The sequence below is a fragment of the Lithobates pipiens genome, unplaced genomic scaffold, assembly GCF_037356315.1.
Source record: "Lithobates pipiens isolate NorthernLeopardFrog02 unplaced genomic scaffold, aLitPip1_a1.2 Scaffold_8, whole genome shotgun sequence".
Taxonomy (NCBI): domain Eukaryota; kingdom Metazoa; phylum Chordata; class Amphibia; order Anura; family Ranidae; genus Lithobates; species Lithobates pipiens.
In genome coordinates, this window is record NW_027507903.1 from 514,663,720 (window position 1) to 514,795,778 (window position 132,059).

Here is a 132,059-nt window from a genome sequence, read left to right on the forward strand (position 1 = left end):
CACCCCCTCCCTTTACTATATATACTATACTTTACTTTACTTTAATGTAAGCTCTACGAGCAGGGCCCTCCTGTACCTTTTGTATTGAACTGTACTGTAATTGTGTTGTCCCCCCTATACATTGTAAAGTGCTGTGTAAACTGTTGGCGCTATATAAATCGTGTATAATAATAATCTTTTTGCAGATAAAAAACTGTGCATTTTTAATTTTATTTTTTATTGAGCCTGTAAAGCATTGAACCCGCGATCAGCAGATTGTGGGTGCAATTGCAGACAGTCTGTGTAAACTGTCTGCTGGTACCTCATAGGGGCAGGCAGTTAGACACTGCCAGGAAGACACAGTGAACTACCTAGAGTGCTCATCTGCGCCCTGGTGGGACATACTAAAAGGAATGACAGAATGGAATGCCCATAGACTTTAACAGGGAGATGGAATGCCCATAGAGAATAATGGAACAAAGTGGAATGCCCATAGAGAATAATGGAAAAAAAAGTTCAGTTTGTGACAGACTCTTTGACATATAAATGTTTTTTTTTTTTAAAGACCTACTTTTAAATATCAGTGGCCATGTTTAATATTAGAATAGATGGGATTAATGTTGTTTTTTATGGCATAACAAAGGTAAATGACAGAGTGGAATGCCCATAGAGTATAATGGGAAGTAAAATATAAACTAATTTGCAAGCAAATCTGAGTGACATAGCAATTTATCCTTTACCACAGCTGTTCCTCAAGTAGAGTAGCAGATTGTAAGATTGAGATTATTTGGGATTACGGCTGTTTTCTATGGAATGACAAACATATGACAGAATGGAATGCCCATAGAGTATAATGGGGAGCAAGATGTGACCCGGAGTCAAAACCATTGGTCATATCAGATCAATCTTTAGCAGACATGCTCTCTATGTCCAGTTGTGATGCCCAAAATTCACATTAAGTGGGATTATTATTGGTTTCTATGGAATGACATACATATGACAGAGTGGAATGCCCATAGAATATAATGGGAAGCAAGATGTGACCTGGAGTCAGAACCATTGGTCATATCAGATCAATCTTTAGCAGACATACTCTCTATTTGCAGCAGTGATGTCCAAATTTCAAATTAAACGGGATTATTTTTGTTTTATATGGAATGACAAGACATATGACAGAGTGGAATGCCCATAGAGCAGGGGTCATCAACCCCCGGTCCGCGGCCCACTACCGGGCCGTAGCGTCTTTGCAGCCGGGCCGCGGCAGAATGTAAGACACCAGTGGATTGAGAGGAAAGCGGGCGGGTGAATAAGAGCAGCGGGCTGGCGAGCAGAGATGACATCTCTCTCCGCCCGCCTAGCATCCCCACTCTTCCGCCCTCACAACGTGCGGAATGTCGGCGGTGCGGCGGGGAGCAGAGAGATGACATCATCTCTTCCTGCCCGCCTAGCATCACCGCTCTTCCGCCCTCACAGCATACAGAGTGTCGGAGGTGCAGCGGGGAGCAGAGAGATGACATCATCTCTCACTGCCCGCCCCACATCTCTGCTCTCTTGCCCTCATTTAAGAAAGACCACTGAACCAGTGTCACCAATGCAGTGACAATCCTCATCTGGTGGCACTGGCGGGTGATGTGGCAAGTGGCATTCCTCAACTAGTGACAGGCAGGTGTTGTGGCAAGTGGCATTCCTCAACTGGTGGCAGGCAGCATGGCAAGTGGCATTCCTCAACTGGTGGCAGGCAGCGCGGCAAGTGGCATTCCTCATCTGGTGCCAGGCAAGCGTGGCAAGTGGCATTCCTCATCTGATGGCACAGGCAAGTGACGTGGCAAGTGGCATTCCTCATCTGGTCGCACAGGCAGGTGATGTGGCAAATGGCTTTCCTCAACTGGTGGCAGGCAGCGTGGCAAGTGGCGTTCCTCAACTGGTGGCAGGCAGCATGGCAAGTGGCATTCCTCATCTGGTGGCAGGCAAGCGTGGCAAGTGGCATTCCTCATCTGGTCGCACAGGCAGGTGATGTGGCAAGTGGCATTCCTCAACTGGTGACAGGCATGTGATGTGGCAAGTGGCATTCCTCAACTGGTGGCAGGCAGCGTGGCAAGTGGCGTTTCTCAACTGGTGGCAGGCAAGCGTGGCAAGTGGCATTCCTCATCTGATGGCACAGGCAAGTGACGTGGCAAGTGGCATTCCTCATCTGGTCGCACAGGCAGGTGATGTGGCAAATGGCATTCCTCAACTGGTGGCAGGCAGCGTGGCAAGTGGCATTCCTCAACTGGTGGCAGGCAGCATGGCAAGTGGCATTACTCAACTGGTGGCAGGCAGCGTGACAAGTGGCATTTCTCATCTGGTGGCAGGCGACTTGGAAAGTGACACACTCAGGGCTCCCACTGATTCTGCATTATGGTGAGTTGAACTATTTCATTTATATTACAATGTAATATAAGAAATAATGCGCTTCAATCATTCTGACACCATACCAACCATGGTGCCATGATGACTGAAGTACCAACAGCCGAATACCAGCTATTGCCCGATAAATTGCCGGAAAAATTCGCTTACACTCCCCCCCCCCCCACGTGTGTGCGTACATCACCCCCAGTCCCTCGCCGGGCCTTGGCACAATTTTCTTCCACGCAGCCGGTCCCCGGGGCCAAAAAGGTTGGGGACCACTGCCATAGAGTATAATGGGAAATAAAATCTAAACTCATTTGCAGGCAAATCTGAGAGACATAGCAATTTATCCTTTACTACAGCTGTTCCTCAAGTAGAGTAGCAGATTGTAAGATTGAGATTATTTGGGATTACGGCTGTTTTCTATGGAATGACAAACATATGACAGAATGGAATGCCCATAGAGTATAATGGGAAGGAAGATGTGACCCGGAGTCAAAACCATTGGTCATATCGGATCAATCTATAGCAGACATATTCTATATGTTTGTTAGTGATGTCCAAATTAGACATTAATTAGGATTATTATTGTTTTCTATGGAATGACAGATAAATAATAAAAAGTAATGCCCATACAGTATCATGGGGAGCAAGATGTGACCTGGAGTCAAAACCATTGGTCATATCAGATTAGTCTTTAGCAGACATATTCTCTATGTCCAGTGGTGATGCCCAAAATTCACATTAAGTGGGATTATTATTGGTTTCTATGGAATGACATACATATGACAGAGTGGAATGCCCATAGAGTATAATGGGAAGCAAGATGTGTCCTGAAGTCAGAACCATTGGTCATATCAGATCAATCTTTAGCAGACATACCCTCTATGTACAGTGGTGATGTCCAAAATTCACATTAAGTGGGATTATTATTGGTTTCTATGGAATGACAGATAAATTATAAAAAGGAATGCCCATAGAGTATAATGGGAAGCAAGATGTGTCCTGGAGTCAAAACGATTGGTCCTATCAGATCAATCTTTAGCAGACATATTCTCTATGTCCAGTGGTGATGCCCAAAATTCACATTAAGTGGGATTATTATTGGTTTCTATGGAATTACATACATATGACAGAGTGGAATGCCCATAGAGTATAATGGGAATTAAAATATAATCTCATTTGCAGGCAAATCTGAGTGACATAGCAATTTATCCTTTACCACAGCTGTTCCTCAAGTAGAGTAGCAGATTGTAAGATTGAGATAATTTGGGATTACAGCTGTTTTCTATGGAATGACAAACATATGACAGGGTGGAATGCCCATAGAGTATCATGGGGAGCAAGATGTGACCTGGAGTCAGAACCATTGGTCATATCAGATCATTCTTTAGCAGACATACTCTCTATGTTCAGCAGTGATGTCCAAATTTGAAATTAAATGGGATTATTTTTGTTTTCTATGGAATGACAAGACATATGACAGAGTGGAATGCCCATAGAATATAATGGGAAGTAAAATATAAACTCATTTGCAGGCAAATCTGAGTGACATAGCAATTTATCCTTTACCACAGCTGTTCCTCAAGTAGAGTAGCAGATTGTAAGGTTGAGATTATTTGGGATTACAGCTGTTTTCTATGGAATGGCAGATAAATAATAGAAAGGAATCCCCATAGAGTATAATGGGAAGTAAGATGTGACCTGGAGTCAAAACCATTGGTCATATCAGATCAGTCTTTAGCAGACATACTCTCTATGTCCAGTGGTGATGTCCAAAATTCACATTAAGTGGGATTATTATTGGTCTCTATGGAATGACATACATATGACAGAGTGGAATGCCCATAGAGTATAATGGGAAGCAAGATGTGTCCTGGAGTCAAAAACCATTGCTCATATCAGATCAGTCTTTAGCAGACATACTCTCTATGTCCAGTGGTGATGTCCAAAATTCAGATTAAGTGGGATTATTATTGGTTTCTATGGAATGACATACATATGACAGAGTGGAATGCCCATAGAGAATAATGGGAAGGAAGGTGTGACCTGGAGTCAGAACCATTGGTCATATCAGATCAATCTTTAGCAGACATACTCTCTATGTTTGTTAGTGATGTCCAAATTAGACATTAAGTGGGATTATTATTTTTTTCTATAGAATTACAGATAAATAATAAAAAGGAATGCCCATAGAGTATCATGGGGAGCAAGATGTGACCTGGAGTCAAAACCATTGGTCATATCACATAAATTTTTAGCAGACATACCCTCTATGTCCAGTGGTGATGTCCAAAATTCACATTAAGTGGGATTATTATTGGTTTCTATGGAATGACAGATAAATAATAGAAAGGAATGCCCATAGAGTATAATGGGAAGCAAGATGTGTCCTGGAGTCAAAACGATTGGTTCCATCAGATCAATCTTTAGCAGACATACTCTCTATGTCCAGTGGTGATGCCCAAAATTCACATTAAGTGGGATTATTATTGGTCTCTATGGAATGACATACATATGACAGAGTGGAATGCCCATAGAGTATAATGGGAAGCAAGATGTGTCCTGGAGTCAAAAACCATTGCTCATATCAGATCAATCTTTAGCAGACATACCCTCTATGTCCAGTGGTGATGCCCAAAATTCAGATTAAGTGGGATTATTATTGGTTTCTATGGAATGACATACATATGACAGAGTGGAATGCCCATAGAGAATAATGGGAAGCAAGATGTGACCTGGAGTCAGAACCATCCCTCCCCCAGGTGTAAAAAAGAAATAAAGTAAAAAAAAAAAGTTAAAAAAAAAGTTAAAAAAAAAAAAAAAACGGGCCCTTTAAGACATTTAAAAAAAAAAAATGTCATTTAACAATTTAACATAGTGTACTGTGGCGCCGGTCACAGTGCACTATGAGAAGCGCCACGTCGATGCAATCACAAGATTGCATCCATGGCGCTTCATTTGCGGGTTAAAAACCCGCCTTGCGGCGCACAGCAGAACGCCGACTAGCTTCCGCCCGTAAAATCATTGTGTTTCTACGGGCGGGAGCATTGTCAATCTTAGACAGGCAGGTCACTTCCGGCTTTCGGCTGCTTCACGAAACCCGGAAGTGACGTCGGCAGCTCCGTTCCTCAGCCCGAGCGGAGCTGCAAGACAGTGAGGCAGGAGGTGAGTCACCGCATAAAGGCTTTCTAGTTTCTACTTTGTTGAGAATGTTCATGCATTTAGCTGAATGAATGGAAAAAAAGCTTTCACAGCCAGAAAGCTTTCCCCAGGCAAGGCGACTTTTGCCGTGGCCAATCAGAGAATGAGCTCTGAAGGGGGAACTCCACGGCAAATTTCTGAAAAAAAATTTGACGTGGGTTCCCCCCTCTGAGAGCATACCAGGCCCTTAGGTCTGGTATGGATTCCAAGGGGAACCCCCTACGCCGAAAAAACGGCGTGGGGGTCCCCCCCAGATCCACACCAGACCCTTATCCGAGCACACTACCCGGCCGGCCAGGAAAGGGGGTGGGGACGAGCGGGCGCCCCCCCCCTCCTGAGCCGTACCAGGCCGCGTGCCCTCAACATGGGGGGGTGCCTTGGGGGAGGGGGGGCGGGCGGCCCCCCCACCCCAAAGCACCTTGTCCCCATGTTGATGAGGACAAGGGCCTCTTCCCGACAACCCTGGCCGTTGGTTGTCGGGGTCTGCGGGCGGGAGGCTTATCGGAATCCGGGAGCCCCCTTTAATAAGGGGGCCCTGGATACCGGCCCCCCACCCTATGTGAATGAGTATGGGGTACAATGTACCCCTACCCATTCACCTGTGAAAAAAAGTACAAAAAAAACACAACACAGGGTTAAAATATTTTATTGCACAGCTCCGGGGGTCTTCCGTCTTCGGGGGTCTTCTCGCCGGACTCCTCCGCTATCTTCTTGTAGCTCTTTTGCTAGCGGAGGAGCCCGGCTTTCTTCCTCGCCGCCGGCCTCTTCTTCCGACTTCGGGGGTCTTGTCGGGTAGCGTGTTCGGATAAGGGTCTGGTGTGGATCTGGGGGGGACCCCCACGCCGCTTTTTCGGCTTAGGGGGTTCCCCTTGGAATCCATACCAGACCTAAGGGCCTGGTATGCTCTCGGAGGGGGAACCCACGTCAAATTTTTTTTCAGAAATTTGGCGTGGAGTTCCCCCTTCAGAGCTCATTCTCTGATTGGCCACGGCAAAAGTCGCCTTGCCTGGGGAAAGCTTTCTGGCTGTGAAAGCTTTTTTTCCATTCATTCAGCTAAATGCATGAACATTTTTAACAAAGTAGAAACTAGAAAGCCTTTATGCGGTGACTCACCTCCTGCCTCACTGTCTTGCAGCTCCGCTCGGGCTGAGGAACGGAGCTGCCGACGTCACTTCCGGGTTTCGTGAAGCAGCTGAAAGCCGGAAGTGACCTGCTTGTCTAAGATTGACAATGCTCCCGCCCGTAGAATCACAATGATTTTACGGGCGGAAGCTAGTCGGCGTTCTGCAGAGCGCCGCAAGGCGGGTTTTTAACCCGCAAATGAAGCGCCATGGATGCAATCTTGTGATTGCATCGACGTGGCGCTTCTCATAGTGCACTGTGACCGGCGCCACAGTACACTATGTTAAATTGTTAAATGACATTTTTTTTTTTTAATGTCTTAAAGGGCCCGTTTTTTTATTTTATTTTTTTTTTACTTTTTTTTTTACACCTAGGGGGGGGCGGCGCCCGGGCGCCCCCTATGGGCGGGCCGCCACTGGTGGTGCTGGCCCCCCCAGGCAGCCCACATCTGCCAGCCCTCAAAATCCACTCGCAAAATGTGAGCAGGCGAGTGTAATTTTTGAGGGCTGCTCTGTGGGCATTTTCTTCTTTCATTCCTTATAAAACAATTAAAATCCATACACACTCGATTTAAAATCGTGCCACTAAACTTGGATACTATATCTGCTAAGGATTTATTTGGTATGCTGAAAGATTTTGACTCCAGGTCACATCTTGGTTGCCATTCTACTCTATGGGCATTCCTTTCCATCATTTATCTGTCATTCCATAGAAAACAGCTGTAATCCCAAATAATCTCAACCTTACAAACTGCTACTCTACTTGAGGAACAGCTGTGGTAAAGGTGAAAATGCTATGTCACTCAGATTTGCCTGCAAATGAGATTATATTTTACTTCCCATTATACTCTATGGGCATTCCACTCTGTCATATGTCTTGTCATTCCATATAAAACAATAATAATCTCGTTTAATGTCAAATTTGGACATCACTGCTGAACGTAGAGAGTATGTCTGCTAAAGATTGATCTGATATGACCAATGGTTTTGACTCCAGGTCACACCTTGCTTCCCATTATATGCTATGGGCATTCCACTCTGTCATATGTTTGTCATTCCATAGAAACCAATAATAATCCCACTTAATGTGAATTTTGGACATCACCACTGGACATAGAGAGTATGTCTGCTAAAGAATGATCTGATATGACCAATGGTGTTGACTCCAGGTCACATCTTGCTTCCCATTATACTCTATGGGCATTCCACTCTGTCATATGTTTGTCATTCCATAGAAAACAGCTGTAATCCCAAATAATCTCAACCTTACAATCTGCTACTCTACTTGAGGAACAGCTGTGGTAAAGGATAAATTGCTATGTCACTCAGATTTGCCTGCAAATGAGTTTAGATTTTACTTCCCATTATACTCTATGGGCATTCCACTCTGTCATATGTGTTGTCATTCCATATAAAACAATAATAATCCCGTTTAATTTGAAATTTGGACATCACTGCTGAACATAGAGAGTATGTCTGCTAAAGATTGATCTGATATGACCAATGGTTCTGACTCGAGGTCACATCTTGCTCCCCATGATACTCTATGGGCATTCCTTTCTATTATTTATCTGTCATTCCATAGAAACCAATAATAATCCCACTTAATCCGAATTTTGGACATCACCACTGGACATAGAGGGTATGTCTGCTAAAGATTGATCTGATATGACCAATGGTTCTGACTCGAGGTCACACCTTGCTTCCCATTATACTCTATGGGCATTCCACTCTGTCATATGTTTGTCATTCCATAGAAACCAATAATAATCCAACTTAATGTGAATTTTGGACATCACCACTGGACATAGAGAGTATGTCTGCTAAAGATTGATCTGATATGACCAATGGTTTTGACTCCAGGACACATCTTGCTTCCCATTATACTCTATGGGCATTCCTTTCTATTATTTATCTGTCATTCTATAGAAAAAAATAATAATCCCACTTAATGTCTAATTTGGACATCACTAACAAACATAGAGAGTATGTCTGCTAAAGATTGATCTGATATGACCAATGGTTCTGACTCCAGGTCACATCTTGCTTCCCATTATTCTCTATGGGCATTCCACTCTGTCATATGTATGTCATTCCATAGAAACCAATAATAATCCCACTTAATCTGAATTATGGGCATCACCACTGGACATAGAGGGTATGTCTGCTAAAGAATGATCTGATATGACCAATGGTTTTGACTCCAGGACACATCTTGCTCTCCATGATACTCTATGGGCATTCCTTTCTATTATTTATCTGTCATTCCATAGAAACCAATAATAATCCCACTTAATGTGAATTTTGGACATCACCACTGGACATAGAGAGTATGTCTGCTAAAGACTGATCTGATATGACCAATGGTTTTGACTCCAGGTCACATCTTGCTTCCCATTATACTCTATGGGCATTCCTTTCTATTATTTATCTGCCATTCAATAGAAAACAGCTGTAATCCCAAATAATCTCAACCTTACAATCTGCTACTCTACTTGAGGAACAGCTGTGGTAAAGGATGAAATGCTATGTCACTCAGATTTGCCTGAAAATGAGTTTAGATTTTATTTCCCATTATACTCTATGGGCATTCCACTCTGTCATATGTCTTGTCATTCCATATAAAACAATAATAATCCCGTTTAATTTGAAATTTGGACATCACTGCTGAACATAGAGAGTATGTCTGCTAAAGATTGATCTGATATGACCAATGGTTTTGACTCCAGGACACACCTTGCTTCCCATTATATTCTATGGGCATTCCTTTTTATTATTTATCTGTCATTCTATAGAAAAAAAGAATAATCCCACTTAATGTCTAATTTGGACATCACTAACAAACATAGAGAGTATGTCTGCTAAAGATTGATCTGATATGACCAATGGTTCTGACTCCAGGTCACATCTTGCTTCCCATTATTCTCTATGGGCATTCCACTCTGTCATATGTATGTCATTCCATAGAAACCAATAATAATCCCACTTAATCTGAATTTTGGGCATCACCACTGGACATAGAGGGTATGTCTGCTAAAGATTGATCTGATATGACCAATGGTTTTGACTCCAGGACACATCTTGCTTCCCATTATACTCTATGGGCATTCCACTCTGTCATATGTATGTCATTCCATAGAAACCAATAATAATCCCACTTAATCTGAATTTTGGGCATCACAACTGGACATAGAGAGTATGTCTGCTAAAGATTGATCTGATATGACCAATGGTTTTGACTCCAGGACACATCTTGCTCCCCATGATACTCTATGGGCATTCCTTTTTATTATTTATCTGTCATTCTATAGAAAAAAAGAATAATCCCACTTAATGTCTAATTTGGACATCACTAACAAACATAGAGAGTATGTCTGCTAAAGATTGATCTGATATGACCAATGGTTCTGACTCCAGGTCACATCTTGCTTCCCATTATTCTCTATGGGCATTCCACTCTGTCATATGTATGTCATTCCATAGAAACCAATAATAATCCCACTAAATCTGAATTTTGGGCATCACAACTGGACATAGAGAGTATGTCTGCTAAAGAATGATCTGATATGACCAATGATTTTGACTCCAGGACACATCTTGCTTCCCATTATTCTCTATGGGCATTCCACTCTGTCATATGTATGTCATTCCATAGAAACCAATAATAATCCCACTTAATCTGAATTTTGGGCATCACAACTGGACATAGAGAGTATGTCTGCTAAAGATTGATCTGATATGACCAATGGTTTTGACTCCAGGACACATCTTGCTTCCCATTATACTCTATGGGCATTCCTTTCTATTATTTATCTGCCATTCCATAGAAAACAGCTGTAATTCCAAATAATCCCAATCTTACAATCTGCTACTCTACTTGAGGAACAGCTGTGGTAAAGGATGAAATGCTATGTCACTCAGATTTGCCTGAAAATGAGTTTAGATTTTATTTCCCATTATACTCTATGGGCATTCCACTCTGTCATATGTCTTGTCATTCCATATAAAACAATAATAATCCCGTTTAATTTGAAATTTGGACATCACTGCTGAACATAGAGAGTATGTCTGCTAAAGATTGATCTGATATGACCAATGGTTTTGACTCCAGGACACATCTTGCTTCCCATTTTACTCTATGGGCATTCCATTCTGTCATATGTTTGTAATTCAATATAAAACAGCCGTAATCCCAAATAATCTCAATATTACAATCTTCTACTCTACTTGAGGAACAGCTGTGGTAAAGGATAAATTGCTATGTCACTCAGATTTGCCTGAAAATGAGTTTATATTTTACTTCCCATTATACTCTATGGGCATTCCACTCTGTCATTTACCTTTGTTATGCCATAAAAAACAACATTAATCCCATCTAATCTAATATTAAACATGGCCACTGATATTTAAAAGTAGGTCTTTAAAAAAAAAAAAACATTTATATGTCAAAAGAGTCTTTCACAAACTGAATTTTTTTTCCATTATTCTCTATGGGCATTCCACTTTGTTCCATTATTCTCTATGGGCATTCCATCTCCCTGTTAAAGTCTATGGGCATTCCATTCTGTCATTCCTTTTAGTATGTCCCGCCCTGGTAGATCATTGAGAACTACAAGCCGACAAGCTGTCCGTATTTGTAGTTTTTACATTAACAGAAGTCTGTGAATGAATGGCACTGACAGGTGGGCGGAGCCCTGCACAGCCACATTTTTTTTTTAATTGTGACAGTGAGCAAGGGTTAGAAGATCCCAGCTCGCTGTCACAAAGCAGGACTGGGTGGGGGAGGGGGGGGGGTACTACAGTAACATCCTAAATATGGGTGTAAAATGGTACAAAAGGTGACCGTATCCTTTAAGCTTTGAAAAAACAAAACAAAAAAAACTGGAAGCTGATTGGTTTCTATGCAGACCTGCACCATATTTTGCACTCTCCAGTTTTAGCAAATGCCCCCCAATATGTCAGAAATGTATGTTGTTTATCTCTGAATTGCTAGAGTTTTGTCTGTTTTTCTTCTGTAGTGACCTGATGCGAGACAAAAGAGCTCCTGAGATGAGTGAATCACTTAGCACTGCCAGCAGCAGTGACGTGTGAAGTGGTGACAGATCCCCTTCTTGTATCCAGCCCTTCCAGACTGGAGCACGTGGTTCTCAGCGTCCCCGGTCACCATGGAGACCACCCGGATGTAATGAGTGAGCTGTCCATGGCAGGGAGGTTACCCAGAGCTGACTGCAGGGTGAGTGTGTGATGAGATGGGGGAGGACAAGTCGGGTTTTGCTCTGTAAGGGGAAAGGATGTCTGGCAGCAATATATTAGGTTTTGCATCGTTCTACTGATATTCATTCTCTGGGCTGCGGGATGGCTGGGAGTCTTGCATCCCTGCACTGCAGATTGGTGACATGGAGGTGGACTGTAGATCGGGAGAACCTGCAGATGGGACAATAAGCTGTATATGCATATCTGCAGATGGGGCAATAAGCTGTATATGCATATCTGTAGATGGGGCAAAAGGCTGTACTTCCATATCTGCAGATGGGGTAATACGCTGTATATGCATATCTGTAGATGGGGCAAAAGGCTGTACATCCATATCTGCAGATGGGGCAATAAGCTGTATATGCATATCTGCAGATGGGCCAAAAGGCTGTATATGCAAATCTGCAGATGGATCTCATATATATATATATATATATATATATATATATATATATATATATATATACCTGGAGCTTTATAATGGGCAGATAAGCAGCTCCTCCTGCTGGCCACTAAGCTGCATTGCACTGATGTCAAATGCAGAACACCCAATCTATTGTCCCTGGTCTGTGTATCCTCGATGATCTGATCTCTGTTTTCCCTTTTCTCATTCAGGGCCATGTCTGGGAAAATGAAGTGGGTGACGGATATCGAGAAATCAGTTTTAATTAATAATTTTGAGAAGAGAGGATGGGTCCAGGTGTCGGAGAGTGAAGACTGGAATTTCTACTGGTGAGGGTTTAAATAAGGAAGAATTCCTGCCTGCTAAATTTTAGATTTATGGCCCTTTTACACTGATACTTTTTTTTTCTTTGCAAGAAAAACATTTCCTTTTAAATCCCTTTGGGACTTTTCACACCATTGCATGCGGTGCATTTTGACAAGTCCTGCATGCTGCATCTTTGGTGCAGTTTTGAAAACCATACCAAAAACGCAGCTTCTCATTGAAATTAATCGAAATCATGGCAAAAATCGTAAAAAAGCACAGATTTTGGTGCGTTTTAAGTCACATGTTCATTTTTCACAGGTGCAGCCAACCCAAAAATGCACCAGGAACACATAGCAAAGGCATCTGAAACACAGCTAAAATTGAAGTAAAAACTCATATGCATTTTTACTGCGATTTTGCCACAGAGCAGTGTAAAAGTAGCCTAGTGGACCCAGTAAAAGACTGGAGTAGAGCCAAACCCAAGTACCAAAATCTCACACCATTTTTAATATATTTATGCGTATTCATAAGTCATTTCCAAGTATTTAAATTTGCAACTTTTTTGAAAATAATCGCTGGAGATCCTGTAGATCCTTGCGTGGGCACTATGTGTTATAGGGTAACGGCTCCTTATCCCAGAAAGCATTATTTGTTTACATATCAGAAACCACAGTGCAGCACACATACAGCTCAGTACATCGTTCATACAGGTCAGTGCCTGAGAACTTGTGAATGTGTGAGGAGCAATACCTCATGGGACATGTAGTCCTGGGCAGGAGAAGGAAGTGAGTGATTTACCTTGCTAAAGGGTCACACTATACTATATGTTGCGGCTTGCTATAGGAGTACTCTATAGGCAGTAGGACAGAAGCACCAGTGGGGAACCCCAAAATAGGCCAATCTGGGCTGCTCTGTGCAAAACCATTACACAGAGCAGGTAAGTATGACAAGTTTGTTTGAAAAAAAAAAAATCCAACATTTACAATCACTTTAAAGAGGAACTGCAGTCTGTTCACATAATTTGTAATAAAAACTTTTAATAAAAACATCGTTGCCATTTTGAAGCTTCCCTCCAACCCATTTGCATATTATTTTATATATGCTGCAGAAATCTCTACTGAGTCTGGCTGCAACCATTTTAACTGTGGACAGTTGAAGCGGCTGCCTGTTCACTTCCTGTGGTCCACAGACACACAGAGGCACACCTACAGCTCTGCAGACCGGCAGCTCTCATTAGCCCTCTTATGGCTCACCCCCCCCCCCTCCCTTCCTAGCAAACTGTCACAAGAGTGAGAAAGAGAGCTGTGCATAATGTCATAAGCCTAGGCTTTTTACCAGACAAGAAACTGGAAGTGGGGTGTATAAGGTATTTACTGGCAGAAAAAAGTGTTTTAGGAGCTATGTGCAGGGAAGATCAGCATCTGAACCCAGAGAAGCTGGGGTGGATACAGGGGTGGATCCAGAGTCTAGTCTCGGGAGGGGGGGCTCTGCCAGAAAATTAGGTGTTGCTTACAGAACTGTATTTAATGTATCATACAGTCCTAACCTCGTTTAAAACAGTGACACTATTTTAAAGTGTTACAGGCATTGCATTTATTTCTACTGAGACACACAGCCGATATATCCCAATATGACATGCTGGTGCGGGCCCCTGAACGCACCCTGCATGCATTCTGGGACCCGCACGCATGACATATTGGGATATATCGGCTGTGTGTCTCAGTAGAAATAAATGCAATGCCTGTAACACTTTATGCATCCCCAAGCCAGTAGAAGACAGCCCTGCATGTTAGACGCATGTCTGCAGCACACACTGTTTGAAAAAGCCTAAAGATTAATTTTTCCGTCATTCTATATCATCATTATCATGATAATCACACAATACAGGTGCTGTGGCTCAACGCACCTGTACTGTGTAATTATCATGATGATAATGAGTGGTAATTGTAATGTGGCACATGGAGGGGGTTAATGTACTCACTGATGTATTACTGACCAGTGGCAATTAACCCCTTTTGTGCTGGATTAGTGGCAGTGTTTAAAAACCCCTTCATGCTGTAGCATAAAAGGGGTTAATTGACACTGATGGTTCCACTGTCATTAATGCAGCACAAAGGGGTTAATTGCCACTGATCACTGTGGCCGGGTTCACACTGGTGCAACAAACGCTCCGACATTGGGAGCTCGTGTCACATGACGTGTGAAAATCAATGTATCCCTATGGGAGCCATCTTAACTGGTCCGACACAAGTCGGTCCGACTTTGAAAATGCTCCCTGTACTACTTTGGTCCAACTTTGATCCTACTTCAGCCTATTGAATATCATTAAAGTTGGATCACCATCTTGCCTGATCCGACTTCGGCATGCGACTTGTGCTCTGATGATCTTGAGGGTGAACACCACGCCAAATTTTTAATAAAAACACGGCATGGGTTCCCCCTCCAAGAGCATACCAGGCCCTTCGGTCTGATATGGATTTGAAGGGGAACCCTCTATGGCAAAAAAATGGCATGGGGTCCCCCCAAAATCCATACCAGACCCTTATCCAAGCACGCAGGCCGGTCAGGAAAGGGGGTGGGGATGAGCGAGATCCCGGCCCCCGCGCTATGTAAATGAGTATGGGGTACCCCTACCCATTCACCTGGGAGAAAAAAGTGTAAAAAAAACAAAGAAAAAACTCTACACAGGGTTTTAAAGCCTCTTCTCCCGATGTCCAGTGTCTTTTGCCCGGCTCCTCCGTTATCTTCTGCTCTTTTGCTGCTCTTTTGCTGCTCTTTTGCTAGCTTTGGCTCAATCTTCTCGGTCGTCTTCTTCCCTCTTCTCTTCTTGCAATGTTGTCACAATGCTCTCTCCCACTGTAATGCCATGTGCGCGGTGTGCAACGACTTGTATAGGCATGGGGCGTGGTCACTGGGTGATGTCATCAGGTGACTCTGCCCCTTATGACGTCACGGCCCCATCATGCCCCGGGCGGTGACAATACAATAAAAGCCTACATTTTTTTTTTTTTTACCTGCTCATGACTGGTGATGAAAAAAATCATGCTGCTGCTACTAAATGCCTTATGCTGGCCATACACATATCAATTTTTGGATGAGAATATTAGTACAAATATCCATACAAAAATTCTTTTAGGTCTTTCTACATTTTTTTTTTTATTATTCTTTTTCTTTAAATAAAAAAAATGTGATCTCTGAGTCTGATGATATGTACCAGATTCAACCTCTAATAGTGTGTGTGTGTGTGTGTGTGTATATATGTATATATATATATATATATATATATATATATATAGTTATTTATATTTACCACTGCATATAGACATTCAAGAATTTTTATTTTTTTTTAACTTTACAACATAACTAAATTATTCACCATGCTTTGTATAGGTTTTTATACAATTTAATTGAAAAAATAATGGGCCAACGAATTGATTTATGAAAATATTTGTTAGTTGCAGCCCTAAATACAACAAATAGTATTACATGGGGTGGGACTTATTGACTTTTGTATACAGTATCTCACAAAATTGAGTACACCCCTCAAATTTTTTTTTATATTTTATTATATCTTTTCATGTGACAACACTGAAGAAATTACACTTTGCCACAATGTAAACAAGTACACCCCTAAGTAAAACTGTCCTACTTGGGCCCAGTTACCCATTTCCCCTCCCTGATGTCATGTAACTCGTTAGAGTTACAAGGTCTCATGTGTGAATAGAGAGCAGGTGTGTTAAATTTTGTGTTATCGCTCTCACCTTTTCATAACGGTCACTGGAAGTTCAGCATGGCACCTCATGGCAAAGAACTCTCTGAGGATCTGAAAAAAATAATTGTTGCTCTACTAGGCTATATGAAAATGGACAAGACCCTGAAACTGAGCTGCAGCATGGTGGCCAAGACCATACAGTGGTTTAACAGGACTGGTTCCACTCAGAACAGGCCTCACCATGGTCGACCAAAGAAGTTGAGTGCACATGCTCAGCGTCATATCCAGGGGTTGTCTTTGGGAATAGATTGTATGAGTGCTTCCAGCATTGCTGCAGAGTTTGAAGAGGTGGGGGGTCAGCCTGTCAGTGCTCAGACCATATGCCGCACGCTGCATCAAATTGGTCTGCATGGCTGTCATCCCAGAAGGAAACCTCTTCTAAAGATACTGCACAAGAAAGCCCACAAACAGTTTTCTGAAGAAAAGCAGACTAAGTATATGAATTGCTGGAACCATGTCCTGTGATCTGATGAGACCAAGATAATGTATTTGTACAGATGGTGTCAAACGTGTGTGGTGGCAACCAGGTGGGGAGTACAACAGTCAGGCATGGTGGTGGGAGTGTCATGGTCTTGAGCTGCATAAGTGCTGCTGGCACTGAGGAGCTACAGTTCATTGAGGGAACCATGAATGCGATTGCCAACATGTAGCAGAGCATGATCCCCCTCCCTTCGGAGACTGGGCTGCAGGGCAGTATTCCAACATGATAATGACCCCAAACACACCTCCAAGATAACCACTGCCTTGCTAAAGAAGCTGAGGGTAAAGGTTAAGGACTGACCAAGCATGTCTCCAGACCTACACCCTATTGAGCATCTGTGGGACATCCTCAAACGGAAGGTGGAGGAGCACAATGTCTCTAACATCCACCAGCTCCGTGATGTCATCATTGAGGAGTGAAAGAGGACTCCAGTGACAACCTGTGAAGCTCTGTGAACTCCATGCCCAAGAGGGTATAGGCAGTGCTGGAAAATAACAGTGGCTGCAAAATATTGACACTTTTGGGCCAATTTGGACATTTTCACTTAGGGGTGTACTCACTTTTGTTGCCAGCGGTTTAGACATTAATGGCTGTGTATTGAGTTATTTTGAGGGGACAGAAAATGTACACTGTTATACAAGCCGTACACTCACTACTTTACATTGTAGCAAAGTGTAATTTCTTCAATGTTGTCACATGAAAAGATGTAAAAATAACTATTTAAAAAAGTGTGAGGGATGTACTCACTTTTTTGAGATGCTGTACGTTTGAACTCCTTGGAGTACATGGATGTGGAGGTAACATAATGCGAAGGATCCCAGTACGGCAGGATCATAGAACTAACCATTGAGCCACTATAATATATAGTTGTAGGTTTAGTAAAATTAGTAGGAAACCTTCTTACTTTCTTACTCCTGTTTCAGGATGAGCGTTCAGACTATCAGAAACTGTTTCAGTGTGGAGACTGGGTTCAGACTGTCTGACGACCAAATTGTCAATCACTTCCCCAACCACTATGAGCTGACCAGGAAGGATTTAATGGTGAAAAACATTAAACGTTATAGGAAAGAAATGGAGAAAGAAGGAAGCCCACTGGCAGAGAAGGATGAAAATGGCAAATATCTGTACTTGGGTAAGTGATTATATAGCTGAACTACAGCTAAATACAGTTGAAGTACATATAGGTGAAGTGTATTAGGCCGCGTACACACGCGCGGACTGTTCGCCCAACTTTGTCCGCTGAACAGTGTTTGGGCGGACAGTCCGCTCGTGTGTGGGCTTTCAGCGGACAGTTTCAGCGGACAGTTTGACGGACAAGGTTTTTCGGAAATTCCGTAAAACTGTCCGCTGAAACCTTGTTTCAGCGAACAGTCCGCTCGTGTGTAGGCTTGTTCGTCAAACAAAGTTGCGCGCATGCTCAGAAAGGATTTTCACGCCGAAAGCTATAATGCAGTGTATAGGACGTCGTATTTTTCGTCCCGTCGTACGTGCCGTTCACGTCATCGCGCGCGGTTTCAGCAAACTGTTCGTCCGTCGTGTGTGGCCATGTCCGTCCATGCTAAGTTTGAGCGGACTGTTTGCCGAAACTGTTGGACGGACAAAGTTGGGCGAACAGTCCGCGCGTGTGTACGCGGCCTTACTGTTACAAAGTGTTGCTCGCCAAGGCACCATTTCCAGATTGCACAGCCAGACTGGTGAACTCAGTTTTTTCCCCATTTCATTTAAAGTAGAATTCCAGGCTATTGCTAACTATGCCTAAATCTGCTCCCACCCCCTTCTAAATCCTATATTAACTACCTGTAAAAGGAAAATGCTTATACGTACCTATTCTGAGGGCGCTCCGGGTCTGGTTATGTGATCTCTCCAGTGGCAGCTTCAGGGGAGAGGAAAGTTTGCCCACAGTATTGCCCCCTCCCCTAGTCTGGGCCCTGCTATGCATGTGAATACTGCATTTCAAAAATGTCATATGTTGCAGCTTACCAGTCATTTGATGTGGTGCCTGCATTGATTTCCATTTACAGGCTTTTTTTGTTTTTCACCTGCTGTTCCTGCTAGCAACACATTTCCTGTTCTAAAGTGTGATCAGATTAATTTACTGCACTGTATCTATGCTGGAGCATCATTATCAACCTAGGCTTCACTTCTGCTTTGGGCTACAAAAACCTCCCCTGCTCCTCATTCTGATCACATAGGGATTAGGTTTTTGAAGTATGTTGTACGATAGTTGGGAAAGCTGATTTCCGGTAGGATCAACGGATATTTATCAGTGCTTGAGGAAAATTTACTTGGCCTGGGAAAAGAAAACAAATTCAGCAACAGCATCAGTTTACCTGTCATAGTAGTTCAGATGGTTTGGTGGCTCTTGGTTATGGTAAAGGGTGTAGAGATTATGTACATTGTAACTTGGCCAATAAGGTACAGTCCAGACAGACTTCTACATATTTATAAAGATATGCCTCATTTCTATTATTCAGAGCAGTGCTTAGCAGACTGCAGCTTCTGTGGTCCAGCAGTAGCAGACAGACCTAACGGACTACCATGGCTTAGAGAGGTAAGCGGAGTCAGTTTTCAAGGAAGTAGATGAGGGGTAAATGGTCCAGTTTGTTGGCTAAGCTTAGGAATACCAGCCTAGATATTCATTTACTCTTTCTGGCGAATGTTCGGTTACATTGACCAGAAGAGATAAAATGGGTCTGATTTAACCTGAATGCTTTTTAGGAGATGTGGAACTGTTGTCTTTTTCTCCTGAGGGAAGCTTGGATGAAATAAACATTCTGAACTTGACTTTCCAACTTGATTGGATGCTACTTTTCCGAGTAGACTGTAATCACTAGTAGGGGAGAACTTGAGGAGGTGGTCTTTGTATTTTTACTAACAAAAGTTGCTGCACACCGTTTTGTGGCTGCCAGTCACTGTAGAATATCTAAACCCTTGTACACACGGTCGGAAATTCTGATGGAAAATGTCCGATCGAACTGTGTTGTCGAATAATCTGACCGTGTGTGGGCTCCATCTGACTTTTTCCGTCAGAATGTCTGACCAACAAAGTTTGAGAGCTGGATATAAAATTTTCCGACAACATGATCCGTTTGTAGAGAATTCTGAACGGACAAAGTGCCACACATGCTCAGATCAAATTACGAGACCAAAGCTATTGGCTACTTGCCTGAACGTAGTCCCGTCGTAACGAACGAACGCCATCACGTTCCGAACAATCGGATTTTCCGACAACTTTGTCTGACTGTGTGTATGCAACACCAGTTTCAGACAAAATCCGTCTGAACGGACTGACGGATTTTGTTTTCAGAATGTCCGACCGTGTGTACAAGGGCTAACAGTAAAATGCCAGCCACGTGAGTTTACAGTAGTGTTCATTATTGCTGTTCCCCCGAGTGCTAAGGCTAATGATGCACCAAAGGAACTTCATGATAACGTTGCTCATTTCAAAAAAGGCACCCAGAGGCTCTCTATATGATTGCTGTACTGCAATTTTAATCATGTCAACTTGACAGACTCTCTACCAAAGTTTAATTAGCATGTCACTATTGTCACCTGAGGAGTGATCACTCTTTATTCAGTATATACAAATAGACAGGGGGCATATAGAGCTATCCATTGTCCCTGTCTTATTTTTTCTGACCACATTGTCTTCATGTTGGTTCCTGCCTACCGCCTCTTCCTAAAAGTTAGTACACTGACAACTTACTTAGAATATTGTGGTGTGGCCCAGTGATGCTGCTGCAATGTTATAGGACTATTTTGAACATACTAATTGTCGCATCTTTAAAGAAGCAGCAAGGTGTGGACCTGGAGGAATATGCATAATCCGTAATGGGCTTATTAGCAAGTGTGTTAATGATGTTACTACAACTAGATCATTTGCTGTCTACACTAACTAGAAACCCTGGATGAATGCAGAGGACCTCTATCTGCTGAAAGCTTGTGATTCCACGTTCAGGTCTGGCAATGCATTTGAACTCAGAGCAGCAAGTTCACTTTTCCACCAATGTCCACTAAGCATGTGTAGGGACTAGGGATGAGCTTCGTGTTCGAGTCGAACGTACGTTCGACTCGAACATTGGCTGTTCGGCCGTTCGGCGAATTCCGAACGTTTGGGCCGTTCGCGTCAAAATTCGAGTGACGCGCGCGCGGACCACAATGCACTGCGGTGGCGCAGTGCATTGCTGCCCCATGATTGGCCAAGCATGCACTGTGACCCCGCATGCTTGGCCAATCGCAGCGCCGGAAGCGAGGAGAGCCATGATTGGCCACAGGCATCCTGCCTGTGGCCAATCATAGCTCAGGCTGTGTAGTGCACGCCCCACACTATATAAGGCCGCCTTTGAGGCGGCCTCGTGTAGTGTGTTACTTAGCATCTGAAGCAGTGGGTGTTCTGTGTACCTTCAACACAGTACACACCAATCGTTTTTGGCTGATTTCCTATCTTGCTGCTGTTTAGTGGTTGTTGTCTGTGCCCTGACTGCAGTATACACCACTATATTCACCTCACCTATATAGCTAGTGATCTAGCTTTAACCACTTAACAACTGCCCATTGCCGATTAACGGCTTCAGGGGGGTTGTTTAACTCTGAGAGGCCGTTAATTAACGGCCTCCCAGAATTCTGCTCTCGCGTGCCCCCGAGGTGTGCGCACTCGAGAGCATCCGTGACCGCCGGGTCGCATCACGGTAAACGGCCGCTCATAGCGGCCGTTTACCACGTGATTGCTCCGTCAAATGACGGAGTGATCACTTGGAAACAAACCGGCGTCATGTTATGACGCCTGTTCCTCCCTCCCCTCTCTGTACCGATCGGTACAGCGGAGGGGAAAGAGATCGGTGTCAGCAGCGATGTGGGCTGCATCTGCAGTGCCCACATCGCTGCTCACCGAATTTAACCCCTCAATTCCCTGCCAATACTCTGCAATACCAGTGCATACTCTGCAGTACCCTGCCATTACTCTGCAGTGCCCCGCCATTACTCTGCAGTACCCCGCCATTACTCTGCAGTGCAGTACCCCGCCATTACTCTGCAGTGCAGTACCCCGCCATTACTCTGCAGTGCAGTACCCCACCATTACTCTGCAGTGCAGTACCCCGCCATTACTCTGCAGTGCAGTACCCCGCCATTACTCTGCAGTGCAGTACCCCGCCATTACTCTGCAGTGCAGTACCCTGCCATTACTCTGCAGTGCAGTACCCTGCCATTACTCTGCAGTGCAGTACCCCGCCATTACTCTGCAGTGCAGTACCCCGCCATTACTCTGCAGTGCAGTACCCCGCCATTACTCTGCAGTGCAGTACCCTGCCATTACTCTGCAGTGCAGTACCCTGCCATTACTCTGCAGTGCAGTACCCTGCCATTACTCTGCAGTGCAGTACCCTGCCATTACTCTGCAGTGCAGTACCCTGCCATTACTCTGCAGTGCAGTACCCTGCCATTACTCTGCAGTGCAGTACCCTGCCATTACTCTGCAGTGCAGTACCCTGCCATTACTCTGCAGTGCAGTACCCGGCCATTACTCTGCAGTACCCGGCCATTACTCTGCAGTACCCGCCATTACTCTGCAGTACCCGCCATTACTCTGCAGTACCCGCCATTACTCTGCAGTACCCGCCATTACTCTGCAGTACCCCCAATACTCTGCAGTACCCTGCCATTACTCTGTAGTACCCCCCAATACTCTGCAGTACCCTGCTATTACTCTGTAGTACCCCGCCAATACCCCGCCAATACTCTGTAATACCCTGCCATAAATTGCCATACCCAGCCATACTCGGTGATACCCTGAAATACCCAGCCATAGACGCCCCCCACCCCTCACCGCCCTCCGGTGCTTCTACCAACTCGCCAGTACGATCAAAGCCAGAATCTTTTTTTTATTTTTTATTTCAGGCTTCCCAGCCTAGAGGTGAGATGTGGGGTCATATTGACCCCCCCAGATTTCACTGTAAAGAGGACCTGTCACCCCATATTCCTATTACAAGGGATGTTTACATTTCTTGTAATAGGAATAAAAGTGATCAAAAATATATTTTTGGGGAAAAAAATGTCAAACTAACATAAATAAAGTAAAATGAACAATAAAAAAATAAAATAAAAATTAAAGCGCCCATTTCCCCATGTGCTCGCATGTGCCACACATGTGAGGTATCGCCGAGAATGTTAGAGCGAGAGCAATAATTCTAGTCCTAGACCTCCTCTGCAACTCAAAACATGTAACCAGTAAAAAAAAAATTAAAGCGTAGCCTATGGGGATTTTTTAAGTAGCGACGTTTGGCGCCATTCCACGGGCATGTGCAATTTTGAAGAGTGACATGTTTGATATCTATTTACTCAGCATAACTTCATCTTTCACTTTATGCAAACATTGGGCTAACAAGTGGTTAATAATAGAGCTTGCAGTCAGTAGTGTTAGGAGTGCGTGCTGTCTGCGTGCTCTGTACCCAGTACATACCGCTATAATATAGGGCAGGCCCCTACTTTCAAACATCCAACTTACAAACATCTCCTACTTGCAAACGCAAGGAGACAGCAGCAAGTGAGATGAAAAAAGATGGACGACAAAACAAATTATACAGGGGTGATAACCCTTCCCTATGTTTTCCAAAAAGCTTAAAGATAGTTTTTTTGACTGGAGCTACACTTTAAAAATGTACCGGTTGAAAATGACAAACAGATTCAACTTAACACAACAAACCTACACAGTCCCTGTCTTGTTTGCACCGCCTGTATACTGCTGTTCTGAGTATATAGGGCCTGGGGGCCACACGCATTTCCTTTTTTTAATATGGGTACGGGGTTCCCCTTAATATGCGTACAAGACCCAAATAGGCTGTTAATGGGCAGGGAGGGCTACCCATGCCATGTTTCTCAATGATTTTCAACCATATTGCAGGAACCAGATATAACATTAAAACCGCAAGCAGTTTTAAATGGTGTTATTTCCGTTTAATGTCATTTTGTGCAGGGACTGTTCTAAACACGGGAAACACGTGGCACTTCACAGGCATACTACAGACACCCCCCAGGCACCATATTTAAAGGAATATTTCACTTTTTTTTTTTCACTTTAATCGTCATTAAAATCAGTTCTCCCGCCAAAACGGCAGTTTTTAAAACTTTTTTTTGCAGTGACCCATGATCCCTGAGGCAGGAGGCAGGTCCCCAAACCCTTTTTAGGACACTATCTTGCATATTAGCCGTTAAAATTAGCACTTTCCAATTCGAACGTTCGAGTCCCATAGACTTCAATGGGGTTCTAACGTTCGTACCGAACGCGGGGGTCGTTCGCAAGTTCTGGTGCGAACCGAACCGGGGGGTGTTCGGCTCATCCCTAGTAGGGACATTGGCAGTATCACAGATATGACTACCTCATCTAGAGCACCAATAAAGCCAACCACTTTACTTTTTAAAGAACTTTAAGTGTGCTGGCCTTGGTACTTTTAGCCCTTGTCTCATTTTATAGGTGTGTGGTGGAAAGCATTCGTACTTCTTACATTACAGTTTGGTATGGTAATTGCTTTGCTGTGGATAAACAGGCACTGCAGTGGGTGGTAAAGACTGTCCGGAGTATTATTGACAGCAGTATTAAAGAGGAAGTAAACTCTCCCACTCTGATGCTTTTTTTCATTTAGTCCATTATAATAAGTAATTATTAAACTATAGCCACTGCAATCCAGCCTAAATCGCAAATTACTTACTGTTTAAAGAAACTTTAAAAAACTTGTTTCCAGGGGTTAGGCAGCGCCATCTTAAAGAGGAAGTAAACCCTGATGAGTTTACTTCCTCTTTTTTTTCCCTGCAAAGGTAAAGCAGAATGGACTACTATGCATCGCATAGTAGCCCATTATGTGTCACTTACCTGACACAGGAGCCAGCGAAGTCGCCGCTGTCCCCTGTAGTCCGCCGCATCCATCTTGCTTGTGGCGTCTCGCAGCTCCGCCGAATGACAGCGGCGAAGCTGCGATGACGTCACTCCCGCGCATGCGCACGGGAGTGGCGTCTCGCAGCTCCGCCGCTGTCATTCGGCAAAGCCGCGATGACGTCACTCCCGCGCATGCGCACGGGAGTCGACAAATGCGGCAGCTCCATTCTTGGAACTGCCGCGTTTAGTGCGCCTGCGCGCCGCTGTCTACGGCGCATGCGCCGTAGACAGCGGTGCCCGTTTTCGGGCAAATATCTCCTAAACCATATAGGTTTAGGAGATATTTCTTGGACGTACAGGTAAGCCTTAATCTAGGCTTACCTGTAGGTCAAAGTGGTTTGTAAGGGTTTACTTCCTCTTTAAGTATTGTTTTCTGAGTCCACAGTAGAGTGTATTTCCGCCCTTACATTGAGCACTTCCTGTACTGTTAACCAAGCCTCCTTCTCAATCCAACGTTTCTATGGCAACCCTGCTTCCCTGTTCATAGCTGACTTGTTTATTTCATAGTATTTACTTGTGCTGATTACCTAATGTTTGCCTGTATGAGTCCTATCAGCTTCAGCTGATAAGACTGCAGTACTGCTGTCCCATTCCCTGCTTTACACTGTATGTCATGTCACATGGTCACATGGTGTGTAGCAGGAAGCTCTGAGTGATTAGCAGCCTGCTGGGAGTTCAGTGCTGTGCCGTACCATAAATCGGGGGAGATCTGGGCATGCTCAGTGACATCATTCTAAAGAACAAAAAGGATAACAACAATACTAAGCAAGTAAGGAGAGATCTACAAGCAGTGTTCATTAGGGTTTTTTATGCTGATTCACATGGGACAAAGTTGTAGGGGAGGGTTTACAACCACTTTAACAGCAGGTATAGGAAGATGGCCCCCAACATTATGAGAGACTCTTCCCATCCAGCTTATGGACTATTTTTCCCCTTCTTGTTAGGTCAGAAGTTACATAGCATTAGTACTAGAACCACCAGGCTGAGGAACATTGCTCTGATGCCTGAATTATTGCTGCTAATATTAATATTACTACTTTTGGGCATTGCTGCAAATTGAGAATGACCATGCAGTACTTTATGTTTAATATAGGAATATAATTGTGTATCCTGTTGATTTTTATGTTTAGTTGTTGCTCAGATATAACAAATGAGTATTTATTAATATTTATCTTCACATTTTATTCATACTTATGCTTGCATACTTATTTTTCTTTTTTTCTTGATTTTTATTATTGTTCACTGAGACCTGAGTACCTTATTTTGTTCCCTTCTTGTACAACGTATTTTTGGAATGATAATAAAATATCCATGTCCTCATCTAAGGACTGGTAAGCCGTTTTTTATTTTATTTTTTTAATTTTTTTATCTTAATGCATTCTAAAGCCTTTTGTGTGTAGCAGCCCCCCCCCCCCCTCGCCCCCCCTAATACTTACCAGAGCCCTATCTCCGTCCAGCAATGTCCACGAGTGTCGCCGCCAGGCCGAGACTTTCTCTCCTGATTGGCTGAGACACAGCAGCAGTGCCATTGGCTCCCGCTCAATCAAAGTCAGCTAGCCTATCAAGAGAGAGAGGGGGCCATGCCAACGGCTCCATGTCTGAATGGACACAGGGAGCTGTGACTCTGCTTGGATGCCCCCATAGCAAGCTGCTTACTGTGGGGGCACTAAACGGCAGGGAGGTGCCAGGAGCACAGAAGAGGGACCCAAGAAGAGGAGAATCCACACTGCTCTGTACAAATCCACTACAACAGAGCAGGTAAATAGAACATGTTTGTTATTTTTATAGAAAATAAAATGTTTAAAGTGTTACTAAACCCAGGACCCTGCATTCGGTGTATCTGGTCTCCCACAGTACACAGAACAGGGAAATGCAATTATTTTGGTAAGTATAAACTGCTTAATACCTTTTCACATCAGCTGTATATATCAGACTTGTGACTTCTATCAGTGTCTAGTTAAAGCTTGTAGGGAGAGTTTTCCTTCTACTCTGACTGTCCTATAAAGCTGCATGACTCCTGACCTTTTGTCCATACAGTGCTGTGTGCTGATCACATGCACCCTCCCAAGAAAAGAAAATAAGCGCTCTAGCAATACAAACCAAACTGAGCATGTGCAGAGTGACTCCAAAGGCTCTGTCTTATCAGGAGATGGATTGGGGACAGTAGAAGAAGAAGATCAGAGAACATAGAATCTAACAGCCTTTTCACACAATGCAGAGAATTAAGCCATTAGGTTCCATAGTGAGCATAACAAGCATGCTTTACTGAATATACAGACTGATTTTACTGTTGTGGGTTTTGTAACACTTTAAGGGGACATATCTTCTGCCCACTGCTCCAGTGTTGTATCTAGCTTTGCTGTAGCACACCATTCCATTGTAAAAGATGGCTTTATCCACTAGATCTCCCTTTATAAATAGCCCCCTATGTAATGTGGTACCGAATTTTCCCTAATCGTCTTTCAGGACAGCCACTATGAGAGATAGACTCCTCCTCTTCCTCTGGAAACACTGCGCCAGCCCATAAATTCTTACTTCCCCTGCCGGACCTCAGTTATTAGTGTTTCCTCCGGCGGGGAGACACTGTGCAAGGAACCAGGCCGATCAGCTGGGGAGGCTGTGGCCGTTTTGTCGTTAAAAGAACCCGGTTGAAAGAAGCAGGGGCTTCGTTTGGAGAAAGCTGGGTTCAAACCGTTCGAAACCAACGTCCGCGTGTCGGACGGGTCGAACGGTTTACTTACCTCACCAGGTACTGCCACCCCTTCCGAGTCGAGCGTGGCTTCAGATCGTGGGGGACTCCTATCGCGTCTACAGGGACGCAGCTGGCAAGCCGTTCGGAAGATTTCCCTGTACATGGGTACAGTCCGCCCCCTTTTTTTTTTCTTTCTTTGAACCGAGCGGGCCGAACGACGGGCGACGTCGTATCCGGCGGAAACGAAGGCTTGACCTCGAAATACAATCGACTTCCGGTTCCGGGTCGTGGAGCTGATAGGAGGGCCGGGCACAAGCTGGAGATGAGTTCAGAACGTGCACAGGCAACGTGGAACTCTGTAGTAAGCAGCCACCTGCAGTCATGTCGGAAGCTGAGGCTCAAACGACAGACTCTATCTCCAGCATTCCTAAGGTAAGAGCGCCCTGGGGAGGGGTACTCTCTATCTAGGATCCCCCCACCCCAATGTATGGTTCTATCATGGGTGGGGGGGCAGACCCCCTGGGTGGCCAGGGGGGAGGGGAGGCTCAGATCCCTTCGTTTAAAAAAAGGGTCTAGTGCACTCCCAGGGTTGTATCCCGAGCTTTTGATTGACTTTGTCTTTTCTGTTTTTTTCTTTTTTCCTTTTTTTTTTAGAAAGCTACGGAAAAAACTAGGTCTACGCATAGCTCTAAAAAGAAGTGTGCCTCCTGTAGGGACATTTTAGGGGAATCTTGGACCAAAGTGTTGTGCAAAGGCTGTATTGACTCCCTCGTTAGGGAAAGGGAATCTGAACAGGAGTCAGGACTAGCAGCTTCAGTCAAGGAGCTCTCGTCCACCTTCTCTTCTTTTAGGTCCCTTTTTGAAAAATTTCAGCTTCCCACGGGTCCATCTCCCCAGGATACAACCCCACCTCTAGCACAGAGTTCTGCTCCAGTCCAACCTGCTAGTACAGGGGGGACAGAGGTTGCAGGCCCTTCAGGGACAGGTAGGGAACTTCCAGACAGTTCCTCTTCCGATTCCCAGAAGGGTTCCGAGGGGGAGGACCAGGACGGGTCCAGGAAAGCCTCCAGATATAAGTTATCCCTTGATGAGGTAGAGGACCTCTTAAAGGCAATTTATGCAACCCTCGGTATCCAGACGGATAAAAAGCCCCTAACCCTGCATGACCAAATGTATTCAGGTTTAGGGGAGCCAAAAAGAAGGGTGTTTCCAGTACACGAAGTTTTAATGGAAACAGTTAGAAAAGAGTGGCAGGATCCGGAGAGAAAACCCTTTTTATCTAGATCCCTCAAAAGAAGGTTCCCATTTTCAGAGGACCCGGCATGCCTTTGGAATAAAAGTCCCAAATTGGATGCCGCGTTCTCCCAGGTCTCCAGACACACAGATTTGGCGTTTGAAGACATGGGGGCCTTGGCAGATGTCATGGACAAAAGGATTGACTCCCTGCTTAAAAAGACGTGGGACTCGGCTATCGACAATTTAAAGCCTGAAATGGCAGTTACAGTTGTGGCTCGCAATTTAGAGCACTGGCTCTCACAGATCCAACAACATATTGAGGCAGGCACAGATAAGGAAACCATTCTGTCATCCTTCCCTACTATGCTGCGAGGGATCACTTACATAGCTGATGCCTCTGCTGAGTCCGTCCGCATGTCGGGCAGAACGGCGGCTCTAGCCAATTCGGCCAGAAGGGCCCTCTGGTTAAAAACATGGCCAGGGGATAATGCCTCCAAGATAAAGCTATGTGGGATACCCCTGACGGGGGACCTCCTGTTTGGCCCAGGGCTAGAGACGGTTCTAGACCGGACAGCGGACAGGAAAAAGTCCTTTCCTCTCAAACGGAAAACCCCCGTACCAACAAAAAAGGGGTTTCGCCCGCAGGGGCGTAGGGAAACCTCTAAACCAGAGGGGAAAAAGAAAACCTGGCCCCAAAAAGGCAGGGGCAGAGGAGGGGCGATTTTTCGCCCTCCTATCCAGCCCCGTAAAACCCAGTGACTTTCCAGCTACAGTGGGAGGAAGACTGGGGGCCTTTCTTCCACAGTGGGAGACAATATCCCCCAATCAATTTATTTTAGGGGTAATAAGAAGGGGGTACCTCTTGGAATTCCTAAGACCACCCCCTCAAAGGCTCCTTGTCACGCATCTACCCAGGTGCATGGTAAAGGCTGAGGCCTTGCTAGAAGCTCTGAGGGAATTGGAGAATCAGGATGTTATTCTCAGGGTCCCAAAAGCAGAAGAGGGAAGGGGGTTTTATTCTCACATCTTCATAGTGAAAAAACCCTCAGGGAAGTTCAGGTTGATTCTGAACTTAAAGCCCCTGAACGCTTCTGTGACATACAAAAGATTCCGCATGGAATCGATCTTTTCAGTAAAAGCGCTTCTCCCCCACAACTGCTTCATGGTATCTCTGGACTTAAGGGACGCGTATTTACACATCCCTATAGCGGAGGCCTCGCAGAAGTTTCTACGCCTTGCCATAGATCTGGGCGGAGAAACAGTACACTTTCAGTTTCAGGCCCTGCCATTCGGGCTATCCTCTGCACCCCGCATTTTTACCAAAGTCCTGGCAGAAGCCATGGCCTTTCTTCGGCTCCAGGGGGTATGTATAATTGCCTACCTGGACGACCTGCTTCTGTTTGCAGCATCCCCAACACAGTTGGTCAAGGATCTGGATCTAACCAAAAGGGTCCTTACAGACCTGGGGTGGCTTCTGAACTTGGAAAAGTCCAGCCTGATCCCCTCACAACAGATCTCCTATCTAGGTTTCCTGTTGGACTCAACACTGTTGAGAGTTTTTCTGCCAAGAGAAAAGGTACGAAAACTGGACAGTGCGGTGGCCTCTCTTCAGAGCAACCAGCTGGTTTCCATAAGGGTTCTGATGTCAGTACTGGGTCTTCTTACATCCACCCTTCCAGCAGTGCAGTGGGCAGGGTTACACTTTCGTCCCCTACAGATCTTCATCCTAGGGGTGTGGGACCACAGTCAGGAGGCCCTAGACACCCTAGTACATATTCCCCACCAGGTAAAGAGATCCCTCTGGTGGTGGAGGAAAGTGACAAATCTGTCGCAAGGTCGTCTGTGGCTCATCCCGGTTTCTCGGGTAGTAACCACAGATGCAAGTGGAAAAGGTTGGGGGGCACATTTGGGTTCCCTTCTAGCCCAGGGCACTTGGGAGGACGGCGAGTTGACTCGATCGTCCAATTGGAAAGAACTAAGGGCAGTGGGCTAGCCCTCAGATTCTTCAAAGAAGAGCTCCGGGGTCACCACATTCAGGTGCGGTCGGACAACTCTTCCGTAGTGGCCTATGTGAACAAACAGGGTGGCACCAGAAGCGGAGCCCTGTTGTCTTTAGCGACAGAGATTCTGTCCTGGGCCGAAACCTACACCCTTTCGCTCTCAGCCGTTTTCCTGAGGGGAGAGGAAAACGTAGTAGCAGATTTTCTCAGCCGAAAGAGGCTGAGGGAGGGCGATTGGGTTCTCAACCAGGAGGTCTTCAATCTCATAGTAAAGAGATGGGGGTCTCCAGAGGTGGACCTGTTCGCGTCCAAAAACAATGCAAAAACCCACTGTTTTTTCTCCCTAAAAAAGGGAGAGGGAGCTCTAGGGGTGGACGCTTTGAGCCAGAATTGCCATTTCAGAACTTGCTATGCCTTCCCACCTTACAGTGTTGTTGCCAGCAGTTCTGAGAAAGTTTCAGATGGAAAGCACATCTCTGATTCTGGTGGCTCCACATTGGCCAAAGAGAGCATGGTTCTCAGTGCTAAAGCAGTTGGCGGTAGAACCTCCCCTGCTCTTGCCCCCTCGGGAGGATCTCCTCTCTCAGGGGCCAGTCCTATGCCCACAGGTACGCCAGTGGAAGTTAGCGGCCTGGCTACTGAGGAGGGTTTATTAAAATCTAAAGGATTCTCAGAGAGACTAGTTTCTACCCTCCTGGACAGTAGGAAGAAGGAAACTCGCCAGATCTATGAAAGGGTCTGGTTACGTTTCAACAAGTGGTGCGCAGAGAGCTTTTTCCCAGTACGAACCTCCTCCGCAGTGTTGGAATTTTTACAATGCGGGGCAGATAAGGGCTTATCCATTAGTACCCTTAGGGGTCAAGTATCAGCCCTCAGTGTTTATTTGGAGGATCATTTGGCTGCCAACCCATGGGTAGTTAGGTTCTTTAGGTCCCTGTCCAGACAGAGACCGGTCCAGGGTCTGTCCTTTCCCAGATGGGATTTATCTTTAGTTTTGCAGAGCTTAACTGGACCCCCCTTTGAGCCTTTAAAGGAGTGTTCTCTGAGAGAGCTTACTCTGAAGACAGTGTTCCTGGTAGCAGTAACAACTGCCAGGAGGGTCAGTGAGATGGAGGCCTTATCAGTCAGGGCTCCCTTTTGTGTTATCTTTCCGGATCGGATAGTTTTAAAGACCGATCCAGCCTTTTTGCCGAAGGTGGCATCCAGCTTTCATAGAAGCCAGGAAATTGTTTTGCCCTCTTTTTGTCCCAATCCCTCCGGTGAGAAGGAACTAAAGTTTCATTATTTAGATGTTAGGAGATGTATCCTACACTATCTGGAACTGACCAAGGCATTCAGAAGGTCAGATTCCTTATTTGTTTTATTTTCCGGGGCCAGAAAAGGTTGTAAAGCGTCCCGGCGCACTATTGCTAGGTGGCTCAGAGTAGCCATCGAGCAGGCTTATTTAGTTGCAGGGAAAGAAATCCCAGTGGGTATTAAAGCACACTCCACTAGAGCTATGGCAGCCTCCCAGGCAGAAAGAGCGGGAGCAACGCCAGAGCAGATTTGCAGAGCAGCAACATGGTCCAGCTATTCCACTTTCGTAAAACACTACAGAGTGGATTTGGTGTCGGCAGGTGAGCAAACCTTTGGGCGAAAGGTTTTGCAAGCTGTAGTCCCACCCTAACTGGTAAGTGCTCGCTTATCCTCTCATAGTGGCTGTCCTGAAAGACGATTAGGGAAAATTAGAGTTACGCTTACCGGTAACGTCTTTTCCAGTAGTCTTTCAGGACAGCCCTAGTTCCCACCCGAAAATTGGGGGGAGTCTTACAAAAGTCCAGAGCGCAGCAAGATAATGGTATTTGATAAATATGTTATTAATGTGTTCTTGTGTCTCCCCAGCTGGCCGGAGGTATTCTCGATATAAACTGAGGTCCGGCAGGGGAAGTAAGAATTTATGGGCTGGCGCAGTGTTTCCAGAGGAAGAGGTGGAGTCTATCTCTCATAGTGGCTGTCCTGAAAGACTACTGGAAAAGACGTTACCGGTAAGCGTAACTCTAATTTCCCCAGCAGGTGATCTACCACTGTACCACCATGTCCCACATAAGGTTACAAAAAATACTCGGTTGGTTCCACCTGAGTTCAAATAGATGGGGGTCATTCAGCACAATACAATATATTACTTATAAGCAGCTATGCACTCAAGGCCAATATTTCAAATCCTAGATGTGTAACTTTAGATAAAACAGTGCAACACTAAAAATTCAAACAAAGATTTCAAATATTACACAAAGCACACTAAAAAACGGAATAGTCCTTAATGGAATTACATAAAACAGTCCTTATTGAAGAGAAAATGGCCAGAAGAACAAGAAGAAATAGATCCCCAAAGCGTGGTTATATACTTCTCATTTATGTGTGTCAATAGAAGTGCCTCCACCATAAATAACACAAGCCACTTACCTCATTCAATGGACCCCTGATTAAACAGATAGGTTAAACAAGCCTTCCCAAACTGGGTGTGATGAATGCTGATTGCCTCTATGGAGATCCTAAGTTGTGCGGATTGCTCCGCTCCAAACAAACAGCTGAATTCCCCAGCTCAATATGGGATCAATACACCATACCATGTAAGAATCAATAAAAGATATATAGTGCTCTCTGTATATCACAGTGTTTTTATTGAAAGATAAACATTTGCACTTACAAACGAGGCACTAAAATTACCTAGTGCCTGGTAAAGCAGCGTTCATTTGTGCATCTCCTGACAGACAATAGATGAAAGGTGGCTGCAGCCGACGTAGCGTGGTTCTCCCGTACGTGTATCGTCCCAGTGGACGGGGGACTTCTTCAGCGGTTCCTAGCTCATCAAGCTTTATACACCACCTAATCACTTGATATAGACAGACCGCCTCTCCACAGGATCAGTTGCCATATCAACCATGAAGCTAAGCTTCAAGTAATCGGTTATCAGTGCTATCAGTGCTATCCTTGTCCCAATACAGCTCAGCATAATGGGCATCCGTGCTGAATAGTAATAATAGGCTGAAGCACTATTACAATAATACAACTATTACAATAACGCCTACATGCGTTTTTAAATCTGCAGTTTTCATTTAATAGAATATTTATTGAGCCTTCCATGAAGTCTCTTGTCCAGGAAATTCCTGTAATAGGCTGACAAGTGGTGCTCCTGTGTTGTCACCCTATTGTGTGTCTCTGTGATAGGCTACAAGTGGACATACCAAAACAAAGAGCTGAGACATTGCCCACTGTTGTAACTCTCAGGAAGATGGTGCAGAGCAATGATGTACAACCGACACTGGAGTGGGTGGAGTGATGCAAAAATAAAGGACATAAGCAGAAAGACGAATACAATATTTTAATGAAAAAAAAAAACATGGCAGTTATTTTCTTTTACAAATATTTTATTTTTATGTACTGTTGAAGCAAAATGTAAGTTCAAAAGGATACCCTAAGTAAATGATCCATGAATATATAGAAGATAGACATTGGTACTACTTTACATTGGGGAACATGTGAAACATGAAGATAGGGTGATTTTAAGATTTAATAAAGAGGTATATAACATTATTGGAAAGAGGTTGTGATCAAATAATTAGAGGTAATGGTTAAAATAATGAAAAGTCTTAGAAAAAAATAATATGGGGAGAGTGAAGGGCTGAGGTAAAAGGGGAAAGCAGGCAATATAGAAGACTGGAGGGATAAGTATCTTCATGCCACCATTCCATTAAATCATCAGGATGAAGAAAGGCAGCTCCAACCCTCCAACCCATGACTAAGGCTTGGTTCACACCTATGCATTTTTTATTGCATTTTCAGTTTTGCAGAAAGGGCCAGGGACTTTTTTCTGGTTTTTTGGTTCCATAGGCTTGAATGGAACAAAAACGTGTATTAAAAAAGGCATGATGCACTTGGAATATGCAAACTGCAACCTGCATAGGTGTGAACCAGGCCTTAGAGCTCACACTGATGAAGATTCTCTCCCCAACTTCATGTGACATAAATGGGTTCCCAAACACCAGCACTGGTACCTTCTTTCCGCCTGGAGGTACTGAATATTACTGTTCTCTCCCCAGTGGCTAAAGAGCATGGAAGCGAAGGGGTGAGCTTGTGAAACTGGGGATGGGCAAAGCACAGGTTGAGACAAAATCTTATTAAAAAAAATCCCGATTGTGCCAGCTGGAGACTGTAGCACAGTCATGTATACCGGCATTGTGTTAGTCCCCCAACCCACTAATGGTCCAGCAATGGATAAGGAGTGTAGAGGATATTCGAGTGATGAAAAGTCTCACAAGCACAATAAAAGATACATGTGAAAAATTCAGAAATACATGATTTTACTGGATTGAGTTCTCCTGTATGGATGACTTTAAATGCCTGTCAGCTGAATAAACGCACTGATGTCACAGCTGTTCCGGGCATGGACCATCAGTCTCTGCCGGTCTTTCTGTCAGGGTCAGATTGGCTACAGTTGTACCCCTCCTCCAACATTGTCAATACGTGTCCCTACTAGTGGCACCCTTCCTCACACCTGTAATCATCTTCCCTTGAAACGAGATTCTGGATCCCCTAACGCCCAGATTTTTTGTTGATTTGAAGCCGGACATAGGTCTGGCCTCCCACTTATTTCTTTGATGTTCTAAAAAACAAAGTCTTGCGAGCTACCATGTGAGAATCCAAAAGATAATTAGAGATGATTAAAGGACAGCTGCTAGAATTGATCACATCCCATATGCTCGTGCCAATTAAAATGGTGCGCACATACACCAAAGGGGAGCACAAGAGTGGACACGAGCACTTTATTCTTTTATCATCTATTTTATCATCTGTAATGAGTACCGGAAGAATGGAGTAATTATGAATGGACTTTATGCTGCGATTCTGTAGACACAGATTAATGCATGAATGAGTTTGGCACAAGAGCACCTTAAACATGGGTCACTTTATTTCTATATTGATTATTGTATATTGATCAACTTTTATATAGAAATTATAGGTTGTCACTGCAATTATCGCACAGGGTTGCAAATTTCTCTATTGCATATGAATGCTATATATGTAAATGGAGAATTGTATGTTACACAGGTTGTCATTGGGAGGATTGCATAGGATTGCAATTTTTAATTGATTATGATTGCAACTTTGAATCGTATAAGATTGCATTGTTAAGTTCACTAGATTTATTTACATAGGAATGGAATATCTCACCACCACTATTTAACTGCAGTCAGTAATAATTAGGATTTAGTAAGATTACATTTAGATAGAGCAGAATTATATTGGTATATTTCTATGATGTTGCTTGGACTTTTTTGTTTTTGTATATGGTACAATGTTGGACTCTCCTCTGTACTATACAGTGTTTTGCCTTCCCTGATTTAGCCATCCCTACTACTTTCACCATACTTTTACTTTTTACACCTTGCTTTTGTACTGAAAAATTTATAAATACAGAAAAAAAAAAAGAAATATGATATTGCTCTGCAAATGCTTATTGTATTCTCCATTTGTTTTCTTGTTTAATATTTTTTTTTTTAGTTTTTAAGAACACTAAACAGTGGCATACACGAAATCCAAAACTCAAGTTTTCATTTGTATAATCATATTGCCATAAAGGAGACACTCAAGAATGCATAATACACTGAAGTGCTCTACAATAGCAGTGAAGTCCCAGGAAGAGAAGTGGAAGGATGGCGATACAAGTATCATTGGGCTCTGGAGATTTTGCTTATGCCGTGTGAAACGGGAAAACATCCTGAAGTGGAGAGAGAAAGGCAGAAAAGAGAGAAGGGAAATAAGGTGAAGTGGAAGCAGTTAGGTAGAAGGGAGGGGAGCAAGCCATGGGTAATGCTGCTCTTAGGCCTGGAAGCACTAAGGTCATTATCAGTAAAGGTCCAAAATCTCTGGTCAAAGTTGTGCGGTAGATAAACCACAGTTCAAATATGTTGGAATTTTGACACATTGCCATGAAGCTTAGCGTTCTCCATTTTTTTTTTTTTTCCATAACAAGCCCCAGTGACCCTTGCAGCAAGTAAAACACATATAGATTTGTTTCAAATGGTAAAGCCAGCACATTCTCATCTGCACAATAACTCCACTGAGAGCTGAACAATACATTCATAATGCCAGTTTGTGTCTCTTACAGACTTTGTGCCCGTCACCTTCATGCTCCCGGCAGATTACAACCTGTTTGTGGAAGAATTCCGGAAAAACCCTTCCAGCACCTGGATCATGAAACCTTGTGGAAAAGCTCAAGGGAAGGGAATATTCCTTATCAACAAACTCTCCCAGATTAAAAAATGGTCCAGAGACAGCAAGACCTCCTCGTGAGTAACCCGCGTCATTCCAGCTGCATTTATGACTCTTGATTTGTTATCTCTGTTTTTATATGTAAACTGTGACCTTAAAGTAAAACTAAACTCATTGATCTAACCGTTTTCTAAAACTGTTACATTCAACGCATACTATGAAGGATAACTGGCACAGTTGCTTATGCTCTCAATCAAACTGTCAAGGCATCAAATGGTTGATGTCATAACTGATCACATGTGCAGCACCATGACAACTGCAGATCAAACAGAGACTTAGATGGCAGCTTCCATGGATGTAAAGGATAGGAGGGTTTAGTTGAGTTGTAACAAAATCCCATTGCAGCAGTAAAGAAATAACAACCCTTTTCGTTTGAGAGCATGATTTTCGGGAGCTACATGTCTCTAACATGCAGCTTGTCTGTTGGGCTCACTGTCCTCCCCTGCACATCACTGCAGGCAGCTCCAGAGCCATAATTCTATATACTACTAGAGCAGGGGTGTCCAAACTACGGCCCTCCAGTTGTTCAGGAACCACAATCCCCATCATGCCTAGTCATGTCTTTGAATGTCAGAGTTTTACAATGCCTCATGGGATGTGTAGTTCTGCAACAGCTGGAGGGCCGTAGTTTGGACACCCCTGTACTAGAGGATTACTATAATTATTTTGCTTTAAGTAAAAGCAATGGCTAGACGGTATGCTTTTTGCTTAACCACTTCCCGACCGCCGCACGACGATGTACGTCGACAGAATGGCACGGGCAGGCATAAGGGCTTACCTGTACGTCCTTGCCTTCCCGCGGGTCGGGGGCCCGATCGGCCTGCGGCGGTCGGTATTCGTTCGGGAGCGATCCGGGATGAGGGGGCGGCCATTCATTCATGGCCACCCCCTCGCGATCGCTCCCGACGAATAGAAATCCATCGTCACATCACTTCCTCTCCTGTAATGTAAACACAGGAGAGGAAGTGATGTAATCTCTGCTCCGTGTCGGTATTTTTCGTTCCGACACCGAGGAGAGAGGATCGGTGAGTTGCACCAACACGACACTACACAGTAGAACATGCCAGGCACACTCACACCCCCCCGATCACCCCCCCAATTACCCCTGCCCCCCAGTCACAGTGACACCAATGTCATTTTTTTTTTTTGCATTGTTGTCATTTGTGACTGTAATAACTGTTAGGGCAGTTAGGGTTAGCCCCCTTTAGTTCTAATGTACCCCCCTAACCCCCCCAATAAAGGTTTAACCCCGTGATCACCCCCCGTCGCCAGTGTCACTAAGGCTGGGTTCACATTGCAGCGGTTTATGAGAACGAATGTGATTCGCACCGCACTGCAGTGCAAATCACATCCGATCTCTGTGCAATTCGAGTTCAGCCATACAGATAGTATGGCTGAATTCGCATCGCACCCGCCGCACCCGCCGCAAATTCGCACGGGACCCTTTTTTTGGCCCGCAGCAGAATCGGATCGCATGGGTGTTCACACCATGCGATCCGAGTTTGCAGATCGCACTGCGATATGCGAACTGATCTGGGGGTGTCATTAACATTTCACTGACACTCCCAGCAGTTCGCATAGGGCAGTGTGAACTGCCGCCGGGAGGCATGCGATGCGGGAACCCGCCGCGGATTCGTGGCGTTCCCGCATCGCTCCAGTGTGAACCCAGCCTAATAAGCGATCGTTTTTCTGATCGCTGTATTAGTGTCACAGGTGACGCTAGTTAGGCAGGTAGGTATTTAGGTTCGCCGCAGCTTTTTATAGCGCCAGGGACCCCCATATACTACCGCATAAAGCCCCCTGATTGCCCCCTAGTTAACCCTTTCACCAGTGATCACCATATAACTGTTACAGGTGACGCTGGTTGGTTAGTTATTTTTTTATAGTTTCAGGGCACCCGCCATTTATTACCTAATAAAGGTTTAACCCCCTGATCACCCGGCGGGTGTCATTTGTGACTGTAATTACTGTTAGGGCAGTTAGGGTTAGCCCCCTTTAGTTCTAAGGTACCCCCCTAACCCCCCCAATAAAGGTTTAACCCCGTGATCACCCCCCGTCGCCAGTGTCACTAAGGCTGGGTTCACATTGCAGCGGTTTATGAGAACGGATGTGATTCGCACCGCACTGCAGTGCAAATCACATCCGATCTCTGTGCGATTCGAGTTCAGCCATACAGATAGTATGGCTGAATTCGTGTCGCACCCGCCGCAAACTCGCACGGGACCCTTTTTTTGGTCCGCAGCAGAATCGGATCGCATGGGTGTTCACACCATGCGATCCGAGTTTGCAGATCGCACTGCGATATGCAAACTGATCTGGGGGTGTCATTAACATTTCACTGACACTCCCAGCAGTTCGCATAGGGCAGTGTGAACTGCCGCCGGGAGGCATGTGATGCGGGAACCCACCGCGGATTCGTGGCGTTCCTGCATCGCTCAAGTGTGAACCCAGCCTAATAAGCGATCGTTTTTCTGATCGCTGTATTAGTGTCACAGGTGACGCTAGTTAGGCAGGTAGGTATTTAGGTTCGCCGCAGCTTTTTATAGCGCCAGGGACCCCCATATACTACCGCATAAAGCCCCCTGATTGCCCCCTAGTTAACCCTTTCACCAGTGATCACCATATAACTGTTACAGGTGACGCTGGTTGGTTAGTTATTTTTTTATAGTTTCAGGGCACCCACCATTTATTACCTAGTCTCACTAGTGTACCCCTAAATTTAGGGGTGTCTACTTTCCAAAATGGGGTCATTTGGGGGGGGTTTGTGCCATCTTGGCATTTTATGGCCTTCAAAACTGTAACGCCCTTAGAAAGCCTGAAGGCGGTGCTTGGTTTTCGGGGCCCCGTACGCGGCTAGGCTCCCAAAAAGTCCCACATATGTGGTATCCGCCTACTCAGGAGAAGCAGCAGAAATTTATTTTGGGGTGTCATTTCACATATGCCCATAGCATGTGTGAGCAATATATCATTTAGTGACAACTTTGTGAAAAAAAAATAAAAAAAAATTAAAGTTTGTAATTTTCCCGCAACTTGTGGCAAAATATAAAATATTCCATGGACTCAAAATGCCTCTCAGCAAATAGCTTGGGGTGTCTACTTTCTAAAATGGGGTCATTTGTGGGGGTTTTGTGCCATCTTGGCATTTTATGGCCTTCAAAACTGTAATAGGTAGTGAGAAGTGAAATCAAAAATTTACGCCCTTAGAAAGCCTGAAGGCGGTGCTTGGTTTTCGACGCCCCGTACACGGCTAGGCTCCCAAAAAGTCCCACATATGTGGTATCCCCATACTCAGGAGAAGCAGCAGAATTTATTTTGGGGTGTCATTTCACATATGCCCATAGCATGTGTGAGCAATATATCATTTAGTGACAACTTTGTGTAAAAAAAAAAAATAATTTTTTTTTTGTCATTATTCAATCGCTTGAGGCAAAAAAATAAAATATTCAATGGGCTCAACATGCCACTTATCAATTTCCTTAGGGGGTCTACTTTCCAAAATGGGGTCATTTGGGGGGGTTTTGTACTGCCCTGCCATTTTAGCACCTCAAGAAATGAGATAGGCAGTCGTAAACTAAAAGCTGCGTAAATTCCAGAAAACGTACCTTAGTTTGTAGATGTGACAACTTTTGCGCAAACCAATAAATATACAATTATTGACTTTTTTTACCAAAGACATGTGGCTGAATACATTTTGGCCTAAATGTATGACTAAAATTGAGTTTATTGGATTTTTCTAATAACAAAAAGTAGAAAATATCATTTTTTTTCAAAATTTGCGGTCTTTTTACGTTTATATCGCAAAAAATAAAAATCGCAGAGGCAATCAAATACCATCAAAAAAAAGCTCTATCTGTGGGAAGAAAAGGACGCAAATTTTGTTTGGGTACAACATTGCATGACCGCGCAATTACCAGTTAAAGCAGCGCAGTGCCAAATTGTAAAAAGACCTCTGGTCATTTACCAGCAAAATGGTCCGGTCTGAAAGTGGTTAAAATGCAAAAATACTTTTTCTTTAGCGTACATCATGGGACACAGATCAGCTATAATTTATAGGTGAATGGACATTGGCACACCAAAAAAAGACATGAAGTTCTCCCCTATATAACCCTTCCTACACAGGAAGTACCTCCGTTTATTTTTTATTTTTTCCAGTAAATGGTCACTGATATGATACATGTTGGAGGTCTGGACAGTTCTATTTAGAATCATGGACTTCATTTGGATCCATTCGAAAAAGCTGTCTGCAAAAATGGATGGTACCCAAGCCTCATTGGAAGGAGAGAAGATTCCTAGAGGTTTGCCTATAATGTGGCCTTACAGCACTGGACCCTGGGTAATGGAACCATGTGCAGTGTTTGTTCTGACCAAGGTGCTTTCCTGTAGGGTGCTATACAGGTCCAAGGGAGTGGACCCCACATTAAGGGGGACCCAGTGCCTGAAGGTCTTTCATGACAAAGCTCGACGTGATGGGTGAAGTTTGGACTCCTATTATGTTCAGAGTCCTGCAGCAGGAATGGCAAGTCTGCATTTGTTTGCAGTTTCTTTAAAAAAAAAAACTATATATATATATATATATATATATATATATATATATATATATATATATACTGTGTATGTATGTATGTATGTGTATATATATATATATATATATATATATATATATATATATGACTGTCTGGTGCTCTCTCAGTAACCCAAAAAGGCAGTATGTTGTTTAAAACATGCTCTGTGTACTTCTTAAGAGTATGGGCTGCCGTTCTCTCCTCCAGCCACTAGAGGGTGCCAATGCCTATTTCTATATAGACAGGAAGTGGAGGGGCGGCCATGTTTGCCATGTGCTCGGCAGATTCAGCTGGGCCTCTTGAGACATAACAGCAGCCCATGGATACTAGTGAAGTGAGAGTACTTGCTATGGAAGAACTGTGTGGCCAGACAAGTCATGATTATATGCTGCATACTTACTGCTTAATACGGGCAGCCTGTACAACTAAGTCGATACACCACTGTATGGGTAGCAGGTGAAAGTGTTGTCTCCCAGCATAATGTGCATTTGATACAAAACTAGTATGGGGCCGGGTGCAGTTGAACAGGTGCATACTTGCAAACTTAGCTAAAAGTGTGTTAAGTGCATGCTTGCCAGAAGCTTATGGTTGCAGAGAGCTCATGCTTGCTAAAAGTTTGCGAAAAGCTTATGTTGCTAAAAGCTGGTCGCATAGGCTCATGTCTGCATAAGGCACATGACACATGTTGCATAGATATCAAAGAAAGAAGGGGGAATATGTGGGACTCGAGACGTAACAGGGAATATTGCGCCTCCATCCCTGGTCACTTATGGAAAAAAGAGGGGGGAGGGTGGGACTTTATATGAGGTGCGTGGGTTGGAGTCAGACAAAACCATATACATATGTAAAAAATGATATTCTTTATTAGACCAAAGATATGGCATGGATCAACCCATATAAATGCATAATAGCACACTGGCATATAAAATACAATGTATCAACATACATAGTGAGGATAGTCACCAACATGACACAGAAAGTAAATATTATATCACAGTCCCCCAAATGGAGTAGACATAACATTATATCAGGGTGGTAAAGCAATAAAACCATCTAGAATCATAAATATGAAATAGATGCATCAAAATAAGCACAACGACGTTTCATGGACTTCTATCCACTCATCAGGAGCAAGTGCATTCATATACTAAAAAGGGGCTAGGAGGGATTAAGGATGATGATGAACAGAAAAACGGGCATAACTGAAAGTACTCACATAAGAACTGATACTGAGACCATGCAATGCCACCTGCCGGAGGTCAGCCAGGTAAATATGTCTAGCACGGGAGCTGAGGAGAGGACCCAAGCATGAACCAGGAGAATGCACGCAGTCCCCCAAAAAGTGTGTATGGAAAAATCTTTATGTAGCTGTGGATGGGGTTTCTATATAAGCAAGTGCTTTGTTACCATATTGGTATAAATAAAAAGAAATGTCATAGAGTAGGCTCAAGGTGAAAATAATGAAAAAATAGGGTGTCCATATAGTGAAAATAGGGAAGAGGAGAGGAGATTCCTGAAATCAGGAGAAAATAATGAAAGCTAGAGTAAAGAAATAGTAATAATGCTTGTTATAGAGGAATCAAAAAGAGCTTTCTATGTACAGTGGTGTGAAAAAGTGTTTGCCCCCTTCCTCATTTCCTGTTCCTTTGCATGTTTCTCACACTTAAGTGTTTCGGAACATCAAACCAATTTAAACAATAGTCAAGGACAACACAAGTAAACACAAAATGCAATTTGTAAATGAAGGTGTTTATTATTAAAGGTGAAAAAAAATCCAAACCATCATGGCCCTGTGTGAAAAAGTGATTGCCCCCTAAACCTAATAACTGGTTGGGCCACCCTTAGCAGCAACAACTGCAACCAAGCGTTTGCGATAACGTGAAACGAGGCTTTTACAGCGTCCTGGAGGAATTTTGGCCCACTCATCTTTGCAGAATTGTCCTAATTCAGTTACATTAGAGGGTTTTCGAGCATGAACGGCCTTTTTAAGGTCATACCACAACATCTCAATAGGATTCAGGTCAGGACTTTGGCTAGGCCACTCCAAAGTCTTCATTTTGTTTTTCTTCAGCCATTCGGTGGTGGACTTGCTGGTGTGTTTAGGATCATTGTCCTGCTGCAGAACCCAAGTTCGTTTCAGCTTGAGTACACGAACAGATGGTCGGACATTCTCCTTCAGGATCTCTTGGTAGACAGCAGAATTCATAGTTCCTTTTATCACGGCAAGTCTTCCAGGTCCTGAAGCAGCAAAACAGCCCCAGACCATCACACTACCACCACCATATTTTACTGTTGGTATAATGTTCTTTTTATGAAATGCAGTGTTCCTTCTACGCCAGATATACTTGGACACACACCTTCCAAAGAGTTCCACTTTTGTCTCATCGGTCCACAGAATGTTGTCCCAAAAGTCTTGGGGATCATCAAGATGTGTTGTGGAGAAATTGAGACGAGCTTTGATGTTCTTTTTGCTCAGCAGTGGTTTTCTCCTTGGAACTCTGCCATGCAGGCCATTTTTGCCCAGTCTTTTCCTGATGGTGGAGGCATGAACGCTGACCTTAACTGAGGCAAGTGAGGCCTGCAGTTCCTTGGACGTTGTTGTGGGGTCTTTTGTGACCTCTTGGATGAGTCGTCGCTGCGCTCTTGGGGTAATTTTGGGCGGCCGGCCACTCCTGGGAAGGTTCACCACTGTTCCATGTCTTCGCCATTTGTGGATAATGGCTCTCACTGTGGTTCGCTGGATTCCCAAAGCTTTGGAAATGGCTTTATAACCCTTTCCAGACTGATAGATCTCAATTACTTTCTTTCTCAATTGTTCCTGAATTTCTTTGGGTCTCGGCATGATGTGTAGCTTTTAAGGATCTTCTGGTGGACCTTACTGTGTCAAGCAGCTCCTATTTAAGTGATGCCTTGATTGTGAACAGGTGTGGCAATAATCAGGCCTGGGTGTGGCTAGAGAAATTGAACTCAGGTGTGGACAACCACAGTTATAGTATGTTTTAACAAGGGGGGCAATCACTTTTTCACACAGGGCCATGATGGTTTGGATTTTTTTTCACCTTTAATAATAAACACCTTCATTTACAAATTGCATTTTGTGTTTACTTGTGTTGTCCTTGACTATTGTTTAAATTGGTTTGATGTTCCGAAAACACTTAAGTGTGAGAAACATGCAAAGGAACAGGAAATGAGGAAGGGGGCAAACACTTTTTCACACCACTGTATTTACCCATGTAGGTCCTGATGGGATATGAACCAAAAATGGAATGCAGCGTGGGGCTCCTGAGAAACGGTCACTGAAGGGGAACTGCAGGGTGAGCCCAGTGGTCGGGGTCCCATCCAGCGTCACACTGGCATGACAGCACGGCAGCAGCCGGACCTACTTACCATGTGTCAGCCAAGCTGAAATGGCACACGCCTGCGTGAAGGGACGCCCACTAGGCGTCGCATGCATGGCGCGGGAGGTTTGGCGCCAATGCACGGTGAAGCCGCCCGCCCAATCCCCCACGCCTATAATGTGTGGGAAGGAGGGGAGAGGGTTATCCTCAATATGTATGTTGATACTTTTATATGCCAATGTGCTATTATGCATTTATGAGTTGATCCATGCCCTATCTTTGGTCTAATAAAGAATATCATTTTTTACATATGTATATTGTTTTGTCTGGCTCTACCCCACACACCCCATCTAAAGTCCCACCTCCCTCCCCCCTCTTTTTTGCACAAACATGTTGCAAAGACTTGTGTTTGCGTAATGTGCATAGACACATGTCTACATAAGACACATTTTGCATACTATATATATATATATATATATATATATATATATATATATATATATATATATATATATATATAAACACGTGAGGCATAGACACATGATTGCACATACTGTAAATAAATGCATATTTTGTATAAACGCATTCTTACTTTAACTTTAATAAGCACGTTTTGTATAAATGTTGAATAAACACATGCTTGCTTACTAGCATAAACACCTGTGCATAAGCACGTGTGTGCATAAATGCATATTCTATACATGCATGTATAAACGTGCTTATTTACATTATGTTTTTTTGGATTTTACTGCATACGTAAATGCATGAACAGCAAGAATACTTGTATACTTACGTGTTTGCATTCCTAGGTACCTACATAACGGCATACCTGAGTACCTGCATACTTACATACCTACGGTGTTGTATACCGGTAGTCCAACGTTGTCTAGACCTGCATCCTTGTGGAACTACGTATTCTTTTTTGTCTAATGTAGTCACTTTACTATGTACCTGTTAGACTATCTAAATGACTCCAGAAGGGAGAGGCGGCTGGGGGAGGCAGGTACACCAACTTCAGGTCCAGTTATCTGGCGGTGTTCACATCTCCTGTTGGACCAATGGCATCAGGGGTATCTGAGCCACTGTGGTGCCTAATCTCGGATCAAGCCTGGTTAGTACTTGGATGGTTAGTACAAAGCTGTAAGTTTTTTTTTTTTTCCCTCCTAAGTGAAAGAGGCATCTGAGGCTACGGTGTTTTGAGAGTATCTCAAACCATAGTTTTTTAGGGCAGTCTCTGAGGTGGTTTGCCCCCCTTTTTTTTTTTTTTTTTTAGCCATCAGAATCTTGGTAGGTTAAGTGCACCTTAGGACTGTCGGGGTCTTCCATAGAGTCGTCGGTATTTTGCCTTGCATTGGCTCTTGGAGGAGAAGTTATGGGCTTATTATTGTGAGACAATTAAATGGGGACATGAGGTCTATCTTAAGATCTCAAGCCACTGAGCATCCTTCTGTTTCAGATAGGCTAGGTCTGTTCAGTGATGACCTCTCTGCAAGAGGTAGATTCCTGGGTCCATAATCATCAGTAAACGCACATCTTCATGTGGCAGTTTGTTTCCAGGCTCATCAAAGATTTCTGTAATTGCAGTGGAAAGTCATTATTTTTGCAAATCTTCCTTTTGGGTTGGCCACCGCTCTGGAGGGTTCACAAAGCTTCTAGTCCCAGTTCTGCGCTTGCTGAAGATGCCTCAATACTCATTAACTCAATAATCTTTGCTCAGGAAGCAGTCGATTCCAGGGGTTCCTTTCGATATATTTCCACAGGAGGAAGCTGTATTTAGGTCGAAGCACTTTCCCTACATACAGTTTTACTCCAGGTCTTGGTAGAGTATCATTCTCTTTGTCTGGAACCTGAAGATCCAGGCATTGGTTTGCCGGAGGGTTCTGTTCCTGGGTTGTTGCAGAGCAAAAATTGGTGGTTGATATTCTTCCTTTTCAGGAATTTGGAAGTTAATATCCACTGATGCCAGTCTCTCCAGTTTGATTTGAGGGTGGCTACAGTTCAGTGGACTTGGTCTCCACTGGAGAGAATACTGTCCATCAATATCTTGGAACTTTTGGCCAGAATGCATTGCTCTGGATTATAGGACAAACCAGTTGTAGGTTCAATCCTGAAATGCCTTTGCATGCATATATATCAACCACAAGGGTGACGTCAAAGGTCATGCGACTCAGGAAGGTGAACCACATTCTGTCTGGGACAGTACAAGTGCTGTCTCTATCGCCAATACATATTATTAAATAGAATAATGGCAAGTGGAACTCTGCATGTGAATCTAATAGATTCCAAGTTCTACAACAAGTTGGGACAGGTGTGTCCGGACAAGAGTCCCACTGGCAATAGGGGTAGATGCACTGGTAACACCTTAGGGGCCAGTTCTCCCTTATTTGGCGCTATTTCTCTGTTGTGACTAATGCCACATCTTTTGCAAAGAATCCTGGAGGTGGTAACACTGATATTTAGTGTTGGCCAAATTAGCCCAGGAGGGCTTGGTACACTGACATAGCGAGTCTTGCGGGGGTTGCTCCTTGGACACTCCCAGTCCAGCAGGACCTAATGGTCTTGAGTCCTGCATCTGAGCACTGTTGAGCCCCTGGAAGCCAGCTTTGGGGAACTTCAATTACAGGACTTGGAAATATTTTTGTTGCCTGGGGTGAAGCCAGGAAGTGGCACCCGGAGAAATATGTGAGTTGGGAGATTTTCTTTTTTCTTTCTCTAATTGGTAGGGGAAAGATTGGCCTTAAGTACTGTTAAGAGCCAGAGTTCGTATCCTATCCATTTTTTTTTTACAGAGGCCGTTGTTTCTCACGCCTTGATTCTTACTTCATACAGCATGTAATGTGGACAGTCCCGCCTGTCTGGCCACTCTTGTGTCCTTTTGGACTTGAATTTCATCTGGACTGTCCTTGCAGAGGTCACTTTTTGAACCAATTGGGAGATTCTGTTAGTCCTTTTATCTCAGAAGATGACTTCTTTGGTTGCTATCACTTCACTAAGTGGAGTGTCATAGTTGGTAGCTCATTTATGCATTCATGGCAAGGAGCCATTCTTGGTCTCGCATCATAAGGTGATGTTGGGTCCTCATCCATTTTTATTGCTTAAAGTGGTTTCTAGTTTTCACTTGAATGAGGACAGTGTCTTACCTTTTTATTTTTCTCGTAATTAACAGTTGGCAGGGGAGAGCGCTACATACTCTAGAGGTAGTTCAGATGCTCAGGATCTACTTGAGTTGTCGGCACAGGTCAGGAGTCCAGGTTTATGCTGCCAGAAGAGCCCTGGAAGGCCAGGTGGCACCCAGGGCAAATATTTAGCAGTGGCTCTGCCAGTTTATCATTGATGCCTATGGTTTAAAGGGCAAAATCCCCATTTTTTTTTTCTGGGGTGAGATTTTCTACCAGGTGTGTAGGAGTATCTTGGGCCATCTGTCGTCGGGTGTCAGTGGCCAAGGTTTGCAAGAAGACGACTATTTGGTCTTTGGTTTATACATCTACAGGATTTTTATCGCATGGATGTCAATAACGTGGAGGATACTGCCTTTGGCCTCAGTGTATTACAGATAGCAGAGTAGGTCCTTCTCTGGTGGCAGTTTCTGTGATGGTGTCTCCCTCCCCTCAGAAGCATTGCTTTGGGATGTCCCAGTTAGTTATTATGTCACGTGATGTACAATAAAGACCTTTTTTTTTTTTTTTTTCTACAATTTACTTGTAAAATCCTTTTCTTGGAGTACATCACAGGACACAGAGGTCCCTCCCCTCTTGTCTGAAGTTTTATTGCTTGCTACATCACTGATGTACTTCCTGTGCAGGAGGGGTTATATAGGGGAGGACTTCCTGTCTTTTGGGTGTGCCAGTGTCCATTCACCTATAGGTGACGTATAACCCAGTTAGTTATGGCTGCTCTGGGATGTACTCCAAGAAAGGGATTTACAGTTAAGTTGTAGGAAAAATACTATTTTTAGGTTTACAGATCACTAGACGACAGAAATGAGATATGATTTTGTGTTTATTGAACTATTGTGCGTCCCCGGACTTCTATCATGTAGCCTGGCACCCCCTTCCCTCTACAGATTTCTTGCTACATTTAGCCCCAAAACTCCAGAGGTGGCCAGAAGAGGGATACAAAATAAAGAGAGAGTTGTCACAATTTTGTAAACGCCTAAATTTAGTGCTGCCCCTATACCCGTTTATCCAAAAGTGTCCACTCCTGCAGTCACAAGACTCTTTGGCATTCAACACTTCTGGGAGTATCAAATGCCTTGTTGCAAGCCAAGCAATGTGGTTTCATCCTCTAACCTCTATGCCACTGCTGACCTCCATGGTGATGTAGGTGTGGGAGGATGGAGCCACAGCGTGTGGCGGGGACAGGAGCATCCAAACCTTTCAGAAGTGTCAAATACTCATGAGTCTTGTGAAGTCTGCAACAGCAGAACCAAGCGCATCAAATGTAGAGCTTGGAAGACTACACACCAGAAATAGAAGATCCAAAAATGTATTGCAAAAACATGTTCAAACAAACAAAACACAGGATATAGAGCAAGCGTTGACGCGTTTCAGGCCAAATGGGGCTTAATCATAACATTATCATTATTGTGTGAAACGCATCAACATTTGCTCTCTATCCTTGCTTGTCACCAGATGTGGAGTGAGTGGAGCGCCCCTTGTGGTTTGTCAGGCAGACAGCTGAGGGGGTGAACTACAAGTCCCAGCACACCTCACCTGTACTTCCACACACAGCTCACCTGTCACTGATGACGTCACATCTCTGTGGGATGCCCCTCTGGATGTAACAGGGCGTCTCCCTCCTCATGCTGCAGCCGGTCTCACCTGGCAGAGGGAGGGTCCGGGACTCCTCCGGCTGTCACTCTCTGGCTCCACCCTTCTGCCATAACTGATTAGCTTTCCAGGGGGCAGGCAATCTGCACCACTGAACAAGGAATCTGTTTTCACACAGCGAGGAACCTCATGAGACCGGTGATGCGGGGCGGGCAGTATGAGATGATGTCATCTCTCTGCTCCCGCCACACCTCCAACACTGAGACAGGCTTTGAAGGTGGAAGAGCAGTGATGCGGGTCGGAGAGAGATGATATCACCTCTGCTTGCCCGCCCGCTCGCTTCTTCCATCCACCCAGTGCTCTCATGCCGGCAGCCCAGCATTTTTCTAGCCAGCCACCCGCACCCGCGGCCCAGCTGCAGAAGGGCGACGGCCCCGGGGGTTGACAACCCCAGCTGTACAGAATAACCATAAAAAGTAAAAGTAGTTTTGCACAAATATGTTTTTTTAAGTTTAACTCCAGGCAGACTGCTAAATATATACCGCTAAATTATTTATCTGAAAACATATATATAGATTAATCAGAGTTGTTTTGCCTGCCACAGGAATTGTACTTGTGTCCATCCAGTCCTGAGATTTACACAGCTCTGCCCCATAGCACAGGAGAGGGGGACCTAATCTTTCCTTTCTGCAGTTTAGTCACACTTAGGCCGCGTACACACGCGGGGACTGTTCGCCCAACTTTGTCCGTCAAACAGTTTCAGCAAACAGTCCGCTCAAAATTAGCATGGACGGACAAGGCCACACACGACGAACGAACAGTTTGCTGAAACCGTGAGCGATGACGTGAACGGCACGTACGACGGGACGAAAAATACGACGTCCTATACACTGCATTATAACTTTCGGCGTGTAAATCCTTTCTGAGCATGCGCGGAACTTAGTTTGACGAACAAGCCTACACACGAGGGGACTGTTCGCTGAAACAAAGTTTCAGCGGACAGTTTTTCGGAATTTCCGAAAAACCTTGTTCAGCGGACTGTTCGCTGAAACTGTCCGCTGAAAGCCCACACACGGGCAGACTGTCCGCCGAAACACTGTTCAGCGGACAAAGTTGGCCGAACAGTCCCCGCGTGTGTACGCGGCCTTACAGGTCTTGTCCCTCCACAGCTTGTGATTGGACAGTGAATAGAAAGGCAGCAGACTGATATGCTCATCTCTGTCGCTCTGCTGTCTCCTTCTATTGGCTTGTTCCTTGCATTTTAGCACAACTGAATGGCTCCTTGCGCTGCTTCTCCATCTTCCAGTCTGAGTTCTGCTATACAAGGGATTGCAAGAGGCTAATACCAACTTAAATTCAGACACTTACACTGCTTGCATTAAAAAAAATAAGGGCTGCATTAATTAAAAATGTAAATTGATTTATGACTTTTATACTGTATTTGCCCTGAGTTCAGCTTTCATGAATTTGTGTTGTTTTTGGTGATCATTTTGTTACAAATAGTGCTAAATCTCTGAATGTTATTTAGGTTTGTGTCACAGTCTTCCAAAGAAGCCTATGTTATCTCTTTGTATATCGACAATCCTTTGCTGATCGGAGGGAAAAAATTCGACCTGCGCCTCTATGTCCTTGTCACCACCTATCGACCTCTCAAGTGTTATATGTAAGATGTTTTATATATGATTTTATTATTAAAGTGGCGATTCTGTTCTGATTTTGACATTGAAAGATGAATGTAAAATGTTTCATTTATTCTATCATTATCACACTCCAACAGGTGAAATCTGATGATCACTTCCAAAGCTCCTAACTATGTACCTAATCCTAGAAAAACTGCAAGCACCCACATTACTGTAAATCACCTAATATAGTGAGTTAAAACATAATCGTTCTTTGCTATAGTAAATAGTAAAACTTCTCATCCACTTGCAAAAGCTCTCCAGTAATATATAAAGCAAACAAGAACTGCCAAAATTTGTGTATCAATATAAAGTGCAATAAAAAAAATAGATTTTCCAGCGATCAACAGATGTGTAGATTGCACCACTCCTCCTGTGTTCACTCAAATTCACCCCAAGTGGACAAAGCATCAACCATTTGGATGACCCCTATGGGTCCTTGCCCACAAGCTTGCGGATCAGGTCCACCTAGCAGTTTAGGCAGACCTGATCAGGGAAGTTGGCGGGGGTTAATGGGATGCTAGGTGGCGCCCTTTTAAAAAAAATCAAAGCCAAAAAACTGTCTAGAGCCCAATAAAAAGACGGCACAAAGAACAGTGTCCTCTGCCCCCTTCACATCACCCCCCCCCAACAGTAGAGTTCACTGCCCCCTCATAGTAGTGTCCTCTGCCCCTTCACATCACCCTCCCACTTTACAGTCCTCTGACCCCCATTGCAGTGTTCTGTACCCCCCCCTGTCCTCGGACCCTTTCACACATCACCTCCCATGCCCCCTCCCCACACAGTAGTGTCCTGTATCCCCCCAACGCAGTTTCCTTTGCCCCCCAAAATAGAATCTTGTACTCCCCCCAAAGCAGTTTCCTCTGCACCTCTTCACATCACCCCCTACTTTAGTGTCCTGTACCCCCCAAAAGGGTGCCCTCTACCCCTCCTTCACATCACCGACTTTCTCACTGACTGTAGTGTCCTTCACCCCCCCAAACACCCGCCCCCCACATACATATATATGCACCACACACACACACACACACACACACACACAGCTCTGTGATCAGGAGACCGCATAGTGCTGGATGGAACGCGAAAGCTGGAGCAGCCAGAATTTACTTTTCATAATAACAAGTTGATGATTGGTTGCTAGGACTGCCTAGCAAGCAATCACTGAGGCAGCTCCAGTCCACGCCCTTTATTCAGCACTATGCTCAGTGAACATAAGAATGGCAGAGGCTGGGGGGGGGAGCAGTGTTCATGATCTACCTGTCTGCTCCCCACGATCAAATGGTAGATTGCAATCGATGGCTTGCCAACCACCGCTTTAATGTATTTTGATGCCTTTTATGTCTAGTACTGAACCCACATATAGTGAATTTTTACCATGTCAAATGATAAACATTTATCTATATGTTGCATTCTTAACCCTGATGAAGACTTATGAGCTTCGAAAATGTGTCGGATACTGCTGTGACTTGTTATTGTGTGCAAATACATTTTTACCAAACACCTGTGGAACGCCCATATGCACCAGGCACCAGTACTACAGTGATGACATTTTGGATTCGCAAGCCCATAGAGAGCTGTCCTTGCTGCAATCCTGATGATCATTTTTAGAATCCACCAACACTTCAACCATTCTTAAGCTGGTCATACACTGATTAATATATGGCTGGTTTAGCATGGAGCAGCTGAATTTCAATCCGTGTGTAGCTGTCCCCACTCATCAGAAGTTGATCATCTGGCTGAACAAAACAAAAAAAATGCAAGTCCAGTATTAAGCCTTGCTCAAAATACTGACGCTGAACAAATTACTTAATGCGCATATACGTCCCCAAACCCCCTTTGTGAGTTTGATGCGTATTTAGGCTGGGTTCACACTGGTATGACAAACGCTCCATCATTGGAAGCACATGTTACATGACGTGTATAAATCATTCCCTATGAGAGTCGTCTTAACTGGTCCGACTTTGAAAAAGGTTTCTGCACTACTTTTGATCCGACTTTGATCCTACTTCAGCCCATTTAATATCATTAAAGCTGGATCAAAGTCAGATCATCGTCTTTACTGATCCAACTTTGGCATGCGACTTGTGCCCTGAGGATCTTTAAAGGGGAAACCCATGTCAAAATAAAAAAAAAAAAAAAGTCATAGAATTCCCCCTCCAAGACCATAGCAGCCCCTTTTTCTCTGGTATGAATTTTAAGGAGAACCCCCACACTGATAAAATGGGGTGGGGTCCCCCCAAAATCCATACTAGACCCTTATCCAAGCACGTAGCTCGGCAGATCAGGAAAGGGGGTGGGGACGAGTGAGCGCTCTTCTCCCCTCACTGATGACTTCCTCCGATTCAGTTCTTCTCCCTCCACTGAGGTCTTCCTCTGCTGCTGGTTGTCCTCTTTCCACTGTCTTCTCCCTCTGTTCTTCATCTGATCTTCTCCTGGCGCACGCTCCCGCTGTAATGCTAGGTCCACCGTGTGCCATTACTTATATAGCCATGGGCCCTCTTGTGACATCACCATCCCATCATGTCACAGGCGGTGACATCACAAGGGGCAGGGCCTTCGGGTGACATCACTGGGTGGCCACACCCTATAGCTATAGAAGTAATGATACACGGCGGACCTAGCATTACAGCGGAAGCGAGCGTTGGGAGAAGACAGCGGAGAGAGGAGAACCGGCAGAGGGAGAAGAACCGAACCGGAAGAAGTCATCACCGGAGGGAGAAGAAATCGTAAAGAGAAGCCAGAGCTGCTTTAACAAATTACACTGTCAAAAACCTGTGCACTGTTTTTTATTTTTGACACTTTTTTTTTTTTTTAGGTAAATAGGTATGGGTACAATGTACCTGATATTCATTGACATAGGGTTAGGGGGCCAGTATCTGGGGGGCCCCATTGTTCCAAGTCCCCCCTGCTCGCGGACCCCGACAACCACAGCCCAGGGTTGTCAGGAAGAGGCCCTTGTACCCATCAACATGGGGATAAGTTGCTTTGGTGTGGGGGAGCCCAGGGTGTTCGCTTGTCCCCATCCCCTTTTCTGACCTGCTGGGCTGTGTGCTCAGATAAGGGTCTAGTATGGTCTTGGCATGGGGGTTCCCCTTAAAATCCATACAAGACTGAAGTGCCTGGTATGGTCTTGGAGGGGGAATCCTATGCTGTTTTTTTTTTTTTTTGGCGTGGAATTTCCCCTCAAGATTCATACCAGACACAAAGGGACTGGTATTGTCGAATCCTTTTCATTGAAGTGGGATGGAAGTCAGACTTCAAGTGACAGGGCAAAGTCGGATCCACAGTCTTACGACTGTCATGTTGTACCAGTATGAACCCGGCCTAAAAGGTGCGTTTTAAAATGCACCCTAGATGCCTATTTTTTTTGGCTGCTGTGAACAAGGCCTAGTGCACCGCAAACGTTTTCTGACTTGTTTATAGTGTGTTACTATAGACTTGTTAATATGCTTCAATTCCTTACAAACTTCACACGAATCAATTTTTGAAGTGCAGCGATGCGACACAATGCAAATGCTTCATATTTTGAAAATCTGAACAGCGCTGTGTGCTGTCCATATTCTCAATTTGAAAGTGTGAACAGTGCTTTGTGCTGTTCATATTCTCAATTGTAGACTGCTTTACTAGGAGTTTAAGGAGCATTAAAAACATGTTTTAAACTCCTACTTTTAATGTCAGTATTAACAGGATCTTAGAGCTGTTCTGTCCTGTATTTTTCTCCTTTTTCATCATAGTGTGCTTCAGTGATGAACACCTTTTTAGTTACAAAGATATGAAAAATGCTGTCGTCATGCAGAATATTACAGACACTTTTTTTTTTTTTTTTTATCTGTTGCAACAATATTGTGTTTATTTATAGGTACAAGCTGGGATTTTGTCGGTTCTGTACTGTAAAATATACCCCAAGCACTAGTGAGCTGGATAATATGTTTGTACATCTAACAAATGTCGCTATTCAGAAACATGGGGTAAGAACTTTTTTTATTTTATTTTTCCTAGTGGCCTGCTGTTTGATGGCCCGCTGTTGGTCAGTGACTCAAAGTCTTGCTGTTGAATGTCTCGCTGTTGGCTGTCTCTCTGCTGGCTGTCTCTCTGCTGGCTGTCTCTCTGCTGGCTGTCTCTCTGCTGGCTGTCTCTCTGTTGGCTGTCTCTCTGCTGGCTGTCTCTCTGTTGGCTGTCTCTCTGTTGGCTGTCTCTCTGTTGGCTGTCTCTCTGTTGGCTGTCTCTCTGTTGGCTGTCTCTCTGTTGGCTGTCTCTCTGTTGGCTGTCTCTCTGTTGGCTGTCTCGCTGTTGAATGTCTCGCTGTTGGCTGTCTCGCTGTTGGCTGTCTCTCTGCTGGCTGTCTCTCTGCTGGCTGTCTCTCTGTTGGCTGTCTCTCTGTTGGCTGTCTCGCTGTTGGCTGTCTCGCTGTTGGCTGTCTCGCTGTTGGCTGTCTCGCTGTTGGCTGTCTCGCTGTTGGCTGTCTCTCTGTTGGCTGTCTCTCTGTTGGCTGTCTCTCTGTTGGCTGTCTCTCTGTTGGCTGTCTCTCTGTTGGCTGTCTCTCTGTTGGCTGTCTCTCTGTTGGCTGTCTCTCTGTTGGCTGTCTCGCTGTTGGCTGTCTCGCTGTTGGCTGTCTCGCTGTTGGCTGTCTCGCTGTTGGCTGTCTCGCTGTTGGCTGTCTCGCTGTTGGCTGTCTCGCTGTTGGCTGTCTCGCTGTTGGCTGTCTCGCTGTTGACTGGCTCGCTGTTGACTGGCTCGCTGTTGACTGGCTCGCTGTTGACTGGCTCGCTGTTGACTGGCTCGCTGTTGACTGGCTCGCTGTTGACTGGCTCGCTGTTGACTGGCTCGCTGTTGAATGACGGCCTGCTGTTCAGTGGCCCGCTGTTCAATGGTTTGCCATTCCATGGCTCGCCATTCCATGACTCGCCATTCCATGACTCGCCATTCAATGGCTCACCATTCCATGACTCGCCATTCAATGGCCCGCCATTCCATGACTCGCTGTTCAAGGGCTTGTTGTTCAATGGCACGCTGTTCAATGGTGGAGTTTTTTCGTAGCCCAACTTCAGCCAAAACCTTTTTGTAAGTTGTTTTGGATAGGTTGGAGAATAGTCAGAACCTTGGGTTTTTATTTCTTTTTACTGGGGACATTCCTCCTCACTTCCTAGCTAGTGGACAGAAAATGAAGCAAAGTCTTGCCTAGTAGGAACAGAGACAAGACACTTTTTTAGTAGGACATGGTAGGGTTGGAGCCTTCAAAATGTTGTATTGCTTTCTGTGAATTCCTGTACCAGTGGCACTAATTCCCTTAGAGATTAATTCTGGGCACAAAAACATTAATTTAATTATTCTTCATGGGCTACAAAGGCTTTAATTCCACATTGTGCTCATCATATGCCTTTGGAGACCCAGATATTATATTGTAAATGTCCAGTGACATCACCACTGTGCTGTACATAGCCTGTGCAGAGAGCAGAGCTGGGGGAGGAAGCCAACAGGCCACACCCATTACAGGCTTCCTGCAGAAAACTACATGAGGGGTGGAGACGAGACCAGTCACCCTGCACAAGAAGTGAAACCAGCAGTAACCAGTCTTTACTACAGGAACCTCCTGCACAGGGGTTAACGTTTCATACTGCATTACTGCATAGATCTGGAAGGAATACAAAAAGTACACCAAAATTCAAGTAATGGTACATGCTCCTTGTACTTCAATAATATGTGCTTATCCCTGGAGTTAAGCTTTAACTTAATCTCATCTGACAATCCATCGGATCCATTCCCCTACATCTGGCCAGATCTGAGGACAGTCAGCTGTAAACGGACAGCCAGTCTGTTTACATCCGGCTGCCCATAGAGCAGAGTGGGCTGTGTCCGCTCTGCATAAGTGGAATGCGCACGGACCTGTCATCTAGCTGCTCCACTCAGCAGGAGATCTGCAGGAGACCAGTTGACAGATATCCTGCAGAGCAAAACCAGATCTGGCCTGTGTGAAAGGGGCCTATATCAGACCTACACAGTACTGACAACTTGAGGTCTTTTCTTTGTCAGTCCAGCACATATTTGTTATTATTTTAAATATAATGTTTGTAGATTGTTTGTAGATTACCCACTAGAGGGAGCAAACAGTCACTCCACCTTCCTTCTTGACAGCTGTTGGGATGTCAGTCACACAGGGAGAGAATTGTTTTCAGTGAATCCACTGGCTTGTAGGCTTTTTTTAGTAGCAGAAAAGTACAAACATTGTGTAGCCCTACAAAGAGAAAGCAGAGCCTAAAATTTAAAACGGTATTAAACTCTGATTTTTTTTTTCTAAATGGGCCCCAGGTGGTTGGTGCCATAATGTGTGAAAATGCGCTGCATAATAGGAGGTAATGACAGACTTAACAGTAAAACTAAGTTCTACAACTCTGAGCTGTCACCGCTCTCAGTACTCCTTATTTTCGCCTGGTCTTTCTTCTGGGTTCATGCTCTCTGGCTGCTTGAATTGCCAGGACACGATGATGCCACTCTGGCACATGCACATGGGAGTCACCATCATGGCAAGGCGCTCTCTGCAATCATGGTGCAGGTAGTGTGCCATGAAAACATAACAAAATGCATGGTTTTAGTACCTTAGACATAGACAATCATTTAACCCTTGCAGCCCCACTGCAAAGGGAGGAATTTTGTTTTCCCTGTAGGTAGGATTTAAGGAAATTATAGTTGGTGGAAGACTGAAATGGAAAGGTGATTTTCAACACCATTTTGAGTTGAGAGATGAGAGGAATCTTAATATATCGCGGTCTTACCCCGAAGGATGTAATGTTATTACACAATGGCTTGTGTATCATTTAAAGTGTTTGCAACCAAAAAAAATAAGATGGATCCTGTTCCCTTAAAGCGTGTATGGTGTAATTTGGCCCCTTGTTTAACCTAAAAAACTTGGCTGATCCTGCCTGATTCTGCTCCCCCCCCCCCCCCCCCCGTAAACTGATCAAGGTTTATCATGGCTGCTGAGCCCTGACACTGTAGTCAGTTTACGTGCCTCCGTCAGCCGCAGATCTCCTCTCAACTGTCCTTTCTCCCCCCTCCCCTCCCTGCCTGTCGGCTAATCTGTGCCATTCTGCTCCCCGCCACTTCTTTTCCTGGTGCTATAATATCGGTATTATAAACATCCCATCCCCTCTGTTAGCTAATATTATGTGTCCTAGTGTCTGTGCTGGAAAAAAAAAATGCAGATTTATATATCAGTGCATCTTCCGGCGCTCACGTGACTACTTGGGTCACTGCTCCTCGCTGACGTCATTAGGATTTCTCGGCCCCTGCCGCTATAGCTGTCAGCCAGGGAGAGGAAAGAGCCAAGCAGTCATGTAAGTGCCAAGAGACACTGATATAAGGTATAAATCTGCTTTTTTTTCCTACACAGACACTGGGACACATAATGAGGGATGTTTATGATACAGTGGCTTCACAACCACTTTAAATACGTGATAATTTTTTTTTAAAAACATTGAAAATGTTATTTTACAAAATTGCAAGGAAGAATAAAAGCAGAATATATCTAGGATATGAGCTGGAATAATACAATGTTTTACAAAATGAGGGAAATACAGCAAACTGTAACATTTTTGTAGATGTGACATCCAACTAGCGGGTAGAATTGATTGTTAAATCAAACTCCAGTACATTACAGCCAAGCCTGAGGCCTCTTGCTGGGTTATAACATGTTAGTGTCTTCTCTAGGATGACTACAATCACATCCACGGTGGGAAATGGACGGTCAGTAATTTGCGTCTATACCTGGAGAGCACGAGAGGACGAGAAGTCACTGATAAACTCTTTGATGAGATTCACTGGATTATTGTGCAGTCCCTGAAGGCAGTGGCGGTAAGTATCTTCTTTAATGTTCTGTGTGCATGTGTTTGTGTGTGTGAAGCTTCAGGAGCCAGACTATAAAGGAAGCACTGTGCCAGCCAAACAGACTCCGCATTTCTTTTTGCCAGACCCTATTGTTATTATTAAACAGGAAATTTGATTGGCTGCGCAAAAAAACAAGAAATTGTTCTCAATGAGCGATCAAACTTTTGTTCGCTGTAACCTCACCTTTATTCAGACTTTAGCTGAAAACTTAAATTGACATTTGTAGAAAAATGATGAAGCAAAACACTTAACGGAAATTACACTTTTACAATTGGACTCATTTATCATGACCTTGCATGAAATAAAATGACATTTTGACTATAAAATTTACCTTGTCAACTCCGCTTTGGAAAGATTTGTAAAAATGCTGTGGTTTTATCTAGACATTCAGGGACAAATGCAAACTGATAAGGCAGCTCTAATCAGGTGTTGCTTTGCTGGTCATGTAACTTGGAATGTCCAGCATTCTCCCTCTTTTTGCAAGCCTGATTGAAGAAGCTAAGCCTGAATCTGGGGCATGACTATAGCTATAGCAGAGCATGCAACTGCTAGGGGACCAATAGCACAGGGGTGGTCTGCAATGTCTGGCAGCTGCTCAGAAGTCCATTAATATGTTTTATCACTAGAAGTTACCTTTTGAGATGGAGACAAGAGAAGCAAGGGGCCGGTAATAGTATGGCTATGGAACCTTGTTATACACAGTCACTGGCCCTGTGAGCATCAATAAACAAGCCCCTTCCATGCAGTATGTAGGTTTAAAGAACAGATCAAATTAATTTTTTTCTGAGCCCCCAGTTAACACCTTAGGGTACCAAAACAATACATGTAAACACACACAAGTGCTCCAGGGTGTGTATTTTGGTCCCTCCCTGTAGAGCAGGACCCCTCCTCCTTGGACTCCCCCATGGTTCAAGACTCCTATCGGGGGAAAGCATACTCAGGTCCACGTAGTTCAAAAGCCCGACAGACCCAGATCCTCATATTAAGCCACAGACAACAGACAAGTCCTAGGTGGTGGGCTACCCCAAAGAGCGAGATCCCCCAAGGCAGAGGAGAAAGGAACCTGATGGCTACACATCCTACTTCTAAACTTCAGGGCAGGCCCAAAGACCCACACCCTACCATCCGCGAGTAAAGGAAAAGAAACATGTAAAAAGTGCAGTGAGACACATGTGGACAGTGAGTAAAAAATAAAATAATTGCACAGTGGTTAGGCCTTGCCGCCTTGTAACAAAAGTTGCCCTGGCCTTGGCTTAAAGGTCTAACCCATGGGGTGGTGTGCAGAAAAAAAAATTAAGAGGTGCTGTGGCCAAGTGCTCTTTCTCACAGTAGGGTCCCAAACGCATTGTGATACTAAGAGCGCCCCTGGGCATCACTCCAATTTGGACGCTGCCATTGCCGTCGATTTGTATTACCTGATCATCATGTATTTAACATGATGATCAGGTAATGCAGATTAAAATCAACTTCACTTTTTAAAAATGTTTAAAATATATTGTCATGGTAAATCTTGTTTAGGGAGCTGGCATCAGACTGGCTTTAAATGGGGTATCATTTACAGATCCTTTAAAAGATATATGTTTATAATAATTCAATTATAGACATGTGGAATTATGATCTGTGGTGTATTACGAGGATATAGCAGTACAGCTATAGCTGCTATACAGCCTTATTTTATAATTGTGTGTATCTATGTGTATCTATATGTATATATATATATATATATATGTGTGTGTGTGTGTGTGTATATGTATGTATATATATATATATATATATATATATATATATATATATATATATATATATATATATATATATATATATGTGTGTATGTGTATATATATATATATATATATATATATATATATATATATATATATATGTATATATATATATATATATATATATATATATATATATATATATATATGTGTGTGTGTGTGTGTGTGTGTGTGTGTGTGTGTGTGTGTATACACACACACACACACACACACACACACACACACACACAATCTCATAAACATACATGGGTGTTCCCAATTTTAATTTGATTAGTTGATTGTCATCAAATATATAAACACACACACACACACACACACACACACAGTATCTCACAAAAGAGAGTACACCCCTCACATTTTTGTAAATATTTTATTCTATTTCTATCTTCTTTATCTTTTCATGTGACAACACTGAAGAAATGACACTTTGCTACAATGTAAAGTAGTGAGTGTACAGCTTGTATAACAGTGTAAATTTGCTGTCCCCTCAAAATGACTCACAGCACATTAATGTCTAAACCGCTGGCAACAAAAGGGAGTACACTTGCCACTGGAGTCCTCTTCCACTCCTCCATGACGACATCACGGAGCTGGTGGATGTTAGAGACCTTGCGCTCCTCCAGCTTCCATTTGAGGATGCTCCACAGATGCTCAATAGGGTTTAGGTCTGGAAACATGCTTGGCCAGTCCATCACCTTTACCCACAGCTTCTTTAGAAAGGCAGTGGTCATCTTGGAGATGTGTTTGGGGTCATTATCATGTTGGAATACTGCCCTGCGGCCTTGTCTCCGAAAGAAGGGGATCATGCTCTGCTTCAGTATTTCACAGTACATGTTGGCATTCATGGTACCCTCAATGAACTATAGCTCCCCAGTGTCAGCAATAGTGATGGACGAACTTCCGACGGGACGTTTCGCGAACGCGAAACGCGAACGGACACAAACGTTCGCGAAAACGACCGTTCGCCGCGGGCTCCATTGACTTCAATGGGAGGCGAATTTCGCAAACCTTTAGGTCGAATTTGCGGCCACGGGGTAATTATTAGGGGGTAGCACGTAGTCCCACCACCTGGACAATAGCATAATACATGTATGAGGTGAATTTGGGATCGATAACTACAAGCATTTTTTTTTTATTTGGGAAATTGTTCTGACAATTCAGGACTATGGAGCTAATGAAGGCAATGGAGGAGAGGGAAGGTCAGGGACCAGGGTAGGCAAACAAGAGGGTGCAGGAGATACAGAGCACTGACAGCAGCACCGTAATACAGAGCACTGACATCAGCACCGTGACATACAGCGCTGACAGCAGCTCCGTGACATACAGCGCTGACAGCAGCTCCGTGACATACAGCGCTGACAGCAGCTCCGTGACATACAGCGCTGACAGCAGCTCCGTGACATACAGCGCTGACAGCAGCTCCGTGACATACAGCGCTGACAGCAGCACCGTGACATACAGCGCTGACAGCAGCTCCGTGACATACAGCGCTGACAGCAGCTCCGTGACATACAGCGCTGACAGCAGCTCCGTGACATACAGCACTGACAGCAGCTCCGTGACATACAGCGCTGACAGCAGCTCCGTGACATACAGCGCTGACAGCAGCACCGTGACATACAGCGCTGACAGCAGCTCCGTGACATACAGCGCTGACAGCAGCTCCGTGACATACAGCGCTGACAGCAGCTCCGTGACATACAGCGCTGACAGCAGCTCCGTGACATACAGCGCTGACAGCAGCTCCGTGACATACAGTGCTGACAGCAGCTCCGTGACATACAGCGCTGACAGCAGCTCCGTGACATACAGCGCTGACAGCAGCTCCGTGACATACAGCGCTGACAGCAGCTCCGTGACATACAGCGCTGACAGCAGCTCCGTGACATACAGCGCTGACAGCAGCTCCGTGACATACAGCGCTGACAGCAGCACCGTAAGCAGCCCCAGGAGGAAGTCAGCACAGCACAGGGATGGTGTGATCCCCTCATAATAAGAACCCCCAGGAGGAAGTCAGCACAGCACAGGGATGGTGGGAGCCCCTCATAATAAGAACACCCAGGAGGAAGTCAGCACAGCACAGGGATGGTGGGAACCCCTCATAATAAGCAGCCCCAGTAGAAATATGACACCGCTCAACCTCTTCAAAGAGGAGGGTAGGGGCATATAGTACGGTGTGCTTTTTTGGGTCAGGGAAGTGAGCCAAATGAATTAAGAAGGTCTGTGTGCTTGATTCCAAAAATTGTTTATAGACATATACATGGTCTACTGATCACATGTGTTGAATTCCTCCGAGATCCATGCCTCATTCATTTTTAGAAATGTGAGGTAGTTAACACTGTGGTGAGCTAGGCGAGTACGCTTATCGGTCACAATCCCCCCTGCTGCGCTGAACGTCCTTTCGGACAGGACACTGGATGAGGGGCAAGCCAACAGTTCGATTGCAAATTGGGCAAGCTCTGGCCAGAGGTCAAGCCTGCCCACCCAGTAGTCTAGGGGTTCATCACTCCTCAGAGCGTCCACATCGGCCGTTAACCCAATGTAGTCGGACACCTGACGGTCTAGGCGTTCCCTGATGCTGGATCCGGATGACACCTGTCGATGGGTCGGCTGAAAGAATGACCTCATATCCGAAGTCACCAACACATCTTCAAACCGGCCTCTTCTTGCAGGCGCTGTTGGATTGGTACCCGCAAATCCTTCTCTGGGAGTGGGAATTGCTCCTCTGCCAGCGCACGCAAAAGCAGAATGCAGCATTTCTCGAAGCAAGGCCTGGAAGTGCTGCATTCTGACAGCCCTCTGCGACGGCGGTAACATTTCCGCCATTTTGTGTTTGTACCGGGGGTCTAAGTACGTTGCCACCCAGTACTGGTCCTTGACCCTCATGCTTTTTATACGGGGGTCCCTATTAAAACACTGGAGCATGAAGGCCCCCATTTGCACTAAAGTGGAAGCGGTGTGGTGGCCTGGCTCCTGCTCATCATCCAGGATAATGTCGTCCTCTTCATTCTCCTCTCCCCATCCTCGCACAACAGGGATCCCAGAAAGGTTTAAAGCATGCTCTTCTTGCTCCTGCTCATCCGCCCCGGCACCATCCTCCTCTGACTCCTCATCAGACTCCTGTTGTTGACTTGTCTCAGATAGAGTAGCCCCCCCTGGGAATTCATCCAGCATTGCGACTTCCTCATCTTCCCGCTCCTGCTCCTCCACAGCCTGATCAATGACACGACGCAATGCACGCTCCAGAAAGAAGGCATAAGGTACCATGTCACTGATGGCGCCATGGCTGCGACTGACCAGTTTGGTGATCTCCTCAAATGGCCGCAGAAGTCTGCATGTGTCGCGCATGAGCAGCCACTGGCGCGGTGAAAAAAAACCCAGCTCCCCAGAACCGTTTCTTTCGCAGAGTTCATACAGGTAGACGTTAACTGCACGTTTCTGCTGGAGCAGCCTATCAAGCATATAGAAGGTTGAGTTCCATCGCGTCGGGCAATCGCAAATAAGACGTCTGACCGGCAGATGGTGTCGCCGCTGAATGTCAGCAAGGCGAGCCATGGCCGTGTAAGATCTTCTGAAATGGGCCGAGATTTTCCTTGCCTGCCGCAAGATGTCCTGGACCCCAGGGTATTTGACAAGGAATCGCTGCACGACCAAGTTTAAGACGTGTGCCATGCACGGCACGTGCGTGATTTTGCCCTGTTTCAATGCGCTAAGCAGATTGGCACCGTTGTCACACACCACTTTACCAACTGTCAAATTGAGCGGTGTTAGCCACTCATCTGCCTGTGAACGCAAAGCTGAAAGGAGTGCCGGGCCAGTGTGGCTCTTTGCTTCCAGGCACAACAGACGCAGCACGGCATGGCAACGTCTCACCTGGCATGTGGAATAGGTTCTGGGGAGCTTGGGCGGTGCAGTGGAAGAGACGCTAGCAGCGGAAAAGGAGGAGGCAGCTGAGGAGGAGAGGGAGGAGGATGGAGTAGGAGGAGGAGAAGAAGAGTCAGGCCTGCATGCAATCCGTGGCGGTAAAACCAAATCTACACGGGTGCCACGGGTTACATGCTTGACGGCCGTCAGAAGGTTCACCCAGTGGGCAGTAAAACTGATATACCTTCCCTGCCCGTGTTTGCTAGACCACGTGTCTGTGGTCAGATGTATCTTGGCACCGACACTGTGTGCCAGAGATACATTCACTTGCCGCTGAACATGGCCATATAGCTCTGGGATGCCCTTCTCTGAGAAATACTTCCTTCCTGGGACCTTCCATTGTGGTGTTCCAATGGCCACAAATTTGCGAAAGGCCTCCGAGTCCACCAGTTTATATGGCAGTAGTTGGCGGGCTATGAGTTCTGACAAGCCAGCCGCCAACCGTTGGGCAAGAGGGTTATCCGGCGTCATCATTTTTTTACGCTCAAACATTAGGCCCACGGAAGCCTGCCTTTTTGCAGAAAAATGTGAGCTTGGCGTGATGGAAGGTGGAGTGGAGGACAATTGTGAGGAGAGAGGAGAAGGAGAAGTAGAAGACGAGGCTGGACGGTGAGAGCCTGCAGTGTGGCTTTGTGTGTTCCGTTGCTCCCACTGGGCTCGGTGATGGCTGCTCATGTGCCTTCTTAAGGCGGTCGTCCCTAGGTGAGTATTGGGCTTACCGCGACTAACGCGTTGACTGCAAAGATTGCAGATGGCAACGCTATTGTCAGCAGCGGACACGTTAAAAAAAGCCCACACTGCGGAGCCATGTGCCGGTGTCCTGGGAGCGCCAGATGTGACCGTACATGGTCGATGACTCGCTCCTGATACATTTGCAGTCTGCTTTGTCCCTGCTGTGCAATGTAAGTCATTGCTGCTTCTCCTCCCTATCTGCTGGTCCATATCTCCCTCTGAACTCCCCTCCTCTTCCTCTCTTGTGGGCACCCACGTGACATCACTAGACACGTCATCATCAACGTCACCTTCCCCACCGCTATAAGTAGAGTAGGCAGCAACACCGGGGACCAACCTCCTCCTTGGGCTGATCTGGGTACTGGCGTCAGACTGCTGAGTAGCGCTTGTTGCTACCTCCTCTTCCTGATCCAATACCAAGAGTGGCTGCGCATCAGAAATGTCCTCTTGATATGGATCGGAAAATAATTCCAGTGACTCAAGCGGAAGGTATGTGGTGGTGGTGGTGGTGGTCGTGTTGTTGGTGGTAGTGTCTTTGGGGGTGCACATAGCAGAGAGTGAAGAAGAGGGTGCAGATCGAGAGGATGAGGAGGGTGCAGAAGAGTAAGGCTGAGCGAGCCACTCAACCAAGTCTGGTGCATCCTTTAAAGTAATTGAACGCACCTTCTGCAACTTCCCACTTTGGCTCAAGCCTGTTGCTCCTGCCCTACCCCTACCACCCCTGCGGAAGGGCCTGCCTCTTCCTCTGCATGTCATTTTTTAAATGACCCTGTGACAAAACTCTTAGTCCCTATACCGCTGAAGGACTGCTGCAGTATAGGTGAGCGGTCAGCAGTGGTGCACGTCAACCCTATCTATTGTGGACCTATAGCGGTCCTTACAGAACAGCAGACTGTACCGCACTCAAGCCTATGTACCGTAGCACCCTATACCAAGTTACCAGTCCTTATAAGAACTTTTGTGGACCAAGCAGGTTGTGTATTAGTGTTTAGCAGACTGTACGTCAGTCCCTATACCGCTGAAGGACTGCTGCAGTATAGGGCAGCGGTCAGCAGTGGTGCACGTCAACCCTATCTATTGTGGACCGATAGCGGTCCTTACAGAACAGCAGACTGTACCGCACTCAAGCCTATGTACCGTAGCACCCTATACCAAGTTACCAGTCCTTATAAGAACTTTTGTGGACCAAGCAGGTTGTGTATTAGTGTTTAGCAGACTGTACGTCAGTCCCTATACCGCTGAAGGACTGCTGCAGTATAGGGCAGCGGTCAGCAGTGGTGCACGTCAACCCTATCTATTGTGGACCGATAGCGGTCCTTACAGAACAGCAGACTGTACCGCACTCAAGCCTATGTACCGTAGCACCCTATACCAAGTTACCAGTCCTTATAAGAACTTTTGTGGACCAAGCAGGTTGTGTATTAGTGTTTAGCAGACTGTACGTCAGTCCCTATACCGCTGAAGGACTGCTGCAGTATAGGGCAGCGGTCAGCAGTGGTGCACGTCAACCCTATCTATTGTGGACCGATAGCGGTCCTTACAGAACAGCAGACTGTACCGCACTCAAGCCTATGTACCGTAGCACCCTATACCAAGTTACCAGTCCTTATAAGAACTTTTGTGGAACAAGCAGGTTGTGTGTTAGTGATTAGCAGACTGTACGTCAGTCCCTATACCGCTGAAGGACTGCTGCAGTATAGGGCAGCGGTCAGCAGTGGTGCACGTCAACCCTATCTATTGTGGACCGATAGCGGTCCTTACAGAACAGCAGACTGTACCGCACTCAAGCCTATGTACCGTAGCACCCTATACCAAGTTACCAGTCCTTATAAGAACTTTTGTGGACCAAGCAGGTTGTGTATTAGTGTTTAGCAGACTGTACGTCAGTCCCTATACCGCTGAAGGACTGCTGCAGTATAGGGCAGCGGTCAGCAGTAGTGCACGGCAACCCTATGTATTGTGGACCGATAGCGGTCCTTACAGAACAGCAGACTGTAACGCACTCAGGCCTATGTACCGTAGCACCCTATACCAAGTTACCAGTCCTTATAAGAACTTTTGTGGAACAAGCAGGTTGTGTGTTAGTGATTAGCAGACTGTACGTCAGTCCCTATACCGCTGAAGGACTGCTGCAGTATAGGTGAGCGGTCAGCAGTGGTGCACGTCAACCCTATCTATTGTGGACCGATAGCGGTCCTTACAGAACAGCAGACTGTACCGCACTCAAGCCTATGTACCGTAGCACCCTATACCAAGTTACCAGTCCTTATAAGAACTTTTGTGGACCAAGCAGGTTGTGTATTAGTGTTTAGCAGACTGTACGTCAGTCCCTATACCGCTGAAGGACTGCTGCAGTATAGGGCAGCGGTCAGCAGTAGTGCACGGCAACCCTATGTATTGTGGACCGATAGCGGTCCTTACAGAACAGCAGACTGTAACGCACTCAGGCCTATGTACCGTAGCACCCTATACCAAGTTACCAGTCCTTATAAGAACTTTTGTGGACCAAGCAGGTTGTGTGTTAGTGATTAGCAGACTGTACGTCAGTCCCTATACCAATGAAGGACTGCTGCAGTATAGGGCAGCGGTCAGCAGTAGTGCACGGCAACCCTATGTATTGTGGACCGATAGCGGTCCTTACAGAACAGCAGACTGTACTGCACTCAGGCCTATGTACCGTAGCACCCTATACCAAGTTACCAGTCCTTATAAAAACTTTTGTGGACCAAGCAGGTTGTGTGTTAGTGTTTAGCAGACTGTGCGTCAGTCCCTATACCGCTGAAGGACTGCTGCAGTATAGGGCAGCGGTCAGCAGTAGTGCACGGCAACCCTATGTATTGTGGACCGATAGCGGTCCTTACAGAACAGCAGACTGTAACGCACTCAGGCCTATGTACCGTAGCACCCTATACCAAGTTACCAGTCCTTATAAGAACTTTTGTGGACCAAGCAGGTTGTGTGTTAGTGATTAGCAGACTGTACGTCAGTCCCTATACCAATGAAGGACTGCTGCAGTATAGGGCAGCGGTCAGCAGTAGTGCACGGCAACCCTATGTATTGTGGACCGATAGCGGTCCTTACAGAACAGCAGACTGTAACGCACTCAGGCCTATGTACCGTAGCACCCTATACCAAGTTACCAGTCCTTATAAGAACTTTTGTGGACCAAGCAGGTTGTGTGTTAGTGATTAGCAGACTGTACGTCAGTCCCTATACCAATGAAGGACTGCTGCAGTATAGGGCAGCGGTCAGCAGTAGTGCACGGCAACCCTATGTATTGTGGACCGATAGCGGTCCTTACAGAACAGCAGACTGTACTGCACTCAGGCCTATGTACCGTAGCACCCTATACCAAGTTACCAGTCCTTATAAAAACTTTTGTGGACCAAGCAGGTTGTGTGTTAGTGTTTAGCAGACTGTGCGTCAGTCCCTATACCGCTGAAGGACTGCTGCAGTATAGGGCAGCGGTCAGCAGTAGTGCACGGCAACCCTATGTATTGTGGACCGATAGCGGTCCTTACAGAACAGCAGACTGTAACGCACTCAGGCCTATGTACCGTAGCACCCTATACCAAGTTACCAGTCCTTATAAGAACTTTTGTGGACCAAGCAGGTTGTGTGTTAGTGATTAGCAGACTGTACGTCAGTCCCTATACCAATGAAGGACTGCTGCAGTATAGGGCAGCGGTCAGCAGTAGTGCACGGCAACCCTATGTATTGTGGACCGATAGCGGTCCTTACAGAACAGCAGACTGTAACGCACTCAGGCCTATGTACCGTAGCACCCTATACCAAGTTACCAGTCCTTATAAGAACTTTTGTGGACCAAGCAGGTTGTGTGTTAGTGATTAGCAGACTGTACGTCAGTCCCTATACCAATGAAGGACTGCTGCAGTATAGGGCAGCGGTCAGCAGTAGTGCACGGCAACCCTATGTATTGTGGACCGATAGCGGTCCTTACAGAACAGCAGACTGTACTGCACTCAGGCCTATGTACCGTAGCACCCTATACCAAGTTACCAGTCCTTATAAAAACTTTTGTGGACCAAGCAGGTTGTGTGTTAGTGTTTAGCAGACTGTGCGTCAGTCCCTATACCGCTGAAGGACTGCTGCAGTATAGGGCAGCGGTCAGCAGTAGTGCACGGCAACCCTATGTATTGTGGACCGATAGCGGTCCTTACAGAACAGCAGACTGTAACGCACTCAGGCCTATGTACCGTAGCACCCTATACCAAGTTACCAGTCCTTATAAGAACTTTTGTGGACCAAGCAGGTTGTGTGTTAGTGATTAGCAGACTGTACGTCAGTCCCTATACCAATGAAGGACTGCTGCAGTATAGGGCAGCGGTCAGCAGTAGTGCACGGCAACCCTATGTATTGTGGACCGATAGCGGTCCTTACAGAACAGCAGACTGTACTGCACTCAGGCCTATGTACCGTAGCACCCTATACCAAGTTACCAGTCCTTATAAGAACTTTTGTGGACCAAGCAGGTTGTGTGTTAGTGATTAGCAGACTGTACGTCAGTCCCTATACCAATGAAGGACTGCTGCAGTATAGGGCAGCGGTCAGCAGTAGTGCACGGCAACCCTATGTATTGTGGACCGATAGCGGTCCTTACAGAACAGCAGACTGTACTGCACTCAGGCCTATGTACCGTAGCACCCTATACCAAGTTACCAGTCCTTATAAGAACTTTTGTGGACCAAGCAGGTTGTGTATTAGTGTTTAGCAGACTGTGCGTCAGTCCCTATACCGCTGAAGGACTGCTGCAGTATAGGGCAGCGGTCAGCAGTAGTGCACGGCAACCCTATGTATTGTGGACCGATAGCGGTCCTTACAGAACAGCAGACTGTACCGCACCCAAGCCTATGTACCGTAGCACCCTAGACAGACCAAGTTACCAGTCCTGATAAAGAGCTTTGTGGAACAAGTGAGTTGTGAATGATTAGCAGACTGCAGCAGAAGGGCAGCAGTCAAGTATAATATTCTTTCTATATTTGGAAGAAAGAATATTATACGTGTACAAGCCTATTACCGTACCACTGATACCAGTCCTGAAAAGAACCTTTGTGGAACTAATAGTAACAGCAAGTCTTTAAAATTATCCTCACTGCCTGACACACTGCTTCCTGCCTGTCCCTATACAAATTGGCAAAAAAGAGTAGGCTGGAACGATTAGCTGGAACAGCTCTTTTGTGGACCTGATAGTAACAGCTAATGATGATGATGATGATGATGATGAAGAAAGACTAATCTGGCTGAGCTGTCCCTAAAATAGCAGCATACAGCGCTCTGTCCCTTTATCTAAACTGACAAAAGAAACTCAGGCTGCTGACCTAACACCTATACCAGTCCTGAAAAGAACTTTTGTGTACCAAATAGCTAGCGTTTTCTCTGTCCCTACTCCACACAGGATCCTTTCCCTACAGTGACAGAAGAAAGAATGTAAAATGGCCACCGGATCGGGTGTATTTATAGGTTAGGGGGAATGTCCAAGTGTCCATGAGCTGTCATGTCTCAATTGGTTGTCCTGTAACACATGATAAACGTGTCACGAAAGGTTAAAGTTCTTGTATACATTAAACACGTAAGTCCGCCGGGGCGAACGACGGAAAAAGGCGTTCGAACCCGCGGACGGCGAAAGTCGGAAATTCGCCGCGAAACGACCGCCGGGCGAACCGTTCGGCCATCACTAGTCAGCAACACTCATGCAGCCCCAGACCTTGACACTCCCACCACCATGCTTGAGTGTAGGCAAGACACACTTGTCTTTGTACTCCTCACCTGGTTGCCACCACACACACTTGACACCATCTGAACCAAATAAGTTTATCTTGGTCTCATCAGACCATATGTTTTCAGTAATCCATGTCCTTAGTCTGCTTGTCTTCAGCAAACTGTTTGCGGGCTTTCTTGCACATCTTCTTTAGAAGAGGCTTCCCTCTGGGACGACAGCCATGCAGACCAATTTGATGCAGTGTGTGGCGTATGGTCTGAGCACTGACAGGCTGACCCCCCCTACCCCTTCAACCTCTGCAGCAATGTTGGCAGCACTCATACCTCTATTTCCCAAAGACAACCTCTGGATATGACGCTGAGCACATGCACTCAACTTCTTTGGTCAAACATGGCGAGGCCTGTTCGAAATGGAACTTGTCCTGTTAAACAGCTGTATGGTCTTGGCCACCATGCTGCAGCTCAGTTTCAGGGTCTTGGTAATCTTCTTATAGCCTAGGCCATCTTTATGTAGAGCAACAATTCTTTTTTTCAGATCCCCAGGGAGTTCTTTGCCATGAGGTGCCATGTTGAACTTCCAGTGAGAGAGTGAGAGCGATCAACACCAAATTTAACACACCTGCTCCCCGTTCACACCTGAGACCTTGTAAGGCCGCGTACACACGCGCGGACTGTTCGCCCAACTTTGTCCGCTGAACAGTGTTTGGGCGGACAGTCCGCTCGTGTGTGGGCTTTCAGCGGACAGTTTCAGCGGACAGTTTGACGAACAAGGTTTTTCGGAAATTCCGTAAAACTGTCCGCTGAAACCTTGTTTCAGCGAACAGTCCGCCCGTGTGTAGGCTTGTTCGTCAAACTAAGTTCCGCGCATGCTCAGAAAGGATTTACACGCCGAAAGTTATAATGCAGTGTATAGGACGTCGTATTTTTCGTCCCGTCGTACGTGCCGTTCACGTCATCGCGCACGGTTTCAGCAAACTGTTCGTTCGTCGTGTGTGGCCATGTCCGTCCATGCTAATTTTGAGCGGACTGTTTGCCGAAACTGTTGGACGGACAAAGTTGGGCGAACAGTCCGCGCGTGTGTACGCGGCCTTACACTAATAAGTCACATTCCCCCCAGGAAGGGAAAATAGCTAATTGGGCCCAATTTGGAAATTTTCACTTAGGGGTGTATTCACTTTTGTTGCCAGCAGTTTAGACATTATTGGCTGTGTGTTGAGTTATTTTGTGGGGACAGAAAATTTACACTATTATAAAAGCTGTACACTCACTACTTTACATTGTAGCAAAGTGTCATTTCTTCAGTGTTGTCATATGAAAAAAGATAGAATAAAATATTTACAAAAATGTGAGGGTGTACTCAATTTTATTACAGATACTATCTAAAAAAAAAAATTATATCTATATCTCAAACATTTATCCAAGATGAAGGCTACCAAGGCAAAATTTAGATTGTTGGGGAAAGTCAACACCGTGCACTTTTTATTGTTTTGGATATAGTGAGTAAAGTTTTTAGACTTTCATTGCAGTCTGTGTGCCTGTTGAGGAGATCCACCCTGTCTGTTTGTATCGGTGACTGTTCTCATCTAGAAAAACAAAATGAGGGCTGTCAAAATATCTCCAAAGTGAGATTTATCCCTTCCTAGCTGTTGCCAGAGCCAGTGTTCCCACTTAAAGATTTCACCTCTATTTCTGTTGTGGAGAGAACTCGTGATTTTTGGATTATCACTGACATTTAGTCTCGGTGATACCAGGACAAATAGGGAGAGTGAAGCTGCCTTAATTGCCACAGACAGTAATAAAACCTGACAGGGGTTCTAGTGACCCTATTAAAAATGTTGTGCTTTAGATACACTTTAATTCTTATTTTGACAGCGTTTTCTTTCTTTAAAAAACGCCTTCTGTTATGGTTACTAAGCCAGCAGTTTCTGGGAAGTAGAAGCCTCTTATTTGTTGCTATTGGATGGGATGAGTGATATTTGGTGTAGTTGGATTTGACAAGGTTTTATTGTGACTGCCAGCAGATGGCGGCACTGGGACGGCGTTATCCCTGCAGGGAGTCTGGCACGGATGTAGAATGTGAAGACCGCTTACTAGCACAGACAATTATGCGGCTGATGGTACACAGAACGTAGAGAGTAATTACAAGCTACTATGTGGGCTGCACTACCCACAATTTTCTGCGGTTATCTGTAACCTAAGTACATGTGTTTTCTGACAGCGGAGCCGTTAAACTACAGGGCATGAAATCGATTTCATTTCTAGACTGCAATCCATGAAAAAATAATATTCGTTGAAATTTGACTTCTATTTCAGAGGCTTTCAATTCTGAAGGATCATGCCTGACCACTGAGGTTGGGTTATAACATAATATGTTCTGGGAAATTGGGCTGAAAAAGCTACGGTATATTTCAGTTGGTGCTGATCTAGTGCTATTAGTATGAAGCTTTTATGTAAGTCATATAGGGCGTGTATACACCAGGCCAGTTCACATCACCACATTGCAGTGACTTGCTCTGAAAACGTACAGCATGCAGTAGTTCTTCTAGCATAGCGCAGTGCGACACAATTTACCACCTTTTTCATTACATTTTGTATAATAATAAAAAAGGAAACACTACAATGTGCTGGGATCAGAGCATTGACACCACTGTCTTCCTACTGCACACCAGCGGTTACATACTTGCCAAGCGTTGATGCAAATGTGCCCTTAAATGTACTTGTGGCATCTTCAAAGCCAAACTGAGCCCTGGTTCACATTGCTGAGATTTGGCATGCGATCTGACACGTCAAATTGCATGGCAAATCGGCGGCAATGGCAGCGTCCAAATTGGTGTGACACACCACATTGGCAGCGCTACACCGATTCCAAAAAGTAGTTTCTGTACTACATTTGGCAATTTTGGGGGTGCGATTTCCATTGACATCTGTGCAGAAACCCGCACAGATGTCTCTGAAATCGCCCCCGAAGTCGGGACTGGCACGCAGGAATGGATTTGTGTGAGTTCACCTAGACTCAATCTTAAACAAATTGGTCCAGCTGGTTTCAAAATAATTAAAGTGGATCTGGTTGCAGTGCTGTCCCTCACTTTCTTCCCCCTGTGGACTCGCCATTCTTCTATCCCTTGGTGCTCCTCTTTTAGGTGGAATGATGCCCTGCACCACCCATCCCACTTCCTGTAAGTTCAGGTTATCATAGACGTGTATTAAAGTTTATTTCCACCTTTGTAGCCAAATTGGGATAACACCAACTTCATATTTGTTACATGTTCCCATTCACATAGCTTAAAGCGGGAGTCCGCCGGGACTCCGCGTTTTTTTTTTTTTTTTTTTTTTTTAAAGCCAGCAGCTACAAATACTGCAGCTGCTGACTTTTAAAATAGTGACACTTACCTGTCCAGCGCGCCCGCGATGTCGGCACCCGAAGCCGATCTCTTGATTGTCTCTCGGGTGCTGCCGCCGCCATCTTGGGTATGGGAATCAGGAAGTGGAGCCTTTCGGCTTCATTTCCCGGTTCCCTACTGCGCATGCGCGAGTCCCGTTGCACAATGAGGATGGACCCGCTGCCTCTGGGAGCTGTGTGTTTCCCAGCAGGCAGCGGGGGACTTTCGGAAAGGGGCGTAATCTACGCCCCTTTCCGCAGAGAGCTATCCTGGAAGTGGGTGCAGATACCTGTACTGTACAGGCATCTGCACCCCCCTCCCCCCTGAAAGGTGCCAATTGTGTCGCCGGAGGGGGGGAGGGTTCCGATGAGTGGAAGGTCCACTTTAGGGTGGACCTCCGCTTTAACTATGTAAAAATCGCTGCTTGCTTACTTTTTTACTTGCTCTATTCTTAAAGCGAAACTGCAGTCTGCTCACATAATTTGTAATAAAAAACATCTTTGCCATTCTGAAGCTTCCCTCCAACCACTTTGCATATTATTTTATACATACTGTGATTCTGTACTTGCTAAATATGCTGCAGAAATCTCTCTCCACTGGCTGCAACCATTTTAACTGTGGGCAGCTGAAGCTGCAGCCTGTTCACTTCCTGGATTTACACAGAGGTACACCTCCAGCTCTGCAGCTCTCACCGTATTTCAGCGGACAATCCGCTCGTGTGTGGGCTTCAGCTGACTTTTTCAGCGGACAGTCTGAAGGACTTAGTCTTTCAGAATTTCCGTAATTTTGTCCGTCCAAACTTGGTTTTGTCCGTCCAAACTTGGTTTCAGCGGACAGTCCGCTCGTGTGTAGGCAAGTTGGACGGACTAAGTATGGCGCATGCTCAGAAAGGATTTACACGGCCGAAGGTTGCATTGCAGTGTATTGGACGTCGTTTTTCTAGTCCCGTCGTACGTGCTGTACACGTCATCGCGCAAGCTTTTAGCGGACTGTCTGTTCATCATGTGTGGTTAAGTCCGTTCATTCAAAAGTTGAACGGACTGTCTGTCGGATTGTCTGACGAACTTAGTTGGGCAGACAATCCACCCGTGTGTACGCGGCCTTATACATAAACTTGTAACATCCTTACTATGTTATTATTACTAGCGCCACGTGTTTCAATTATTTATAATAGGAACAAATACACAGAAATTACACATCCTTACTATGGCATTCATTCCAGTGTTTCACAACATCAGTGACATGGTTCTTATGTATATTGTAGAGGTGATCATTGAGACGTATTACAGTTAATAAATTACTAGATCTTATATTCTTCATTAATGGCGGTGGAGTGAATCACCCATCCTCTCTTAATATGCGGGCAGCATGGACAACCACCTGCACATGAGTGACATGTGCCCATGTTTGATATATGATATATGCTATAAGTCATATATCCTATTTTCAGTTTTGTACCTTTTCTTTATCTAGTTGCAGTGGTTTACTTGACCGCTTTTAGGTCTCTTTTCAGAGGATGAGCTTGTTTATGTTCTTTCAATAACATTTTGTGTATCAAGCTCAGTCCGTTTCTGTGCACACTTTTAGTTCTCCAATTTCTGTGTATTAGTACCTTAGTAGTCCAATCCATATGTTCAAGCTTTTATGGCTAAGGCCGTGTTCACACTGGTACGACATACGCTTCGACTTTGGGAGCACATGGTGCATGACGTGTCTAAATCAGTGATTCCCTATGAGAGCCGTCCTAACTGCTCTGACACAAGCATCCAATTTGTATAGCAGTAGAATATGACCGGCTCTCTATGGAGCTGGTTCACATGTCTCCGGGGGGACTGCGGAGCGCACTGCACAGAAACAATGTGTGTCTGCCCTGATTCATCCCTGCAATGGAGAACAGGGACAGACAGCGTTGCTGTGCGATCCGCGGCCGGTTTCGGTGTGAACCGAGCCTCAAGGTGATTGCATCAGAGTGTGGCCATCCAGCTTAATTTATTCTGTGCACTCCTGTTGCAAACAGGGCCAGTACCTGATCTATACTCCGAGGCAGCTGAGCAGCAAGGGAAGTGATAATCTTCTGGAGCAGTATTTCATTCGTATATGTAAAACACTCCTAATACACTTCTAAAATGCTTTTAAAAATGCCCAAAATACGCCAGTAAATTGCTACGCTCAGGTGTGAATGGAGCTTAACAAAAAAGTTAAAGATCCCAGGGCTTGGGTAATACATTGTTGTATGTTCATGCACTTTTAAAAGGAAATTGTACCTTATTTTGTCCCCTAAATGCACATTGGAACATTCTGATAAAAAAAAATAAAAAATCTGCCGTTAGAGCCCTCTATATAAACCTGCTCTTCCAAAAATACAACTAGAAAGGTAAAAAATATTGTTCTACCTTTGTGGATGGGAACACATAACAAACACATTGGGAGTTATTTACGAAAGGCAAATGCACTTTGCACTACACTTGAAACTGCACTGGAAGTGCAGTCGCTGTAAATCTGAGGGGTAGATCTGAAATGAGGGCAAGTTCTGCTAAATTTATTATCCAATCATGTGCAAGCTAAAATGTTGTTTTTTTATTTTCCTTGCATGTCCCCCTCGCATCCACAGGACTGCATTCCAAGTGCACTTTCAGCGCAATTTCAAGTGCACTTTGCACTTGTAGTGCAAAGTGGATTGGCTTTTAGTAAATAACCCCCATAGTGGAGATTTTTCAAATTTGACTACAAATGTGGAAATGCACTTTAAAGGCTCCAGGCTGAAAAAAAACTAAAGCCCACAGATGTCTGCAACACGCACATTACTTCACGTGTCAGAATCAGTTTCACTAAAAAATAAAATTATAAATAATAAAAACAAAAAACATCAAAAATGTACTTAAAAATATACGTAAATGTTATTTAGGTCTGCAATGCTCCCCATTCAACTACTACTCAAATACAATGTTTTTATTGAAGATAGATATGAAGGGCAGCTTTTACAGTGCTCAGTTACGGTATTTGAATTTGAAATATGTTGAAGTCAGGCAGGAATGTTACTCCCAGGCCTTATGGTTTCAGGATGAATGGGAGAAGCATTCAGATATCTTATTTCTGGTCAGGGAGTGACAGAGGTGTTTGCTGATTACCACTATTTGAATATTACAAATCAGGTAATTGGTTGGGAAATCATGACGTCTACCGCTTCTTGCCTCCCCTAGAGTTGAACAATGCCCATGGGAACCAGCGTCCTCCCAACCCACATCCACTGTAACAAGTGGGTCCACCCAAAACTGATGATGATTTGTTAAATCACCTACCAGCTTGATTTATATGGCTTAGATCTCTTGACGTGAAGTTTTTGTATCAGATTTCCCAGTTCTGCTACCTGCAAACCACCATTCTTGCAGTTGAATATGTAATAATTTTAACAAAAAAAAATGCATAGCTGTTTGTTCATCAAAACTGCATGTCATTTTATTTTGTGAGAATGGGGCAAAATTTATCGTATCAAGGTTATATTCTCTGCAGTTCAAATGTGCGAATGCAGAAAATACTGTCTTATGGCTACTAGATGGTGCTGAGGAGCATACTTATTCTCTGTGATGGTTGGCGCCATCTAGCGGTCATAATGTGGTACCGCCAACTAGATGGTGATGGCTGTCATATGAAATAAAGATGCTCCTCCGCATCATTTAGCGGCTGTAATGTGGTATTGTCCACATACACATTTGAACTGCAGAGAATATAGCCTGGAAAAATTTGATGTTGCCCCATTCCTACAGAAATCTTTAACATGCAGATGGACAAACCGCTATGCAAAATTTGTTATAACTACACCTCCAGCCTTGTGTATGTGTTCCATGTCAGATGAATTATGTCATTGAGGAAGTAATTCCCCCCCTGCAGACTTGTTTATTTCTTCATGTTTTTTTTCCTGTTGATCCTGTCAGTAAAGAACTTCCTGTGTTAGCCCCTGTACACACGGTCGGAGATTTCCACAACCAAATCCGTCGGATTTTGCCCGTCGGATCTTGTCCGAAACTGTTGCATACACACGGTCGGGCCAAGTTGGTGAAAAATCCGATCTTTCAGAATGTGATGACGTAATTTCGTTACGATGGGACTACGTTCAGGCTAGTAGCCAATAGCTTTGATGTAGGAATTTGATCTGAGCATGCGTGGCACTTGGTCCAATGAAAATGCTCTACACATGATCGGATTGGGTCCGTCTGGCCCAGTTGGTCGGGAAATATTTCCAACATGTTGGAAAATTGGGTCGGACGGAGATTCGGACGGAATCAGTCCGATGCATACCACACACAGTCGGATTATCTGACGACACGGTCCGATAAGACTCATTCCGACAGATTCTCTGACCGTGTGTACAAGGGCTTAGAGTGCCAATGCTGTTTGTGCCTCTTCAGCGGTAGTGTAGTTACCCTAGAGCTCACGTGCTTGCCTGTGTAATATTCACTATTGTCATACTGATTCTCCTCCCAGCCAATCAGGAAGGGGGTCGTTAGACCCATTTCCCGATTGGCCAAAAGGAGAAGCGATCCCATTGACATAGGAGGTGCCGTGTGCCGTGATGCCAAGGAGACACAGGGAAATCCTGACCCACCAGCCGCCACTGCCGCACACAATGCGACGATCAGTGACAGCCCGGCTCCCTTTCATGGACGGAGGGGTGGCATGGAGGCCGGGACACGGAGGGGGGAAAGTCACGGGTGGCGGGCACCCTCCAACATGTCAGTCCGGGGGCAGCACAGGGTAAGTCCGCTTGGCAACTGGGGGGGTGTAAGGTGTGGACTGGAGGGCTAAAGCGATGGGGGAGGGGTTCATCTGCCACCCCCTCCCCGACTGATGGAGCGTGAATGACTTTTTGGTAGGTAAAACTGGCATATACGTGACTTGATAGTGCTCAGGCCTAAGAATTTCATCCTAGGAGGTGGTTACATAATCCATACCAGGAGGGGCGGGGTATTTACGAAGGGGTCAGACGGCAAGTGTGGCAAAGGGTAAGTACCAACAGGGGAGGGGGTCCTACCTACAAGACAATCTGTCACTTTGCCTTTTACCATCCTTCCTATAGTGATAAGTAAAATATGCAAGAGATATCCCTGTGGCTTCATGTCTTAAAAAAAATGCTCTGAGACCTTGCTGGCTTTCTTCAGTTTGGTCAAGTAGGAGAAAAAAAAGAAAACAACTGAGTGTTTACTTTCATTCTGCTGCCTTTGAGCAGAGCCCACAGGGTTAATTATCCTTTCTCAAGTTGTGGATGGAAAATTAAACTTTCCCTAAGTCCCAGGGAGCCAGCGCTGGCTAGAAAGGCTAGCCCCTGTCTGGTGTGTTAACCACAATCCCTTGTCTGCCGGAGCTCTGCCAGAAACCAGAGGAGAGGCAACTAGAACAACCTCTCATCTAATGACTGCGATGTGTAACCTGCTGAGGAACTACAAGTGCTAACTAATGGAGGGGCTTGTAGCTCTTGAGCAGCAAGGAAGAAGACTTGGGGCTTTTAAAGTAAGACTTTCTGAAGGATGAAAACACAATCACTAATGCGTTTATATAAACTTTGGTATGTTAAAATGTATGTCAGTGAAAAATAAAGTAACATACCCAGTACATCTCTACAGAAACTTTTAATTACTTATGATGGGCTGACAACGCACACCATTTTTGTGATCTCAGCTCTGCCCAGTTGTCTCTTGCTAAACTACTGAATCCCTCACACTATCCTCATCTCCGGGGCGGATCGGGGGGGGGGGCAATGGGGCAATTGCTCCCCCCCCAAAAAAAATAATGAGCGGGTGAGCCAGCAGCTGACTGAACAGGCTGGCGGGTGAGCGAGCGGACGGGCAATCATGCCGGCAGGCTAGTGTGTGACTGAGAAAGCAGGCGTTGTTAGGAAGCCGCTGCCCATCTGAATATGTGACTGAAGGGACATTGCGTCACGGCCATCTTGGTACTCCCGCACTTGTCCACAGTAAGCCTAGTGTTATAAGTCGGCAAGCGGACATCTTTATACACCCACCGGAGTCTTGCTTTTCACAGGTATTTTTAAAAGTAAACTCAACTTCTAGTTCACAAAATAAACTGAGTTTACTGTTAAAAATAACTGTGAAAAGCAAGACTCCGGTGGGTGTATAAAGATGTCCGCTTGCCAACTTCTAACTTTAGGCTTACTGCAGACAAGTGGGGGGTGTGCCAAGATGGCCGCAATGCAACATCACTTTGTGACAATCTGCACATTGTGGCAGGTGATGTTGGCAAGTGACAATCCACATCTGGTGGCAGGTGATGTGGCAAGTGACAATCTGCATTTGGTGGCAGCCAACGGTGGCAAGTGACATGCTGCATCTGGTGGCAGGCGACGGTGGAAAGTAACACGCTGCATCTGGTGGCAGGCGACGTGGCAAGTGACACACTCAGGGCTCCCACTGATTCTGCATTATGGTGAGCTGAACTATTTAATTGTATATTACAATGTAATAATAGAAATAATTCTTCAATCATCCTGACACCATGGCGCTGTGATGATTGCAGTGCCAACACCAGCCATTGCCCTGATAAATTTTTGGCAGTGCCCTGCCTGAGACTAGGCTCTGGATCCGCTCCTGCCTCATCTCCAAAGCATAGGTTCTTTATAATTAACCTCTAATCCTAGATAAGAACTTGGAGAGCTAAAAAAAATTCTGAGACCACAAAGAAGGGGTACACACAGTGGCGACTGGTGAAGTTTTAGGATGGGGGGGGGTGGCAGACCCGCTCTTCCTTTTTGACCCCTCCCACTTGGTGAAAATTGGCATGGTTTCAGTGAAATAGTGGGCGTGGCTCTAAGGTGGTGTGGTTAGTGTCAGAGATGAACGAGGGATGGCGGGAGAGGGATGGAGGGACAGCAGGGACAGATCCAACACAACAATAGAAATATGTGTATTCTAGAAAGTTTAACAATCAACAGATAAAGATATTTCAAACACCTGGTGTTAGCACTTCAATCATCCCGGCACCATGGTTTTTATGGTGTCAGGATGATTGAAGTGCATTATTTCTATTATAACATTGTAACATAAAATGAAATCATTCAACTCACCATAATACAGAATCAGTGGGAGCCCTGAGCGTGTCACTAGCCACGTCGCCTGCCACCAGATGCCATCAGGTTTCCCCAGTGCAGTCGCTCCTTACATGCAGCCTGTGTCCCACCAAATGCAGCCTGTGCCACCATGAATTGCAGCAGCATGTGTCACCACCAAATTGCAGCAGCATGTGTCACCACCAAATTGCAGCAGCATGTGTCACCACCAAATTGCAGCAGCATGTGTCACCACCAAATTGCAGCAGCATGTGTCACCACCAAATTGCAGCAGCATGTGTCGCCACCAAATTGCAGCAGCATGCGTCCCACCAAGTTGCAGCAGAATGCGTCCCACCAAGTTGCAGCAGCATGTGTCCCACCAAGTTGCAGCGAAATGTGTCACCAAGTTGCAGCGGAATGTGTCACCAAGTTGCAGCGGAATGTGTCACCAAGTTGCAGCGGAATGTGTCACCAAGCTGCAGCGGAATGTGTCACCAAGTTAGAGCTGCATGTGTCACCAAGTTAGAGCTGCATGTGTCACCAAGTTGCAGCAGAATGTGTCACCAAGTTGCAGCAGCCTCACATCAAACCCCCCCTTACTTACTTTGCAGTGTGTTGTCCTCTCCAGCGATGTCTCCTCATACTTCCTGGTTCCTCTCTCCTGGGCGCAATTTGAGAGAGAAAACAGGAAGTGACATCTCAGATGTCAATCAAACCACCCGGCCGTAGTAATATATACTACGAACGAGCGGAAGCTACTCGGCGCTTCACAAAGCGGGCTAAACGCCTGAAAATGAAGCACCACGTCTATAGACGTGGCACTTCCCATAGGTGCAAAGGGCCAGCTTTTTTATTTTTTTTTTTACATTTTTTCTTTTATTTTTTTGACTGCCTGGGGGGTGGCACACAGGACACATGATTTTCTGTACAATCAACAGATTTTCTTTGCACCTATCAAGCTCATTGTTAGGGTATAGATACATTCATTTCATTTAATTTAAAAAAAATCAGCTATCAAACAGACACTTCCTGACAAAACAGTCAGTGGTGCCCTCTTCCAACCCCCCCCCCACTTGGCAGCTGAAATTAAAACACAAACAATGTTATCTTCTGCCTGTAAACTACTCCTCTCCCCAGTGGCCCAGTCCCCATGTAATAGAGATAAAAAAAGCTGACAGGTTTTACATCTAGCCTGGGTGGCAATCATGGCTCCCTCCATAGATACAGTGGAGGAATGAATGTAGACCCTCGAAAGACAGGATGCATGTTATTCACAGGATCAGCAGATAATACAAAAGGGAAAATGTCTGCAAAAATAAAACTACTGCAGCCACCATGCCTAAGGACTGTTAAGCTGCAATATATTACATCTTTGATTTTTAGTTATACTAAAAGTAAAGCTTTGTCAATAGCCTGCCCTCGCCCTACCCAACCAACTTTCTTTTTGGAAATAAAGAACAAGGTCAACTCTTTACTCAATCTTCTCTTCTCCTGCCAGCAAGCTGATGGGTTGACAGCACTGTTAATTAATGGCGAGTCTATTTGGCTCAGTACTGGCTCTCCCTTATGTGGCCTGTTCTGCAGGGGATTGCAGGAAGCTAATATAAAGCCAGATACTCATACTAGCAGTATATAACAATAAATGTAAGCACTTTAATATCTACGTAGATGTTTTCAATGATAATCTTTTACTATCTGCCTGAAGTTTTGCTCTATATAAGCACAGTTTTATCTCACAGTGATGTCTGGGCGGTGAGAGGTTAATGAATGGCCATTGATGTTATTCCTCAACATGTGAGACCAACTTTGCTTATCATTCTGATGTTCAGGCTGAGTCACAGCTGCATGTGATGTGGTTTATAGTCTCTGCGGAATAATACCGGGGATCACATTGCACTCAGCACATGGAAACTGCTCTGCAGGACACAGATTTGACTTTAGAAGTTCTCTTCAGAGTGGACAAGGTTATAAAACTCTCAGAAGGGCTTCAGATGGAATGTTCTATTCTAGATCTTGTTTTATTATCTAAGGCTCGGTTCACACCTAATGCCGTTGCGGCTCCCAGCAGGGGTCCGGTGCGCCCCCGTTCACTGTTTCCATTCCGATTTCAGCCTGAATTTTGGGCTGAATTCAGACCTGAAGAGGACCAAAAGACACATAGGGCTCCTGTGCAAATTCGCACCGGAGCCGCATCGGAGATATGTGAACCGGCTCCATAGAGAGCCGGTCACAATCTCCTGCTACTGTGAATTGGATGCGGGGATCCCTGCATCCAATTGACAATAGTGTGAACCCGGGCTCAGAATTACTGCTGTTCTTCCACAGGGATATAGAGAAGTGGCCCTCCTGAAAGGTGGGAAATCCAAAATTTGGCAGCTGTCACCGAAACAGGAGGTGGCAGAAATCTTTCACTCGGCATATCTGTTCTGGCAAATCTAAGAGGTGATTTACCCTAAATTTCTTAAGATATTTAATTCTATTGGATATGTTTGAAATATATATATTTTTTTTTTTCCCGTTTTATATAATAAAAATTTTAAATCCAGTGGTGATCAAACACCACCAAAAGAAAGCTCTGTGTGTAAAAAAATTATCCATCAACATTAAAGTACAACTATACAATCAATCATCCAGGTATTCGGAGAGGCAGGGTAAAAGTGTTAACAAACGCTAGAACAGTCAGTCATACACACTACTGGGGCTAGACCATATCTAACCATGGGGCACACAATTTATCAAATTTACCGCTTTTGCCCCTGTGTTGATAAATGAGCATCTGTAATCGAATAGTGTCCACCATTTGGGTAATCCATTCCTGCAGTGTGAGGAGCTCTGTGGATTTCCAGTGTCTCAGTATCATTTTTTTGTGCCTGGAAGAGAGCTATAGCTATAGCCTGTTTAGGGATATACTCTATCAGGAGTATATCTAAAATACCCATCAGGCAGTATTTAGGATCAGCAGGAATCATAATCTGGAAGACCCTATTAAGAGTGTCTAAGACCCGTTTCCAATATAAATGGAGCCTTGGGCATCTCCATAAGAGGTGTATCCAATCCCCGTCTCTACTGCATCTGGTACAGGTGGAGTCAGAGCTCACCCCCAGGTCTGAATGCAGCGGAATGTGTCACCAAGTTAGAGCTGCATGTGTCACCAAGTTAGAGCTGCATGTGTCACCAAGTTGCAGCAGAATGTGTCACCAAGTTGCAGCAGCCTCACATCAAACCCCCCCTTACTTACTTTGCAGTGTGTTGTCCTCTCCAGCGATGTCTCCTCATACTTCCTGGTTCCTCTCTCCTGGGCGCAATTTGAGAGAGAAAACAGGAAGTGACATCTCAGATGTCAATCAAACCACCCGGCCGTAGTAATATATACTACGAACGAGCGGAAGCTACTCGGCGCTTCACAAAGCGCCACAAAGCGGGCTAAACGCCTGAAAATGAAGCACCACGTCTATAGACGTGGCACTTCCCATAGGTGCAAAGGGCCAGCTTTTTTATTTTTTTTTTACATTTTTTCTTTTCTTTTTTTTGACTGCCTGGGGGGTGGCACACAGGACACATGATTTTCTGTACAATCAACAGATTTTCTTTGCACCTATCAAGCTCATTGTTAGGGTATAGATACATTCATTTCATTTAATTTAAAAAAATCAGCTATCAAACAGACACTTCCTGACAAAACAGTCAGTGGTGCCCTCTTCCAACCCCCCCCCCCACTTGGCAGCTGAAATTAAAACACAAACAATGTTATCTTCTGCCTGTAAACTACTCCTCTCCCCAGTGGCCCAGTCCCCATGTAATAGAGATAAAAAAAGCTGACAGGTTTTACATCTAGCCTGGGTGGCAATCATGGCTCCCTCCATAGATACAGTGGAGGAATGAATGTAGACCCTCGAAAGACAGGATGCATGTTATTCACAGGATCAGCAGATAATACAAAAGGGAAAATGTCTGCAAAAATAAAACTACTGCAGCCACCATGCCTAAGGACTGTTAAGCTGCAATATATTACATCTTTGATTTTTAGTTATACTAAAAGTAAAGCTTTGTCAATAGCCTGCCCTCGCCCTACCCAACCAACTTTCTTTTTGGAAATAAAGAACAAGGTCAACTCTTTACTCAATCTTCTCTTCTCCTGCCAGCAAGCTGATGGGTTGACAGCACTGTTAATTAATGGCGAGTCTATTTGGCTCAGTACTGGCTAGAGGCAGGGTAAAAGTGTTAACAAACGCTAGAACAGTCAGTCATACACACTACTGGGGCTAGACCATATCTAACCATGGGGCACACAATTTATCAAATTTACCGCTTTTGCCCCTGTGTTGATAAATGAGCATCTGTAATCGAATAGTGTCCACCATTTGGGTAATCCATTCCTGCAGTGTGAGGAGCTCTGTGGATTTCCAGTGTCTCAGTATCATTTTTTGTGCCTGGAAGAGAGCTATAGCTATAGCCTGTTTAGGGATATACTCTATCAGGAGTATATCTAAAATACCCATCAGGCAGTATTTAGGATCAGCAGGAATCATAATCTGGAAGACCCTATTAAGAGTGTCTAAGACCCGTTTCCAATATAAATGGAGCCTTGGGCATCTCCATAAGAGGTGTATCCAATCCCCGTCTCTACTGCATCTGGTACAGGTGGAGTCAGAGCTCACCCCCATGCGGGCTAACCTGGCTGGTGTATAGTGAACCCTCAGGAGGATATATAGTTGTGACAGGCGCTGAGCCACGTTTAAAGAGCACTGGGGAACAGCCTGTAGGGCTTCCTTCCACTGCTCCTCTGCGAAGACCTAAACATCCTGTTCGCACTGACACACCACCTTTATGAGGTGAGTCCCCATGGAAAAGGTTGAGGAGCATGGCATAGCTACAGGAGATAAATCCTTTTTAGGTGGTGACCTCAAATAAGTAGTAAAAGACGGAGGTAGAATCCAAGGACCATTGGTCCCCTCCTCCCTGAGCTCTGACTGCATGCTGAAGCTGCATGTAGTAGAAGTGCATTGTGGAGGGGAGTCGAAAGGCCTCTCTAAACCGAAAATGACCTCAGAAAATGTGGGTCAGGTGAGAAATGCCAAATTGTCTCCACTTTGTAAAATGCAGACATGTCATTTTATCACAGTGTGCTGTATAGTGACATGAATGAAGTATACTTTTGTGCGCATCAAAAAAAGTTCAGTTTAAAAAAAAAAAAAAAAGCTGTGTGATGCGCTGAATCTCACACCACACCACCCCCAGAGCCCCCACACAGCCTTAGCCCTTGTACTTCGTTCCGTGTTGTCAGATAATCCGACTGTGTGTGGGCTCCATCGGACTGTTTCCATCTGAATATCCGACGGACAAAGTTTTACAGCTGGGCTATAAAACTTTCCGACAACGTGATCCGATCGGACTTTGTCCGATTATGTGTAGAGAATTCCGATCAGACAAAGTACCACGCATGCTCAGATCAAATTCCTAGACCAAAGCTACTGGCTACTAGCCTGAAGGTAGTCCCGTCGTTACGCAATAACCTCATCACGTTACGTACGATCGAATTTTCCAACAACTTTGTCTGTCCATGTGTATGCAACACAAGTTTCGGACAAAATCCGTCAGACAAAATCCAACGGATTTTGTTGTCGGAATGTCCGACCGTGTGTACAAGGGCTTACAGTTTGTTTTCTTTAGAAAACAGCCATAAAAAACTGTCCCCTGTAAGCATCCTTGCTTTCTTTATAAAAGCAGTGGTCTCTCTGCATAGGTCCAACACCCCACCTACTGAATAAGACCCATAGCTGTGCAATCAGTTTATGTTTCCTGCTGATTGGAGAGTTCTAGCTGTTACTTAGCAGGGATGTGTCAGATCTCTGCAGATAGACCACTGCTTCCACACAGAAAGCAAAGGTCCTTCTCTGCAGCATGCTGGCAAGAATCAGCTTTTCTACTCTAGCTGTGGCCACTTTCTACAGCAAACAAACTTTGCACAACTTTCATTTTAAAGTTGATTTAAACCTGATTCATGAAATTTGACCTAGGCACATATACCTGTAGTGTTTGTTTATCTCTCTCCAATGCTCTAAGTCCCATGTCTTTTTCCGCTGCTCTGTTCCTCTGTTATCAGCATGATAACTTCTGACAAGTTCTCAGAGAAAGGAGATAAAATCAGCTGGAAATGTCTGGTGGGTGCTATAAATAGATTAGCAGAGAGCTGGTCTAATTCACAGCACAGCTCTGCAAGTTTCTTTGTTCCTCTGCCTATGTGGAGGGGGGGGGGGGGTGCCTTTCCTTCAGTCAGTTGTCACAGTGTATGCCTAGACTCCACTCCCACTGCTGGAACAGGAAGATTTGACCTGTCAAATTGCATGCCAATCGGCAGCTATTGCCATCAATGGCACCATTCAAATTGGTGCGATGCTCACTTTGTGGTGCCGCACCGATTCCCAAAAGTAGTTCCTCTACTACTTTTGAAGACTTCGGGGGCAATTTGAGTAGACATTTGTGCATGAAACCCGCTCAGATGTCTGTCCAATCGCCCCAAAGTCAGACTACATTGCTGATTTCAAATCGTGCAAGTTCAGCTGAACTTGCACGATTTCTAACCTGCATCAGTGTGAATGAGGGCTTTAAGGGCCAGTTCACACTATTGCAATGTGAGAGCCCTGCAAATCAACTGTGGGTTCCCGCGTCGCACCCGGCACACACGGCAGTTCACACTGCCATATGCGAACTGCTGGGGAGTGTCATTATATGTTAATGATACCCCCATTTCAGCTCACATATCGCACTGCGAACTGACAGATTGGACATGAATCGGATTGCATATGTGTGAACAAACATGATCCGATTCTGGTCCAAACTGAAAAAAGGGTCCTGTGCTTGTTTTCACCGAATGCGGTGCGATATCAATCATACTATCTATATGGCTGACATCGCACACACACAGACATCACATGCAATGTGAACAGCAGTGTGCTGCACATTACATGCGATGTCTGGCATCGCAATAGTGTGAACCGGGGCTTACTGACAGTTAATTTTTTCTTTAAATGTGGTTCATTATTTTGCCTTCATTAAATAAAGATCCTGTTGGATTTCACAAAAGTATGTGTTCGCTTTGGTATATATTTTTTTATTATTTGCTTTGCTGTTTTTCCTGTTCTGCATCCATTAAAGTTGTCATTTATTTTCTCCAGCCGGTGATGAATAATGACAAGCATTGCTTTGAGTGTTATGGATATGACATCATAATAGATGACAGATTAAAGCCGTGGTTAATCGAGGTGAGTGAGTTTTATATTTTGTGTGACTGAGACCTTTGTAGGTCATTAAATGGGAGTTAGCATAGCCCTATCATTAATATTGGCACAGACCAATAAGAATGCATATAACAAAATCACATAAGGCTTAATTCAAAAGATTTACAAAATTATGTTTTTATTTTAGACACGTGACTGTAATTTTCAAATCTTTGTGGATTCCATGTCTCAGAATCTCTGGTTTCTGATTGTAAACTGACCCTTTTAATCAAAAATTTGTTTTTTTCCTTGAATAAAACAATTGCTACCACCAAGCTCTTTGACTTAAAGCGGAGGTCCACCCTAAAATGGACCTTCCGCTCATCGGAATCCTCCCCCCCTCCGGCGCCACAATTGGCACCTTTCAGGGGGGAGGGGGGTGCAGTTACCTGGATAATCCAGGTAACTGCACCCACTTCCGGGATAGTAGATTACGCCCCTTTCCGCAAGTGCCCGCCCCCTTCCGCAAGTGCCCCGCTGCCTGCTGGGAAACACACAGATCCCAGAGGCAGCGGGGACCGTCCTTATTGCGCAGCGCAGCTCGCGCATGCGCAGTAGGAAACCGGGAAATGAAGCCGAAAGGCTCCATTTCCTGATTCCCATACCCAAGATGGCGGCGGCAGCACCCGAGTGACGATCTAGAGATCGGCTTCGGGTGCCGACATCGCGGGCGCGCTGGACAGGTAAGTGTCACTATTTTAAAAGTCAGCAGCTGCAGTATTTGTAGCTGCTGGCTTTAAAAAAAAAAAAAAAACGCGGAGTCCCGGCGGACTCCCGCTTTAAAAGAGAAGTATGTTTTTATTTATTTATTTATTTATTTTAAATCATACTTACCTAGGTGGATGCAGTATCGGTCTGATGCTGCATCTGTCCCCCACCGGCTCTAAGACTGAGAACCAAGTGATCTAAGCTGATCGCTCAGTTCTCAATGCTCCTTGAGCAGAGAACTGGTGACTGTCAGTCATCGGCTCTCTCCTCTGCCACCCCCACACACTCTCACTGAAGGAAGTACAGAGAGCTGCGCCAACATACAAAAATTGTTATATACACCCACTACCCAAAATATAAAATATAAAAAAAATTGTAATAAAATTATAAATAATTAATATATTTCAAAACTTATGAAAAATAATAACAGTCAATATGAATCCATATTCAATGAGTTCATGAAAAAAAGTCCATAGATAATCAACACTTGCGATCCTATGTAAGAACACCACGGTGGTTACACACACTTGAAAATGCGCACACGTGCCCGTCACCTTATAGTGAGTGTGCTTACCAGATTAAGGCTTAATGGAAGCGTTGTAAATATGTCCTTAATGGCCTCAGGGTACTCCTCCTCTTAATGGATCAGTACACGGTAATTAAGAGCAGTATTCATATGCACACATCTTAATCCATGATCCCACAAATTGCTTGCAGCTGAGTGCTCCGTGTCCCTAAAGGTGGAAGCCCAAAGAAGCAGGGATTTCCAGCTGTGCCACAGATGAGAGATGTAGGTGTGGAGATCTTCCTTCAGGTCGATACCAGATGAGAAAAGCAGTAGGACCAGAAGAGCTGATGGTGGTACGGACTGCACACAGCAGAAAGCAGGTTGCAGTGGTTAGTGCAGTAGGCTGGATACAGCAGGAAGGTACTGCTGTCTGGAGCTGCAGGGAGTTACAGCAGGCTGGGTACAGCAGGTAGGCACTGTGACTTCGAGGAGCAGAGGGGTGATTTTAGCGTGGCTAAAATCACCCCTCTGCTCCTCGAAGTCACAGTGCCTACCTGCTGTACCCAGCCTCACCCCTCTGCTCCTCGAAGTCACAGTGCCTACCTGCTGTACCCAGCCTGCTGTAACTCCCTGCAGCTCCAGACAGCAGTACCTTCCTGCTGTATCCAGCCTACTGTCACACTTAAGTGTTTCGGAACATCAAACCAATTTAAACAATAGTCAAGGACAACACAAGTAAACACAAAATGCAATTTGTAAATGAAGGTGTTTATTATTAAAGGTGAAAAAAAATCCAAACCATCATGGCCCTGTGTGAAAAAGTGATTGCCCCCCTTGTTAAAACATACTATAACTGTGGTTGTCCACACCTGAGTTCAATTTCTCTAGCCACACCCAGGCCTGATTATTGCCACACCTGTTCACAATCAAGGCATCACTTAAATAGGAGCTGCTTGACACAGTAAGGTCCACCAGAAGATCCTTAAAAGCTACACATCATGCCGAAACCCAAAGAAATTCAGGAACAATTGAGAAAGAAAGTAATTGAGATCTATCAGTCTGGAAAGGGTTATAAAGCCATTTCCAAAGCTTTGGGAATCCAGCGAACCACAGTGAAAGCCATTATCCACAAATGGCGAAGACATGGAACAGTGGTGAACCTTCCCAGGAGTGGCTGGCCGCCCAAAATTACCCCAAGAGCGCAGCGACGACTCATCCAAGAGGTCACAAAAGACCCCACAACAACGTCCAAGGAACTGCAGGCCTCACTTGCCTCAGTTAAGGTCAGCGTTCATGCCTACCACCATCAGGAAAAGACTGGGCAAAAATGGCCTGCATGGCAGAGTTCCAAGGAGAAAACCACTGCTGAGCAAAAAGAACATCAAAGCTCGTCTCAATTTCTCCACAACACATCTTGATGATCCCCAAGACTTTTGGGACAACATTCTGTGGACCGATGAGACAAAAGTGGAACTCTTTGGAAGGTGTGTGTCCAAGTATATCTGGCGTAGAAGGAACACTGCATTTCATAAAAAGAACATTATACCAACAGTAAAATATGGTGGTGGTAGTGTGATGGTCTGGGGCTGTTTTGCTGCTTCAGGACCTGGAAGACTTGCCGTGATAAAAGGAACTATGAATTCTGCTGTCTACCAAGAGATCCTGAAGGAGAATGTCCGACCATCTGTTCGTGTACTCAAGCTGAAACGAACTTGGGTTCTGCAGCAGGACAATGATCCTAAACACACCAGCAAGTCCACCACCGAATGGCTGAAGAAAAACAAAGACTGAACTTTGGAGTGGCCTAGCCAAAGTCCTGACCTGAATCCTATTGAGATGTTGTGTTATGACCTTAAAAAGGCCGTTCATGCTCGAAAACCCTCTAATGTAACTGAATTAGGACAATTCTGCAAAGATGAGTGGGCCAAAATTCCTCCAGGACGCTGTAAAAGCCTCATTTCACGTTATCGCAAACGCTTGGTTGCAGTTGTTGCTGCTAAGGGTGGCCCAACCAGTTATTAGGTTTATGGGGCAATCACTTTTTCACACAGGGCCATGATGGTTTGGATTTTTTTTCACCTTTAATAATAAACACCTTCATTTACAAATTGCATTTTGTGTTTACTTGTGTTGTCCTTGACTATTGTTTAAATTGGTTTGATGTTCCGAAACACTTAAGTGTGACAAACATGCAAAGGAACAGGAAATGAGGAAGGGGGCAAACACTTTTTCACACCACTGTAAGTCCATATTTTCAGTTAATATTGCATTGTTTATGGTAAAGTGTATGTAAGTATATAAACACTTTATTTTGTTTTGGAAATAGTAGCAAGCAGTGGCAGTCCGTCATTAGGGGGTTCAGGGGCACCGCCCCCCTAATTCATGCGTCCGGCCCCTAATCTACATGCAGGGCTCTGGATGCAGGATTCTTGTTTTTTTTTTTTTTTTTTTCCAGAAGCACGTGATAGTTCTGGCTTTACATAGCCAGTTAAATGCCATCCTTTTATTATTGCGTGCTGTGTGTCACTTTCCTTTCCTTTTTCTTTTAATTTTCCACACAAATTTAATATGTAGAAATTTCTTTATCTAGAAAGCCACAAAGCTGTTGAGAGTTTTTGGTGAGCTTTTTGTGTTCTTTCTGCATTAAACAGGTCAACGCCTCTCCATCTCTCACGTCCAGTACAGCCAATGACCGCATTTTGAAGTACAATCTCATCAACGACACTCTTAATATAGTTGTTCCGAACGGGGAGATCCCAGAATTCAAGTGGAATAAAGTGCCCCCCAAAGAGGCTCTTGGAAGCTATGAAGTTTTGTAAGTTGTGATAGTGAAACTGGGGGGGGGGGGGGGGAGATTACTGTCCCTGAATGGGCAAATGCAATGCTGCCCCATACACATAATGCTGTTAACCTTTCAATGGCCTCCTTTACCACTGTTCTGTTCAATTCTATATGCACAAGTTATCAAAGCTTCAGTGCATATGTCACATGTCAAGTACCCACACTTGTTATGGATCTGTCCTGTCCTGTCCTAGGCAGGCGTACCTGTGGAAGTAGCATTGCAAAGAAAAGAGGTGGCAGGGTCCGTGCCATCAGATGTTGTAGCTTGCATTCAGTTTAGAGTGGTGCAGAGTTAAAGTGGTTGTAAACCCCATTCCTGAAATTTGAGCTAAGTGCATATATTTCTATTGTTTACTTGCTCTCGCCAAAGCTCCAAGTGTAATTTCTCTCTGGTGCTCCATTCCTCTGTTATTAGCATGAGTCACTTCTGACAAGTTCTCCAACACATGAGATAACATGAGCTCAAAATTTGTGTCAGGGAGGGTGCTTACAGGGAGATAAGCAGGGAGCTTGTCTGTTCAGAATACAGCTCTACATGGACCGTGTGTGTGGTTGGGGGGGGGGGATTGTCCCTGTCCTCCAATCAGCTCTCACACAATGTAAGTCCAGTCTCCCCACCCGCCCCTATGTGCTTCTGAAAGAGGAAGACAGATTTTTAAAACAATCTGCACTTTTAAAAAGGTGTAGAAAAGGGAAGACAGCAGATATACAAGTAAAACTTATGTAGGGGGTTTGTTTCATCTCTGTGTATCATCTGAGGCTATTTACTTCACTGGGTATATATGAGAGTTTACAACCACTTTAAAGCGTTTGTTACCCCAGCACTTCATATTCCTGATATGTGTCTTCTGCGCCATGTACATGTATGAGGAAGTATCCTGCTCTCTTTTTATTGCTTCCTTTATGTGAAATCCCTGGTGTTTCTGGTAGTCCCCTTGCTTTGCTACAAACTGCCAACACTAAGTAGGAGAGCACACCATGGTCAGTTCCCTTGCTATGCTGGGAACTCTGCGTACTCTCCTCCAATGATCAGGCTTGTCCTGACACGCCCCCACTGCACATCCATTCACTGTGAAACTCAGTGTGCTGCTGCTTCACTCCCCCAGCTCTTATGCAGTGGAGAACAGAGGGAATTTGATGACTTATTGATTTTTTTTTTTGTACAAAGGGTTTTATTGACAATTCTCATTGACAGAATAGTACAACAACAATGGTGGACACATTGAGGGCTAACAGGTAAAACTGCAGGTTTCAGGAAGGTTAATATGAAGTTCAAAATTTTTGAGCCAGCCCTTATAAGGCCCCTTTCACACGGACGGCTGTTCTGCCACAGTTAAAAGCATATAATTTGTTCTGTGAAATTCAAGACTCCAGGCACTGCAATAAGCTGCATTTGTACAGTGTGATTACATGCAGTTGCGTTTAGCTGTGGTAGTAATTCCCATAGCAACCCTTTTTTTATTTATTGTTTTTTCTTGGGTCCCTTGAGTCTACCCATGATGCGTTTCGGTCCACTGCATTTCAAACCATCTATTTCCATCTATATCTTTTTTTTTTTTTCTCACGCTGCTATCCGCAGGTGAAATAGTACACTGCGGTTATGTGCAGATAGCTGCGCTAAATCGCTCCTGGACGCAGTCAATTCTATTTTTTTTATCCGCACCAAACCGCATGTAACTAAATCGCAGCTAAACGCAGTGTGTGAATGGGGCCATAGGAAAGCATTGTGTGCTTTTAGCTGCGGTAGAAAACTATAAAATCCGCAGCTAAAAGCACAATTCTATCCGCCCGTGTGAAAGGGGTCTAAGTCCGAAGGTGAGCATAGGTGACCTGCGAAAGGATATCTGCACCTTGTGAGTCCCAGGAAAGTGACATTATGTTGATTAAGATTTATATACTGAATGTCACTCTAGGTCATATATGGAACATATAGCGAGATGACGTTATAACACTTAGCGTTACAAAAGAAGAACAAACTAAACAGATTACATAAAAGAGAGTAACATTCCCCAATATGCAAGATAAACTGCATCACATCAAGTGCCCAATCCCAGCAGGACCAAGCCTGTGGGCCAGAGTAACAAAAAGGATGATGAGAGAAGAAATAGAGAGTCGGTAGCGTAAGCATATAATGCATAAGAAAAGAGAGAAATCAAGAGGGAAGGGGGGGATGGGGGGAACAGAGGCTTATTAAAAGGAAAGGAACACTGGGTCAAATCATGAAGGGTGGTTATGAGCCACCCAGAGTTGCCATACCTGGAGAAACTTAGCATGAGTGTCCGATAATACGGCAGTCAATTTCTCATTTACCATAATGTCGTCCGTTTTTATAGTGGTGTTGAAAAGGTTGTGACCCACAATCTGCACACTCTGGGACAATTCCACCAGATGTGCGCCATTGTACCCTCCTGAGAGCACCCACAGAAGCGTAAAGGGGAATAGGATGGGATAAAGCTCGCTAATCTGGCTGGAGTGTAGTACCACCTATAGAACACTTTATAAGCATTTTCCAAAAAGAGGACATTCTTGGAACATTTGGATAGTGCAATAGTCATGATTTGCCAGTCCTCTGGATTGAGTTGTTTCCCAAACTCAGCCTCCCATTGGAGGTGATAGGGTCTCAGTGGTGGTTTCTTTGAGCTAATTATAGCTGTGTATATATAAGAGATATCAGACCCGAGGATTGGAGGCGCGATATACATAGGTTTTCGAAAGGGGTCATAATATAGGGCAGGGATATTTAATTAGCGGACCTCCAGCTGTTCTCCCATCATGCCTCCTGTGTCATGCTTGTGGCTGTCAGAGTCTTGCTATGCCTCATGGGACTTGTAGTTCCACAACAGCTGGAGGTCCACTAATTGCATATCCCTGGTGTAGGGGGTAGATTGAAGTTGTTGAAGAAAATGTCAGAGTTGCAAATAACTGTAATGCTCCCTAAGGGGAATGGGCCAGACAAGGACCTATAGTAGGTGGGCGATGTGCCTGGGGTAGCCAAGGGAAGGAAGCTAGTAGCATCAGGTGAGAATCCACTAAATCAATGATGGCCCACAGTGGCATTTGATGCTTCTCGTGGAGATGAGACAGTGGGGCGATACCCGCTGCTGTGTAACAGGCTTGCAGTTTAGGGACCGAAAGGCCACCATTGATTCTGCAGGCATTGCCTCTTGATCCTGGGTTTTGTTGAGCCCCAGACAAAATGCAAGATCGTACGTTGATGTATTCGGAGGATGTGAGGGGGTACCTGGACCGGCAAAACTCGGAAATAATAGAGTCATTTCGGGAGACAAATCATGCGTACCATCGCTATTCTTCCAAACCAGGATAGTGGAAGAGTGGACCAAGAGGCGAGCATGGCTGCCAACTTCCCAAAAAGTGAGGGAAAGTTGGCTTTGGTATAGACCCGAGTACCTCGGTGTAAGCTTGATACCCAGGTAGGGTAATGAGGTTAACCATTGGAAGGGGAATGCAGATTGTAGGGATTCCATTTCTGAGGGCCGAAGGTTAATGGACATTGCTTTAGATTTTGCCAGCTTGACCGATAGGCCCGAAAGCATGGCAAAAAAATTTAAAAGAGACAGCAGGTTGGGGAGGGAAATTCTGGGTTTAGTGACGGTCAACAAAATGTCATCCGCAAATGATGGAATTTATTTTTTTCTTTTTATATCTATACAAAAATGTTTTGCATTTCTTTTCTATTTTAAACTGAATGGGTTACTTTACATGGTAATAGTTTACAATCACTTTACGTGAAAACTCTGCTAGGAGGTGCTTGTCTGTGTTCAGCCTTCTGGATGGGGGTCAGGAAGCCTCATGATACCCAAAAGTTTGAGAATTTAAGGTTTCGGATAAGAGAAAAACATTTTCTTTTTCTGTAAACAACAAAGAAAGACCCAAAATGTAACCTGAGCTGGAGAAGAGGATCACAGCTCTGACTCTCACTTTCAGGTCCCTTAGGCAGCTGGTCACATGACTGGCTAGATTAAGCGAGCTGCAGTTTTCCCAGGTTCAATTATTTCAGGGGTTCTGTAACTGTAATTAAAGTCAGTAGGATGGACAAGCGTGCAGGGCTGTTATTTAACTTTGGGTAAATTCTGTTTATTTTGCATATTAAAAAGCCATTCTTTATGTTCTTTTTAATCAGGTAAATAATAAATGCTGAATATGACTATTTTACAACTGTCACTTTCAGCCAGCTGCTGCTACACTGCATAGAAGTTCTGCTTTACAGCTGTTGTGCTAAAAATAGACCCATATGACTCAGAGGAGGGACACCCCCATCCCTCCTTTCTTCAAGGATGTAGGAACTCCTAGGCTTCCATTTATAAATGTGCAATGCAGTAGACCTAACTGTGGCTAAACCACTACTTAAAAATCATTGGAACATTATAAAGAACATTTTGTTTTGTTCTGCTTGCTTTGAGACCCTGAAGCAAGCAGAACACCATTAATTCCAATGAACAGAGTGAAAAAAAGATGGGAAGATTAGAGCTCTGATGGGTCATGTCACCAATCTCTCCTCCAATCACAAAGTTCATTCTGTAGCAATATGCAGAAAATGATGTGGAACACCACGGGTTACAATCTATGGCCTGTATTTTATGAATCACGTGTAGAATGTAGGCATGGTGTGGCATAAACTCTGTGGTGTACAGCGGATAGCAGGATCTGATCACTGCTCTAAGCCCCTTATTTGATGCTGCATAAAATGTTATCTGGTAAAACTAACATAAACCATAACATATAATATATTGCAGCTTACAAGTCCTTAGATATGGTGGCTGCATTCGTTTTCATTTTTAGGCCTTTATTCTTAATCCTGGGAGTAGCACATTGCTGTCATATCTACACTCCTTTTCTCCACTGGAGGGGAGTCATGGTTGTCACCCTGGCTGGGCATTAAAAGTGTCTGCCTTTGTTCATCTCAATCACATAGGGCAGTGATGGCGAACCTTTTTGAGCCCGAGTGCCCAAACTGCAAACCAAAACGACTTATTTTTTTCAAAGTGCCAACACTGCAATTAAACCTGACTAACGAGGTTTTAGTTTAGAAAAAACTATTCGTACAGTCGTTTCACAATGACACTAATAATGACCCCCCCCCCCCCTTTTTTTTTTTTAGATAGAGCAGTGCCGCTCTAAGAGTAGTAAGTTAGTTAAAAAAGGCTTTATTCAGTTTATGGGCAGAGTACTGCAGAGTATTGCATAGTATGGGCAGAGTACTGCAGAGTATTGCATAGTATGGGCAGAGTACTGCAGAGTATTGCATAGTATGGGCAGAGTACTGCAGAGTATTGCATAGTATGGGCAGGGTATTGCAGAGTATGGGCAGAGTATTGCATAGTATGGGCAGAGTATTGCATAGTATTGTCATAGTATGGGCAGGGTATTGCAGAGTATTGCATAGTATTGGCAGAGTATTGGCAGGGTACTGCAGAGTATTGCATAGTATGGGCAGGGTACTGCTGAGTATTGCATAGTATTAGCAGAGTATGGGCAGGGTACTGCAAAGTATTGCATAGTATTGGCAGAGTATGGCCAGGGTACTGCAGAGTATTGCATAGTATTGGCAGAGTATGGGCAGGGTACTGCAGAGTATTGCATAGTATTGGCAGAGTACTGCATAGTATTGGCAGAGTAAGGGCAGGGTACTGCAGAGTATTGCATAGTATTGGCAGAGTACTGCAGAGTATTGCATAGTATTGGCAGAGTACTGCATAGTATTGTCAGAGCACTGCAGAGCATTGCATAGTATTGGAAGAGTATGGGCAGGGTACTGCAGAGTATTGCATAGTATTGGCAGAGTATGGGCAGGGTACTGCAGAGTATTGCATAGTATTGGCAGGGTACTGCAGAGTATGGGCAGGGTACTGCAGAGTATGGGCAGGGTATGGGCATAGCATTGCATCTCACTCCCTCTTCCCCTCTCCCCTCGCACTGTAGGGCGCGCGGGAGAAAGATTCTGGGAGGGCGTCCATGGACGCTCTACCAGAATAAGCCATCTTTTGCCTATGGCCCGGTCGGCAATTGGTTATAACACTCACATTTGAGTTGTTGAAATCAGTGCGGGGTCATGCTCCAGTCGCTCCGGTGGTGTCCGTATGTCAGATTTCCCACGCAGGCACGTCAACAGGTGCGTCAGATGTTTGAGAACGGGGGGCGTGGCTTCAGCGTTTGGAGCATGCACCATGCCCACTCGGACACGTCACCGCTATCCCAAGAGGACTGTGGGAAATGTAGTTCACGGGAGCGGACTAACGATGACAGTGTAATTGTCACGGCTTGCCCACAGAGACGGCTCAGCGTGCCGGCAGCGGCACGCGTGCCATGGGTTCGCCATCACTGACATAGGGGATGGGTAGATAAGAATATTTTTGTTCTCTGTTCAGTTCACAGGAAGTAACAAGGACATTGCCTCCCTACAAAGATCAACAGATATTTTCTGTACTTGCTGAAAATGTTTTTAAAGCAGAGTTCCACCCAAAAGTGGAAATTCTGCTCATTTGTTCCCCTCCACTCCCCCTCCAATGCCAGTACCTTTCTGGGGGGGGGGGGGGGGTGGGAGAAGACAGGATATCACTGCGGGGCTCCCTCCTCCTCTCCCTGTCGCCGGGCCAGTAGGAGAGAGGAGCAGGTCCTCGCGCATGCGCAGTAGGGTTCCCAGCATGAACACTGCCATGTACCCTTACCCGTAATGGCAGCAGCAGTACCTGACAGCTGATGGAAACATCAGCTGCGGTGCCGACATCGCTAGACTCCAGGACGGGTAAGTGTCCTATTGTTAAAAGTCAGCAGCTGCAGTATGTGTAGCTTCTGGCTTTTAATTTTTTTCTTTTTTGGGCGGAACACCGCTTTAACCTAAAAAAAAAAAAAAATAAATGCAGCCACCACATCTAAGGACTAGCAAAATACAACTTTTTTTTTTTTCGTTGATTTATCCTTTAAAGATTTATTTTATGAATAGATGAAAAGTGACATCAGTTTATACTTATGTAAAAATATACTACAGCTGGCCAGCTGCCAGCATTAAACCTAGAGGCCAGACAGTGAGACATTAAAGTTGAATCCCTTTCTAACCATAGCTATTCCTAAAAACTGACGTTTTTTCAGCCTGCTGCAGATCCCTTGTGTCAGGGAACAGCTGGCTGTGGAGGAGAGGAGAGAGCATTCAAGAACAGCTGAGAATTCTGGGAGAGGTGACATCACTCATAGGCTCTAATATCCCAGCTGTTGTCAGAGCTCCCTCCTCTCCCCTGCAGCTGTTGTCACGTCACATTCGGCTACCCATCACATTTTGCTACGGAAGTGACGTTCCACTGAGAAATTACGCACTGCGCATGCGTAACTTACCCATATGCGTTCCAAACATTTTTATGACAATATGGAGCAGACGCCACTTTGCAACAGGGCCCCTCACAGCCTTGCTTCACTTGGCATAATTATATTCTAACTCTATGTCCACTTGGAAGGTGGGGCTTGAACCTGGACTTAGGGGTGGAGCCACATATTGTTTTGTTTAAAAGTGTTGGAACGCATATGGCGACGTCGCGCATGCGCACTCCAGCAGGTAGCCAAATGTGATGGGTCGCCATATGTGACGATACACCGGCCACTCACTGACACAGGGAAGACAGAGCTGTGGGATGAAAAATGGTAAGTGTACAGATCTTTTTTACATAGGTTAGACCAGTGTTTCTCAACTCCAGTCCTCAAGGTGCCCCAACAGGCCACGTTTTCAGGCTTTCCATTCTTTTGCACAGATGATTTGATCAGTTTCACTGTCTTAGTAATTACTACAGCTGTTTCATCTGAGGGAAATCCTGAAAACATGACCTGTTGGGGCGCCTTAAGGACTGGAGTTGAGAAACACTGAGATAGACAACACAGGTATGCAATTATTGCATAATAATAGTTATGTTTTGTTAGGCAAGAATTCCACTTTAATCTCTGAGTTTGGATGTTCTCATACTACTGCATTGTTTCTTTCTGTGTCACAGATCTAAACTTCGTTAGCGATTATTTGAGAAATGTAATGATTTAGAGATGAGAGTGCTGAGTGCTCGTGAAAAGCCCATGGCACCTGTGACAGATAATTTTCTAGTGTACTTAAAAAATCTTTGTATGAGAGCACTTGGGAGGAAAATCATTCGGGAGTAGAACTTGGCAATGAGATCAGACCGTTCTAGAATCTTTTATAACAACCACGGAAATTGAAATATTTGCAATGCAGTTGATTGTCACCGTGGGTGTTAAGTTGACAGAGTAGAGATGCCTCTTTGAGTATTCACGTTTATATGCAAAGACTGGTAGTATTTAACCACTTGAATACCAGTCTGTAATACCCCTTCATTTGCTAAGCTATTTTTCAGTGATGTGATGTTTCACTGACAATTACTGTCTTTTGATGTTATTTATTATTACACACACATCTGGGGGTGGGGAAGTCCACAATTAGTGGTCTATAGCACTTTAACCCCCCCCCCCCCCCAAAAAAATAAAAAATCCCACAGTCATTGGTAGTCAGTTGTAGCTTAAAGTGGTTGTAAACACTTACAAACCACTTTGACCTACAGGTAAGCCTAGATTAAGGCTTACTTGTAGGTCCAAGAAATATCTCCTAAACCTACACAGTTTAGGAGATATTTACTAAAAGACCATCACAGCTGTCTATGGCGCATGCGCCGTAGATAGCGGCGCGCAGAAGCACTATCGCCGTTAGCAGCATGCCGCTGCTAATGGCGATATGCCGTTAGTGGCGGCTCCCGTGACCATGCGCGGGAGTGACGTCATTGCTGCTCCAGCGCTGTGAGTGGCCGGAGTAGCGATACCCGGAAGATGGATGCTCCGGACTACAGGGGACAGCAGTGACATCGCTGGCTCCTGTGTCAGGTAAGTGACACATAATGGACTACTATGCAAATGCATAGTGGCCCATTATGCTTTAACTTTGCAGGGAGACAAAGAGGAAGTAAACCCATCCCTTAACTCCACATTTGCACCATAAAAACAAATCCCATAATTTTTGGTCAGTGACACGTTAAGGTCCTAAAATGCCACTGACCACCAATGGTGGGGTTTTGATCTGCTAATCCTCCATCCTGCTGTATTAACCCCTTTAATCTGCCTCCTTTAAGTGGGCTTTAATGCCCAGGGCTGGCATAGCTTCTCTCTATCATGTGACCGCTATGATTGGCTCTCACAGTGGGTGCATGATCAGGAGCATCTCCAGCTGGCTTCCGATCAGAAACCAAGACTGAAAGCTGTTGTTGAGAGCTTTGTCTGTGTGCTGGGAGTGCACAGTGGGTACACTCTCGGCACACAAACTCAGGTTGCCATGGGCGCATATTTAGGTGCAGCTGGATGTTAAAGCTCACCCTCTTTGCTGCTGTATAAATGTGTTACACGGTCGGCAAGTGGTTAACAACAGACAAAGATTAGCTTCTTTCATTGTGAGTAGGCTGAATGTTTGTAAAAGCTACAAGTAATGGCCATGATTGGTTCACAGCGATCACAGGGGTCAGAGCCACCCTGGCTCTGTATGTTGTGACTGTCTGTCCAATGACAGTTGTGACCATCCAATGACAGCTAAAATCACAGCCATTCATTGGTGCACTGGCTACCTAAGTGTGTTTTACTAAAACTCCATTTTTATTTTTTTAATACAGTGGTATAGACATGGTTACAGTGGATATGTAAGTACATATTAACATGTATTGTGTTTGGATATATAAATAAAGAGTAACAAAAGGGCAGAAATACCTACTGTACCTTTCCTAGAGAAAATGCTGCATCAATCTATCTGGCACTGGTCACATAGCCAAAAGACTAGGCCACCGGCTTGTGTTTTTATCTTGAATGGAGGAGCAGAGTTCACATTGGCTGATCTCACCTTCAGGAAAAGTCATGTGACCAACACGAAGAGCACATTCAGGAGAGGGTCGTGTGGGGGGACTTTTTTGGAGAAATACCTGGTAGTCAGTGCGGAGATATACAAAATAAAGCTCTTTAGCGTGACAATTACATTTCATTTGGTCAAACTGCTTGAGTCAGCTAAAGGCTCTTTATATTGTGTGCTGTATTACACGATATCATTATAATCTCTGTTTAAATGCTAGGTACGATGAAGAAGCAGCGCAAGCTGATGGGCTAGATCGAGACATGAGGAACCGACCTGGACAGGGTTTTGGCGTTAAAGGAAGTCGGGCAAGGGACTCTGGAAGATCTGCTCCTACAACATGGAAGTAGTTTGACTCTGAAGAATGTGCTGATCATGATGCGTACAATACTCAGTTTAAGAAATCTTCAATAAAATCAGGAATAAGGTCTCCTCATGTAGTTATAGTGCCCCCTGTATACCTGTAAATTTACTTTTTTTTTGTCCATTAGTGCAATGAAAGCTTGGACCTGTAAAAGCATTCTGTGCTCTGACAAGTTGGCTGTTTAGTCTGAACAATCTAGTCCATGTTCCGCCTTCTAAGAAATGCTTCAATTCTACAAGAACTCTGTTGTCCCCATATACTTTCCTCATACCCCGCCATTGCCCACGTTATCAGGCTTATAAAAAATTGTAGGGGGTAATATGAATTTAACCAGAAGATCTTTCCAACTATTTCTTATAAGGCTTTATATATAGCAATTTACGCAGTAATCTTTTTATGTCCTAGGTTTTAATAAAAAAAATAAGGAAACATTTGGGAAAAATACAAGTTCCTGCAATTTGTTATAGGGCAACATTTACATACACTATATGGCCAAAAGTTTTTGGGCATGGATCACAACTGCTTGAGCTTGTTGGACATCCCATTCCAAAATCATGGACATTAATAAGGTGTTGGCCTACTTTGCAGCTATAACAGCCTCTATGCCTCTGGAAAGAATTTCCACAAGATTTTGGGGTGTGTTTGGTCTGCGGGAATTGTGCCCATTTGTGAGGTCAGGTACTGATGTTGGATGAGAAGACCTGGCTCAAAATCGGTCTTCCCAAAGGTATTCAATAGGGTTGATTTCAGGGCTCTGTGCAGGTCACTTAAGTTCCTCCACACCAAACCCATCAAGTCATGTCTTTATAGAGCTGGCTTTGTACACAGGGGCAGAGTCATGCTGGAACCCAAAAGGGCCTTAACAAGGTTAAAAGTGTGCAATTGTACAATATACCTTTGTATAGTGTAATATTAACTCGACCCTGCACTGGAAACATTGTAATTTAATATGGGATTGAGAAGGGCGTCCACATACTTTGGGCCATATAGTGTTTTAATTGCAGACTCAGATATTTATCCCAAAATGTGATGATTTTTGAGTAGTAGGGCTCAGAGTTTATCTTGCAAGGATTTTCCTTTATGTTATAACATTGTGATGCTCTAAGCCCTTGTACACACGGTCGGACATTCTGACAACCAAATCCGTTGGATTTTGTCCGACGGATTTTGTCTGAAACTGTTGCATACACATGGTCGGACAAAGTTGTCGGAAAATCCGATTGTACATAACGTGATGATATTTTTTCATTACGACAGGACTATGTTCAGGCTAGTAGCCAATAGCTTTGGTCTAGGAATTTGATCTGAGCATGCGTGACACTTTGTCCGTCGGAGTAGGCTACACACGATCGGAGTATGTTCGATCGGAGCATGTTGTCGGAAAATTTTATAGACAAGTTGGAAAACTTGGTCCGTCGGATATTCCGACGGAAACAGTCCGATGGAGACCACACACAGTCGGATTATCCGACAATACGGTCCGATCGGACACATTCCATCGGAATGTCTGACCGTGTGTACAAGGGCCAAGGGAAAAAAAGAATATGTTTATGTCATTAGTGTAGAATTAGTGTAGGATATGATGAGGTTGGGTTTGAGAAGATTGGACAGCTCCATTTTAAAGGATCTGTGATTTTGAAGATTCTGAATGACATGGCACATGCTTATATTAGCATTTGATGCTTACATCATGAGCGCAAATTGCATTCAACATTTGTTGGGTCGTAGGGGTTAATGAGATAGGTGTAATTTTTATATTTTTTTAATATTTATTTGACTTATTTATTATTTTGTATGTCTTTTTAATCTAATTTTCAACAGATCACTTACAGTAGTGATATATTGCTCCCTGTTATTGGCAAGCAATAGACTGTTGCAGTCTGCCAGTGTAGGGAATGTAGAGCTGGATCATCTGCACACTTCTCCAATATGGCCACCAGACTTCAAACCAAACCTGATGTTGGCAGAGATGATGCCCTGCATTTCCCATGTAACCATGATAACAATATTATGTGAATATATACATATTCTCAAGTTCAGGGCGGACAGTGCATAATGTTATTCCTGTGGTTTTATGAAGTGTTTTAAGATGCTGTATATTACACACACTGAAAAAAAATTAAATAAAGTATCGGTTCTTACCTGGCACAGGGATGTTTGTTGCAATTTACTTGAAAATGTTAATTTCTGACTTAAAATTACAGACATATGTAAAATTTTAAGTGATTGTAAAGGCAGAAGGTTTTTATCTTAATGCATTCAATGCATTCAGATAAAAAAGCCAGGTACCTAGCATTTTCATTAGGAATTCAACATTGGCAGGCTCTATATTGCTCACAGTACAGATTTTCTTATAAGGGGACCTGTCAGTTTGGATGTATGTTTTGAAATTGTATAACACGTACTATTTGACAAATATGGGTAATCTAAAAGCTACTTCTTTCTTGATTCACAATCTACCCTTCTACCTAAGGGTGCAGGTTTTGGGTCTGTCATTCTCCTCCTGAATTTACTACCTGATAAAGCATTGGATAGGAACAAGCATGCAGCCAGTGAAATCTGAAAGGCCTGAACAGCTAGCTTGCATGGTTGTTTGAGGCCAGTGGCACACTGAGGCAAAGACAGTTTTAGGATGATGGCCCTGAAGTTTGCTCTAAAATAGGCTGCTCTCATATTTCCCTTCAGGCAGGTTCTCTTTAACTGGTTCCCGACCATGTCCTGCAGATATACTGCTGCACAATGGCTCTCCTGGGTGAAATCCCATACGGGTACGTCCTACTCTTTTTTTTTTTTTTTTGGCCCCCAGAGGGGGTGCACACACCACTGGACGCACGCGTGCCCGCCCCGATGTGCATGGCTTTCGTGGCCAGCGGCGATCGTGCCCGCACAGGGATTTGTGTGTGTAAACACAAATCCCTGTGCTGTCAGGAGAGACTTATCGTTTGTTCCTACTGAGTAGGAACAACGTTATGGCTCCTCTCCAAGTCAACTCTATCCCCTCACAGTTAGAACACAGTGAGGGAACACACAATTAACCCCTTGATCGACCCCCTAATGTTAACCCCCTTCCCTGCCAGTGACATTTACACAGTAATCAGTGCATTTTTATAGCACTGATCGCTGCATAAATACCAATGGTCCCAAAAAAGCATCAAGTCTCTGATCTGTCCGTCGCAATGTCGCAGTACTGCTAAAAAACACAGATCATCGCCACTACTAGTAAAAAAATAATAATAATGCTATAAATCTTTCCCATAGCTTGCAGACGCTGTAACTTTTGCGCAAATATACGCTTATTGCTATTTTTCTTTTTACAAAAAATATGTAGAAGAATATATATTGGCCTAAACTGATGAAGATTTTTTTTTTTTTTTTTTTATTTGGGGGATATTTATTATAGCAAAACATAAAAAATATTGTTTTTTTTTGTTTTTTTTTCAAAATTGTCGCTCTTTTTTTGTTTATAGCGCAAAAATAATAAAAACTGCAGAGGTGATCAAATACCACCAAAAGAAAGCTCTATTAGTGGGAAAAAAAGGATGCAAATTTAGTTTATGTACAGCGTCAAATGACTGTGCAGTTGTCAGTTAAAGCGACGCAGTGCCAAATTGTAAAAAGTGCTCTGGACAGGAAGGAGGTAAAACCTTCCAGGGCTGAAGCAGTTAAGCTACTGCTCAGTAGAGCTGCATGATTAATCGTTAAAAAGCCGCGATCTCGATTCACCCCCCCCCCCCCCTTGCGATCTCTTCTGCTGACAGTAGCAGATTCTTTCATATAAACAAGTGGAGAGATTATCTGCTCACTCAGCTGTCAAAGGAAAGCATCAGGCAATCTGCCAAGTGTAGAACTTGAAACATTGTAACTAACGCTTACTTCTTAGATCAAAGGGAAACAAATAATCTGGGCAGTCTGCCAAGCTTTCAACCAAAGTTTAAAGGGGTTGTAAAGTAAAATTTTTTATTTTTTTAAAATAACAAACATGTCATACTTACCTCCACTGTGCAGCTCGTTTTGCACAGAGTGGCCCCGAACCTGCTCTTCTGGGGTCCCTCGGCGGCTGTCTCTGCTTCCTCCCGCAGGTGCTTCTCACGTTAATGCGAGCTCCCTCGCATTGGTGAGAAGCACTGCGGGCGCGCTCCCGTGATACAGCCGGCGGCTATAGCCGCTCGCTGTATCACAAGGCCCCGCCCCCCGGCGCGCTGCGTCATTGGATGTGATTGACAGCAGCGCGAGCCAATGGCTGTGTATAGATTGGGGAGTCTGAGATCTGTTCTGTGCGGTGAGTTAACGCCTGTGTGGCAAACCCCTACAATAGAGACAGGGACTGGGGCAGCACAAGGCTGCACCCAGTTGTTAGACAGGGAGTCTACGTGTGTAGTTAGAGGTCAAGCTGACCAGGATTTATTTTCTTGTTTTATTTTGTTTGGCTGTTATATGCATCACTGCATGTAGCCTAAATAAACCGGATCTTTTGTTTTTTTGCACCTACACCGCTGTCTGCTGTGCCTGACTTTGTGTTGTGAATCCATCCAGGGGGTCACACACACCCGCTACCGAGCGAACCCCCTCACAATATATATATATATATATATATATATATCTCAATCAGAGACCCTAGGGAATAAAATGGCAATTACTGCAATATTTTATGTCACGCTGTATTTGCCCAGCAGTCTTTCAAATGCAATTTTTTGGGAAAAAATACACTTCAATAAATAAAAAAAACGAAACAGTAAAGTTAGCACAATTTGTTTTTTGTTTTAATGTGAAAGATGATACGCCGCGAGAATTGTGAGAGAATCATGATCTATCTTCTAAGCAAAAAAATTGTGATTCTCATTTTAGCCAGAATCTTGCAGCTCTACTGCCCAGCATCTTCACCCCTCTCTTGCATGATAACTATTTTTTTCCCCCCAATATTTTTTATTCAGGGTTTTACAGGTTTACAAAAAAAAAAAAAAGAATAGAAAAAAAAATTCAACAATTACAATAAATCAACAGTGGTCCTATTGTCCCACAATACAGGTATCAAGAGTAGCATCCACAATACAATCAAATATACTTGTGAAAATAACAGAATGGACATATAAATCAGTAGGTTAGTCTCAATCATAACAGAACATACTCATTGCTACCCAGATCTGATGTCTCTTAAAGCTCCCCTTTACAGAGATCAGACTGGGGCAGGATAACCTACAGACATGGGACAACTCGATGAATGATCTTGTATGTCTGTAAGCCCTTCCTGGTATGCCTACTCTAGGGAGGAATTGATCAATTTCCTGACGAGCGATATTGTTTTCGCCAAAACAAATAGTCTCAAATATAAAAAAATAAATAAATAAATAAAGTTCAAAATAAAATAAAGCAGAACTATTATAGTTTCCCTTTAAATTCTAGATAGCAGGTTAATGAGACTAAAGAGATTTTCCTTCCAGTTGGAATACAATTCCTATATTTCCCAAGGACTTGTCCATGTCTGCTTACATAACGGATGATCCCACCCGTACATACATCACCTCTCCAGCTGCTGCTGTATTTTCTACATCAGTGATTTCAGCCTTTAGATTTTTTGACGTTTATTTTCAGATACAATCTGACATTTTTGTAATATGTATTCATTTGTGTAGCTCTGACATTATCTGCAGCATTTTTACAGAGAACAGTAAACCAGAACATCTGTCTGTACCCTGAAGGAGTTAAAGTATATCTAAGCACATAGAGCTGAATTCCAGGTACGGTTTGTGTTGTTCTGTCCAGCTTGGATAAATGTAAGTATGCATATTCCATACCTGTGGGACCGCCGTTTTGCTGGGACTTTACCTCATTTGCGGTGCGGTTTTTAAAGGTCGCGTGATACCAGAAACGCATTGCGGGTCGGTTTCTACCACTTTTTTTTCCACGTTTCCATTACTTTCAATGTGAAGGCATGTCTTTGGTACAATTTTTTTTAGCTCCCCAAACATACTCCAAAGATGCTGCAGGCAGGATTTTTTCACTGCAATGAAAGTGCACTGCCCCAGTGTGGACACATTTAATGATTTTAAAGTGAAGCATTTATCTTGAACTTTTTTTTTTTTTAACGCAAAAGAGATTGAAAAACTCCTCAGAGCGAAAAGGCCCTTACTCTAGAACTAGTTACAACTGCAGTGATTCTCTGCTTCCAGTGGCCTCAGTTAGTCCAAGCTGGACCGATGTACAGTGCCAGTATTAATACACCTTGAAATTTTCCACATTTTGTCATGTTACAACCAAAAACGTTAATCTACCGTATATACTCGAGTATAGGCCGACCCGAATATAAGCCGAGGCCCCCAATTTACCCCCAAAAAAACTGGCAAACTTATTGACTCGTGTATAAGCCGAGGGTGAGACATGCCTGTCCATCCCTGTGTGTGTGTCCGTCCATCCCTGTGTGTCCGTCCATCCCTGTGTGTCCGTCCATCCCTGTGTGTCCGTCCATCCATCCCTGTGTGTGTGTGTGTCCATCCATCCATCCATCCCTGTGTGTGTGTGTCTCCATCCATCCATCCATCCATCCCTGTGTGTGTGTGTCTCCATCCATCCATCCATCCATCCCTGTGTGTGTGTGTGTCTCCATCCATCCATCCATCCCTGTGTGTGTGTGTATCCATCCATCCCTGTGTGTGTGTGTGTCTCCATCCATCCATCCATCCGTGTGTGTGTGTCTCCATCCGTGTGTGTGTGTGTGTGTGTGTGTGTGTGTGTGTCCAGCCTACCTGCACCTACACCCGCAGCAGATCGCAAAACGCAGTGCGGAAATGAATAGGGTTTGCAGTGTTAGCTGCATGGCAATATAGTGTGAACCAGGGCTGAGGACCCATTCACTTTGGCAGGGAAAAGGGAATAGTTGAGTCGCAGATTTATTCCCGCTGGCCACCCACACAGAGAAGACCATCCAGCAGCCACTTTGCGTCATAGCCACGACAAAAATCCCATCATGTTTAGTGGGCAGTACAGGTGTGTGTGTGTGTGTGTGTGTGTGTGTGTGTGTGTGTGTGTGTGTCCAGCCTACCTGTGTCCCGAGCCTTTGTCCCGAGCCTCCGTCCCGTGTCGTGCCTTGCCTTCGTCCCGTCCCGTCCCGTCCCGTGCCGTGCCTTGCCTTGCCTCCGTCCCGTGCCCTCTTTGTCGGCGGCCATTGTAAAATTCAAAAGCCGCGCCTCCTCCTTCGCCTGTGATAGGCGGAACACTGAATTTCCCAGCAGCCTGTGTTCCGCCTATCACGGACGTCGTATCATCCTCGTCCGTAGTACGAGGATGAGACGATGCCCGTGATAGGCGGAACACAGGCTGCTGGGAAATTCAGTGTTCCGCCTATCACAGGCGAAGGCGGAGCCGGAGGCGCGGCTTTTGAATCATAGAATGGCCGCTGTCTGTCTGCTCGACACGCTGATCGAGCGGGCAGACAGCGATGACTCGAGTATAAGCCGAGGGGGGCACTTTCAGCCTCAAAAAAGAGGCTGAAAATCTCGGCTTATACTCGAGTATATACGGTAGTTTATTGGAATTTTATGTGATAGACCAACAAACACAAAGTGGCACATAATTGTGAAGTGGAAGGAGAATGATAAATGGTTTTCCAAATTTTTTCTAAATAAATACCAGTATGTGAAAAGTGCATTTGTATTCAGCCCCCTTTTTCTCATGATACCCCTAACTAAAGGGGTTATAACCAATTGCCTTCAGAAGTCACCTAATTAGTAAATAGAGTCCACCGGTGTGTAATTGAATCTCAGTATAAATACAGCTGTTCTGTGAAGCCCTCAGTGGTTTGTTAGAGAACCTTTGTGAACAAACCGCATCATGAAGGCCAAGGAACACACCAGACAGGTCAGGGATAAAGTTGTAAAGAAGTTTAAAGCATCCCAAGCTTTGAACATCTCACAGAGCACTGTTCAATCCATCATTCCTAAGTGGAAAGAGTATGGCACAACTGCAAAGCTACCAAGACATGATCGTCTACCTAAACTGACAGGGTGGGCAAGGAGAGCAATAATATGAGAAGCAGCCAAGAGGCCCATGGTAACTCTGGAGGAGCTGCAGCGATCCACAGCTTAGGTGGGAGAATCTTTCCACAGGACAACTATTAGTCGTGCACTCCACAAATCGGACCTTTATGGAAAGAGTGGCAAGAAGAAAGCCATTGTTTAAAGAAAGCCATAAGAAGTCCCATTTGCAGTTTGCGAGAAGCCAGGTGGGGGACACAGCACATATGTGGTAGAAGGTGCTCTGGTCAGATGATACCTAAATTTTACTTTTTGGATTAAAAGCAAAACACTATGTGTGGTGGAAAACTAACACTGCACATCACCCTGAACACACCATCCCCACTGTAAAAGATGGTGGTGGCAGCATCATGTTGTAGGAATGCTTTTCTTCAGCAGGGACAGAGAAGTTGGTCAGAATATGGATCAAGCCAAATACAAGGCAATCTTAGAAGAAAATCTGTTGGAGTCTGCAAAAGACTTGAGACTGGGGCAGAGGCTCACCTTCCAGCCGGAAAACGACCCTAAACATACAGCCAGAACTACAATGAAATGGTTTAGATCAAAGCATATTGATATGTTAGAATGGCCAGACCTAAATCCATCTCTCCATCCAATCTGATAGCGCTTTGAGCTATTTTACAAAGAAGAATGGGCAAAAATGTCACTCTCTAGATGTGCAAAGCTGGTAGAGACATCCCAAAAAAGACTTGCAGCTGTAATTGCAGCGAAAGGTGATTCTAAAAAGTATTGACTCGGGAGGCTGAATACAAATGCATGCCACACTGTTCACATATTTCTTTGAAAAAGTTAGGAAGACCATTCATGATTTTCCTTCCACTTCACAATTATGTGCCACTTTGTGCTGGGCTAGCACATAAAATCTCAATAAACTACATTTACGTTTTTGGTTGTAACATGACAAAATGTGGAAAATTTCAATGGGTATGAATACTTTTTCAAGTCACCGTATCTATGCGACACTGTAATGGAAATTTGTAGGTTCTGTATATAATTGTATTCTATTTTATACGTATTGCACAATGCCCTCACTGTGCACACGGCACTAATAATGTTTTCAGTACATGTTTTGCATTCTTTCGAGTCCTGATTAGAATTAGCCTGCCTATGTAACGCCCTTTGTTACCATAAACGTACAATTGTAATATTAATGTCATATCTACGTAACCATGTGTATAAAAACCTTCAAATGCGTCATAATAAAGGAGAACGATTATTTGGAAAGATGCTGAGCGTATCTTTTGTGTCTGTTCCCTACTGCAGTAGTTATTATTAATTTGGACCCACTAATCAATATGAGGATAGGTGTTGCCTAGCTATAAAATATCTATGTCAGGAACAAACCATAACTGGAATTCAGCTTTAAAGCTGAACTCCAGGCAGTTAACAAAATGCTTTCAGTTGTATATTTGAAAGACTAAGCACAAGGAAAAACAAATGTTATTGTTAGACTTTACATACATTTTAACTTTTGTAGTGGCCTGTTAATTGGCTACCAGGCCTTAGGGTCTGCCAGGATCAGGAGCCTACTTGTTATCTATTACTATCCCAACACAACTACAGTCTATGCCTATCTATACATAATCCTTTTCTTGAGCACCAAAAGTCCTAAGGTCCACCAAAGGCCCACTAATCCATATTCACCTGGAAGAAGGCCAATGAAACAAAACAAAGATTCCTATAGGTTTTGTGTTCCGACTACATTAGCAAGTAGGATAATTGCAATTAGGTTAATTGGGAAATTCATGAGAGTCATCTGCTAGAACAGAGTTTGATTACAGAGCAGCTGCAAGACGCTAATAGAGTCTGAACATGTTATACTCAAGTGTCTGTCACCTACACACCGAGCATGAGAAAATATAACTGCGTAAAAAAAATGATTATCTGGCACTCTTTAGAATATTTCAAGAGCTCTTCCCCACTATATCTCTGCTAATGATAGCTAGGATCAAGAATGTTCTTCCTTTGAGGTATTTTAAGAGAGGAAACAGTCACAGAGAGAACTTTCAGTATCACTAGGTCCCATCACATAGGCATTTTCTGAGCTTGCAGTTTTTAAGTAGAGAACATTGCCTTGCTTGTGTAAAGATCACTTGAGAAAAAGTTCAGGTTCTGGTGCTGATAATTGTGGGTGTAGAAGTTTAATCCTGCTCCTGATTCTGCATCCTCTTGTAAGTTATTCATGGGAGCAAAAATCTCATATTCCATTGTCCTTCACTGCAGTAACTTCATCCCCAGTGCCCAACCGGCACATACTTTTACTGCTGTTGCCACCCAATGTCCCTGTATAGCATGCCACAAAATAAAGCCTCTTTTTTCACTTATATTCACCGACTAACACAGCTCCTCTCTTAGCCATTGGGTTGTTACGCCACCTTTAGGAGAATTCTAGGCATTACATGTTATGTAAAACACAGAACTTTCCAGTTCCGCCCAAGGGGCGGTCCCTTAGGTAACAAACCCCCAGCCTGCCATGCAGTCAGAAGTCAGATTCACTGTTTGTATTGGTGGCTGGTCCAAAGAAAGGCATGGTGGTCTCGTCGGCCACCATTTCCAGGTGGATCAGACAGATTGTAGTACAAGCCTATGCCTTGAAGGGGCAGGGGCCCCCCTTTCCGTTCACGGCCCACTCCACAAGGGCAATCGGAACGTCTTGGGCCTTCTGACATCAAGCGTCTGTCGCTTAAGTGTGTAAAGTTGCGACCTGGTCGTCTGTCCACATGTTTACCAAGTTCTACAAGGTAGATGTCAGTACATCGGCTGATGCCTGTTTTGGCCACAAGGTTTTTCAGGTGGCTGTATAGTTGCAATTGTGTATGCAATTTTTCGTTTTTTCCTGTTTTTTTGGGTAAAAAGGCAGTACCTTTAAGTTAATGCACTTTTGCATTAGTTACCGCAGTTTTTGGTGCGGTTGAGGGTAGTGCCTCCTGTTGAGGTGTACCCTGTTTTTGTGGTGTTTTTTTCCACACACTGTTGTTTTTGTGGGTATAGTTGCACTAGTTCCCACTTGCCATGGTGGATGAAGTTTTATGCTGTTTTCCCACCCCTCACTTGGCACTGCTTGGGGACGTCCCAATGGTTAAGAGAGGAGCTGTGTCAGTCGGTGAATATAAGAGAAAATAGGATTTTTTGTACTCACCGTGAAAATCCTTTTCTCTTTAATTCACTGACTGACACAGCACCCACCCCTCCTGTTTTTTCTTTACGTTATACTGCTTGTTGACTTACTGATGACTGCATGGCAGGCTGGGGGGTTGTTACCTAAGGGACTGCCCCTTAGGTGGAACTGGAAAGTTCTGTGTTTTACATAACATGTAATGCCTAGTATTCTCCTAAAGGTGACGTAACAACCCAATGGCTAAGAGAGGAGTTGTGTCAGTCTGTGAATTACAGAGAAAAGGATTTTACGGTGAGTACAAAAAATCCTATTTTTTCACTCCTACTGATGAACCTTGCACCCCTAAAAGACAAATACTGTACCCTGTTACAAATCCCTATCTTACATAGAAACCATGACCAATGCTATTTAAAGGAGACAACTTTCAAGCATTCCATAAAATTTTCACCTCATGTCTCAGTAACAATCCATGCAATGCATACATACAAAGGAACCAAAACAAATAAGTTCAGAAATTAAGTTATGTGTAATAAAATGGAATGACACAGGGAAAAAGTATTGAACGCGCTAACTGAAACTTATTTAATACTTCATACAAAATCCTTTGTTGGTAACGACCACGTCAAGATTCCTCCCGTATGGAGAAGCTAGTCGCATACATTGCTCTGGTGTGATTATGACCCATTCTTCCACACTAAGCCCTTGCACACACAGTTGGAGATTCCGACGGAATGTGTCCTATCGGACAGTTTTGTCGGATATTCCGACTGTGTGTGGTCTCCATCGGACTGTTTCCGTCGGAATATCCGACGGACCAACTTTTCCAACTTGCCGGTAAAATTTTCCGACAAAATGCTCCGCTCGGACATACTGCGATCATGTGTAGCCTACTCCGACGGACAAAGTGCCACGCATGCTCAGATCAAATTCCTAGACCAAAGCTATTGGCTACTAGCCTGAACATAGTCCCGTCGTAACGAAATAACGTCATCACGTTATGTACAACCGGATTTTCCGACAACTTTGTCCGACCGTGTGTATGCAACATCACTTCCGGACCTCTTCCGGAATTAATCCGTCGGAATTACTCCGACGGATTTGGTTGTCGGAATCTCCGACCGTGTGTACAAGGGCTAACAGTCTTCAAATCTTGAAGGTTCCGTGGGCCTCTTCTATAAAACTCTGATCTTTAGTTCTTTCCTTAGATTTTCTATTGGATTGAAGTCAGGTGATTGGCTGGTCCATTCTTGCAGCTTTATTTCTTTCTTTGAAACCAATTGAGAGTTTCTCTGGCTTTGTGTTTGGATTGTCTTTCTGAAATATCCACCCTCGTTTCATCTTCATCATCCTAATAGATGGCAGAAGATTTTTATCAAGAATGTCTTGCCATATTTTTCCATTCATCCTTCCTTCAATGACATGACGTTTGCCAGTACCGTATGCTGAAATACAGCCCCACACCATGATGTTCCCACCTCAAACTTCACTGTTGGTATGGGGGTGTTTATGGGGTGATGTGCAGTGTCATTTGACCTCCAAACATTGTGTGTATTATGGCATCCAAAGAGTTAAATTTTGGTCTCATCTAACCAGGCCGTATTCTTCCAGTATTTCACAAGCTTGTCTATATGTTGTGCAGCAAACTTTAAATGAGCTTCAACATGCTTTTTCTTTAGCAACGGAGTCGTGTGTGGTGAGCCTGCAGGCCATGGTGGTTGCGTGCATTATTTATAGTTTTCTTTGTACCTGTAATATTGTACCTGCTAATTCCAGGTCTTTCTGAAACTCTCCACAAGTGGTCCTTGGCTCTTTGACAAGTCTTCTGATAATTCTTTTCACTCCTCTGTCAGAGAAATCTTGTGAGGAGCACATGGCTGTTTATGGTGAAATTCTGTTCTTTCCACTTCCAGGATTAAGGTCCCAACCGTGCTCACTGGAATAGCCAGAAGTTTAGAAATCTTTCTGTAACTAATGCCATCAGTATGTTTTGCAACAAAAGGTTGCAAAGGTCTTGAGGGGGCTCTTTGCTTTTACCCATCATGAGGTGTTTCTTGTCTGACATGTTGGTAATTAGACACCTTTTTATAGGCCATCAGTTGAGGCTTCATCAGCTGATTATAATTTCCACTAACAAGGTGCAGGCTTTCTAATTACTGATAGATTTCAATGGGTGACTTGGCTTTCCATGCACCTCCCTTTCTTCATGTGTTCAATACTTTTTCCCTGTGTCATTGCATTTTCTTACACATAACTTAATTTCTCAACTTATTTGTTTTGGTTTCTTTGTATGTTCAATACTTATTTTATCCTCCTGTATCTTAGGTCTGGTCACAAAATAGGCTATTCAGAGTATAGTAGTAAGCCACAGCTGGGCATTTTGCCACCTGCTGGCTGTGAACAGTAAATATAAAGCAAAACCCTTATAAACAGAATTCATAATTTCATGATTAAAGCAAAAAAAAGTTTTTAAAAAAATTATAATTTTTAGTCCTGTCAACAAATCAATGTAGAAAATGTAATGAAAAAACACGAAATATTCCATTTCATTATAGAAAATAGCTATAGAAAGTATTTTCAATTGTATTTTCAATTGCCTTTGCCCAGTTTTGAAAAACACTATATAACGCTTGTCCTAATTTCCTTTTTTGTCCTGTTCTGTTTTGATGAGTATAGATAGAACCGTTTCACCCTGAGCACTGAAGGCATGTGAGGAATGTTGCTGAGCAATGAGCTTACCTTGAACCCTATGTGTACACAGCCAGGCCTAACGTCGGCCTATAGAAATCAATTTACATTGAAACATTTTTCTGCCTCAGCAGACCAATTGATGTGTACAATCCTTCATAAAAAGATAAGAATGAAATAAATGTATTGGTAGCAAGGCTGAGTGACTGGTATGCTAAACTATTTTGAAATTGAAAGTTTATGGCAACGCAAAGGTTAAATTAAAAAAATAAAAACATATACAGTACACGCACGCTCCCTATGCTTTATACCTTTATAGATCCTATAAGTACAGAAAGTTCTAGAAACTAACACACAACATATTTGAGGACTGAGTGGTGTCAGCCCTGCCCAGTGTCTTTTACTAAACTCAGGGCTTTTTTGTTCTCAGACAATAGGTGCAGGAAATCAGCCTCAGAACCTGTGTAATTCATATGTGTTCGGATTTAAAGGGCTGAGGTGGCAACCCCAACTAGACCCCACAGCAGCAACAATAGATGCCCTAGCAGTAATAGCTACCCCCAAGCAACCCTAGACACACCCCAGCAACAATGGATGCCCTACACAACATTATACCCCCCTCCAGCAGCAATGGACTGCCTGTTATAAATTACCACCCTTAACAGCAATAGATCCACCCCTGCAAAAATAGACCCCCAGCAACATCAACATATTTCCTAGCAGCCACCAATGACATACCCTCCAGCAGCCAGTAACAATAGACCTCTCCCTCAACAATTGACCCACCCTCTGCAGCAACACTAGACCTCCTCAGCAACAATAACCCCTACACAAAAATAAATTCCTGCCAGCATCAATAGACCCTCCAGCATACCCCAGTACCCCTTTCCATTGCATATAGTACATTCAGTGCTGAAGGTGCCCTGGCTTGGAGGGTGAATTAAACTCCTAGAGATAATACAGGATACTGTATGTGCACCAGACACAGGACAGCCCTGAATTTTTGTGACATGATTTTTTTGCACTTATCAAACATATATAATAAAACCCTTTCAATTGTATATTTAACAGATCAAAATGGAGCAAATAAGAGAAGTTCATAGTTAGGGTTTGCATGTGGATTAAGGGGATAGAGGCAAATTTACTAAGATATACTATATACACGCGCATTAAATATATGAGAAAATGGCTGAATAATCAAATCATATCCTCACGCAATTTATTATGTAATTTTAGGTGTGAAAAAGCTCTTTCCCACACTATTTGTGATACTTTTCTTTATTAGCACTAACATCCACATTTTCTGGGAAAAAATTGGGGGGGTGTAACCCCCTTCTTTATGATGCAAGCAGTACCTTGGGGGTGTAACCCCCTTCTTTATGATGCAAGCAGTACCTTGGGGGGTGTAACCCCCTTCTTTATGATGCAAGCAGTACCTTGGGGGGTGTAACCCCCATCATTATGATGCAAGCAGTACCTTGGGGGGTGTAACCCCCATCATTATGATGCAAGCAGTACCTTGGGGGGGTGTAACCCTCATCATTATGATGCAAGCAGTACCTAGCAGAAGGGAGAGGTGCATCCCAAAGGCTTGTCCTGAAAATTTGGATGTTAGTGCAAAAAAAAAAAAAAAAACACTATATCACAGATAGTGCTCAACTGTTTATGTTGCAAGTTGCATTACTATTACTATTACGGCAACAATTACATTTCCAACACCTAAAACTGGTGGCAAAGAAGTGTGATTGGGTGGATAGGCTCAAGCTTCCCTTGAGGTTAGAAAGGAGAAGTAGATGTAGAGAAGGACAGCACAGAGCACGAATCTGCTTTATAGTTCCTCTCCACTTTAAACAAACATAGTGGAAGTAAGCAAAAAGTTGAATTTTTTTGTACTGGAATCATTATGGACAGATACGGTAATACTTTTTTGCAGTGCGGCAAACCTGGCCAATTACCTACTCTCCCTAAATGCCAATGTTTTGGCATTGGTCAATTAAAAGGACAATCCAGATGTACCAGAATAACAGACTCCCATGCACATGCGCGAGATGATGTCATTCTCCAACTGGCCAATCAAGTGGCCAAAAATCTGACACCCAGAAGTAGCCGGGGAGAAGATGGCAGCATCCAGTCAGGAATTTAACTGCAGCATTGCGGAAATAAGGTTTTTCTTAGTTTAGTACCATTTTAAAAAAAAGTGGAAACTGAAGTTCTACTTGAACCTTAACAGGACAAGTCAAGCTTGGCATATAACTCAAGTTGTATCTAAGGCCAAAATGTTTCTTTTAGTTTTGGACAGAGTAGAGAAGAGTTAGAACCGCACTAAGGTTGTGCGAGAGTCACCTTATCTGTGTGTTGTGTTGTAGTGACCATCATCTTTCATAATGGAAGTTGGCACTAGACCAGGGATAGAGGAGACTTTCTTTTCTCCCGCCTTCTGTAAGTGCAGTTGGGACCAGGGGGTGGTGTTTCTTCTGAAAAGGTGAACTAGTCCTTTAATAATGACCTTCAATCCAATGCTATTCCATGCAGTACTTTTTTCTGTAATTAGATACCCTCTGTCTTGCAGGTTAATGTAGAACTATAGGCAAAACTTTTATTTTTTTCATTTTGAGTAGAGCAAGGGAGGCTGTCCCATAGCCAAACAGGAAGTAAGAGGAAATCCCTGCAAATTAAAGTGATTGCAATAAAATCAGAGACAGTATGTAAAAAATTGTGTTTTTAAAAAAATCCCAAGATTATAGCTGCGCTGCCTCTCCAGTACCTATTCGGTGTGTGTATGTGTATTCTGTATGTGTATACTGTGTGTGCATATTGTATGTCTGTGTATACTGTATGTGTGTGTGTATACTATGTGGCCCCATAACCTATTGCCTGGGGGCCCCATAATCTCCTATTGCCCGGGGCTCCCCATAATCTTCTCCTATTGCCCGGGGGACCCATAATCTTCTCCTATTGCCTGGGGGCCCCATAATCTCCTATTGCCGGGGACCCCATAATCTTCTCCTGTTGCCCAGGGGCCCCATAATCTTCTCCTATTACCCGGGGGCCCCATGAGTTGTCAGTCCGCCCCTGCTGCCATCGTCATTCAGTCAGCTTTTGCTAAGCCCAGACTGTCATGGACCTGCCCCCTGGGAACACATCATCAGGCAGCCTGGGTTAGGAGTATTAGGCAGGCTATACTTATACTTTATTATTATTCAATTTTTGTTTTTGTTCAACCTCCAGAATCATATATCTCCATCTGCACTATAAACCACAGACAGAAAATTCTCCAGCTGCGGCTATTGATCTGATTGGATGCAACCGCTCTTTGGTTGACAATTTTCTATCTGGCTACTTAGATTTTTCAATCAAGAACAATTGAACATTTTGGCCAGTTCATCAGGAACCTGACAGAATTCAATGTATGGCCAACTGTTCTGCACTTCGGCAGGCCAACTGTAGGGACCACTTACTGCCACAACTGTAGGATAAGAGGAAGGACCCGTACCACCACCGGATGTGTGTATACAGAGATCAACTTTTTACTTCCTGGATCTTTGAATCTGTTGATTATTTTGACATGTGGTTTTCACTAAAAGTACAGTGCCTTGAAAAAGTATTCATACCCCTTGGAATTTTCCACATTTTGTGATGTTACAACCAAAAAGGTGAATGTATATTATTGGGATTTTATGTGCTAGACCAACACAAAGTAGCAAATAATTGTTGTGACATGGAAGGAAAATTATAAATGGTTTTCAACAATTTTTATAAATAAATATCTGAAAAGTGATGTGTGCATTTGTATTCAGCCCCCTTTACTCTGATACCCCCAACTAAAATCTAGTGGAACCAATTGCCTTCAGAAGTCACCTAATTAGTAAATATAATCTACCTGTGTGTAATTTAATCTCAGTATAAATGCAGCTGTTCTGTGAAGCCCTCATAGGTTTGTTAGATAATCTTAGTGAACAAACAGCATCATGAAGGCCAAGGAACACACCAGGCAGGTCAGGGATAAAGTTGTAGAGAAGTTTAAAGCAGGGTTAGGTTATAAAAAACATATCCCAAGCTTTGGACATCTAACAGAGCACTGTTCAATCTATCATCTGAAAATGGAAAACGCGTGGCACAACCGCAAACCTAATAAGACATGGCCATCAACCTAAACTGACATGCTGAACAAGGAGAGCGTTAAACAGAGGAGCAGTCAAGAGGCCCATGGTAACTCTGGAAGAGCTGCAGAGATCCACAGCCCAGGCGGGAGAATTGTTGAAAGAAAGCCATGAGAAGTCCCATTTGCAGTTTGCTAGAAGCCAGGTGGGGGACACAGCACACATGTGGTAGAAGGTGCTCTGATCAGATGAGACCAAAATTGAACTTTTTGGCCTAAAAGTAAAACGCTATGTGTGACAGAAAACTAACAATGCACATCACCCTGAACACACCATCCAAACATGGTGGTGGAGGCGGCATCATGTTGTGGGGATGCCTTTCTTCAGCAGGGACAGGGAAGCTGGTCTGAGTTGATAGGAAGATGGATGGGGCCAAATACAGGGTAATCTTAGAAGAAAACCTGTTATGCTGCGTACACACAAGTGGAATGTCTGACAGAAAAAGTCAGAGGGAAGCGTTTCATTGTATATTTTCCGATCGTGTGTATGCCTCATCAGACTTTTTTTTTTTTTTTTTTTAGAAAACTCTGAGGGACCTAGAAATAGAACATGTTCTAAATATTTCCAAAGGAGCCAATTCCGATCGGGAAAACCGCTTGTCTGTTTAACTGTTCTGACGGCCCAAAAACGACGCATGCTCTGAAGCAAGTACGAGACAGAAGCTATTGGCTACTGAATATTGAACTTCCTTTTTCTAGTCCTGTCATACGTGCTGTACTTCACAGCGTCCCTGACGATCGGACTTTGGTGTGATCGTGTGTATGCACAACAGTTTCATTGGCATTCCATCGGAAAAACCTTCAGAGAAAAACAGTCATATGTACAGGGAGTCTGCAAAAGACTTGAGACTGGGCCAGCAGGACAACGACCCTGAACATACAGCCAGAGCTACAATTAAATTGTTTAGATCAAAGCATATTCATGTGTTAGAATGGCCCAGTCAAAGTCCAGACCTAAATCCAATTGAGAATCTGTGTCAAGAATTGAAAATTGCTGTTCACAGATGCTCTCCATCAAATCAAAGACGAATGAGCAAAAATTTCACTCTAGATGTGCAAAGCTGGTAGAACCATTCCCAAAAAGACTTGCAGCTGTAATTGCAGTGAAAGGTGGTTCTACAAAGTATTGACTCAGGGGGGCTGAATACAAATGCACGCCACACTTTTCACATATTTGTTTGTAAAAAAGTTTGAAAACCATTTATCATTTTCCTTCTACTTCACAACTATGTGCCACTTTGTATTGGTCTATCACATAAATCACAATAAATGACATTTACGTTTTTGGTTGTAACATGGCAAAATATGGAAAATGTCAGGGGGTATGAATACTTTTTCAAGGCACTGTAAGCTTTGCCCATTTGTTGAAAAAAAAAAAGTAACCTCTGCCTATGAATGTTTTTCATCAGTTCCCTTAAATCCCCATTTAAAAAATAAATAAAAATTGTATTGGAGCGCACCTTTAGGTTTAATAGCATTGTATAGCTTGAAGCTGTGACGTATTAATCGCCCTGCTATTTTTATGCCACTTAGTGACAGATCAGACTTAATGTGCATCCTGGCATCGTACAGCTGAGGCAGTTTATCAAGATTCCAGCCCAATCTCTGATGTGATCAAGAGACATTTTGTTCTGGGGCTGCCAGTAATGGGTGATGGGGAGAAGTTCACGTTCTCCAGGAAGATGGAACAAATGAAATGAGCAGCTGAAAGGCACAGATGGCTAAAGAGGCAGGACATTTACCACTAGCTGGTAAAACAGATAACAGAAGGCTTGGAAAAAGAAGGAGAATATCAGTCCAAATGCAACTCTGGGATATTAGAAATAAGGGGGGCCTTGAAACAGCAAAGAATTGTTGCTTTAGTATCGCTCCAGAACAAACACTTACGAAGGGCACCATAGCAACCGATTTAATATTTTACTTTTTTTTTTCAAGCAGATCTTTTTAAGACCGCTTTAATTTTTTTTTTTTTTACAAGCACTTCCAAAATAACAAAAAGCTTCAAAGACAACCACTTTATCTCTGATACTTTGTTTTAATCTATATCAGATCAATTAATGAGAAACTGCAACTGTTATTCAATTGAGTTGTTTTCATTAGGAATTCGCTGTTCAAGGCCTATTCACGCTTATGTGTCTGGGCAATGAGTAATAAAATGTGTTACACGTGTTGCCACAATCATAGGTGTGCACAGCCTATTGCATTAGAGTGTTCACCTCAAAGTTCAAACACGTGTATGTGTGCATATATACTGACGGTGTCAGTAGGGCAGTGGATGGTGTCAGAGGGGCAGTGGATGGTGTGAGTAGTTTTTATTCGTATTACTTTGTTTTTTTTATAATTCTAGCGCTGGCTCCTGACGAGCAGGCGCTATATGTTTTTCAAAGTTAACTTTTCCTGAAACCAAAGTTGATTTTTGGGGCTAATTTTCTAAATTTATAGTTTCCGTACCAGTCCAGCTGGGTTGCACTGGGTTGTCCATGGCCGCAGGTGTCGCTGTCACTGCCGTCAAGAGTAGGAACGCAGTCTAGCTGGGTGTATTGAATGCCACTGATTTCCCTCTGAACCAGCCCAGTGGGAGTGGTCTCCTGCTATGCATTCTGGGAGGTGGTATTTAAGGTCACGTGCTTCAGGGTTCAGGAGATTATTTTCTGTCTGTTTGGTTCTGGTCCTCCTGACCAGCCCCAGGGCCCTCCTGGCCTGGGGTGCAGAACCATGCATTTCAAGTCTCGGGGCTGGCTAGCCCGAGGCGACGCAGCTGCAGGGACAGGCCTGAATGGATCTCGGGGCCTATTGATTCAAAGGTGGTCCGATGTCGTCTCATCTAAAGGAGAGGCCCAGCAACTGGAGAAACCTCAGGGGAGGACTCTTCAGGAGAAGGTCGTGCGCAAGGCTGGCTTCTCTGAAGGAGCCTGGAGGCTCAGTTGAAGGACCCTACATGGATCTACACTCATACAGTATTGCCGGATCGGCTGAGAGATACTGGTACCGTATGATAGCTCTTTAAATTTGTCTATGTCCCTCAGTTATGCTCAAGTCTGTGGCAGAGACTTTCTCAAGTATTCTACGCTCAAGTCTGTGGCCGAGACTTTACTTAGCATCCTACCGGCTGCTAGGCCTAGTGTGAGGAGGTCTATCCCGGGGTTGTAAAATCCAGCTGTGAAATGGTTGCTATTCTCTGGATTTTTCCTATAAGAGACTTTTCATTTTTGTGGTCCAAAGTACCTGAACTTATTCCTAACCCTCTACCCTAAACTGAGAGACTCTGTTTCTATTTCAATTAAATAACCCAAAAGAACATTCAGTGTCAGTTTCCACATTTCTTTGGGCCATCTACCAGGGGAAACCCTAGACGGAGAAGCAATCAAGAAGATAACGGCAAGCCCAATAAAACCAGCAGTTCCTTTGGGGGTCAGTGCTACATAATTCTTTTTACATTTTTTTTCTTTTTATATATTTTTTTAGGAGCCCCATTATGGGGCTTTGGTGAAATATCAGTGGTTTAGACAGGTAGCATCTGGGCCACACAAGGTGATTAGGGTATGCCTAGGCAGACTTGCCACACCCTGTGCGCACGCCTATGGCCACAATGCATGTAAAAAAATGCCTACTCTATGTGTGGTTCATTGTGAATGACACTCCAACACAGTAGAAAGCAACGCATATCACCCCACCACAACATCTATATCAAACTTTGTGTTGCACTTTGTTTTGATGGAATTGTCAGGCATGTGTTTTTTTTTTATGCATTCGCAGCCTATTAATAGTAAACGTTGGTCTGTACTAATGGTTGGGAACCGACGGGACCAGCTCCCAATCCTGTGGCCACTATTACAGCCGATCACAGTGGTAACATTATTAGGCAGACCTTCCTGACCCCATGTTTAATAGCCCACTTAAAGGAACAAAAAGGGGTCTAGAAAAATGACTTTGCCCTTTTTAAACCCTCTCGCCACTCCACAGCAAGAACCTCCCCTTTTTTAAATGTAACTTTTTTTTGTTTGCACATTGTGGCTTACAACCCCATCCTTGTCGAGGCGAGAATGACATGCTGTCCCTTATGGGTGTGCATGTCACATATCCCAGGAGGCCTTCAATTCATGGAAAAAGGAGGAGGGATGGGTCCCCAGTGGGCTGCTACAGTGCTCTTGCTCACATTTGCTGCGGGGTGCCCCTGGATCCCCAGCACAGCGATCATCGTAACTGTAAAAGCTGGCATCTGCCCCTGCTTGCTGCATGTTGTTGTGACATGTAATGTTAGAGCGCCAAGCCAAGGGAATTTTGCCCTAGGCTTCTCTTCAGCTCTGATGTGTCTTATGACACAACACAAGGAGGAGCCTGGAGGTAGGAAGATCTGTGCTGGGAGAGGGGATGGGGGGGGGGGGGAATAAGAGGATTTGTGCTGGGGAGATATTTGGAGGAAGAGCATTTGTGTAAGGTGGAGGGGGAATTTGTGCTTGGGGAAGGATTGAATAAAGGGATTTGTGCTAGGAGGAGGGGCTTGGGGGAGAAGGAATTATGCTGGGAGGGGGATTTGGAGAAAGAGGATGTATGCTAGAAAGAGGGTTTTGGGGAGGGGGATTTCTGCTGGGAGGGGAGGAGGATTTTTACTGGGAGGGGGCATTTAGGTGGGGGAATTTGAGGATTTGTGCTAGAAGGAGGGATTGGATGGGAGTATATGTGCTATGTGGATGATTTGGGGGATAAGAGGTGGAGAAGAGTCCATGCTTAGAAGGCAAGAAAGGATTTGTGCTTGGAGGGGGATTACAGGAAGAGAATTTGTGCTGGGGGGCTGTGTGTGCAGACTAGTGCTGGATTGTTCTAAATGAAAAGGAGTGCATATTTTTGTTGAAAGGTTAAAGTGGGGGAGAGCATCACTTGTGTGGGGGGACATTTTTCCCTCTACAGACCCTTAGGCTCGGTTCACACAGGGGGCGATGCGAGGCGACACGACTTGCCTCGCCGCGACCTGCCGCGACCTCAGCGGCGACTTGCAAATGACTTCTGTATAGAAATCAATGCAAGTCGCCCGAGGTCGCCCAAAAGTAGTACAGGAACCTTTTTTCTAAGTCGGAGTGACTCGAGTCGCTCCTCTTAGAACGGTTCCGTAGTACAGAACGGGGGCGACTTGTCAGGTCGTGGCACGGCAAGTCGTGTCGCCTTGCGTCGCCCCCTGTGTGAACGGAGCTTTACGCTGTACCATACCGCCCAACTTTTTTAGATGGGAATGAGGGACACCTACCAGAAAAAGTATGCAGGCATAGGACACACCCCTTGCCACACCCCCTTAAAGGAGAATTGTACAAAAAAACAAAATTGGTTGAACCCACAAGTGCTTTTTTCCCCACTACTATTCCTTTATATTGGCTTTTGGAATTTACAAATGCAGCAATTTAGAAATCAGATGAAAGGTTTAGAGCTGGAAAACACTTTTTGATAGATAAATAGTGCATTTTATATACATCTATATAGATCAGACCAAAATGAGGGACAAATGAGGAGGAATGAGGGACAGAGGGACATTGCTCCAAATCAGGGACAGCTGGGAGTTATGCTGTACCGTACACACCCCAGACTCCTGCACTCTTTTTATTTTGTACTCCTGAGTCCTGACACAGTTTGCCATCTCCGCCCTGGGCATTGGATGACACTGAGTCATAGAAACCCTAATAATTTATTATTTATATAAAGTTTATTATTTACTGTCTGTGTCGCTTTGGGGGGAGTTACCTTAACTTTCTTTCCCAGACACAACAGGAAGTGAAAGAAAATCTCTGCAAAGCAAGGGGAAATCGCCTCTAAGCCCTTGTACACACGGTCGGAGATTGCGATGGATAATGTCCGATAGGACTGTGTTGTTGGATAATCCGACAGTGTGTGGGCTTCATCGGACTGTTTCCGTCGGAATATCCGACCGACAAAGTTTTAGAGCTGGGCTATAAAATTTTCCGACAACATGATCCGATAGGACTTTGTCTGATCGTTTGTAGAGAATTCCGATCGGACAAAGTGCCACACATGCTCAGATCAAATTCCTAACCCAAAGCTATTGGCTACTAGCCGGAACGTAGTCCCATCGTAACGAAATAACGTCATCACATCACAACTTTGTCCGACCGTGTGTATGCAACACAAGTTTTGGACAAAATCCGACGGATTTTGTTGTCGAAATGTCCGACCGTGTGTACAAGGGCTTAGACAGTTGTCACTGAAACAAGTATTCCCATTGGAAGAATTACCCACACCTTTTGTTCAGGGTACAACTCTAAGGCTCCATTCACACCTAGGATATTTGAATTGTGGGCGGAGTCGCTACGATTCTGCCCGCGATTCCAGAATTATGGCAAAATGCGGGCCGCGTTTGCGATGCTATTACTTGTTAATGGAACCCCAATCGCAGATGTGATTTTGCCACAGTTGACACATGATAAAACGTGCTACGCTGTCGCCCGGATGAAACTCCTGCTCCTTTTTGAGAGACAAGCTTCCACCTGGGATTCAAATCGCCTAGGTGTGAATGGAGCCTAAAATTCTAAGATTCTCTTCACTTTCTGTTTCAGTGACAATGGTCATTATGACAGACAGAGGGTGAAGCTACCTGACTGCAACAAAGACACCAATAAAAATCTGCTACTATAAGCCCAGTTTGATGTGATGCCATCCCCTAGGGGGTGTGCCCAACACAGCTTGGGCTCCCTGAAGTGGGTTGGATAATGCGGAGTGTCATTCACGCAAGAAGAGGGCACCTGATCAGCAGTGAGTGTGTAAGGGACAACGCAGAAGAGGTGGTGTTGAGTGCAGCAAAGTACTGTTTTTACCTGTGCTGTGATTTAAAAAAAAAATTATTTAACCATTTGGCTACTTTTGTCACTTTTACCCTCTTCCTGCCCAGGCCAATTTTCAGCTTTCAGCGCTGTCACACTTTGAATGACAATTGTGCAGTCATGCAACACTGTACCTATATGAAACCTTCTGCCTTTACAACTACTTAAAATGATATTGCAGCTTACTGAATTAAGGTCAGTGAGGGGAATTTACTAAAGCTGGAGCAGATAGATTCTGAAACAGCTGTGCTTGCAACCAATTACATCTAGTTTTTTATTTTAAAAGCTTATTTGGACAAACTGAAGTTTGGCTTACTGTTTTACTTTACACGGCTTATTAATATATACAGTACTTATTGGTTTCCTATACAAAGCTGCTCCACATGCCTATAGACATGAGCGGACATTTTTCTCCTCCTCAAGATAAGTGTCATTGGCATCCTCTGTCAGCACTTCTCCTCTCTTCTTCTCACCCCTCTGTATTGGCATAAACATGTAAGGTTGGCAGAGCTGCCCTAGCAGGGTTTATAAGACACTCTGCAACAAACGGGAGATTTGCTGCCCTAGGGGCGGTTTGATGATTGCAAATTTGATCACCCTCTAAAGTCCATGGGTAGCCTTGCTATCATATAATTAATTGCAGCCAAATTCAGCAAGCTTCTCCCATGCTCCTTGGCTGGGCTGTGGCCTCTGCTCCGATGGTGTACCATGTAACCACCCCCTCCTATATTTACCATAACTGCCTCAATTTAAAGCGGTAGTAAACCCCCCTTGGTCATTTTTACCTACAGGTAAGCCTATAATAAGGCTTACCTGTATGTAAAATGAATATCTCCTAAACATTCACCCTACATGCAGCCAGTTACATCACCGGAGCATTCGCTCTGAAGGTCCGGCATACCTTGTTGGACCTTTAGACCTTCTTGCCGGAACCGAGGGCTCCTGTGCGCATGCCAATCACATAACCGGAGTACGCGAGCCCGAAAGACAGACCGGGGGAAGATGTTTGTCCTCTCAGCAGTGACAGTACAGCGCTGGAGGGCTTTGTTCCAAGGCAAGTATTTCATAAAGTGCTAGTATGCGATCGATACTAACACATTACACCATTGCCTTGCAGGTGTTTCATTTATTTTTATAACCACTTAATCCAGAGTTACATGTGCAGCTAGGATGTTCAGTATTCAACCCCTCCCAGAAGTGTCGCCTAGCTTCCTGCTCCTTGTGGTGCCTGTAACTTCTGAGGGGGATAAAGATTAAATTGACCAGAGGAGGGCAGCACAGTGGCTAAGTGGTTTGCACTTCTGCCTAGCAGCACTAGGGTTGTCGGTTTGAATCCAAACCACAGCACTACCTGCTTAGAGTTTGCATGTTCCCCTCTGTACCTGCCGCATAATCAGCTACATCCACAATACTTGGCTTGGTAAGAAAAACTGACCTGAGGAGGGAGGGGGGAATTCTTAGGATTCTTTGCTATCATCTCTGTGTTGTATGTGATGATCAGGAGTCAGACCCGGAGCCAGCACAGTGTCCTGCATAGAATAGTGTGTCCACTCCACAGGTCCCCCTGTCATCCTTCCCTCCTCCTGTCATGCTGCCTGCCCCCTCCTGTCCCTCTGCCCCCCTCCTGTCACACTGACCCCTCCTGTCACACTGCCTGCCCCCTTCCTGTCACTCTGCCTGCACCCCTCCTGTCATCTTGCCCCCCTCCTGTCATCTTACACTCTCCCTGTCACTCTGCCTGCCCCCTTCCTGTCACTCTGCCTGTCCTGTTCCTTCCCCTGGCCCCCAGCTGATTCCACAGAATATAATGAAATGGCTGAACAGCCTTACGGCTCATTTACACATGTAGTGCCCTCTGAAGAGCAATAAACATTTGTATTGCTCTTCAGATACCATTTGACAGCTAGGGAGGAGGTGTTATCACCTCCTTTCCAGCTGTTTAAACCACACAGTACCACCCCGTCATTTAATGCATTGCACATGGATGTGGGGAGGCCCCATTCACTTGAATGGGCCACATTCGGCAGTCAATACTGCTCGCTGAACCCAACAGTGCAGACATGTTTTGCCGCACTGTGATGCAAAGCATTTTGGCTGCGGCAGGTATACATCCCCCTCTGCTGCCTTTTCAGCTTGAGGGGAATGGTTGGGTAGCAGTTAAAACTTTTTTACTGTCCCCCCAACCACAAGTGTAAACTGAGTCGCAGGGCACTCTGAAGAGTGATCCAAAGTGGATCATGTTTTGAAGGTATTTGACAGATGGTGAAGAAGCGTTATGCTGCCTCCTCACCACCTGTTTTTAACCCCTAAAAACCCATGCCACTGTGCTGTAGCCATGTGCATTGCACACGGTTGCAGCGCAGCCCCATTCAGGTGAATGGGTTGAGTTAAGCGTGCAGTGCCGTGCTGCCATGCACCACTAAAATGTTTGGGTTTGGCTTGAAAAAAAGATGGCAACCCTAGCTTCAAAGCCCCCCTCAGTCCAATCCGAGGATGTTAAATTTAAATCAGAAGTGCTGGCTGCCACTTTCTACTAACTTCTAGCAAAATTTAGTGGACTTTCAGTCGGACTTCAGCAGCTTGTTTTTAAAGGAAGAAATGTATTTGTTTTGTGGCTTAATAGCAATACTACACAAACTGCATCTTTGTCCATGAGCCATCCAAGATAAGAGTGAGTGATAGTCATTGATACCATAATATAACCAGACTATAGTTCCCCAGGGAAGCCAACAGGAATATGATAGAGCTGTAGGTGTCTGGCTCAAGTTCCCCCAAGTTAAAGTGGTTGTACACCATGTACAACCACTTTTACCTACAGGTAAGCCTATATTAATGCTTACCTGTAGGTTCTGTAAATAATATAATAAAAATAAAAACCTCCACGGTTTAGGAGATATTTACAATAAAGCCGTGCGCATTTTAGAAACGGCAGATTGTGCCGCTTCTAAAGGGGGGGGGTCATGCCGTGACTGACAGCTCCTGCACGGATGCGTGGGAGTGATGTCACATGACTCCAGACAATCACAGAGCTGGTGTTTGCGGTCCCGGAAGGAAGAGATGTGAAGACGGACGCTCACTGCTAGTGGGGGCAGTGGTGACATCGCAGGTTTCAGGTAAGTGACACATAATGGGCTACTGTGGGATGCATAGTAGCCCATTTTGCTTTACCTTTGCAGGGAAATAAAGAGGAAGTAAAACCCATCAGGGTTTACTTCCTCTTTAAGCTCTAATAGAGATTAAAATGGACCTTCAGTAATTTTTTTCATCTTCCTATCTGTTAAATCTTCTGCCCTTCTTGTTTTAACTTTGGCTAGCAAAATTTGTTTTATCTGCCAGTAAATACCTTATACAGCCCACATCCTGATACTCGTCTGGTCATTAGCCCAGGCTTATGACATCATGCACAGCTCACTCTCTCTCTAACTCTGCTGAGAGTTTGCCAGGAAGAGAGGGGGGTGAGTCATAAGAGGACCAATGAGAGCTGCAGAGCTGGAGGTTTGCCTCTGTGCGTCTTTGTAAATCCAGAAAGTGAACAGGCAGCAGCTTCAGATGCCCACAGTTAAAATGGCTGTAGCCAGACTCAGTGGAGGAAGATTTCTGCAGTCGTTGGAGGGAAGCTACAAAGATGTTTTTATTACAAATTATGTGAGAAGACTGCAGTTCCTTTTAAAAAACAGGCCAACTAGAAGGGGGTCAGCCCAGATTCCCGAACTGACCTCTGCAGGTGTAAAAGGGGA

The 132,059-nt window shown here is 44.5% G+C and overlaps 1 protein-coding gene across 2 annotated transcripts; it reads left to right on the forward strand.

Moving 5' to 3' along the window:
- The first annotated feature begins 11,800 nt into the window (after window positions 1-11,800).
- Window positions 11,801-105,657, forward strand: TTLL1 (TTL family tubulin polyglutamylase complex subunit L1). Of its 2 annotated transcripts, none has more exons than XM_077469401.1 (10): window positions 11,801-11,925; window positions 12,561-12,677; window positions 17,831-18,039; window positions 36,911-37,091; window positions 51,272-51,406; window positions 55,282-55,390; window positions 59,127-59,270; window positions 89,095-89,181; window positions 93,064-93,227; window positions 103,366-105,657. In XM_077469401.1, the coding sequence occupies exons 2-10, from the start codon at window positions 12,565-12,567 to the stop codon at window positions 103,493-103,495; spliced, it is 1,272 nt and encodes a 423-aa protein (XP_077325527.1). In that variant the 5' UTR covers window positions 11,801-11,925; window positions 12,561-12,564; the 3' UTR covers window positions 103,496-105,657. The 2 variants fall into 2 exon arrangements, with proteins under 2 accessions (XP_077325527.1, XP_077325528.1); XM_077469402.1 differs by lacking the exon at window positions 11,801-11,925 and adding an exon at window positions 11,986-12,005.
- The last annotated feature ends 26,402 nt before the right edge of the window (window positions 105,658-132,059 follow it).

Bases quoted from the DNA above. Each gene is read 5' to 3' on its own strand.
- TTLL1 (XM_077469401.1), top strand. From the start codon at position 12,565: ATGTCTGGGAAAATGAAGTGGGTGACGGATATCGAGAAATCAGTTTTA. The intron at 12,678-17,830 runs GTGAGGGTTTAA...CTCCTGTTTCAG, and splicing joins GAAGACTGGAATTTCTACTG to GATGAGCGTTCAGACTATCA. The intron at 89,182-93,063 runs GTGAGTGAGTTT...TGCATTAAACAG, and splicing joins TAAAGCCGTGGTTAATCGAG to GTCAACGCCTCTCCATCTCT.